Source organism: Phodopus roborovskii, unplaced genomic scaffold (genome assembly GCF_943737965.1).
Source record: "Phodopus roborovskii unplaced genomic scaffold, PHOROB, whole genome shotgun sequence".
Lineage (NCBI taxonomy): Eukaryota > Metazoa > Chordata > Mammalia > Rodentia > Cricetidae > Phodopus > Phodopus roborovskii.
The window spans coordinates 40,662,562-40,806,148 of NW_026126433.1; the positions used below are offsets into that span (position 1 = coordinate 40,662,562).

A 143,587-nucleotide genomic window follows, 5' to 3' on the forward strand; every position below is an offset into this window, starting at 1 on the left:
CATAAGGCAGGAAAACTGTTGAAATCCAAGGCAAGCCTACAGTTCAGTTTGGAAAATGGCTCAAAGCAGACTGCGGTTTTGATGGATGAAAATAAACTAAAATATTATCAGCGGGAGGGAACTAGATCCAGGGTAAGGCCACTGTGTACTGATTCTTTTGCAACTTATTTCAAGTCTCAGATAATTTGAAAATAACAAGTTTCTGAAAAGTATGGGGCAACTAAATGGACACTCCCCAGTTTTTCCCTGCCGTCCTACTCAGGTTATTAGAGAGCAGAGCTCAAAACTGCTCAAGATCAAGGCTTTATTAGCTACCCAGGTTCCGTCCTTCTTAACTCAGGATTCCAAATAATTCACCAAGTGCCAATGACATCCATGTGTTTCTAGAATATGAAACTTCAGTTCAAAAGGATTTCTCAGAGAAGACCAGAATCTGCATCTTGTCAAAACATGGCTTACCCCACACAGCACCCAAGGACATGGGCTTCAAAACAAAGAAAAGAGGACTATAATGGGGAATGCCAGGCCCATGAATTCAACTTAGGATCAAAGTTGTAATAACCAATGTATTGTAGTTCTCTTCATTTTGTACTTTGGAAAAAAACAGACACTCAGCTGTCTTCTAGTATATGTCCTCAGAACATCTTCCCCCATTCCCTTCATTCTTACACTCCCCTCTTCCTCTTCTTTCCTTAAAACACATGGCCTAGTCTCACATCCTGATCTTCTTTCGGGATGCCTGGGTGATACTAAACCAACATGTTTCCAATATGACACACCCCTCTGTTTCAAAATCAGACAAGATTTAGTCTTGTCTAACTTACATCTATTGTTTCCATGTGTGCTGGGGCCATTCTTTGTCCAGCAATGATGAGCATTATTGAAAGTGGATTCAGTAACTGTCATAAGCTCCCCAACTCCTAAATCTTCATCCCCAACAGCACATGGAACACCAAGTCCAGTGCACAGACAGCTATGGCTTGTCAGCAGCACTAGATACCATCTAGAACAAACCGCCCCCTATACTCACTTCCCCTGAGATAAAAAGGGCATTCCCTGGTGGCTACATGTTTCTTTGCCCATGAAGACCATCCCCTTCCTTAACTCTGCAAAAGTCCCTTCCATTTCCTATAGTACACCTGACTTCATTTTAATAAACACAGTCTCTTTCACCCAGCATTTCTTCTTTTACTCACTCTCCATTCTTTTCAAGTCACTTTTTCTAACCTCCCTCAAATCTCCTTTCAAGAGTTTATTCTCACATATCAGAGTTGATTTCATGGCCTCCGGCCATCCCTGTTGCTACCTTGCCTAACATGCCTCCTAACTTGCTTGTGTCTTCCCATGATCTCTCCTTGCCTCTTTCTATGGTTCCTTCTTTAGCATTTCTCTTCATCCATTCAGTCACACACCCACACACATTTGTGTAACAACTTTTAAAACCACTACTTGCACACTTGCACTCAGCCTTCTTTTGTTATACAGTCTTGAACACTCTTGGGTGTTTTCTCCGCAGCTTTAACAATTCATGCTCCCTTCAAAGCACTCCTTTCCACTCCAGATCATATGTATGACTTAGTGACATATTTGTCTGGCCAATAGGACAAGATTTGAACATAGAGATACTGAGGCTATTGATCAATAGCCTAGCATGTGTGAATTTTGGGTTTGACCCCCAGCACTAAAACATAAATTGACCTATCAATGCATTTTGAGATAAGATAGTCTAAATGACATCTTGACATAAATGGTTCACATATATGATGATCATAGATAACTTGGGAAAATAACAGTAACCCTCAGTTTCTAATTGGCTTCTGCTTTCATTGTCAAAGCCTATCTTCATTCCTCTAATTTATGTCTGAGCTACCTGTTAAGTCTATACCATACCTGGTAAGCCCTTACCATCCATCATGTTGGGTCACTCAGGTTGGTACAACTCAACTCTACAAGTGTAAATAGAAACTAAAACTGTGTCTATAATACAAAGGTCTCAGTGCCAGAAGGTGGAGCCTTCTTCATGCAAAAATGAAATAAGGAAAGAGAGATAGAGAGAAAGGGAGGAAGGAAAGAAGATAAGAAAGGGAGGGAGGGAGGGAGAGAGGGAGGAAGGAAGGAAAAATGTGCCTGTACATGATGTACATATTTGATAGTCATTTGCAACAGATTAGTTCCATAAGCAGAGTCAGAGGAATTTCATTTTAAACATGATTTTAAAATGGCAGGTAAAAGAACAGAGTGAATTGGGGGCAAAATCCTAAAGAGTACATAGTCAAGAGTGTGAAAGAAACGTGTCTTTTGATAGAACTATCAAAAGAGACAATGTGTGGAAATACCTGGTCTCTCTAGAGCATATGCCATGCAGCTGTCAGTGTCACTAACATTTGTCTCTCGGGATCTCTTTTTCTGAGCAAGATAGTAATTGAACCTATCACCAATCACAAATCTAGTTCTCCAGTAAGCACAAAACACAGCAGAACTCCAAGAGCTTTCCATCTCCAGGCCCTCTAATTCCATTTACAAGTTAGACAGCTAAGGAAACAAATTCAGAGAGACAGTGAGGCTTGGGAAGATGGCATACCTGGCTTGAGGCAGAAAGAGGGTCAGAGTTCTCAACCCAATGCTTGCCTACCTCTCCAATGACCCAAAGTTAGTCTTGGGAAAGACTAAAGCTAATACAAGACAAACTGAATAGTGTCTGCAGATACGACTTAGAGCTACACCTATGCTGTGTCCTGGAACCATACTAAAGGCTGCACCAAGAGACAATCAGGTTTCTGAGATACCATAGAGCAAGCTGACTGGATAGACAACAGAACTACACCACTACTATTTTACCTCAGCACGGGAAGCTTATTCGATAATATTTTCTTGGTTTTCCTCAACAGGACTTGAGGTTTCTGTATTTTAGTTTTTCCATGAATCTGAGGGTCTTTAGAATCTGAAAACTTAGGATCTGCTCTCAAGCAGCTCCTGATGGACTATGTATCAATTTCCATGAATCCTGAAACTAGAACCTCCTGCTTTGCTGCTGACCTCCATCCTATGGCAAAAGCACACACACTAACACTGAACAGTTATTCTTTTATTACCCCATACAGAGAATACATATCCAGTGGTCAAGAAGCTTTTTCTTGCATAGTTCTTCAGCTAATATCTGCACATTTCAGAGATGAGAGACTCCCCATCTCTGGGGAAGCCCATTCACACCTGTGTGTTCTGATTCACTCCATTATTTTCCCAAAGAGTGGAAATCAGTCTTCCTTTTCCTTTCTTTTGGTGGTCTAGGCCCCCTTCAGGGGACACTGAGAATGGTCTACTGAATGTTGTACATTGCACTGGATATTTATGCCTGAGAAGTTCCAATCCTAACCTATAGGTCTCACAGAGGCATCACATATTGAAAGACATAGAACTGGGCAAGATGAGCCAGAGGAGCAGCCACTAAAATATCAACTGGAATTTTACTAATTGAAAAGTCAAGATGTCACTAAAACACCCAAGTGAAAATAGGTAAGCAAGATAAGACCCTCACAAGTAAACACAAATACTACATCTGTTATTCACCCTCCTTGGACCTCCTTTCCTATGATCCTGACTACAGAGAATCCTGTGCAATCATCCTCTTCTATATAGACCTACTAGCCTTCAGACCTTACTACAGACACTTTTTCCTGCCCATATGCCCTGTTTCATAAGTATGCCCTGATCTCTGACCATGAATGAAGAAAATGTTCATTCAAAGAACAAGGTAGAGCTTTTAAACTTTTAAGTGCATGTCACTCACTTTGACAGGAGAGAGGAGTGGGGTGGGGGATGTCTGAGAGTGAAAGTGGGACATCTCCAGAAGACAAATCAGAAAACCATCCATTAGTTGTGGAATGCCAAATACTTCATAGCTACCAAGTATTTTCCTTAAACACAATCTCATGCTTCCCAAGACATTCGTATTCTTCAAGTTTTCTTCCTAAAGATATTTTACAGAAAGTGACATGGAAAAATATTGTAGGATCTGCACACTTAAAAGCATAACCTTTATAAATTATCTGAGCTTCTAGCCTTTATTACCTAACACTTTGGTATATCAAGTAATATTTATTTTACTAAATTTTTTCTGCTCTATTTTTGTCTTTTTTTTTTTTTTTGGTTATTTCATGTAAAAAAAAAGTATATATGAGTCAGTGGTAGGGAGTAGGAAAGTGTAGTGGAGGAGGCAAGAGACAGTAAGAGGCCACGTGAACACTTCTCTGTCTCTCAGGTCCATTAAATGTCCAGATGGAGTGGCTTAGATGTGGGCGAGCAGTAGGTCTTGTGGAGAGGACCTGGCCAACATAACATTGGCAGGCACTGATGGCATCACTCATCCCCTTGCTGAAGAAGCAGAAGGTGTATCTCTTGGAATGATGGTCGGTGCTTGGTCTCTCTTCTCCAGCAGCTGAGCATCAGCTTATACACAGAGTCGGGGCAAATAGCTGGTTGAGGGAGATAAGTCTTGGGGAATAAAAAAAAGAAGAAAAATATATATTAAGAGGAAGGAGAATTGTGAACTGTATCATAGCTTGATTTATGCCCTCACCACCCTATTGAATTTAGCAACTGGGATGGGCACTCTATCTGTTCTTCCCATTTGTGGAGCTCTAGCTCATCAGCCACTTTCTAGCTCCCTCGAGCAGTATTTCACGGTGAACCATTCTGTGGGCCCTATCTTCATGCCGAAGATGAAACCAGTGCCAAGAGTACTCAGATCCTCAATTCATGAGCATGTGTTTTGGTTGAGCCAATACGGCAGATGTAAAGTACATTTGCAACTTCAGTGCCATAAAGTATTTGAAGTCTTATTGCAATTGTGATTGGAATAAAATTTCAGCCAGATGCAGAAATTGGGGTGTAGGTCACCTCCTTGTAATGCCCACTGTTGTTCTCAGTTTTATAGTTTTAATAGCCTGCTATACTGATTACTGAATATTTCATAATACTCCATATAACATATATAATTTGTTACCTCTTATAACACCAAAATAAAAATTAAAATTAATTAATTTTTAGTTACTTAGTTCTATTTACACTGTGGGAATTCAAGAAAGAATGTTATCTGGAATTTCTCCACATCTTGTGAGTATAAAATGAAAGCAAAATTACCAAATACATTTTAGTGGTTGAAATTCTGCTACAGATGTCTAAGCATTTTAAACTGAAGATAAATTGCTTGAAATTTGCATAAATGATGAACCCAAAGTATGAAATTTCTTCTAGAATTTACATTATCCAAACTGTCATTTCTCTTCCTTGTATCTCCTGTGTCCAATGGGTTTGTTGAACTACTGGAAAATGAATTCCACACATTGTGTAATTCAGTGACCACAGAAGCCCTGTAGCTGATAAAGACAGTATTATCCAAATATGCTCATGTCAAACTCTAAAACACAAATACTGAAATTTCAGTTATAAATATAATAGCAACTAAATTTTACCAAACTTAATGAATTGTGTCTAATCTGTTATTTACATTTGATATGCCAAATTTAGTAAATTATCAACGTTTCTGGTTGTAACTGAGAAGTACCTCAGTATATGATGGTAATATTTGGCTTTGGTATGGATTCAGTCAAATATCTGGCTTTAGTGCTTGACCATTGGTAGATGGCCAAGATGTATATTTGGTACACTCTTGGTTTGTCATGTAGGTAGAAATAGTGAACCTTCTTACACTAACTTTCCAAAACTAAATGAGAAAAGTAAATTTCTGAAGATTATTAGAAATGAGAATTTCCATTACTAACAGATAGTTTAAGGAGATGTGTTCTTGTGAAATTGAATAACAGAACCGAAATAACACTTGACTATTTAGAGATTATTTTTAATATCACAAACACTAATGTAAAATGAACAGTGCACTAGAAAGGACTTAAAGACCTTCCTCTTGTGGCATACATGCTGATCAAATGTTGCCTTTGTATAAAAACTGACTCTTGAGGATTTCTGTTGATAAATAATAATTTGAAGAAAATAAGAGGCTTATAATAACTCTACCTTTGCCTATAAGTCTAGGATTCACTCAAATTAAGACCATTATTTTGTTGAGTAGGATCCATTTTCTAATTGAACACACAAACCTTAATGGCCATGTGGCCTCTAAACAGTGGTTTGAATACATTAATCTACAAAGAGAACATTTTTTTTCTTGGTCCATTGTATATTTCATAATGACAAGGTCAAATTTTTGCTTTATCACAATAAGAGAGCAGTTATCTCCTGTGCTGGCTAGTTTTATGTCAACTTGACACACGCTAAAGTCATCTGAGAACCTCAGTTAAGAAGCATGAGAAAACCTCAATTAAGGAAAGGTTTCCATAAGGTCTGACTATAGGCAAGCCAGTAGGCCATTTTTTAAGTTAGTGATTGATCTGGAAGGGCCAAGCCTATTGTGGGTGAGGCCATTCCTGGGCAGGAGGCCCTGGACTCCATAAGAAAGCAGCCTGAGCAAGCCATGAGGAGCAAACCAGTAAGTGGCATTCCTCCATGGCCTCTGAGTCAACTACTGCTCCAAGGTATCTGTCCTGCTTGAGTTCCTGTCCCAGTTTCCTTCAGTGATGGACTACAATGTGGAAGTGTAAGCCACATAAACCCTTTCCTCTCCAACTTGCTTTTGGTCATGGTGTCTCATCACTACAATAGAAACCCTAACTAGGACACCTCCTAACTAGGATAGGTGATTTAGAATACATGCTACCACACCATGTAAAGTATATTGAAATAAAAATTAAATTGCAGGCCCATGCTCATTATCAGCATGTCATTCTGTTGTCGTTTGCTTTTAAGTCTAGTTAAGCCAGAAAGGACCCACTTTTATCTCCTGCAAAACCTGTCTCCAGCTATTATAATCTTCCTGTTGGCGATGCTATGACATAAGGTATGCTATACACATGCCCCGATAACTGACTCTGGGTTTTTATTATTAAGATCAATTAGAATTCACACTACTGGTGGCACTGTTTGGGAAGCTTTAGGACTGCAATGCTCTAGTCATTAGCAAACTTTAAGTCCCAGGTTTCATAGGAGTGTTAAAAACTTGGCCAACCAAAGAAAGCTTGATATCTTAGGGAATCGGGACTCCTTGTTAGCTTGAGGACTCAGTAGTCCATAAGTCCCAAGAGGCTACATAAGTAGGTCCAGAGGTACTGCCCCAGAGAAGGACAAGGGTACACCAGTCCTTTTGTGGATGTCCATGGGCAGATGGCCCAAATCAACACCATATCTTATTCTAAGTTTTTTTTTAATTGGACACCTTTAATTCTCTTCACTCCTTTTTTACCACCCAACACACTTGCCAAATAATCTAGACCCAGAAATAGATTGAGCATAATAAACAGAATTCTGTTTGCATCCCTAAGCTGGGGCCTTCCTACTAAGTTGAGACCTTCCTTTCTCGCTAGAGAGCACCCAAGTCCACAACCCCAAAAGTTCATACCTGTCTCCCTTGGTCTCGGAAGAACTCTCCAGTATTCTCAATAACCTGCTCATCTGAGAGCTGGGAATAGGGCTGCTCCTGGCAAAAGGTGAAAGTCTCCCACAGAGTCACCCCGAAGGCCCACACATCACTTGCTGTGGTGAATTTTCCCTATTGAAGGAAAAGAAGAGAAAATCAGAGCAAGCCAGGCACCAAAAAAGAGCATGTTATGTGCTCATCATCTGGAATCAATCTTCCCCTACCAAAAGCAAGGAATGTGGCAACTGGCAATACTGCATGGAGGATCTGGAAAAGCAATGAGATCCTATTGGAAATAGTGCATTCTCCCATCCATAGGACCTGGACTTAGTTCTGCTTCTCTTGGAGATGATATCCAAGAACTGAAAGGATGCAAAGTATGAGTGACTGGACTCTATGAGTGTTAGAACTGATGTCTGTAGGCTAATGACCCTCTGAACACTAGAAGGACCACCTATATGATAGGAGAACTACCCTTTGGAGAACTACCCAGGGAAAGCCTAAATTAGCAGGAGAAGTTAATGGTTTTGATGGTAGGAATAAAAAAGTTTCAAGTGCCTGGAGTTAGGCCTGGTGGATCCAGGACTCTCACTTCCCTATTCCATATTTGTGTCTAACTAACAGCAAACCTCCTGCTTCCGCATCCCGAGTATTAGGACAACAGACAGATGTGAGTATTTATTCTTCTTCCAGAGGACCTGAGGTCAGTTCCCAGTACCTACTCCTTGTAACTGCCTGTAACTATAGCTCCAAGAAATATGACTCCCTCTTCTGGCCTCTGCAACCACCTATCATTTACATGCACACTCCTACCCCAGGCACACACACATACACACATACACACATACACTTGTATAATTAAAAATAAAAAAAGTTTAAGCCGGGAAGTAAGGGCATATGCCTTTAATCCCAGCAGTGAGAAGCAAGCAGATCTCTGAGTCTGAAGGCAGTCTAATCTACAAAGTGAGTTCTAGGATAACACAGAAGAACCCTGTATAGAAAACCAAAAATGAATAAATAGATAAAAATTTTAAAATATATACACATAGAAATACATGCACAACAAAATGTCTCAAAGGCAGTATTCCAAAGCATTAACCATACTTATCTTGATAAGGAAGTTGTGTATACTTTTCCATTTCCAAATTAATTTATAAATCTTATATGAATATCAGCTTCAAATAAGCAGATGAAGTAGAGATGAACAAAATCAAGCTAGGTTCAGGTTTTCCTCTGAGTGATATGAAAGACAGTCCAGCATTGTAGGAAGTGAAAGTTTGTAGTTTACTCATTCTGCAAATGAGTAGCTATAAAATCAGCACTGAAGTGGCTTAGATGTACATGGCAAGCAAAATTAGACTCCAGGAGAGGCATCTGAAGTCATTCATCCTTGGTGCAGAACACCAAAAATTAGGTAAAAATCATAAAATGAAATATAATGGAATAAACAAGTAAATGGTAAAAAAAAAAAAAAAAACAAAAAAACAAAAAAAAATACTTTCAATGGATAAAGAATTTATTTATTTATTGGTTTTGCTTTTTGTTTGTTTGTTTTTAGACTGAGTTTCTTTGTGTATCCCTGGCTGTCCTGGAACTCACTCTGTAGAACTGGCTGTCCTCAAACTCACAGAGATCTGCCTGCCTCTGCCTCCCAAGAGCTGGGACTAAAGGTATGCACCACCACCTTTCTATCTTTCTATCTATCCAGATAGATAAGGATTTTAATTCCTTGAATTAAGACTATTCAATAGGTGGGAGGGTAGGAGGGGGAAAGGATACTAAATTCATTAAACTCCTGTAACAAGGCATTACTTTTTTTTTGTCAGTAATTGGCAAGTCGTGGGTAACAACAATAATAACAATAATAATAGTGCCAGAGATGATCCTCTCAAATCTGTGATAATCTGTGATAATATTAAGATCTGTGGTGCTTGCTTGCCTCCTGCTGCCTCTGGTTTGTTCCAGTCTCCCACCTGAGCAGCGGATCAGCTGCTGGGGCCCATCTCAAGGTGTAGACACTTACCAGCAAGATGCTTTCCCATGACATCCAGCGGATAGGAAGCACTGCCCGGCCCTGGATCCGGTAGTAGTCACCACTGTACAGGTTCCTGCTCATTCCAAAGTCTGCTATCTTGATGGTGTAGTTCTTGCCCACTAAGCAATTTCGCGTGGCCAGATCTCGGTGGACAAAGTTAAGGGATGAGAGATACTTCATACCAGAGGCGATCTGGGTAGCCATAAACTTCAGGCTGGCATAACTAGGGGCACGCATAAGAAAGAGAAGGCAGCTGGGGGTCATATTCTAATCAACAAATTAGAGTCAAACCATCTGTAATGGTGTTTTGTTTCTAATCTAACAAATAAAGCTTGACTGAAGATCAGAGTGCAAAGCTAAGTCACTAGTTAACCACACATCTAGTTAAGAGCTAAGCCACTAGGCAGTGGTGGCCATACCTTTAATCCCAGCACTCGGAAGACAGGCAGATGGATCTCTGTAAGTTCAAGGACACCCTGGGCTACATGAGAGTTAAATCAGTCTAAAAGAGAAACAGAGCTCACACCTTTGATCCCAGCACTTGGGATGACACGCCTTTAATCCCAGCACTAGAGGAATATAAGGCAGGAGCTCAGTGCAGTCTAAGGTTTTTTGGTTGAGAGCATTGCAGTCTGCAGTCACACTGAGGACAGGATCACCCCTCTTTGGTCTTAGCCGTGCTAGCAGTAAGAACTCTCTAGTGCCTTGCCTGCTCTGCTTCCCTGATCTTCAGCTTGAACCCTGATATCTGTCTCTGGGTTTTTATTATTCATGCTACAACCATCTCTATCCTGCCCCATTCTTAAAGAATCTGTTTGCTTTTCCCAAAAAAGGATAGCTGCCCCCATCATTCACTGCATGCTAATTGACTTCCCACACTACCCCCAGGACAACTGGAACCTTATGCTTCACCACTCCCCATTTTCAGGCCCTGGAATTACTCTTATGACCACAGAGAAAAGACTAAAGATGTGACTTGTGTACCTGACCGTGGCATTGCTTGAAGAAGAACTCAGAGGTTCGTGGCGGGAAAGAAACTGATTGAGATCTCCATTTTCCATATATTCTGTGATCATGCAGAGTGGGTCATCAGTGATACACACAGCTAAGAGACGGATGATGTTTGGGTCCTTGAGCCGAGACATGATCTTTATCTCCTTAAGAAAATCATTCCTTTGGAGGATGCGATTGTAAATAAAGTCAGAAGTTGTCAGAGTCAGAACTGAGCAAGGAAGGGTGCACAGCTGTATCCGCTCCCACCCATCACACTGTGCCTTGCTCCCCTTTGGAAGATCCTTAACATGACAGACAAACGGGCACCCAGAACTATCACATTCAACTTCTCCTTGAACACAATGGACCTTTATTTAATCAGCAATAATGTTTCCAAGGACAAGATATATGGGTCACTTTTATACCCCTCACATGTGGCAAAATGCCCTCTACATAGAAAGTTGTTGATGTTACTGACTCAAATATGTCTTGCTTAAAATTACCTTGCTCTTCATTAAAACCCAACTCAAGGGTTTTAAAAAGCTACTGAATCACACTATTAATGAAGTTTTACAAGGTGGATAACCACCCTCTTATCTGATGATTTCTCTTTTTCTCCTGCTGGCTTTCCCTAATCCCATCTGCACCAGCAGTCAGACACAGCATGCATTGATTTGGTGGCCTGTTCAAACAGAGTTGTCCAAAAGCTGTGATGGTAAACTAAAATCATATCAAAAGTACTCATTTGGCCCAAACTTGTAACTGTTTGAGTTCACAATGACAGCCATATTTGAGTTGTAAATTGTCAAAATGGAGCCAATAGCCCACATTCCCAAAACTCCAGAAGCAAATCAGTTAGAAGTCTCTGGTGAGTTTTATAGGAATTCTGCACTGAAAGTCAGGCTCTGCCCATATAAATTCTTGGAACCCATGCAGTCCTGATTCAGCATCTCCTCTCTTATTTTCCTGTGAATTCCAGATCATGGGTTTTGACAACTCTTGAGGACCCAGAGTTTAGGGCATCTATCACTATCAAACAAGAAAGAATGCAAGTGGAACCAGCAACTTTCAACAACCCAGAAATACATTGTCCTATTTCATACAATGCCTTTTCCTGCTTGCCACTTTCTCCCACCATGGGCAAAGATTAATATGAGGAATATCCCACCTCTCTGTGGGTCCCAGGGAGTGTTGCTTTTCATTACCACATCTCTGTGGGCCCCAGGGGGGTGTTGCTTTTCATTCATGTTAATATTCATAAGTCAAAGCTCTTGGTTAAAATGTGAAAACCCACACAGTTCTAATTCCTCGCCTTTCTCTCATCTTCCATTCATATCTTGTCCATTGTAATTTAATGAAACCTATCATTGTTTTTGGAGTTTACAATAACTCGGGGAATAGGAATAATAAACTTCCTCTTGGGATGAATAGCAGTGAGACAACTCAAGAAAACACACGGGAAGATTCATGTGGTATCCAGATGTTCAGGTTTCTCTGGGACACAATTAGTTTTCTATCAGCAGCCTCTCTGGGTGAGGATTAACTCACCATTACTGTAACAGAAAGGCTGTCAGGGGACAATGCAGTGTGATGGAAACCACAATTTATGTCACAAAGGATCCAAGAGACTATTAGTGAGTTAGGAATCCTGTTAAAGGACTGTGTATCCTTTTGCTCTGAGGTCCATGGGTGAGCTTCCAAGTAGAAGTAACTTCTCATTGTGAGGGGCTGCTGAACATAGAAGAAAAGGAGTATACAAGAGAGAACACAGAATGAGAATGTAAACAGAGGTAGGAAAAAAAACAACACAAAGATGTAGGCAGAAAGATGTCTGTCATTGTGAAAAGTCAGCTAGAAGAGAGAGTGGCATTCAAGAATGTGTCTGTGTCTCATAAGTGAGGCACACATTTGGGCTGTTGTTGCAGTGGGTTAAGGGATTTAAGAAGGAAATATATAGTGAATGGAATATAATAATATACACATTTTGAGTTTGAAAGAGATAGAGAAAAAGATGGGCACTTCCAAACACATTGGAAGCATGAAGCGTTAAGAGCAGGCTTGTAGGGACAGCTCTCAGGCTTTCCCATCTCAGAAGAAGAAAGAAAAATAAAAGCTCAGGAATTCCCAGGAATGTTCCTAATCTTCACCATGAAACGAGTAAAGGAAAATTCAAAATTCAGACCACAGACCTGGCATTCTTGTTGGCATCTGCTCGGAGCATCTTCACAGCCACCAGGACAGGCTGGTTGGCACTGACATCTAGGGCAAAATCTTTGTCTTTGAATTTTTCCATACCTTCCACTTCACAGAGATGAACCTAGAGAAAAGTCATCTAGACTCAGGATCATCATTTCTCCTGAAGATGTCTCAGTACTCTTGCTGGAACTGTCCTGAAGATAACAACTCTTACAACTCAGGCAAAATAACCAGAGACCAATAAGAGGCTGTGGGTGACATATCTTTGATTAAAGTAATTGAAAAAATTAATAAGCAATTTAAAGTACCCAGATAATATGGTATGTTGATAAAGTACCCAGATAATGTGGTATGTTGATGCCTTGTAAGAGAAATATACATCGAATGAACTATTAATAAAGGATGGAATAGATCTATGACATAGTATTTTATCACAGCATAACTCCTCTAGAAAATATCATTCGGCATAACTGTTGAACTTTGAAGAAAGTTAATCCCTTGGCCATAAAAAACAAAACCCTCAGGGTGAAAAGACTGTTGTAAATTATGCCTATGTATTAGTAATAATATAGTGGACATTGGATTTCAACTCAGGAGACAGAATGAGTTCATATGACACCACAGACAGATGTCATGCGTCCTTCTGCCTTCTCTAACACCAAACCTACCCAAAGGGATAATATTTGATCCATATAGAAAGTCAACAACATACTCATTTGAAAACAAGTATTACATTTGGGGCTAGAACACAGGGTTAAAGGAACTCTATTACAGCCAAAAACATTGCTCTGAATTCCCTGAAGGTTCCTATGACTTATACAAGAGTGAAAAGTTTAATATCACATGCATCATTCTGAGGGCAACTCAGAAGAGGGGCCCTCCTTGTCTTTGTAGTGACTCATTCCCTAGTGGATAATTCTGGAATTAAAGGCAGGGTGAGGTTGGTTTTTTTATTTGTTTGATTTTTACCATTTAGACATATAACCCTCATGAAAAGGAAAAAGATGATAGCAAGCATCAGGGTGTTCCTAGATAATCCATAAGAGATGATGATACCATGAGCACCACCCTTGGTAACCTACTGTAAATGGTCTTTGAAAACAATAGGTATTGTTCAGGATACCTGAACTCTGGTGACTTATTTCCCTAAGATTTTCTGTATAGAAATCAGACGTCCCAGGAAATCCATAGCTCTTACACAAAGATGAGATTGGCCATTAACTATCCATCCCGACAGCAATGCAGACAAACAAGCAGAGGAGACCTTCTGCTGGTAATTTACTTCTAGATAGTCTCACTTCATACGGATCATTTTTTCCACCTTCTTCCTTCATGTCATAAAGGACTGCGTGTCTCCTTCCAAAGATGAACTCACCTCCCCAAACTGGCCTTCTCCAAGCTTCTCTTTGAAAGTCAACAGTTTCCTGGGGAACTCTTCCACAGCCACATCTTTTCCCGAGAGCAGGTCCATGGTGACAGCAGGCACTGAGTAGGTGTTGCCACCTGTCACTCCCTGGAGATTCACTATGTCAGCTTCTGCATAGTGGGGCACACCCTCAGGTCCATTGGGTTGGGCTGGCTTCACAACACTACTGCAGCCTGGGAAGAGATGGCCACTGAGTCTGGTTCCCAAGGGCAGCTAAGGAGATGTCTTTAAGGAGGGTTATCTGAGGGGCTAGCAAGTTTCCGGCCCCATGGCAGCCTAACCCACTTCGCACCTACTTATTTGGGGTCAGTTGTGTTTCCTTCAGACACCTGTCTTTTGGACTTCAGAATTTAGGCCACCATTTTGTTTCTCGCTCTCCTCACAAGCTACCAGCATGAACAAGTTCCCTGACTAACCCTGTGGAATTGTTTGGCTAAGCCTTAGGAAGGCTTATGCAGTATGGAGAAAGCAGTCGTGGAAACTGAAGGTTTAACAGCAAGTTTCCTTAATTTCAAAATGCTGACATTAGTTTAACAGCACACTTTAGGGAAGAAAACAACCATAGATTACATTTATATGATCCTGTTTAAGATGTACCACAAATTTTAGATAGTTAAAATATGATTGATTGGGAAATATTTTGGCCCCCAGGAAACAGGTTAGTTATTTCTGTTCTGTTAAGGAAGTAAACTCATATATAGTCTTTACTCTTGCCAGTTCTAGAAAATTGGAAGGATTCAGTGTGTTCTTTCTATGACTGTTTTTTTTAAACCCCACCAGTGATAAAATAGATGTTAATTTCCTTTCTTCTTTGGGCAAGTTTATTCCTTGATGAGCCTCTGTTCTTCTATTTAGTCCTATCAGCTGGCTCAGGCCTTCCTCTCCTGCACATAAGTCCTCCGCTACCAATCTGCTCACCTCTTGGCTGATGACCTTGGAAAGCTGAGGATGCCAGAGATGATCTAGCATCCCTCCTTATGTCACTCTCTAGCACATTTTAAAGTAACTGGTATTATATACCTTATTCAATACTTTTATTGAGAAAGGATAAAAAGATATTTACTACCAAAATAAAAGTTTATGCTGGTGTAATGAATATTTACCAAAGAGAAGTCAACAAAAATGAAATGATTCGATTATTCAGAGAGCTACCCACAGCTAGAGAATGCCTTTAACTACATTTATCTTGTTTCCTCCAGTATAATTTCCAGTCCAGAATTTTGTCTGAGTGAAGTCTGGTGTCAAATGAGAACACCAGCTGGGTCTTCTCTCCCATTACAAACAAAACAAGAGGGTTACCAGGCAAGACTGCTCAGCTCCTTCTAGGAAGACCTTAGTGATACTTTGCCATTTTTTGTGGGTCCCTCTGAACATCTTATGTCAAATATAAAAGGAAGGGTTTCAGAACAGGCTAGAAGCAGAAGCAACCAAATATCTAGAGAAGGACAATAGATTTTGCCAGAGGCCAGCATAGACTTAATGGATTTGGTTAACATGCAGCAAGAGTGTTATTCCTACATCATGTGCATCAAAGTTTCTTCTTCCATCTCCTGCTGATGATTTCATACTTACCTGACTCCTCCTCCCCTGAAGCAAATTCTGGGAGTTTTCGGATCAGTCTAGATGGTTCCTGGTAGTCAGGGCGAAGGGGAAAGATTCGATCATAAGTAGAGTTGGACTCCTGTTCACTTGGTGACGAGGAGCGGTTATTATTGAACATGCTGGACTCGCTGGGCAGGGAAAGGCTAACTGTCATTTCATCATCCAGCATCCTCCGTGAAGCCTGAAAGTCATGGATAGAAAGGATTGAATTATTGTCATCTCTCTCTCTCTCTCTCTCTCTCTCTCTCTCTCTCTCTCTCTCTCTCTCTCTCTCTCTCATCCAGCCTTCCCTTTCGGTCTATACCTTCAAACCCCCAGGAAAACTGCAGCTGACAAGGAGGTAGTCTGGTTCCATAAAGTACTATGTTACAGAAACTTAGCAAAGTCCATTATGTCCTCAAGGCAGAGTTTAGCCTTCTAATTCTTGTGTTGACAATATTCATCAAATGTACTAGCATCATTTATACAACTCCATAACATCTGATCAGTAGCCGAATACTTCCTCTGATTTTTAGAGGTATGTGTGAGAGAGGGATGTTTAAGCTTCATTGTCAACTTGATGGACTTTAAGTCACCATGGAAACCTAATTATGCATATGTAAACAGGTGTTTGGAGAAAGGGCCAGCTGAGCAGGGAAGACCAAACATGAATGTCAGCAGCAGTATCCTATGGTCTGGAATCCCAGACTAAAGCGGAGACAGCAAGCTAAGCACCATCACTCACCTCTCTCTCTCTCTCTCTCTCTCTCTCTCTCTCTCTCTCTCTCTCTCTCTCTCTCTCTCTCTTTCTCTCTCTCTGTTTCCTGACTGTGGATACAATGTAACTGGTTGCTTCCTTCAAGCAACCATTCTTTCCCTGCCATGATAGACTTTCCTGCTCTTAGACCATGTTATAAAAAATAAGGCAATCTTTAAGTTCCTTCTTGCCATCTGTTCTGTCACAGCATCAGGAAAAGTAGGCATTAAGACACCAAAAATCAAAAAGACAAGCACACAAAGTCAGAAAGTTTAGCAGGACTGAGGGTGACCCCCAACTATGGCTGTCTGTCAAAATCATTGCCAAACTGAAAATACACTCATGGGTGTCTGAACTCGACCTCAAACACAGCAAACCAGATCCTTCACGGGAAATGCCCAAGTTGAGACTTAATGCATTAGGGAGGGTTTCCTGAGATTCTAAGACCTTCTATCTGAAAATGAGAAAATAGACTTAACTCATTATTTTCTGACTCACTTCAACAGCCTTCTCCATTCCTTTGCTTCTTGGTAGCCTCAGGCAGCTCACTAGCCTCTTTTTTTTTTTTTTTTTTTTTTTTTTTTTTTAAATCTGGCACTTTTGGTGTCGTGGCAGTGTGGGAAATGCAGGCACAGCTCACTATCCATAATGCACATCCTTACCTTTTCTAGCATCTTCTGCCAGAACTGCCTCCACAGGATGATGACTATGATAGCCAGCAGGATGAAGATGATGGCAACCAAGCAGCCAATCAGGATCCGAGTGTTGCTATCATCAACTTTAAGCATAGGATCTGTGACCAAGGAGAGAAGGCAGAGAAAAGAATTGTCTCACAGGGCAAGTAAAAAGCAGCTGTACTGGAGCAGTGCATGGAGATAGACCATGTTCCTTTGGGAGAGTTCCAGAAGGTGTCATCTGCACCTCTCTGCCTTAGCTGATCTGGCTTATTACTTTGCCTTTATTTTCTACAGTGCTCCTCCATTACCACCACCCTCCTTCTCTCCCTGTCTCATAATGAAGAGTTTTTCTATGCATCCCTACATTGTTTCCTGTATATTGCTATGGTATGTATGTATAAGCTCATAACACTCATGACAAATTATAAGGAATGGGTTCCACTTCATTCTTTGAGATGGGTCAAGGGAGCTGAGATATCTCGCAAGAGATATCCAATACACATTTCCAGGTTGCTGGCTATTATAGCCAGTGACTTTCTCAAGCAAAGGATGGATGTACCTTTGCATACTCACATCCCAAGAGATGGAAAAGCATTTTGTTTCATGGGCCACTGATGCCCTGAAATCCCTACTGTATGAGTCTTATATAGGAATGTCCCCTTACATGTTTCTTCTCTAAGCTTCTTAAATTTCATGGAGCAGTTGGAACATTCTAGATTCCATCCCTCTCAGCTGTAGAAACCCATGAATGATCAAAAATGAGAGTAACTCTGGATTCTTCACTTTGGGGGTGACTGTTCTTCCTTTAGCATGTTAATCTTCATCCAGAGTCACATGGATCAAGCTGCTCACACACACAGTGAGGTCTTTGTAATCACTACCCTACTTTATCTTCCAGTAGGTGCTTTCAACTTAATATTTTACAATTAATAATAATAATAATAATACGTACCATAGGTTGTGGGTGCCATAGGAGAGGTGGGCAAGGCTCCAGAGTTGTTATACATTGCAGCATCTGTAATAGAACAAGAGTGAATCAGACCTTGGAGCCGACAGCCAAGCAGGCAATAGCTGAGTAGCCTGAGACCTAGCACATTGCAAAACCAATATAGTGGGTTACCAATAGCATTTTTAAAAATGAAGATACCCTGGGTTATTATGCATATATTAGCTCTTCACATATATATATATGTACATATATATATATATATATTATGTCAATTGGACACAAAATAAAAATGAAACCATAAAGTATAACTATCTGTACAAGTAAAGGCAACTTTTCTGATGCAAAATAAATAAATAAATAAAATTGTGACATAAAGCAATGGACAACCAGCCTACAGGCCAGAACCCCAGAGAACCTAGGCAACAAAGAAGACCCTAAGAGAGACATTCATGGATCCACCAAGGAAGGGGAAAAAGACAAGATCTCCTGGGTAAATTGGGAGCATGGGGGGGTAGGGGAGTGGGAAAAAATGTATAGCTCAATAAAAAAACAAAACAGATTGTTTCAAATAAAGTTAACATATGGTGTTCAGAGGGCTAAGGTCATAGATCATCATAGAGGAGGACCTATATTCAACAATATGTTGAGAGAATTAGGTGGCTAAATGGGCAAGGAATAGACCTAGTACAAAGATACTCCTTTCTTCAAATCATTTAAATTATTTTCTAAAGGGATTTTCACTGTGATTCATTGCCCTAACTGTAAACTTAAGGTTTACGCATCTCTAGAGATAGAAAACTGGCTTTGAAGTTCCCTTTACTGTGATGCTGTAGCCTTCAAAGGCAGGCCTCAAAGTGTGTTTTCCATACTCATGTTGGCAACTAATTTTTACCTCTGACTTGTCAAGAATTAAAATTTGAGTTTCTCTTCTACAAGGTATTCCTTCAACAAATCCTTTTTTTTTTCTTACCATTTTTAAACCAATAAAGAGCTTCTGGTGTCAGGTCCTTAAGTTAGGTCCTCAAGTATCTAACACAAGCCATAGGATTTGGAGCTCAAGAGATTCCCAGGAATCAAAAGCATAATCCAAGCTTTGCTTGAACAAAATAGCACAAATGCACCAATTACTGTGCCCAAGGATTGGCTGTGTGTTTACCCAGATTATTCCTAAGAACAATGACTATCTATCTGCCTCCCCCATGGTTATTATTATAAGCACCACTTCTTTTGAGCATATAAATTTATACTATGAATAAATTATATGAAATAATTAGTCTGTTTGCTTTCAAATCACATCATTGGCACAAACAAAATGTAGGCACCAAACCTATTTTCTAAATATATGCACATCCTCTTTTCCTATTAGTATAGCCTAATAAGTAAACCATCTTGAACATTTCTTCTTTAGAAAAAAAATCAAGCCAGAAAGGATATCACCTTCTAAAGCATGGCTAAGTTACTGTCTCCTTCTCTAGCATATTATTCTATTCCTTTGCTTTTCTTCTAGGCTGATGTAACTCACACCTTTGGCACTATTGATGACAAGTTCATGGCTTTGTGCCTATCTCTTTCTGATTGCTTATGCTTGGTTTTGGAATATTTCTAAAGAGCCATTGTATAGATTTCTGTCTTCCAAGCTAAAATGGAATGGCATGGACAAGTTTATAAATTTCTTTGAATTTTTCAAAGTTTAGTACAGCACAGGGTTTCTGTGAACTCTACTTTTGATCAAGAATGATATAGTCAGTTAGAATTTACTGGTAAATGTTATGAGTTGTTATAATGACATTACATTCAAAAAGGTATTTTCTTAGATTCATTCCAAAATGCTAGTAATAAACTAAAATATGCTTCAGATTTGCTTTCAAATACTACAGCAAAAAGGAATAAATAAAGGTGGCAAAAGATTTGTACTAAAGATGAATGGCCGAAGGAAGTCCATTGTTCTCTTTACTTTTGACACAATGGTTAGAGATTTTCCTTTGAATATTTTGATAGTGTTTAAATTAATAGTCTTATTTTGTAATTAGTAATTTGTAATAGTATTAATTTGTAGCTTTTGAACCATTTTATTATCGTTTTATAATCTTCTGCCATAAATCTCTTCTAGACAAATGTGTAGAAAGAGTCAATAAAGTTTGTACTCTCCCACTCCCATTCTTTGTAATTACATAAATTAAAATTAAAAACACAAAGGATTTTCTTTTTCCAAAAACCTGTGAGCCACCTGGTAACCCCACTCCTTCAGAGCCCCTCTCACCTCCTGCATCAATCCACTCACTTCCTTGTGGGGACCAAGGCTTCCTACCTGATTGGAAAGTGATCTCGCTGAACATCATCCATGTGTCGGCAAAATGGTACTGGCATTTGATGGCACTAGCCATTCGGTGGTGGAGCGGCACCGTGACAAACCTAGCACTGGGGTTTACATCATCCAGGACGAGGGGAAAGGAGACTGCAGTAGGTTCCCACTCACTGGCCTCAGAGCGGAAGTAGCATTGGACCTCCTTAAAAATCTTCACGCCTTTAGCAAACATGTTGTTGCAGTGGACCTGGCAGAGAAAGGGGCATGTAAGAAACAGGCTATCCCTGCTAGGTTGCATAAGCAAACATCCCACATAGCCCAGGAAACCCCTAGACCTGCCTATTTCTCTGACTGCTATCCATTATTCAGTCTTCTGGAGAGTGGCAATGATACCCAGGTCATTTATTATAAAACCTAGGATGCTGCCTCCATTTCGTTTGCAACTGCATGCTCTGTCAACCCAGCCTCATGGTGCTGCAGTATCCTCAGTGTTAAGGGAGGGCTACATCAGCATCATCCCTGGTCTTCACTACAAAGAAATTCTCTTGGTTCTACAATCTTTTCAATCACACTTGCTATCTGCCCACATTTGAGCTCTTCTGATCTGAGATGGTGAGCCAACCTGATACTCTACTTCCTCCCAGATAACTTCCAAAGCCAGACCATCCCTTTTCATGAAGGCTATGGTGAAAAACTTGAAAGAAAACCATATATAAACAAATGCAATTTCATCTTTCTTAATGGAAATCTTAGAATGCATGAAGTGGCATTTTCAGCCAGAGACATGTACTTAAGAATTGAGTTTAAGTGAAACAATTCAGAGAGGAACGATCTTTCTCAGTGATAATTTCTGAACTGAGACAAAAATTAGTTAGAAGGAAACTGGCTGGCATCCACTCTCCTCACCCATGACCCTCTCAGTGGGATGTTTGTTTGCCTGTGAAGTCATCAAGAGCAAAAATTCCACAACACTCCTTCAACAACAACAACAACAACACACACACACACACACACACACACACACACACACACACAGTAATGTGTACATTTGCAACTGACTTGCGCTCCTTACAGAAACTCAGTTCCATCTCCTCTGACTCAGTCTTGCAAGGGAAACAGGTCTTTGCTGGCCATTGTCCCTCAATAGCTTCATGGGTTGGAAAGGCATGGCTGCCATTCATGGACTGTATTTCCTGTTTCTGTTTTAATGTCTGTTTAGGTCCTGACTTATACTGTTTAAGTTTTTTAATTCCTTCTAGATAGTCAGTGCAGGACCACCAGGCTGGGTTCACTTTTAGAGGAAGAAGGAAATGATGGAAGGAACATAATGACAAATGACTGGACCAGAGATATTCTAAGGGTAGACCATGAAAGCTACTAAAGGGTGTAAAACCTTCTAGCCAAAATATGTGTGCTGACAAGATATGCATACTCACGTGTTATTCTGTCCTGGATATAGAACCCTAGACATCTATTCCAATGCCCTTTTGTACATCATACCATATAGGAATGTAGCCGTCACCTTAACTTTTCCATTTGAATTTTTCTTCACAGGTTTTATTGATGAACACATGTGTTAATATCTTCCTTGAGTGAGATAACCATTATAGTTTATTAACCCCCCCCCCAAGTCAATGGAGTGAGGCTAAGGGCAAAAAAATAAATCAAAGAAATACCTTCTCCAGCTTCAATAGGTTTTTCATATGTTCTGAAATCTGCAAAGTGTTGGGTAAATACCCTGCAGGGAAGGTAATAATCTTTCCTACAGATGTCTCAAGAATTCTTCTGGAATGCAAATAAATAGCATATTATTTCATTCCATGTGGGCTTACATATTTATTTATTAAAACAATATACTTTGAATGCATGAATAAGCTTTAATGGTATATTTTATCCATTCTTCAAAGCAAGAAATAAAGAATAATTTGCCTCAGAAAGAAACCTGATCTATAGAAGATATTAATGCCCTGGAAGTCATTTTTTTACCTTTACCCAGAAAAATTAAAACATGTGGAGGAACTTTTTGCCTAAGAAGACTGCCCAGAAGCTACTCCTAAGAAATTTATGGATTCTTCATTTTAGCTCTGGAATCATTTTGATCTGTGATAAAGTAGCTGAAAAGAATCCTGGAGACTCAGGGAGATCAAAGTTTCCTGATGAAATATAACTTCATGGATAATTTACAATTCATTTAATTATCCATTGAACTACAAATCCTCCCTGGGGTATAAATAAAGTTGTGAGTTTATACAAATCTTCACAGGTACATTAAAGACAAATACAAAAAAAAATTCTCTTACAGCATATTTTTGTTGCTATGCATATTCCCTTCTTTTGCCCCTCCCTACTTCCCATCTACAAAAATCTCTGGAGAATAATGTGTTACACATAATTGAACACACTTAGGTTTTACAATTGCCAAAGATCCTACAACAACGAGCCAACAGAGTGGGTATATGTTGTTCCTTCTATTCTCATCTTAAAAATTTATTCATTTAATGAATAACTGTTAATCCAGTTAAAAGATATCTATTGACATCTGGGAGTAATGTAGAAGAGATATATTTTTAAAACAGTTTATGTAAGGAACAACACATTTGTATTAGGAGGAATATTTAATGATGACTGATTGTACATATTTCCTTCTTCTGGATCCTACATGATCCTCCATATATTCTTCTGCAAATTAATATTGCCTTTCTAACTGACCCTTGGGGCCAATGTGTCCCAAGACAGGGAATATTCTTCACTCAGAATCCAGTATGCTATGCTCCAAATATAGCGGTAAAACCAATATCAAGTTCAGATAAATAAATTTTAATTATATAATATAATTAAAGTATTTTCCATTTAACTCAAGAACAAGACACAGACTGAAGACTGAGTACTGAGTAAGGTTACCAAGTTTGCTGATTATTAATACTATGCACATGAGTATAAAAGATCAGATAAGTAAGTATTCCTGTGGTAGGCCAAATTGATTTTTCCACCCTTTCCTGGGGCTTTTAGTGAGTTTCCTTTTTCACTTTCATAGATGATTAAGAGTTATGCACAGTCTCATCTTACACTGAACACAAGGGCTTTCCTGTATGTCCCTGGGTCCAATTTTTCCCTAGCCTTAGAATTTGGATTTAATCCAATCTGGTTGCTTTTTGCATGAACTTTTGCTTTTTTCCATGCCCTTCTCTCTGAAAGGGAATGGGGTGGACTGAAGGAAAAGGAGGAAAATTATTTAAACTACAAACCAGGAAACACTTTATGTTACAACAAAGGCATTATCAATGGCAGCATGGAGATTTGGCTCCCTGGTGGGGTCTCACTTTAGAGAAATGAAAGCTAGGCCTTATGTTTCCTTCTGCAGATCTCTTCATGTATTCACATCTGCTATGGCCCATTACATGGTCTCTATGGCAGCCTTTGCTAAGCCTTTGGCTTTCATCCAACCACCGAACAATAGTCACCAATTTCTACTTAACTGTTCCATAATCATGCACTGATGAAATAACTGTTATGCCTAATTGGATAGCAATGTTTGGCTCTGGTGTTAGGAAGGGAGGAAGGGGGAGAGGGAGGGAGTAAATCAATAATAATGGCTCTAATCTAACCCATCACAGAATTAACAAACAAAGAAGCAACCATAAAAATAAGGTGACTCAGCCACTCAGTCTAGGCAGGTAAAAGACACCCACAGGCCAGATAGGTGACTTTATGATGGGTAAATATATGGCAGAGAAATAGAAAGAAAAGCAGAATGGTTCATATTCTGTGGAAAGGGCCAGAACTGAAGAGATGAAGATGGTGAGCAGCAGGCTGATGTGGCTGGCCTCCTTGCCACCTAGGGCCAGGCTTAGGCTGCTGCCAAAGGCCATGTCTGGGCCTGTGGTCCTACCACAGCTGGGGTCCATGTTGACACACATGACCCATGTTGCCTCCAAAGACCACAAGTATGCTTTAGGTTTGGCTACCATCTGTGGCCATGTTGGTATCTTAGGATACCATGTAGGTATCCTGACATGCTGCGGCCAGGGCCATGCCATTCTGAGTCGCCTGCACTGTCACCTGGGGCCATCGTAGTATTGGGTCCCAGGCTGTTGCCAATGGCCATGCCTGAGTCCATGGCCCTACAGCACCCAGGGTCTAAGTTGATTTCCATGGCTTTTGTTACCACTGAGAGCTGTGCAGATGCCCAACCTCTGGTCAGCCACCTGAGATCATGTTGGTGTCTGAGGGCCAAGCTGCCACTGGGGCCATACAGATCTAGATTGTCTGCACTGCCACAGGGGCCATGGTGACATTCAGGCCCAAGCTACTGCCAACGGCCATGTCTGGGTCTATGGTCCTGCTATGACCGGGGTCTGTGTTGATGTCCACAGCATGTTACCAGAGGGGGACATGTGTGTTGAAATCCAAGGGCAATGCTGAGCTGGCCCTGCCCTTCACTGACCCTGAGATATCTGGCTCTGCACGTTACTGTACACTAGCAGGAAAGCTGGCCCCAGCCTTCATGGGAAAAACATACATACACACACACACACACACACTCAGAACAGATGGTCGGTCCCACTCCTCACCAAGGGCATGGGAAAGCTGGCTCCACCCCTCACCTGATGGGGGCTGTCCCAGTGGTTCAGGCTGACCAGCTCAGATACCACCCAGGCCCACACTTTGGGCCTTAGGTTGGCCCACCCTGACATTTACCCTACTGTGACCTGCTGGAGCATATGAAGGGACTAGTCCTGTGGAACATTAGCTGCAGGGTCTCCGTGACTCGGGGCAACAACAGGATGTTCAAAAAGAGTTTCAATAAGAGTCAAGTGATGACAGTGTGCCAGAGAGCTAGAGGCCTTGAACCAGACCAATGGCTCATTGCAATGAACGCTTGCGGGTGGGGATGTTGGACAGAAGGGTATACTGTGTGACACACCATAGCTTCCAACGCCTCTGGGACAGGCAAAGAGGTGTTGGAGAGGCAGAAAGGGTGGAGGGATAAGGTGGGGTTTTGTTTATTGCATTTTGTTTTTAATTATTGGGGGGAGTTCTCTTGGGGGAGTCCTGCAGATATGAGGGGCAGACATGGAGGGACTAGGAGGTAAGCGGGATTGGGGTATATGCTGTGAAATTCCCAAAGAATCAATAAAGAATTATTTTTTTAAAAGAAAAATAATGTGACCCAGAATTCATATATACTTGTACTAGTGGAATATATTTTAAAATCTAGTTCTGTTGACATCGGATCAACACTCATCAAACATCCCCTGCCTCCCCTTGCCCCACACACCCACTATAATTTTGGATTTGTTTAAGAAAATCTATCACACCTAACTCCACTGACCTTCATAGTAGTAAAATTCCTGATTCGGTCAAATTCAAACATGATCTCGATGTAGCCATTGGTAGCACTCTCATTCCGCCAACCCACATAGTCATAGCCAGGCCACACGTGGTATTCATGGGTCTGGGTAAAATCATCCAGGCCAGATACTCCATCAGTCAACTGGCCTAGCCCTTCAGTCATGCTGCTCAGGCCAAGGGGGGAGGAGAGAAGAGAGGAGCCTGGAGTTAGTCACAAATCCACAAAGCTTTTCACCTCACTGCTTCCCACTGGACTTTGCAGGAGATGTTGATCTTAGAGATGGGGGTATCTAGAGAAAGCAATCAAATGCATTTTATACTCGAAACTTCTTTTTCTGAATCATGTAGTCCATGAAGGGCTGGTAATGCTTCAGACAAACATTAGTCACTGATGGGGCAAGTGCTATTTGTTGTGGTCTTTGTGCTATTCATTAACTCTCTCAATAATGAATTAATCTAAATGCCTTTGGTAATAGTGACTCATTATATCTAGACACCATATTCGGCTGATAAATACAGACAAGGTTTTTCATATAAACTAATAAGATAGCTCTTAAAAGTTTCTTATGGCATTTGTTTATGTGAAATCTGACTCCATTGATTCAGGGGAATAGATCATGGATGGTATTAATTTGGTTGGATGCCTATAACCCCAAAATGACTATTTCTCCCTTATTGTTGTTCCCAGAATTATCATTATTCATTTTACCTGGGATTTTAAAATATACCTCATAATACTGATGGGTTGACTGATTCATTGATTATCGACCATAATTTTTTTGTCATGGCCATTTTCCCCATTCTGGTGATTATTTAAATCTCCTAGACTTTACCTGTACCCAACAGCTCCATCATAAACAGAATCATTCAGATAAATGATGGAGCCTCCAGGGAGTACAAACTGCTGCCCGGCTGGAGCATTGTAAGACACCAAGCCATCTGCCAAAGCAAACACAGTGGTCAGTGTCTCTGATAGGGAGATGTGCCCGCTGCTTGACCAATTGCCCCAAGAAGCTACTTGAGCTTCCAGGGCTGGACAATCTCGTGCATCATGTCCACTGGGGCTCAATTTGGGCTCATAGTTGGGCACTGTTGGAAGCACATATCAATGGCAGTCACCTGAGTAACTCAGGCACAGGGCACTAAACCATGGGTGGATAAGTGTGGCTTATTTTTCTCTTTTAACCAAAGGAGAATCATTTCATTCCAAGGGTGAATGGCTTCATCCCTTTCTGAGCTGATGGCCGGTTTTCAATTCCCAGGCCTTGGAAGTTTCCATATGGTGGAATAAGATCTCTGTGGTATAGACGTACCTAGCCAGACACAACCATAAAGTTCAACCCTCATGCACACATTCATGGAGTGATCAGTGACTGGGATAAGGCGGACAAATCTGGCTACAATGGGTGGCTCCAAGTCCTTCAGGAAGACATCATAAGGGTTACTGTTCCCATCTAGCACCTAGGATAGAGAAGAGAAAAAGCAGAGATAGTACAAAACCATGCTCACCTCTCTTCATTCATCATGCATTTGATAGAGCCTTCACTTTTCATTCATGAGCAGAATACATGCCCTCAACTCTCCCAGTAAACCTAATAGTTCCTCTGTGCCATCTCCTGCACCTTGGGTCACATTTACAATGGCATGTCAAGTTTGAACATTCACATAACTGAGTATAGTCCATTTGAATGGTTCTATTATAAGTCAACATATGGTCCTAGGTTCCCCCATGGACATTTTCTTCTTACCTGCTTCCCATGCCGGTTACGCCAGGAGATCCAACGAGTGCCATCTCGACTGTAGTTGATCTTATACATGGGTGCATATTCAATGCCATGACCCCCAGCATGACGTCCCTGGGTCCCCACAAGAGTGATAAAGTGTAGGGTGCGTAAGTCAATCTGCAGAAATTCTTTCAGGTCATCGGGTCGCACTGGAATCTCAGGGCACCAGGCTCCATCTCCTTCTTCAGAGTCCAGCCTTGAGAAGGAAGGGAAGGACAAAGAGAGAACGACTGTGAAACAAGAGCCACCCACCAGCTCATAGGAAGCAGCTGCCCTGTCCCCGAGGAGAGAGTGGAAAGCAGCAGTCTGGTCCAGATGGACTTTGTGGACCTCCCGATGTGTCTGTCCTCACCACCCCCATTTGTGGTCAGTTTCCTGTCTCCAAAGCACCACACAGGCCAGAGAACATCACCACAAGGGAGCTGGGGCTTCCAAAGCACATGTAACCTTTAGGTTTTTTTTTTTTTTTTAAAGAGAACTCTAGGGAAATGAAACTCCTCCCCGGTTCCCTTATGGAATTCTTTCACCATCCCCCTTCCATTTCTAGCCTCAACCTCACAAAGCTAGTGGTTTGGGTATCAAGTTATGGGAGAAAGGAGGGAGGAATGGTAGGGTCTCCAGTGTGGGCTCTGCAATGCAGTGGAATGCTAGCCAGCAGGATGGGCATGGCCACCCAGCAAAAGCCATGGGAACTGTGCTGAGGGTAGAAAGCATGCAAGGGGTGTGGCCAATACCTGTTTTCATTTATTACCCCCAGGCTGGGCTGCGCTGCACAGCACACAAAGTCACTACAAGGCTTATTTGGGATCCTCTTTGTGTTTTCCCCTCTTCCTTGGCTTGCCCCCTTTCTTCACAGATGGTGCCCACTCTTTTCCTGCTCCTCTCTAACTCCAGCAGCCATCACTCTAGTCTCTCAAACACTAAGATAATATGATGAGAAAGGCCTACCAGGGTTGCCTTCCTTATGGGTGATTCCTTTTTAACAAAATCGATACTAAATTTACACCCAAATAATTAGATTCTAGCAGGAAGAATTGGCATTGGTCAGCAGAATAGTTTCTGAGCTGGGAGTGTGTTCATTTAGGGAACCTTGGGAATTACATACACCACATAGAATTTGCTCTGTTTATAGACGAAGATGGCCCTTCTGTGTGAGGTTTCCTTGTGGGAGGAAAGAACTTACTGGAAACCTCAGCATCTGGCTGAGACATTCCAGGTACCTCTTGAGAAGCAGGCGCCACTCGCTGCCAGGGTCCTACACAATCTACACCTTCCATACCTTCAGCCTTTGTCCTACAGCAGTCCACAGTGAGGTCAGGCAAAGCAAATTCACTGCCTATCAATGACCCCATTCACAGTGGGTGGTGTGGCTCTGCGGCCTCTGTGGTTGGGAAGAGGTTTTCAGGCCAGCAGCTACAGCCAAGGCCTGGCCTCCCTCTGAAACATCCCAAACAGTACAAGCCCCTCACATCTCTCTCACCAACATCATCCCCCATCCCCCAATATCTAGAGTCATGCTATGTGTCTACTTCCCCAGCATCCAAGCCCTCCTGATGTAGCCATCCTCACCTCCCATATCTGGCAGCCGTGGATTCTGACCACTGACTTGAAGCTGTGATGTCCTCATCTGGAATGTGGCCTCCTGACATGCCCAGAGGATAGCGACATATAGCTGGATGAAGGAAACAAAGAGTAAACAGAGAGTGTGCTTTCATTTTTATGCCAGAGCCCCCAGGAAGGTTGAAACTAGTAACAGCACAGGAAATAGAAGAATTCTTCCTACATCTCCCTACCACCCCAGTTCAGCCACTCTATACTGCAGAATTTCTTTCTAACCCTAAGTCCAAATATCTCTTAGACCTCCAAGATTTAAGCAATAGCCAAACTTACATTTTAGCTCAGACTCTGGCAAGTACCATAACATGATTTAATATGCAAATTTCTTACTATATTGAGTAATAACCCCAGTAGCCCATCTTTAGTTCCTTATTAGCAGATTTCCATATTGAATTGATTTCCTACAAGTAGTATCATCCTTGTAGCCCTCAGATACCCCTAAGAGCTACAACACTCTGGTTTCTAGAGAACTGACTGTATGAAATTATGAAATAAACCAAGCTGGGTGGTGGTGGTTCATGCCTTTAATCCCAGCACTCGGGAAGCAGGGGCAGGCAAATCTCCGTGAGTCAAGGCCAGCCTGGTCTACAGAGTGAGTTCCAGGACAGCCAGAACTGTTAGACAGAGAAACCTTGGCTTGAAAAAGAAAAAGAAAGAAGAAAAGAAATAATCCAAACCACCCTGTGTTACCACTATTGAGCATGCCATTATTAGCATGGCTAAAAACAAGAGTTTCAAGGGGTGGGCTCCACTTTCAACAAAGAGAGAATAAAATAGAACAGAGGAAATTCCTTGTGGGAAATAAGCCAGCTTTCAAACAATAAACATCAGACAAAAGGACCCCCATTTCTGAAAGATGGGAAATGGGGTTGGGGGAGGTGCAGAACATGAGTTCGCTACTGCCCTGACAGTATCCAGTTACAGCAGAGGAGTGAGAGCATGGGCAGGGTGGTGAGAACTGCCCGAGTTACAAAGACAAGGCAAGTGAAATTAGAATACTTTGAAGTCACTGTGTTGCGTGCAATAAAAAGTGAGTAGGCATATAAAGCAGGGAAAAGGAGTCAATATGAGGAGGAAAGAGAAAAAAGAAAAATGGGTTTTCAACAGAATTTTCTTTCCCAGAAATATTTTTTTTTTGAATCATAAGATTCACATGAAGCCACAAAAACTAGAGCCTTTTTACAAAAGTAGAAGTCTAGATTTCAAAACATATCACAACTAAATAGTTAAAACAGTCCAGGGCTTTAGTGTGTGTGTGTGTGTGTGTGTGTGTGTGTGTGTGTGTGTGTGTGTGTGTGTGTGTGTAGACCAAGGAGACAGAATGGGGAGCCCCAGAAATAATCTCACATATATAAGTCAACTAGTTTTCAACATAGGTACAAAACACACACACACACACACACACACACACACACACACACACACACGGAGTAGGGGAAGAATAGTCTTGTCAACTAATGTGCTGGAAAATTTGGACATCCATATGTCCATAAATGAAGCTGGACCCTTGTATATACATAAAACACACACACAGAGTTTGTTAGACTGGCTTACAGGATGAGAGACAGAGTGGTTTCTCTGGCCATCTGCAGGCAGCAGAGAAAAGGGCTAGGGGCTGCTCAGTCTAAGTCACAGAACATTAAAGCCTTGGAAGAAGAGGCCAATGATGCAGCTCTCATCTGAGGCTGAAGGTCTGGAAGCCCCTTGTGTGCAAAGCCTGAATAGCCTAAATCCACTCTCAACAACAAACAACAGAAAGGACAACCGCCCAAGAAAAGTCAAACTGAGCAAGAGCTGGTTCCATCTTTGCTTTTTCCATTTCATTTGGCCCTCAGCCTGTTGCATGGTGTTGCCTACATTTGAAGATCTTGGATCTTAGCTCTAGTGAATCTGAAGCTAAATCTGAGAACTGCATGTTAATAAAGACCCAGAGGTACTGTGCTGTGGGTTTGGGCTCTAAGCTCTGCTCCCAGATCCCATCCATCCTGGAGAAAGAACAATGCTCCGGGCCCATGCTGGCAGCCACAGAATAGATCATCCCCAGTCAGCAGACTTTTAGTCCCATCCATCACACATCTCCAGATGCTGGGCTGTACACATCATGAGAACCTTTGCAAGCTATGAAGGACATATGAGGTAAGCCAGACATTGAGGAAGAAGAGCCAACAAGGTGAGTCATGAAATTATCATAAATAATGTCTCACTAAGGGGCCTTCTGGTCCTTGGGATGATAACCAAGACATTTTAAACTGCTGTTGCCTCTACAACACATCTCGGTAGGACTGTATTTCCTGGGAATCCTTTTTATATCATATCTTAATCGACTCCATGCAGGAATTTTTCCCTATGGAACAGATGAAGAAAATAAAGAAAAAGAGAGCTGAAGTATGTCTGACAGGTAGGAGAGAGAGAGAGAGAGAGAGAGAGAGAGAGAGAGAGAGAGAGAGAGAGTGTTTATGTGTAAGACAAAGTCATGGGGATTCAGCCAAGGGAAACCTTGATTCATAATGTCCATGCTGACAACAAGTAGAAAAAAAAAGGCTTACTTACTTTACAGCAATTTATCTATTCATGTACTGTGTTAATAAATGTGCTCATTAACCAGTGTTCTCTTATTTATATATCTAGTCAGTAGTGAATAAGACACAGAAAATGATTTCTCTCATAGACCTCCATTCTGGTCCAGGGGACAAAGGTAAGACAATAGTTTCCAGAAATCAGATTGATACAAGTTGCTTGCCTACTTGATAGTTAGTATTACTGCTTCACAGAGTCTGACAAAGTTATCAAAATATGGTATCAGGGGAAAGTAACAGATTCTTTTAGGAAATAACTTTCATCATGGATTTTCTATGACACTTGTACCTCAATCTCCTTGTTAAGACTGCAAGCAATTTTGAGCATAGTAATCATGTTGGTTTCCTGGCCCCTTTCAAAACTGTCAACACGCAGCACTGATTAGATGTTCAGCACACATTGAACAGACAGGTGAGTATGAATAGGCCAAGAGACAGAAGAATGAAGACAATAAACTGCACGTTAGATCTTGGAGTACAGTAGAGGATTGATTTATAGCTCAGAACCTCCCAGTAAGTCACCATCTATGGGACTCAACAAGTTTTTTGTGAAGCAGTAACTTACCCAGCTGCCTTTCAGCAGGCAGAGTCAAAGTTCACCAGAGGGGGGAATTATGGTAGGAGAGAAAGAAAAGCCACAGCACAGGTCTTAGTCAGTGCTACTGCATAACCAGTTACCAAGATCCATTGAGGAAGATTTTCTGGAGTTTGGTTTGATGATGCTCCAGTGGCTACAGACCTGAGAGATAGCAGGAATCTTGTTCTATGCCATGATGTGAACCCTCAGATCAATGCCAGAGTAAGTGCTGGGCCCCAAGTGTCACAGTAGATTCCCATTTATTAGGATATTTTCCAGTAGATGACCAAAAAAAAAAAAAAAATCGAAAGTACCAAGCCCTATACATAGTGGGTATGTATGTATGTATACCTATAATAAAGCTTAATTTAGAAATTAAGCATACTAAGATATAAACAATAACTAATGATAAAATACAGCAATCATGATATTCCATAGTAAAAGTTATGTGAATGATGCTCTCCCACACCTTTTAAAAAAACTGTTTTCTTTGTTTATGTATACATGTATGCACACATGTGTATGCAGGTACATGTACTTGTATACACTAAGGTCTTAAAGGGGTGTTTAATGCCTCTGAGATAGAATTATAGACAGCTGTGGAAAGCAGTGCTTGCTATATGGGTGCTGGGATCTGAACTCAGATCTTTAGCTGCACAGCAGGGTCTCTTAACAGCTGAACCATCTCCTCATCCTCTCTCCCATCTTACTGGATTGCACTCGCTCTTCCCAAGATGACCCAGGGCTTATGTATAAGGAGATGGAGTGAGGGGAATGAGTGGCATCGGGAATGAGGGAGGAACAGAGCCAGTATTTCATCATGTGAGTCCCAATCACTGCATTTGAAACCTGTGAATTAGTTCAGACTTTGTCCATCTAATATTTTCATACTATGATCGACTACAGACAACTGAAACCAAAGAAATCAAAACAACTGATAAGGAGTTCAGCCATCCCCAGACAATGGGAGATATGCTAGGGATCTAGAAATCAGAGCCAAAGAACATAAGGCTGAAAACAGGGAATTCAGAGACAAAAGCTTGTAAAGTAGCAATATAACATGTAAGCAGGGTTTCTCAGTGACTCAGTGTTACCAGGGGCCACACAGGAAGGGCAGAGGGAAAGGACAAGCTGATCTTGGATGGCCTTTCTCATCCCACTGGGTCTTTGAAACCAGAAGCAGTCTTGGCCCGGGGAACCCAACGTGGCATTTCTCCGCAGCCCCGGTGTGGTTTTCCTATTGAACGTGCCTATTTTCGGTAACTCGTGGAAGGGATCCCAGCTAGTAAGGAAGAGTCAGACTGTAGCATTGGCTGCAGTCCTAGATGTCAGACTCTTTACTTTCTCGAAAGCCCCTTTCCCCAGATTCTACTCGCCTGTTCACTCCACATCTTGAGATGTAAAGAAACATTGTAAAGAGGGCAGCCTGTCACGGGAAGCAGGAGTCACAGCAGCAAAGACTTTGCTTGCTGAGTTGTCTTAGTGGTTTCCGGGTGCTTTCGCTACCCACCAATCTCCCGACAGAGACGCCAATGGACACTTCCAGCTTCCCAGAGTGGAAAACTACCAGCATCAGCCGAGGTAGGCCCAGCTGAAAAATCTGTCCATCCAAGCTCCTGTAAGGGTTGGCAGGCGGGCTGAGGAGAAGAAGCTGCCACCAGGCCCCAGCTTCCCAAGAATTAGTTTTCATACTCTCCTGCCAAAGCTGTAAGCCTGAAAGCATTGCTTGTTCAAAGATGTTTACCACCCCACAGCCAGCTCCGGTCCGCCGGCTCACCGTCAATGAGTATCCTATATGCGGCTTCCAGGAAACACAGGGCCCACCCAAGCCCTGAACACACAGGTATGACCCCCGGCTCTCTCCAGGCGCGCGTCATTGACAGAGAGAGATTATCTGAATCTGTAGTTTAAAGAAATGTCAATAATGGAACAACTTTAGAGCCAGGAAGAAATCTTAACTTACTGTGAACCCCATAACTCTATGTGTGGTGTCAGAACCTGTGAGTTTCAGAAAGATGAACAGTGATGCATGAACTCACAAAGGTATAAAATAGAGGTGCAATTAAAAGCACAAACTCACAGATGCAGGGTAATGCTGCTGCCATCGCTGATCTTGTGCCAGCTCTCAGCCTCCTTGGGTGTCTGACCATGACAACCGAGGCAGAACAGGAGACAGTCCACTTTCTCAGGCTTACCAGTCCCTCACATAGCACTCCAGGCCATGCCCTAAGGCCAGTACCCCAAAGCTATTGGTGGAATGAATTCCCACAACACTTCCGCCCGTTTGTCTAAATAAGAGGGTTCTAAACCTAATACAAAACTGTATACAATAAGAACAAATGTCAAGAAAGAAAAATAACATACACAAAAATAGAACTATAACCAACAAGAACATCAAGCAAGAAACACACTCTAAATGTCCAGGCTATTGGCAAATAACAGCGATTATTCCAACAGCCTTCTGAACTGGGGAACTCTGTATCTAATATCAGAACCTGTGAGTTCCAGACAGGTGAACAGAGTTGACAGAAACTCACAGATGACCAGTGCAATGGTGACCGAAGCCCAGTGTTCTCAGCTCAGGCCCTCCTCGGACTCCCTCTATCTACTTCTTCCAGTTCTAAAAAGGACAAGCCCAGTCAAAAATGTCTGCTGGACCTGCTTCCTACAGACCTCACATAGCTTATTCACCCTGAGACTCTGTCAGGGTCCCAGCGACGCTGCTAGGGTTGCCTTCTTCAGGGGCTATTCTTTTGACACATGGGTCCCTTTCTCAAAGATCACTTTTCTCCCAGGTGACACCCCCTTCGGAACAGCCTTTGTGATTGCTCTGAGAAGTCAAAACCGTTTCCAGAAACAAGTGTTAACGACTTCAGAAAGAAAATCTGAATGTATGGGCTTCAGGGTACAGAGGTACAAATTGGATGACATGCCCTTCCTGGTTACATACATGGGCCAGTGGACAGGAAAGAGTGCTTTTTGTCCCAACAAGGAGGCAAACTCAGATCAGAAGATATAACAGGGTAGAAACAACATGGAGGTTGGAAGTTTATAGGAAACAGCTTGTGGCTCGGCATATAGTAATTCTACGTTTCATTTAGCAGAACTCACAGAATCCCAAAGAAGAGGTGGAGGAAAGACTGTAGGAGCCAGAGGGGTTGAGGACACAACTAGAACATGGCCCACAAAATCAACAAAGCAGGGCTCATAGGGACTCACACAGACTGAAGTGACAATCACGGACCCTTTATGGGTCTGAGCTAGGTCCTCTGCATATATGTTATGGTTGTGTAGCTTGGTGTTCTTCTGGGACTCCTAACAGTGGGAATTGGGGGACTGTCTCTGATTCTTTTGCCTGCTTTTGGAACCATTTTCCTCCTACTGGGTTGCCTCATCCAGCCTTGATATGAGGGTTTGTGCCTAGTTTTATTGTAACTTTTTATGATGTATTCGGTTGATATCTATGGAAGGCCTGTTCTTTTCTGAAGGGAAATGGAGAAGGAGCGGATCTGGGGAAGAGGGGATGTGGTGGGAGAAAACTGGGAAGAGTGGGGGGAGGGGAGACTGTGGTTGGGATGGAATGTATGAGAATTTTTTTTTTTTTTAAATCTGTTTCAGCCTTAATTCTGTCCTTCTAGTATGGGCATTGCAAGACTGGTTACCATGCCCCAGTCCCTTTGGGAGCTTCAGCTTCCTTATCCTTCATTATGATTTGAATGTGTCCCCCACAGGCTCATACCTTTGAACACTTGTTCCCAAGCTGGTGGCACTGTTTTGGTAAGTTGTAGAACTTTTGGGACTGTGGCCTAGATATCAGAAGCTGGCTGTTAGGCTATAAAGGTAGCATCAACTTCTAGTTCCAGCCAGAAATTTTTGCTCCTTGATTCCACAAGATACAAGGAGCATCTTCCATAGTCTGCCACCACCATGAACTCTGCCATGCCTCCCCAGTGGGATGGACTATACTTTCAACACCATGAGCCAAAATAAATTCTTTCCCTTTCAAGTTGCTTCTATCAGATATCAGTGGGAGCAACATAAAAAAAAATTCTGAACAGTCCTTAATAATCCTTATGCTTAATAATAAGCATGGTTGTTACAGAAATTTTATATAAAATACAAATAACAGCAATTCTATGGGATGTAATAATGGTCAATAAATGATATACAGGAGGAAAAAGAAAGAGGATTATGCGTTTTAAATACCACATGCATTTTTTCTTAAGCAATGTGGGAATTTTGTGACCCTTTAAACTTGTATTCTCTGCTTAATCATAATAATGGTACTTGATTATGGGAATGCATAAGAAACCAGCCAATTAGCATCCTTCCAAACTTGGAGCAATGATGTGTAGTAGTATTTATGTATTCTTGATTTTCTGATTATTTGTATTATGATTCTTTTTTAATAAAAGATTTCAGTTGGCCTCCAGAGTTTCACAGGATAAAAATAAATAAGAAAATAAATAAGAGGCAGAGAAAGAGGATAAGAATAAAAATAAGGTAAAGTTAGTATCCAAAGATACTTTTATTTTTTTGTATGTTAGGTATCAGGGCCAGACCTTGTAATCATGCAAGGAAAACACTCTAACACTGAGTGAAGCCTCAGCCACACTATGTTTTATAATCTTCACTGGTGGGAACATTTTTCACTTTGATTCTGAGATGCTTAGAAGTCAACCCAAAAGAGTGATACAGCCTAGTGAGATGACTCATGGGTAAAAGTATTTGCTGTGCAAGCTTGGTGACCTGAGTTCGATCCCCAGAACCCACCTGAAAGTGAATGAAGAAAATCACCTTCACAAAGTTCTCTGACCTCTATATGTGTGCCATGGTCCCCATCACATATACACACAAACACACATTGATGCTGCTGCTACTGCTGGTGATGATGATAACAAAATAGCAATAATATGTAATACATCTTAAGTGAAACACCATTTAAGAGGAATTATACTGACAACAGGGGGATTCCTGTCTCCAGGTGGACTACCGTAGCTTGTGATAATCAATGTTTCCCCTAAGAGTACCTGGAAAAGTCGGATAAAGTTCATAAAAGTTATACTCAAAAGTGCCTGATTGATGAGGCAGGGAGAGTAGAGCAACTAAGACCACAGAGAAGGGAGCAGTCTCAGAGAGGAGAAAGACTCCTTTTCAGCCTCCAGCAGACTGGGCCAGGAACAAGATGCTCATGTTTGCCATAGCATCCACAGAGGGTTACTAGAAGAAGAAAAAAAAAAAAAGCAGTGCTGATGAGAATCTGGAGTGAACTGTGCACAGAGCACTTTCACGCCACCTTCTGCCTTGTGTTGGACCTAGTAGAGCAGGAATGTGCAGGCCAAGGCCAAAGCGTTCAAGACTTGCCAGTGAGAGAACTCACAGGGACTCCGGAGACACTCTCAATGACCAAGAATTCAGCATACTAACTATGCAGAGAGAAGATGCGTTGCTCTGCCAAATACAGGCAGGTTGAATTGCTCCACCAATGGCCAATCTGGACTTGAGTTCACAGCCTCGTACAGAAGCCAAAGATCTAACAGCATGCTCCAAGAGCTAGCCAGCCCAGCTTCAAGAAGATGCAGGCCATGCCAGTTCTACCTACTACTACTAGGCTTTCAGTAGCTACCCATACTGAATAATGTGCAGACATGTCCCCAAATTGTGTAAATCTTTTATTCTTGGCATGCCAAAGGAAGAATTCTTTTGGGTACTATAACCTGCTCTTAATGTCTAATGGGTGTCTAATGAAGGGGGCTTTCAGGGCACAAGCATTACTAACTACAGAAAAGCTGCTTTCTCAGGACAGAAATTGGACATTTGTTTTATTTAATCAAGAAACATATCAGAGCCAGGCATGATGGTGCACACTTGTAATCCCAGCATATGGTGGAAGTAGGAGAAGGAAGAGCCAATCTTAGCTACACTGAAAGTTCAAACCCAACCCAGGCTATGTAAAACCCTATATCACAACAAAATCAAAAAGAAAGGAAGACAGGAGGGAGTAAAGGGGCAGAGGGAGTAAAAGACATACAGATAGACAGGCTTTCACCTGCAGTCTTAGCACTTGGGAGGCTAAGACTGGATGGCTTTTTATTCGAGGCCAGCCTGGATTACAAATTCCAAGGTATCCCTGGCTGTATAGTTTGACCTGTCTCAAAACAAACAAACAAAAAAGCCAGGAAGACATAGGGAAGAAATATACCAGTAGCTAAAGACAGAACACTGCCATCATTAACTTAGTGTGTGTGTGTGGGGGGGGGTATCTATCACTATTAAGAAAGTTCCTAGTATGAGAATCTATTTCCATTCTTAAATGTTGTTCAAACCTACAAAAAGAGAACCCATAGAAAGCAAACAAACAAACAAAAACAACATAGCTTTTCTAAATTACATTTGTCCCATCTCCACAGATAGAGCTAATGCCACAGCAGGGATATGTTAATAATGACACAGAGGGAGGACTTAGCAGCCTTGTATCTTTACTGCGGTTGTGACACTTGAAAGAGGGAGTCTGAACTCACCATTACCAATGCTGAGAGTTAGAGTTGTACATCAAATGCAACCACAGCCTCCTTTACTTATAACCCTCCAAATTCTCGTCCTGTAGACCATAGGAAGTGGAACTGGAGGGGTACCCCCTACGCCTAGAGATATGGGGGAGGGCCTAGGCCTTACCCCTAGTGATCCCACAGACTTTAATGATCCCTCATGGAAGGCCTCACCCTCCCTGGGGAGTGGATGGAGGGATGGGATGAGGGGGGTCTGTGAGTGGATGGGAGGGAGAGGGAACTAGGATCAATATGTAAAATAATAATAATAATAATAAATTAAAGTTAAAAAAAAAGAATAAGCAGAACCCTCTTGTGCCTGTAGAGTCAAGTTGGCTTTACCTCTGCAAGTGGGAAGGGTAAGCCCCCATTCAGACCTGAGGGAGACTGGGCATTGCTACAGCTGAGGGACCTCAGTTCACCCTCCCCTGTCTGATTAGCATCCCACTGTTAAAGGAATCACATTTTCATGGCCTCCACCTCAGCTTCCCCAACATCTTTTGGAAATCAAGATTCACATGACAGAATTTACATTTTCTTCCTGTAGTAAAACACAGAGAAGCCTCAGAGTCCCTTGACTCTTCCCTCCCTTTCCTCATTACTCAAGTATTTACTGATTGCCTTCATAAGCCAAGCACAGCGACAGGCACCCCTCATGGTCATGAGTGCGTGGGAGATCATCACTACAGAAAAACAGATAAAGGCCAAAGCCAGAAACATCTTCCAATCGGAAGAAAAAGTTGCATACCATTTAACAATTTATCACCACCCACAGAAGCCCATAAAAACACACACAAACAAACCTCAAAGATTTAACTACTGTAACTTTTGTTTTACTTTAACCATGTTATGTGTCCAAACCACCAAAAACTCTGAATGGCTTGTTTGGCTACAGCCATGCTCTTCAGAGACTTGCTAAAGGCAAGAGCTAAGTCAACAATCACCCTATCCCAGACAAATATACTGCATATGCTCTGGCCCTTTTGGGTCAGGATGACCACAGCCCAAGGGCTGGCAGAAGCCTCATTCCCCACTAACAACTCAAGTCTTTCTTGAAGACTACAGGAAAAGTAACGGTCATTTGTAACTCCTTTTTCTACCCTGTTATCTACTAGGTACAAACTTGGTGTGTTTGGTGTTTGGATTTTTTTCAGTTCCCTTCTCTTCCCAAAGTCACAAATGGCAATTCAGTATTTGCATGTGACTTTCCAACACCCTTTCATCTTCATTTAATTAACTATTATCTCCCATGTCTCCCTTTTATAAGGGGGGTACCCTTGTGAAATGCAGATAGTAAAAATACATTCCCCTACCTTATACATGAGCAAACCTGGTGTTGTTTGGGTTTTGTTTGCTCCCCAGAGGTCCATGTAAAGTGAAGGGAACTAGGTGCCCAGTGTGGGAATCTGGAAGCAAATGGAACCTTTAAGAAGTGAGGATCCCCAGCTGTCAGTCTGGGGTCCATGAGCTCCCCTTGTTCAGGTCAGCTGTTTCTGTGGTTTTTCTGTGGGGCCTCTGGTAGTGGATCAGTATTTATCTCTAGTATATGAATGGAAGTTGAGAGCCCATTCCACATAGAGGGATACTCTCTCAGCCTAGACACATGGGAGATGGCCTGGGCCCTGCTCCAAATGATATGACGGACTTTGATAATCCCCCTATGAAAGGCCTCACCTTCCCTGGGGAGCAGAAGGGGGATGAGGTGGGGGATTAGTGGAGGACTTGGGAGAATGGGAGGAAGAGGGAACTGGGATTGATATGTAAAATAAGATTGTTTCTAATTTAAACTTTTTAAAAAGAGGTGAGGATTCTAAGATGTGCTTAGGTTTGAAGGCCCCACCCTCAGAGGGCAATGTAATTCTCCCAGGACCCCATTGTAGGTTGCTATCAAAGCCCGAAACTGGTTCCACACAGCTATCTTCTTGCACACACTCCTTCTGTCCTCTGTCATTATCACCTGCCATGCTTTTGAACCACCCAAACTATGAGCAAGCAAACATGTTTTCTTCATAACGTTATCCTGTCCTGGGTATTTCATTATACCAACAAATAGCTGGCAACTGTTATCACCAGCTGAGGTACAAAGATTTTCCTTAGTGTTTAAGATCATAACATTGAACAACGACAGATTAAGAAGTAGAATCTTGACCCGTGATCTCCATGGTCACCGTCTTTTCACCACTCTGTCACTGCACACTGCTGACCACAAACAGTTGCCACACTATCCAAAGCAAGAACAATCTGGAAAAAGAAGGCTTGAGGAAGGTTCTTACTGATCTAAACTTTGCAATGTCCTGGTCTCAGAGGCATTGAAATATAATAGCACAAGAAACCTGTCTCCTGGAAGGGGGTGCAACATGGACCTTAGTCCTGGATGAAGATGAGAGCTGTGGTCATGAAATATTTGGCATACACCAATGATTTCAAACATATGTGTCACCTGCTTGTTGTGCTACCCTGGCACACCTTTGTCCTTGTGACTTCTCATTGACAATCATTCCTCTCTTCCTACTTTGTTTTCCTTGTGTGCCCCATGCCTTTTTTTTATACTCACATTCATTGCCTTCCTCTTGTCACCTGGCCTGGCAAATTTCTTTAGCTTTAGCTCAAGAAATGCTTTAACATTTCAACCAGCAAGACATTGGCTATTTTACTTCCTTGGGCAACATGCAAACATGGTTATAAATATACAAATAAGTTAGCTGGGCTTGGGGGTATGTACATATAACCCAAGTTGAGGTAGGTAGATTCCCTAGATTCCAAAGTTCAAAGCTAACCTGAGCTATGTAGTGAGCTCGGAGCCAGGCAAGCAATTTAATAAGGCTCTTCATCAAAAAATTAATTAAAGTAAAAAAAGACTGAAGATTTAAGTTAGTGGTTGAGCATTTGCTAGCATGCACAAGGCTTTAAATCTAATCTCAAGGTCACCCACACAAACACACACACCCCTATTATATATCTTAATGATACCAGTTTCAAGGAGGTTTGTCAGATTTAGAAAAGGCACTGATAAGCAAGAACGTTGTAAAGTAGTCATGATACTTGACCCTAGACACTTCAATGCTAGGCCTCTACTCTAACCAGAGACACTGACACCTTGTGTGTTCCTGCCAAGATTGAGGGTCATCCTGCAGTCTCTTGGTCTCTCGACACAGGAGTCCTCAGCAAACCTGAGTTCACAGGTAGTGGCAAAACCCAGAGGCTCAAGAAAGGAAATATGTGTGGTACTCTGATTGCAATCACAAGGTGATGATCCCAGCTCTGAAGCTTAGCCTATATCTTCAAGAGCTCTGATTCCACTAACAATAGTAAGAAAAGTTCTATCATTTCTTGCTTTCCAACAACTGTCTGCCTTTTGAAAACTTGAGACCTGAGACACAAGACCATATAATAATAAAATACAATCAAAACTTCAGAGTATAGATAAAAATCCACCAGATATTTTGGATAGAAAGCTGTGTTTTCACAACAAATGCACTTGGAGCTCCTTAATCCTAAGGTGTAAGACCCAAGAACTACAAAATAAAAGTATATTCTGCACAGTTTCAAATATAGAAGACAGTGTAAAATAATAAAATTATCAATGAAGTCTGTGATCATCATCCTATAGTAAGTAGAATTAAGGGAAAGAAGGCTTAGCATCTCTTAAGCTCATCTCATATGCAAGGTGTTATGGCAGGTCCCTTATGTGCATTGTCTTGTTCTTCATAATAGCTCTTAAGTAGTGACCAATGATGGATGGGAAGACTGAGGATGCTCAAACAAAAGTTGAAAACCTGACAAGCTCACTCATACAGTCAGGTCACAGCCTAGATCAGTGGTCCTCAACCTTCCTAATGCTGCAGCCCTTTACACAGTTCTTCATGTTATAGTGACCCTCAACCATAAAATTACTTTTGTTCTGACTTCATGACTTTAATTTTTCTACTGTTATGAACTATACTGATGTGCAGATAGATGGGTTTTAGGCGACCCCTGTGAAAGGGTCATTTGACTCCCAAAGGGGTCACAAGCAATGGGTTGAGAATTGCTGGCCTAGATTCAAAGTGAGATGTAGCAATTCACTTTCTAAGGTCTCCCATCATTTTGTTTCTGTGAACCTGTGTACCAATTAATTTTAAATGTCAGTTTGCCATAATCTGGACTCACCTAGGAAGACAGCCTCATTGAGGAATTGCCTAGAAAAAGTTTGGCCTTCAGGCATGTCTTCAGGAGATTGTCTAATTTGTTAATTGACCCAGCCCAATGTGGGTGGCACCATTCCCTAGGCAGTGGGTTCTGAACTGTATAATAATGAAGGAAGCTAGCTGAGCAAAAGCAAGCAGCAAGCTGCATTTATTTCTCTCTTGACTAAGGGTGTTATGGGACTAGCTGCTTGAGTTCCTGCTTGTATTTTCCTGCAGTGCTGGACTATAACCTACAACTATAAACCAAACTTCCTTTCCTGTATTCCTTTTGTGCAGGGCATTTTATCACAGCCACAGAAATGGCACAGCCAACAACTCTGTTTCCTCATTTGCAAAAGACTAGATTAAACCAATCTTCCTTGAGCTTTCTGAGAACTGTTCACAGAGTCCTTTAAATATCCAGTAATAGAGAACTTTTTATTTTACCAAATGTACTTTTGCCTCCACAAATCGAGCTTGACATGCAATTTCAGTGGCTTTTCAGGCCCTAGAATCCATACACACACAGCTGGTCCTCTACATTGACATTCCATGGTATCCCTGTCGCAGGAAGCAGTATGGCTTGGAGGTCAAGGTCTATCATCTTGCTAGCTCATCCAGGCTACTCTGCTTAGTCTATAACCTTCAGTTTTCACCTAACATCTGTGGGCCTCCATCCTTCCTCTGTAAAACTGGAGTAATAATACAGAGTACTCACCCTGAAGATTACATTGTTAACACCACTTCATATGGTACCAGGAGTGCACAGTCTTTGACTATCAGTTGGTGCTTTTGTTGAGCTATGTAGTTTACAGTCTCATTTTTCCAACTTGGTGTAATCAAGACAGCTCAAGGGGCAGTTGAGTTTCTGTTGTCCCCAGAGGAAGATTCTTTTACTGGAAGGAAGGATACAAGAGGCCACCCAGGACTAACTAGACTTGACAAACAAACATACAAGAAAGAAAGAGCCCATCTAGCATTGCTCATTTGAGAGAAATTCATCCAGGGACATCTCCTTCTTGCTTTTTATATCTCTCCCTCCCAGGGCTCTATTCCAATCATCAGGGAAAGGGGTGAGAAAAAAGAGAGAGGAGAGAGAGAGACCACTAGCTAAACTCTCAGCATTTCTCTGGAGACATGAATAGTGGGAACACAGGGAAATGAAAATATTTTTTCATTTTGGAAATATATGGAAGAGACAACACGCATCAGCTTTGATTGAAGGGAAGGAACTTGGTACTGAAGGGGCCCAGAGTATCCCCAGTGCTTCAGTTTCTTTGCCAGGGTGAACTGGCCCTGAAGGGTTTCTACCTCAGAACCTTCTCACTTAGCATAATGAAGAGGCTAACGTTCCAGGTCTGAGTTCTGTGTCCTCATTTTAGTCTTATGCTAGTCTTTGGCTTCAAGTTGAGCCTAAACTTAATTAACTTATAGTTATAAGCTAATTAATTATAAAGCTAAGTAATCTTCTAAATGAACTACAAATCATTCATCAGAATTTTCCAATCCCACCCTAGTTGACTTGCTGACTTGTAAAAATGATTTTTGTGAAATCGTTAGTATAGTTGTTTATTGGGTGTGGATTGCCATTAGCTAACTTGTGAATTATGATCCTGCTGTAAGACGCTGCCCTCCGTCCTTCCAGTACTTCCCCCATCATATTGGCAATTGCTAGGGTCGAGTTCCTGGTGCACTCTTGGAACTGAACAGTTATGAGCACACCACCCACACTTCAGGGCTGGAACATACCTCATCTTGGCATTTCTTGTGGTGACTTCCAGAGCCCTACTCTGCAGCCCCTCTGACCACTTTGAACATTGCTATCTCTGGAAACGTCAGTGACATCACCCAACTTACTAAAGCTCAGATGCATTAGAGCCCAGTGCCTTAAACTGTGGGTCACAGTCTCACATTGGGTAAGGGGGTGGGCGTAGCTGAGCATGGGAATTATGGGAATTGTAAAAGTATTGGCAACATTAGAAGGTTTTTGAAAGTGCAATGACAAAGAGCAATTTAAAGTCAAATGCATAAGAGCTGCGTGTTTCTGGCAGGGCTCACCCTTGTTGCACCATGCATCATCACCGGAACCTTGCTCCTCAGCCCACAACACGTGCACTGAGCACTGAGCAAGCTATCAGGACTCCAGTGTCAATGAACTCTGCTCAAAGCCACAGGGATCAGCTTCCAGACTATCATATATTATGGGCTGCAGTGCCAAGTTTTCTGGTCTTAGAGAAACATAATGATTTAATTATGGAGGGTAGCCTTAACATTTTCCCATTGCTCCTCCATGTGTATCAAATTAGTATATCTCTAGCTAGCATTACGTTAGAATGTTTGACTTTTTAAATTATTTGAGTTGCGGAGTTCAGTTTCATTTTTTTCTAAATAATCATTAAATGAATTTTTGGCTTGTGAATATTAGGACAGGGTTTCTGATACCTTCTGACATGGCCTTAAACCTATTTCTGTCAATAGGTGGTTATATAATATTTGCTTAAAGCAAAGGTCTCTCTGCTATTCTGCTATACAATGTGGCTAACATGTGTGGAAAATCTAAGGCCCAGAACTTATCACTGAGCACCTCCACTTACTATCAGTAAAGTTGTCCCAGTCTTAGGGAAATGACAGTAAAGGCCCCTGAAGAGTCACCTCTAAGTCAGTGAGTATTAATCATGCATTAATCATACATCTACTCTGTATTAAGCAGTGGCTAAACCATGCAACTTCATGAGTCCCAAGTTCCTCAATGACCACTTAACACTGAGGAAAAATGGAAATTTCTTATCTGCTTTTACATCTTCACCTCCAGATTAACTCAGTAAAATGGGAGGGTTAGTCCTTCTGTATGTACCATGTCCCTAGGAAAACCTCTCCAAATTAAGACATCTGTTTCTTTGTGCTGGTGGAAAGAGCCAACAGAAATACCTAACAACACAACAGGGGCTGAAATGGCCTTAAGGCAACCTGTTTTCTACTCAAGGACTACAGCTTGTTTTCCAACACTAGAAGCTGGCTTTCATGGTTTAATTGCTTAAACACTCCCCAGGTACACCAGCCTCCATGATGACACCCAGCACCTAAACTTTGTGTGCACTCTTGGCCTCTTCTTTGGAGCTCAAAGCAGAAAGACCATTGTAGGAAAAGCCAAACTTTACAGAGTAAGAGGGATACAAAGCACAAAAATAAAAAGGTGTCCAAGTTGGAAAAAAAAGCATTGAATTCGCTCAACCAACAATGCTTTGACTTTTTAAAAAGGAGTTTTGACCATGTTTCCTATTAAGGGTATAAGGAATAGTCCATGAACGAGGAATTGGTATGGGGAGGTACTCTCTCAAATGTACCATTATGTTAGTAAAAAGGCAAAATGAATTTACTCTTGAGAATGTACTTATAACTAGCTGAAAAATTGAACTCTACATACTATTGTGGGAGGCTAAATGGGTAAAAAGTACTCTGGAAAAGTCTATAGCATTATGAAGAACATTAAATAACATGTTACAAGTGATCCAGGAATTCCACTTATGGATATAAGTCCAGAAAATTTAGTATATATCCTTACTACAAACTATGGAAGACTTTTTCACAACAGACCCACACTTTAAACTATCCAAGTTCCCATCCATCCAAATCACTGAACTATTGAAGATTGTTAAGCAACATTATTGTGTAACAGACAAATGACACAATTATATACTTTAACCTAAAGTATGTAAATGTAAATGAAGTATGCAAATAAAGTAATATTATACAACAGCTAAGATGGGCTGACAACAACTTCAGGTAGCCATGCAGTGAATGCCATACAGGAAATGTCCAGTTAAAGAAGCTAGACACAGTATCCTAATGTATCATATTCCTCTATTTATATAAAGTACAAATAGGCAAAAACAAGTCTTTCTAGCTAGAAGCAACAATGGATGTTCCTGGGGTAGGGTAGAAGAAAGAACTCCATTATGCCTCTGTTTCTTACATATAGAAGTGTAGTTCACTTTCCAATCTTTTGATATTGCCACACAGTGTTATCTACAAAGTTCACATTCAAGAGCAGCATAATCAAAAAGACCACATTTTTAAAAATCTCATGTTTTATATAAGTGTGTACTTTTGTGTTAGCCCACATTTGTAACTACTCTCTGCTTCAGATTAGAAATGTCTGAATGGATATGTTGGGCTTGTAAAAAAAAAAAACTGAACATATAAGATGTGTATACTTTGTTTGTATTTGTCAAGGAATAAAAAATATGGCTTGAGAATCTTTACCTTTTTCTTTTCCATGTACATTTTTTGTTCTTATGGACTCTGAGCACAGCTATATGAGTTGTTTTGATTAATGACCTCACCCCACCACCACAGTGATGGGAGTTGAAAAAGGAACTTAGTGGACAAGCACCACAACGCTACAACTCTCAGCCCTGCCAATATAGTCTTAACAAACATAATTTGAGTAGTGGATTGAAAGATTGTTTGCACATTCCTGCTTCCACTCATGCTCTTGTGCAATTTCCATGAAAACATAACCAGGCTAGTCTTCTAGAGGAATCCACATGGAACAACAGCCAAACTGCCCTTCATCGGGGCCAAGGTAATCCTAGATGAGCCAATAGCCAGCTGATTGCCAGACAGGTACATGCACAAAGACAGGTCAAAGTACAGTCCAACCAAGCACAACAGAAATCATCAAACTGTAAACTTGTGAGCAAAATAAGCACTCATTGTAAATCACTGAGCTATTGAAAAATGTTAAACAGCATTGTTGTGTAATAGACAAATGACACAATAGTATACTTTAGGTCTATAAGAGCCACCACTTGGGATCTTGGGAACCTGGCATCCCATACAGTAAGTGTTCCAAAAGTATAACAGGACCATTTCGTAAAGCCCAGGCCTAGTATGCAAGGATAAACCAACCAAAAGAAACTCTCTGCCACATCTAAAATTTCCCTCGCATTTTCCCCCAAAATGGCAGATAGCCATTCCTTCTCCCATTAAAATTAACAGCATTTAAACTACTCTTATCTACATAAAAACTTCTTGTATAATACCCAACACATTCTATATGGACAGGGAAAGGATAAGACTTTCTGTTTCTGACTTGGCCACATTACAAGATGCAGGTGAAGACAACAGACACTGAGGGTTCCCTTGACAGAACTCTTTCTAAAGTAACCACTGACAAGCATGTGCAGGCACCTGGTTTTCAGCATCCACCAGAGTAGTGGCTCTGTTACCTGGATTAACCTGAGCTTTTGCAGAACCCAGGATGGGCAAGAGCAGGAGCAGCACCATGGGCATTCTGGGAATCGGGATCATTTCAGAAGATGGAGTTGGATCCAGAGTCTGCAGCCCAACAATAATACAAGGAAACAGAAAGAGAAGGAAAAAAATAAGTAATATAGATTTTACCAACACACATGAGCATGATCTTCACAGATAATTTGGGATTCTTGCAATGTGTATTTCCATATTTAAAACTTCAATATACCCAGGGAACATCTAATGTAAGAATTTTCCAATTCTATTAGATTATACACTCACTCCTGGAATTAAAATCAGCAAAACTATACACCAGTAGCAACATATTACTGAGGCAAATACCAAATGGCAACAACAAAGTAAAATTTATATTTATGATGTCATCTAATGTTTTCATATTATCAACACTAGTTCCAACATTTTTAAAAAATCAGTAATTTTAACCTGTTTTTAAAGCTCTATAAGTCCAACAGTTTTCTTGATCCATTAGCTTCGAAGTGATATGAAGAACTTTCTGGTTTACTTTTTTAAAGTTCCCTCCAAGTGGTCATGTGACAGTGCATTAGATATAGACATATCACAATATATATCAAGGTTTAATTTGATAGAATCATAGGTAGTTATGTGTGAAAATTTGTATAGATATTTCTATGTATACAAGTGAATATAATGCATATCTTTTGACCCCCCCTCACTTCACCAGCTAAAAGGGCCTAAAGGAAAAGCATCCTGGCCGTGACCCTGCATTGACAATGCAAACCAAAATGTCCAGATCTTAGTTTCTAATCCCATCTCCCAGTAAAAGGAATCAGAGTTCCTTAGAAAAAAAAATGATTGACTATAGGACTGGGTCAGGAAATCCATATGGTAAGCCTGGGGTGTGGGGTATATGTTGTATGCATACATACAAACACACACACACACACACACACACACACACACACACACACACATGCATGATGGGGTATAGCAAAGGTATATAGGAGTCAGCTGCAAGATCTCCCAGAAACCAACACTGGAACAATTTGAGCATCAAAATAAATAGAGAAGTATTAGATTATAACTCAGAGTATAAAATAAATATCCAGTCCGTGCTGATGTAAATAAATGACTGAATAAACAAATGGGGGAGAACAACCCATTTCCCATGAAAAAAGAATTCTAAATAATTTATGTAGCTAATCTGCTTTTAAGGAAGTGGAGCCTCACCACATCCCACTTCCAACTTCTTCCACACAAGTTGCACATAGTAACTTGCTTCCAGAGGATGCAGCATAAGCCTGGGGAGGGGCAGGAGAGAATCTCTTCAGTGGGGAAATCTGACAAGCTGCTTAGTGTCAGCATAACATCAGCATGGAAAAGTCATTGTGACCGTGTGTGTCTTTGACAGGATGTAATGGGAAGGCACTTGAGGCCAGCAGTCCCAACCCACAAACCATGGCCTTTGTCTGTTCCTGAGGAAAACAACAGAGAAATACTAAGTGGGAGTCTTTCTTCAAGATTCCCAACTGATCCTCGGTGCTGTCAGTCATCCAACACAAGAAAGCCTGAGAAACTGTCACCACTAACGGGAGAGAAGGCAATAGGAGACTAATGAAACTAATGAGTGGCACTGTATGCATCCTGGACTTGAAAGGGACATGGGAAAACAGAAGAAGTCAGAGTAAGTTAGGGACTATAGCAATGCACCAACGTTGGTTTGTGCATTTGATGAACAGACAGTAGTAATGTAAGATATTGATTCATGTCATGCACATGGGGATTCTGTCTTCACAATGATTCCATAGATATAAAACTGTTCTGTCATTCAGATAACACTGATAAATGGCAAGGAGAGAGTGGGGAAGACTCAGGGAGACATCAGTCTGATTAGGTTCCTGAAAGATAGGCAAGGTTTGAATGGGCAGTAAGTGAAATGAAATAAGGAAGGGATGACACAAACAGAAACTTTCTGTGATGATTTCTGAACAGTAATATGTGGATATGCTTGAAAAACATTTTATTTACTTTTATTTGGTGTGTGTGTATGTGCGTGCATGCATGCGTGCATGCGTGCGTGTGTGTGTGTGTGTGTGTGTGTGTGTGTGTGTGTGTGTGCATTCTCACGTGTATGCATTATAAGAGGACAGCCTGTAGAAGTTAGTTCCCTCCTTCTAGCACATGTGTTCTCGGATTTGAACTCAAGTCATCACACTTGGCAGCAAGTGCCTTTACCCCCTGAGCCATCTCATCAGCCCCTAAAGCCATCTTTTTTAAAATGCCTACATTTGCTTACTAGTTAATTATGTGTGCATGTTCATATGAGTGCATATGGCAATGTGAGGGCAACTTGTGGGAGTCCATTGCATGTGAGTTCCAAGGATCAAACTCAGATCATCCGGTTTGGTGGCCATCTCCTAAACCCACTAAGCCATCTCAGCAAACTCCCCCTCCCAAAGAAAAATTAAGTAAGGTAATCAGATGGTTTTTTTTAAATAAAATAGAGTTGCCAAGCAATGGTGGCATGTGTCTTTAGTTCCAACATTTTGGAGGCACAGGCAGGCAGATTTCTGTGAGTTCAAGGCCCAAATATTCAGTGATTATATCTGGCTAATCAACTTTTTTTTTTTTTTTGCCCTAAAAGGAAGTTTCTTTAAGAATGCCTATGAGCAGACAAAACCCTCTGAATGAATTGTCTCAAGGATCCAGTATTTAGACATGTGACATGTGCGTGTAACATATGCATGTGACAGGTGCATGGAACGCAAAACATATGTGGAAATGTTAGCATTGGGAGAGTCCTTCTCTATGAGCTTTTGTGAATAACAGCATGAAATTCTTAGATAAACAATTTATTCAGGTCTGAATCAAATAAAATTCAAAATGCAAATGTCCATGGAGTATTGCCTTTCACTCATTTGCTCATCAATTGTTTTGTAAATGTCGCCTCACATGGGATACATGCATCTTAAATGTCAGAGAAGGGTTGGGGAGATGGTTCAGACAGTAATGTACTCTACAGAAGCCTGAGGACCTGTGTTTGACCTCCCAGAATCCAAGTCACTAAAAGACACTGGCACAGCTGTAAATTCCAGCACTGGGGAGGCAAAGACAAGAGGATCCACAAATCCCTAAGCTCTGGACTCAGATAAAAATAAACAAGCCAGACACGATCACCATCATCATAGAACTTATGATATGCAAATAAATAATGCAAGCATGAAAAGATATACGGGTGGCAACTGGCAGGCCAAATGCTTTAAATCATTTCTTCCTCTTTCAATCTTGTAATAAACAGGACGCTCTGGGGTGTGAAGGTTTACTGCAGCTGTGGTGAGCTGTTCCAGGAAGGTGTGCAGTAAACTCCTCTAAGCATGCAAGTGACTCAGAGGCAGACAAACAGAGCAGAGAAGAGGCCGGGCAGCCAGCAGCCATGCACGAATAAATAAGCATTTGACAAATATGCATCTGAGGAAAGGGGCATAGGAAAATCAGTGAAGTGTCCAATGAGTCAACACTCTTTTCAAAAACAAAAGCCAAGACATATCCACACCTCACACAAAAATAAAGAGTCCACAATAAGAGACAGAACAATATTCCCAACACTTGGGAGGCAGAGGCAGATGGCTGTCTATGAGCTTGAGGCCAGCCTGGTCTAGAGAGTGAGTTCCAGGACAGCCAGGGCTAAACAGAGAAACCAAATAAACAAACAAAAAAAGGATCTCAAGAAAGTACATAAATTTGCCATAAACTGAAGGAAGAAAAAACTTGCATGAAAAAGCATGGAAAGCAAAATCCATAGAAGAAAAAATAAGTAAATAAAAATCCAAAACATCCTAGGAATTAAAAAAAAAAAGAATACTATAAACTTAACAGATAAGCAGTGAACAAAGGTAAATATTTGAAACTTGAAACAAAACAACTTCTGTTGTAAAAAGCCACTAGAAATATGGACCAAGTAAATAAAAAAAAATATTTAACAAAGGGAACAGCATACTGCCTCAGAAACTATTTGAGCTCAAAGTCAGAAAACCAAACATCAAAGACACAGCTGAATCAGTCTCACAAACTTGTCAAGGGTGGTGATGTGAGATTTGACAATGATGTGGTGAAATGTGTGCTCCACACTGAGCCATTGCTCAGGGTTAGAAGATAACCTAGCTAAATTGTTACTTGGCCTAGAGAAAGAGTTGTATGTTAAATACAATGTATGTGTGCACGCAAGTGCTTGCTGTATGTCTTCAAAGTAACAAGGCCTTGGGAAAATGTCTATCAACAGAGGGATGCTATAAACTATACTGTTCCTAACTATAAAATACTCTAGGATGGTGAAAAAGAATGAATTCCAGAGGCTGCTGACTCAGCACTTATTGCTCTTAGCGAGGACTCAGGTTTAACACCCACATAGCAACTCACAACCCTCTGTAGCTCCAGTCCCAGGGGGATCCAGTGCCCTCTTCTGGCTTCTGTGGGCACCACAGATATGGGGAACATATACATACATGCAGCCAAACCACGCATGCATATAAAAGAAAGAAACCTTTAAAATAAAAAGAATGAGTTACAGCTATATGTGATCACATGTCTTACCATTCATAGCTTGTTTTTAGGTGGACAGGAAGGCTGCAATGTCCCTATGAAAAAATGCTATATATTTTTATGGACACACACATTTAGATATTCAGAAAAAATCTGAAAGGTAAATCACCATACTGAAAACACTGATTCCCTCAGAGCTGGAGATGGGAGATGGAGTGCAGATTTCATCAAGAGGACTTGTGAATGACTGCCATATGGAAACTGACTTATTCATAATAATTCTATTGTTTCATGTCTATGTGTATGAATATATATATGTATATATATATTTGCATGTATAAGAAAATGCATGTGTGTGAATATCTGTGAGTAGAGAACAGAGTTTGACATCAACTGTCTTTCTAAATCATCCTTCACTTTATTTGCTGATGCAGCTAGTCTCTCTCACTGAGCAGGAGTTCACTGATGCAGCTAGTCTGACTAGGCCAGTTTGTCCTAGGAATTTCCTGTATGTGCAGAGATTTCAGGCAGGCTGCCATACCAACCTGGCTTTTATGTGGGCTCTGGAGAGCCAAACTTCAATCCTAGCACTTCTATGACAAACCCGTTATCTTCTGAGTCATCTTCCCAGCCCGCCATTTGATTTTTAAAAAAAGAATGTGTTCTTGGTTAATGTTACTTATAACAGCTTTTCTAACAAAAATATGGAAAGATTATTCCTGGCATCAAGCTATCAGAATATCAAAATTCTTTCCAGACAATCCCGTATGTTCCAGAATGGGAAGTGTTGGGGCAGCATGGCCTGTACCTCCAAGAGTTACTTGGCCTAATCAGAGACAGTATTGATCTGTATGCCTGGCACATGGGAGCAGAAAAAAGTGGTTGAGGACTACCTTGTATCCTTGTGGTTTAGAATGTTGAGTCCCTTCTAATCACAGTCCTCAAAATCAGGTGGAGGGGAATTCTACAAATCTGGGAGCACAGTTGCTTCACCTATGGCCTGGATAGCCTCACTTGGTCTGGCTGCTGTTTCCCAGCCACCACTCTGAGTATAGTTCAAATCTTTACCCATCTTTATTGTCTACCAAGTAAGACAATGAGTCATCTAAGACCTGGTATCCTGTTTTCCCTATTTCAAAATGAAGTTGATTTTCTACTGCCCTGGGCCATTAAGTTAGGAAAGACAGTTAACATTGATTGCACACCTATCTCCTATCTTTCACAACTGTGTTAATAAGTCAGAGCACCTGCCTGGGAACAACCTTCACAGTAGAGATCAGGTAGGAGAGAGAGCAAAGAACCTTAAGAGACAGTGCTGAAGTTTTTAATTAAGTTTCTGGGTTGAACAGAAAGTTAATATAACCATGTCATCTTATTCATATGCTCCATGATATCAGAGCAAGGCTGGGCTACCTGTGCTGGTGGAAACCACACCCTTTGGCAGTCCAAACCACAAGCCCAACTGCAAAGTCTGTTCTTCACTATAAAACTAAATACATGTGACAGACAATAAATTAAATGGGTGGATGAATGAATAGATGATAGTAAACATATGCTAGATGATGATGAAGATAGATAGACACATACATAGATAAATAGATGTTTGATATATGATAAGTGTTGATTACACTTAGATGTGGATACACAGAAATGTAGATACATAGAAAAATAATAGGTAGATAATTAATAATAAGTGGATGCGTAAATAAAGAAATATATGATAGATAGATTGATAGATGATAGATAATGATGGTGAATGTTGACTGAAAGATGATAGTAAATGATGGATGAATAAAGAAATAAATTGATAGATGGTTGGTAGATCATAAATGAAAGATAGATGAAAAATGAGATAAGTGGATGACAAAAGATAGATAACAAATTAAGATAGATGACATGTAGAAGGCAAGTAGGGAGGTAAATAGACAGATTTAGAGGAGAGATATGTACATAAAAATATAAGCAGGAATCCCTTTATAAGCATAACTGTAATAAGTAACTTTTTTAAATCACCCCTTATTTCCATATATCATAATATGAAAAATAGGCAGGTCAGGCAACCCTTGGGGTCTTTTGTCATAACTAAATGGGAAGTTTCAATAGCTCTGCTCAGGCTTCATTTTCCAGAAGTTCTGCCAGAGTTCATTTTCCAGCAACCCCATGGGTGCTCACAACCATCTATAGTGAGATCTGATGCTCTCTTCTGGCATAAAGTTGTACACACAGAGCACTCATAAGAAGAAAGAAAGGAAGGAAGGAAGGAAGGATGGAAGGAAGGAAGGAAGGAAATGCATTTAAATATCCCTGCTCTTCCCAAGACCCTCAAGAGAGCAAAATGCACAGATGGTAGAGTTCTTTTTGTCTTCATGTGAACATTAGCAAAACCCACCTTTTTCTCTGAAGCAGAACTAGAGATATATCCATCCCACCCTAAGAAATGTCTGAGCTTACATAATATGTAAATCATTAAATTCGCATCCCCATTACAGAATAGTTCTTTCAAGAGAAATTTCTCACATAGTTTTGAATAACAGATCCTACATAGCACATTTAAAATAACATTTCATAGTTTTAAAGTATTCCATCTACTCATCAAAGTTGTAAATCATTGAGAGAGTAGCCAACACTGCTAGAGGACTCATGACTAGGCATCATTAAACAGCCAATCCATTCAGTGCATTCAAAATATAATTAAACATGCTAAAATCCAATTTATAACCAATTTTTCAGGTATGTGGTTTATGTTCTAAACAGAGCAAGCATGCCCAGCTAGCAGGTGGCCCTTCTTTGCAGACTATCCATTGTCCCAGACCCAATAGCTAGGGACAACCTGGGATGATGCTGGCTTTGGTGAAGAATCAGTGTTCATAGATTTCCTTCACACTCCTTGATGAAGCCTGTGTCAGGGACTACAGAGAGTGCTACCCTCCTAGGAAATCAGCTCTGCCCACACATCCCTGGAAAATCCAAGGTATGGATGGAAATGAGATAAGAGAACTTCAGTCAAACTGGCATGGGCATGTATGCACAGATATAATTGTATGAAACCTATGTGTACACGTGTGGAAGATTAGGCTTTGGTGAGGAGAAATTTCACACTCACATATTTAACTCAGAGGACATTGGAGAGCATTCAAGACTTGTTTTTCCTCTCTGCTGAGTAACTTTCATTTCCAATTTAACAAATATGAAGAGTCATCTTTAGAGTATTTCATATTCAGCAGACAAATATGCAGAAATGACTTTGGTTTGGGTAAGAGGTCCCCAGACACATACACACAAACAACAAAACTTGCCAAACATTTTCATGTTTATCTTAATTCCTGAGGATGTGTCAAAGTCTTTCTTACTCCCAACTTCCCCCTGGGTCTTTATCTTCCCCATATGATGCCCACAATCCTGAGCCAAAATCGCAGAATGGCCCAACACATGCCTAATGACTGGAGATATGACTCAGGTGACCTGGGGTGACCCTCACTGTTTCATGGAAAAGTGAGTGCTACTTCTGCCTTTTTCAGAGCAGTTTGTTTCCCTGTACCTCTATATTCGCATCTGTAAAATGGAGACAACTAGAATTTGTAAAGTTTTTGAAGGAAAGAGTGATCCAGATAGCTTTCATTACCTCATTATCCATCTAGGAACAGGAGATGGTAAAGGGCAAATTCACTGTTGCAGAAGACGCCCTCTTCCTGGGTAGAGGGTGGTCACCCATCATAGACCCTGTGTAACATCATCCGCCTGGTTTCATTTGTGTATTACACTCCACTGGGATGTTAAGCCTAAATGTTGTCATAAAATTTCCAGGAGGAAGAGGTAGATAGCATAAAAACAAAACAAAGGATCTAGAGATCTTTCCAAACACAAAACAGTGGTCAGCACTACACACAATGCAATATCCTTTGGTTTGCCAAGACCTTAGATGTAACCTTGTTACACTCCAACAGGCCCTGAATCTTACACTCACACACACACACACACACACACACACACACACACACACACACACACCTCACTTCCAAACATGATCCAACATATGAATCTCCTTCCTACCCAGCCTCCCTCATTTTCTTTCCCCCATCCCACCCCATCTCAGCCTCTCCTTAGCCCTCTGAAGCATGAGCTCATGAGCAGAGGGATATCTCTCCAAAGCTCAGGGCACAAGGGGGTCAGCATAAAGGACGGTGGCATGAGGGTTTAGAAGGTGCCATAGGAACTTGCTAGTCCTCAAAACAGCAGAACCAAAGTGGTGAACGCTTGAAGGGACCTGAGACCTTGTCTTTCCCAATGCTCTCCAGATACGGGACCTTTCTCTAGGGTACCAGAGTCTGGATTAAACATCTAGTTATCTAGTCCAACAGTCATTTCCTTTACTCTGCTCCTCCTGGCTCAGCTATTTGGTCTTCCTTCCTAAAGTTCAGGGCCACACACAATTTCTTCAGGTTCTGTTTGTTTACTTTAAAACATGAATAGTTACTAGAAAAATCTCTGTGGTGGTTTTAAAGTGTCTCCCACCGGCCATGTTTACATTCTCATTGAGTGTTCAAGCCTAATTGTCCTTCCATTGAATATAAGCTTAACCCAGTCACATCTAGAAAAATGAATGGGTAGACTTGTGACACTTGTGAAACTACATCCTAAAGGCTACCCAGTGGGGCTGCTACCCTGGAAGCCCAGCCACCATGCTGTGACAAAGCTGGGACCACACAAAGATGTCACATGTTGGTATTCTTGCCAAGGTCCCAGGGGACAACAGTATCCACTCTCACACTTAGGAAGGATGAACCCCTATAGGCAAGCCCCACCAGGGAAACTTTATTGCAACTCTCATACTTGGGAAGGAGGAACCAAGCCCCACCAGGGAAACTTTATTGCAACTTGCTCAGGTAGGCCCTGAACAAGAGCAGCTTAGCTGAGCCCAGTAACCTAAGCAGTGAAGTGTGAAGTGATTATTGTTGCCTTGTCTCCCTAAGCTTTGAGGTGACACAGTATCAAGCAAAGAATGACTATAACAAGTCACTCCAGTAAAGCTCACTTGCCACAAAGTGAAGAGTCCATTTCTTAATATTGCTTAGATTTTAACTCATCAGCCATTTGCTCATGTTTTTGGAACTTAGAATGAGGATTTAGGTCACGGGATAAAGGAGTCTAGTGGGAAAGAGTGACAAGCAAGGACTTGAGTGTGGTAACAAACTGCCTTTCTCTTGAGGTCTCGGTGATGAGTCCTGAAGCAGCATCAGATCTAGTTTTCATTACTTTATTTGACCTCTGGGTGGCATGCTCAATACTCCCCTTCCCTCTCCAGTCTGCTCCTTCTCCATCACTTTGTGTGAAATCAAATCTCCAGGCTTCTGTAATATGTTACCTCTACAACTCACAACCTAGAGGAGCTGGGCTCATCTGGACCTCAGCCCCTTTGTCTTCATCTGTGAAAAAGATGGTAATAGTGGCACTTGTCCCTCAGTTATGTTGTAAGGACAATGCATAAGAAGGGCTTTAGAAAGCCAGGCAGTGGTGGCACACACCTTTAATCCCAGCACTCAGGAAGCAGAGGCAGGCAGATTTCTGGTCTACAGAGTGAGTTCCAAGACAACCAAAGTCACACAGGGAAAACCTGTCTTCAAAACAAAGCTAAAGGAACAGAGTGCATGAATGTAAATAATTATTTGAATCTCTCTCTCTTTGTGATGTGTGTATGTGAGTGTGCATGTGTATGCACACACATGTATATGCATACATGTATGGGTGCACATGTTCATATGTGTGGAGGACAGAAGTCAACATCAGGTGCCTCAAACACTGTCCTAGTATTTTGAGGCATAGAGACCCTGAATGGGAAGCTTGCTGAATTCAGCTAGACTGGCTATAAGCACCAGACACTGCCTCCCCAGTGATGGAGTCACAGACATGTATTAGGCACTGTTCTATTGCTAAAGAGACACCATGACCAAGGCAAGTCTTAAAGCACTTAATTAGGGTCTTTCTTACAGTTTCAGAGGTTTTGTCCTTTATCATCATGTCGGGGAGCATGTATGGCACTGGAGTAGTAGCTGAGAGCTACATCCTGATCTGCAGGCCAAGAGAGCAAGACCAGGCTTTTAAAACCTCAAAGCCCACCCCCAGTGACACACTTCCTCCAATAAGGCCACACCTCCTAATCCTAATCTTTTCAAACTGCTCCACTCCCCAGTGATGAAACATTCAAATACATGAGCCTATGAGGGCCATTCCTATCCAGACCACTACAAGGCATATGTCTTTTTCTTTTTAAACATTGGTACTGGGGGGGGGGGTCAAACTCGAGTTTTACTAAAGGAAGGTATGACACCGCGGTCTTCTTTAGATTCCCAGAGCAGAACACCAAATGTGATGATAATCAGTGAACGCATCAGGCAGATGATAGGATGGTGTGGGGTTTCCTGATAACCTGGAATGTCTACTTTCCTGTTACCCTCGATGCCAAGAATGGAGAAGACAGGAAACACATGCATCTTCTACTGGGCATTTCCCTCCTTGTAGCGATCACTTATCTCCTCCCTTGCTGGATCCAGTGACTCAGCAGATAACCTCATAGTAAACTCTATCCCACCACTTCCCAGTTGTATTTATGTATGACTGTGAGTCTTGTGAGTCCTCAACAAAACTTTAAGTGTCTCAAGGGCATGGACATCTTGTTCTTCTAATTTTTTTAACATAGTGATAAACATGGAGCACTTATTATATACCAAGTCATGTGCTAGGTTTTGTATACACTTTTCTCGTTCAGTTCAGAACCCCTGAAGGATTCTGGGCCAGTGAGGACAGAAATAAAAGCTACTGGCAAACATACCTGCGGGCCTGAGTTCTACCCCCAGCTCTACCACAAATGCCCCTAGCATCTGGGCAGGGGCCCAGTTCCCTTAAAGGGCTCAGCTCCCTCTTCATTGAAGGAATTGGAATAAATGAAAATGGAGGGATTCCAAGCTGCCTCTCAGCCCAATGCTCTAAATTTTTAGGTAAAATTTTAACTTATTTTCAACATTTTATGCATGCATACCACATATCTTTATTATATTCACCCCAGCTCCACACTCCCACTCCTTCTGTCCTCTCATGTCCCCCTTCTATCCTAACATCCCCTTCTTTTTTTTATAGCCATTGATTCAAATTAGTGCTGCCTGCATGCATGTGGTTGTATGGTCATCCACTGGAGTATGTGCTACCTATCAGTGTCTATGTCCCCAAAGAAAACAGACACCCCTCCTCCACCTATCAACTGCATCCTAGTAGGGGTGGAGCTCCAGTAGTCCCTTTTTCCATCCATCCTGGGATGCTGACTGGCTTGACCTAGTGCAAGTTTTGCGCAGGTGACCACAGCTGCCATGAGTACCTGAGTGTAATAGCCATGTCACACAGCATTTCACAGCACTTCCCTCCAGCCCCTAGCTCTTACATTCTCTCTGCCCCTTCTCTGATGTTCCCTGAGCCTAGGTCAAGGAGGGTCTAGTTACAACTTCCCGCTTATGGATGGACACACTACAGCCACTTGTTCTCATCTCTTGAACTAGTTATGAGTATCTGTATTACCCACTGTCAATTGCAAAAAAAAAAAAAACTTTTATCTGTCAAGGCTGTTGATGCTCTACATGCTCTCAGTCATGGCTCCCAACACTGTATAGGGCCCACCATAGCTTAGCAGAGCCCACCCCAGCTCAGGAGGGATGTGGTGCCTATCCAGCCCAGGTGCATGCCATCTACCAGTAATAAGAGCTTTGGTTGCTCTACACATCCCAAAGCACAAGGACAGCCTGATTTCATCGGACTTCCTCATCCAATCCACAGAGGAAATCTCTTCCAGACCCAGGCCGGAGTGGAGATGGTGAGAGACACCCACACAGTCCCTTTCAGAAACCCATCGGCTCCTGTCTGGAATGAAAATCACCAATGGTAAAGGCTGCTAAGAGTCAGTCTACTGGACCGACTACAAGGTCACTCTGGGACAGAGAGGAAACCCTGGCTGGAGTCAGATTTGAGATCTGAACTCATCAGGGAGGAGCTGATGCCAAGCCTGAGGCTGCGGGAACCATGGCCTCTCACCTCTGGGAGAGACAGCAAAAGTGCAGCCAAAGATCTCTACAGAAACAAGGCTAACTAATGGCTTCCTCTGGGTCCTGGAGGCATCTTCAAAGCAGAGGAGGCAAGCCTGTAGAATTTGAGACTTGCTCTCCGAGCTATGCCTTGGACATGTCTTCCTTCAGGGGGCACAGACCTAGAAGCAGAAGCTAAAGCTATGCCATTTGATTCACCACAGAGGGCATCTAGTATTCTCTTCCTGTTAACTGGTCCACGGCTGTTCAGAGGTCTCATTGACAGTGCTGGGGTGAGTCTGAATGTCACGGTGAAATCCTAGCCACCTTGTAATGGTGTTGGAGCTTGTGATAAGTTACCCCATCATGACAGAGATCTTTTGGCACCTTCATAAAAGCACTCTTGTATTCCTCTTTCAAAAGACTCTAAAGCTGGGGACTCACACCCATAAGCCCAGCATTTGGAAGGCTAAGACAGCATGGCTGCTGTGACGTGGGTGCTAACCTGGACCTTATCTGAAAAACTTAAAGAAAATGAAAACAAGACTCTGTAGATCTCCCCTCACCTGCTCCACCATGGTAGCACAGTGAAAAGGTACCATGTGTAAAAATGTCGTTTAACTGTCCTAAAATAATGAGACCTCTGACCTGTGACTCTTGGTTCCTCCCCTGTGTTGTTCATCCGCAAATACATGGATAAATTGCCTCTGTCTTTCAGGTCATTTTCCCTGTGTCTTATCTCTCTGAATCCTAAATAATTCATCAGGGTGCAGAATGCCATTGGAACACAAGTACACACTGCTCAGTATGTCTCTGGTTTCCTTTCGCTGCCCCACACTGAGTCATCAGCTGCAGAAGAGAACACATTAGTTTAATTGCACTGCATGAAGTTTCCCTCTCTGTCCTTAACACTAGCTACAGGCAATTTGAAGGCATAAGCTGTGTATGTCCTATTCTTCCCAGTATCCTAGAAGTGCTCAGATGACATGCCTCAGTTTCTTCTTGATACAATCCCTTCTTATGCCTTGCCATGGCCCCAAATTCCTATAGTACAGGTCTCAAGTTCAATTTCTTCTAGAATCTTTGTTGGAATGTGCACTTTAACATGTTTGGTAAGAGAATTAACACACACTTATGCTTCTGGCCAAGTACTTGTTGTGTAGAAGTTCACCTGCATGATATGAGTGCTTAGCTGAGTCTCGTGATTAAAACTCTGAAAGCCCAACGCTACAGTCCCAGCCTTGGCCCCTCCTGAGAAGAAAACTCCTCCAGGTGTGGATCTTCAGATAAAGTGCATGATGTTTTTGACCCAACTCCCTGTAAGGTCATGTGGTGTGTGGAAAAGGGCTAGATCAGAGGCCTGGAGTTCACAGAGGCCTGAGCCAGGGTAGAAGATGCAGGCATGAGAAGAATAGCAAAACATTTTGTTACAGGTAAAAACCAGGATATAATGCAAAATGTCAAGGGAGAGGTGGGTTGAGCCTAAAAGAAAAGGCTAAAGATCACATGGTTAGAATCTTACAAGATTGGCAGAGGGCCACCCACTCAGGACGTAGCATCCCATCTACCTGGACAGCTTGTGAGACCCCAATCCCTTGGCCCTTCTTCTTGAACACCTAACCCACCCCACCAACTCTGCCACTCAATCCTTCTGCCTTCTGACTACCTTCTCTTCTCAGTTTTCTCCTTAGCTAACACCAGCATCCTGCTTCGGAGGCAACGTGTCCTGAGAAGAACAAGTCTCAGTCAGATAAACAAATGGACACATTACAAACATCAGTGACTAACAAACCAGCAAGCCCTCCTTTCAGTATCAAAGAGGATGTCTTTAAGTGGTAGTTGTTGTCACTATTATCAATGAGGACAGATTCTCAGGGTTAGAATGTACAAGCCCAGCCCATCTGATCCTACAACCCTATCACATATCTCAGCTCAATGGTTGAACAAGCTTCGACATCTTCTATTTCAGCTCTGGCCTTGCTGTCTGTGTGATTGTAAGCAAGCTGGTGAATGCTCAGGCCCAAGTTTTCTCATCTAGAAGCAGATTGCTAACAGCAGTACTGTCTGGTAGGACCTGCTTCAGGACTAAATGAGTTCATCTTTAAAACAGTGCCTGGCACCAAATCTTGCCTACTATTATTACAAGTGGAGCTGTTTAAATGACTGGAACCAATCTCATTTCACAGCAAATGCATTCTGATTCCCCCTCATACATGGTGGAGGCTCATGCATATTAAACAATCCTGACATTGCAACACACCTTGGCAGCAGAAACAAACATACCAAAAGCAAACAAAAACCCTGTCCTCTTCTGCTTTAATAAGAAGCAGTCCATGTTCACATTCAGGGCTGTCAGATCAACTCTCTTACTCAGACTTATTTTCCCAAGTGGATCTAGTCCTACATTCACTAGGAACATGGGATACTTCAGTGGTTAGCAGATGGCCTTGGGTGACTCTAGAGTTTCATTTTGCCTGTTGAGGGGTTCTCAGGACCTGAATTTTATGACTTCTCTGGGAGATGGGTTTAGCCCAACATTTGGGCTGTTCTCTAAACTGCTGGGGGCAGGCCTCGGCTCTTTTCCAGATGGTCTGGAATTCCATCCCTTCTGAGAAACACATACTCTAGCTGGTATTCCTCACCCATAAAAATCTCTGAATGCCAGCAAATTAATGGAGAAAGAGTTGTCACAAATGTTTCTTTCTTCTTTGTTGAGCTCCCTTATAAGATCTTGATAAGATTTTGAATGAGAATTGAAGACCTGCGGAGAAGATGGAGAGGCCCAAGGAGAGGGATCTGGCAGAGCAAAGCAGTGGAGGTACTTGGCTACAGCAGAGCAGAGATGTGGGCTCAGTAATTGGGAAGTGGATCTACAGTCACAAAGGGAAGACTAGCATAGCCCACCTAGGGGCAGGGTGAGGAGAGGGCCTTTTCATCAGAGAGGAGACAGAGGTGGCCCAGTAGGGAGCAGGGACAGGGAAGGAGGCTTGGAAGTCCTTAGCTCCTTGGTTTTCCACAGAAAGAGCTGGTAGAAAGCAGAGGTGAGTGTGGAGAAGAGTGGGTGGAGCCTCCCTTAAGAAGGCTTCCTCCTGCCACCCCCTCCACCCCCTCACCCTCGCACCCCTAACCTCCACTCCCCCTCAGCCCCGATCAGGAGAATCTTTGGATTTCAGTTGGTAAGTTGCATATCTGGCCATCACCTCTACCAAATATGCATCCAATCAGTGTCGTTTTTCAAACCCTCCCCGGATTCGGCTGAGGAGGCAGCAATGAAAGTCAGAGTTTCAGCCTAAAGCAGGCCTGATCCCAGAGCTCTGTGGCAGGCTCAGCTCATGAAATGAGACACCCAAAAAGAGAAGCTGAAGGGAAAGTCACAGCCAAGCAAACACGCCCTCAGCCTTGAGCTCTAAGCCCAGAGGCCTGAGCGGGTGGAGAGACTGCAGCGAAGGGCGGCCAGATGTTCCTCATCTGTTCCTCTACGGCATCATCGTCCCCCCAGAGTGTAATACTGCCCCCACCCACATTTCCAAAAGCTTCAAAAGCGAACGTCTGCTAAGTGAAGCCTATGTTAGCCTTGCCTGCTGAAAAGATGCTGTTTCTGTGTCCCCTGTGGGGTCAGTCGCGCTGCTGGACCCATGGAATTCACCTTGTCTTTCTCTCCTGCCCTTTAAACAGCACTGGCAGGCAATGAATTCACGATATAATAGTAGGCTACTGCAATAACCGGAAGGAAGCTGCACACAGCTCCAGACTGAGTTAGCTCAGATGTTTCCAATATGAGAGATGTAGAACCTGGTGACAAGGACCCTGGCAACACTGGGCTTTTTAGAATAGTGCTACCACTGACCTGCTGTGAGACCCAGGACAAATCACAGCCTCTCTCGCCCTTAATTATGATCTGCAAAAAGGGATGATGACGTGGATCCCAAATGACAATTGTTAGAATTAAAATAATACCATGTACTTCAAGCATTTGACATCTGGAGAGTAGCAGTTGCTCAGTAAACAGTGGCTACGAGTATCTGATGTGTTCATCTTTACAGCTCTCTAATTAAACCTGTTGACAAGACCTTCAGAGGCTCCACAATATCGTGATTAAGTCCCTGATACTCAGCTTTCTTCCATCTTCCTACTTCACGGTGATTGACAGCTTCATTTCTCACTCAATACAAAGACCTTCTCTCTCCTGCTCTCTTGCCTCTGCCATTCTCTTGAATGTGAAAGGCATCCATTTCTATATAAAGGGACAGTGACAAATTAGAAGGAACTTTGCTTGCCAAAAACTTGACAAAACTAATAAAATTTCAGAATGTCTTTCTAAAAATTAAGTCTCGGTCCTAGAAACAAGTCACAGAATGATAGTGTACTGGAGGCAGTGAGAAAGACACCCGGGTCTCCAGGTCTGAATTATTTTTCACAGATACTAAGTTCCGTAAACTGAAAGTTTACATGTGACTCGGTGAGGGGAGGCATGATTTATGAACTTGAAATTTTAGGGAACATACAACTACCAGGGATAAAAGAAAAACATAAAAATGGTCTGGCTTTTATAAATTAACAAGTGCTGTTTGAACCATAAAATATTCCCATCCACTATTGATGAAGAGATTTTCAGGCTCTTACAAATCATAAAGATCCAGGTCCATATGCACTCACTTAACAGTTAGTAGGCAATTTCTCAGGGCCAGTAACTGGGCTAAGTACCCAGGATGCAAACTAAAACAATTACTGCTGTCCATTCCATTAGAGCACTGTGGGGGTTCAAAAAATAAAAGCCAATTACAGAATGACATAGGAGGTAAAGATGGGGAAATGCTGAGAGCCATTGAACATCTGACCAGGTTCAGAAGGGTGAGATAGCTTCCCAAATGAAAACAACAAGACATTCTTTGCTCTACCCCAAAAGAAGAAGCCAGCAAACTGACTTCTGGACCCTTGTGGATTTTTTTTTAATTTTACATACAAAAATTTTTACTTGTATTCTTTTGTCTGATCCCTCTGGCTCAAAATTATATCTATAAGATATATTCATATTATTATACATAGAATGACACTTCATGCTGTTTCACATCAGATGGCATTCCCCCTTGTGAATAGTCCATAACTTAATCTCAACTATAGATCAACAAATGGCTGTTTCCAATTTGGAGTCATTATTAATGATGTTGTGTGAATGAACATTCTACTATAAACCTTTAGGTAACTCATGTTTGATATTTGTAGTTATATATCTAAGGAAGCAATTAGTATGTACACATACAGTTTTAATAAGTACTACCAAAAGGTTTGTGGGAGGATTGTACCAATGTTCACTCTTATTGACAGTGATCATTATTTTTCCACTACTCTACTGAACTCCAGCCCTTATTGTACAGAAGTACATCAATGTATCCCCAATTATGCTGTTTGCCTTGCCCATTTTAAGAGTAACTTGATGAACCTAAATTCTTGTGGCATGTCACTCTCTCATGTCACTTTCATGATTCATGGCAGTGTTGTTGTCTGTGGGTTGGAATTGTGTATGTAGGAAGGCTGAATGAGATGGGGACGGCGGGGGGCGGGGAAGCACCTTCTGAATGAGGAACCTTCAAGAACAAGGGAAGGATTTGTCCTCAGGACCCAAAACAGCATCCTGCATTGACTAGAGCAGAAGAGTCGTATCAGAAAGTGTAAGAACAAACCTAGGTAGGTGGGTTGCAGCCTGTCTGCCAGGAACCTTAAAGGCAGTCCAAAGTCTTTCCTCTTGGCTTGAAGGCAGAGAAGCTGTTGAACGGTCACTGTCTCCAACTCCCTAGAAGTCTTTCTTACCATCACAGCTGCCTTTGTCTGAGCCACCTGAATGTGCTCACCACATAGCTGAGTCACTGTCCCTGGGAGAACCAATGGGTTCATCTATCTCTGAAAGCAGACATTAACAGAAGGTTCAGGACCAGCTTTTACAGATCTAAGAGACGGTTCTCACAGATTCAAAAATCTGGCAGCCATCTGACATCATGATAGTAGTCCAAACCAAGCAATTACACAGTAGATTTATCAAAAGCTACACATCGGTGCTGACTACCTTTTCCATGGTGCCCATTCTTGAACATTTGCCAGCACTTCCCCAGATATTGATCCTACCCATCTCTTGGTGCCTGTCACAGAACATAGTGCCTATGATAGTATTTGTTAAGAAAATTGTGTTTTTTACAAACCATAGCACTGTTTTTGAAAGTCCATGTAGGGGCTAGAGAGCTTGCTCAGCAGTTAAAGACCATGGGCTGCTTTTCCAGAGGACATAAGTCTAGTTCCTAACATCTATCTTGGGCATTCACAAACAACTCACCTGCAACTTCAGCTCCAGGGGATCTAATGCCTTCTCTAAACTCCACAAGCACGTTCCCTCGCGCGCGCGCACACACACACACACACACACACACACACACACACACACACACACACGCACACACACACAATTAAAAACAATAAAAATAAATATTTTTAAAACAGCTAAAAGTCAAAGTAAATAAATTCTCCTAATCACAAAGCCTCTGTTTCCCCTCCTGCAATATAACTGGCATTCCCTGCTCATGTATTATACATAGTGATTGGTCCCTGAACTGAATCTTTATAGATGAAGCCATGAAGACTTTCAAGAACATCACTGAGTTATGCACAACTAAGTGAAAAGCAGTGTGAGACAGAAGCCACTCCTTCCAGTGTCCAGACCTCCAGAAATATTTATAAGCTATCTTCTGTCCCTAAGAGGTCCATGAAGCAGCCTTTCCCATGAAAATCTAGAGTAAAAACAGCCAGGCCTTTCCTAGAGCCAAAAGCACATCTAACTCACCAAGCCCTGAGCAAGGAGCCTGTAAGCCTGCTGTGTCAAATTCCTGGGCATATCCCTTGATGTTCCCTCCCCAGACAGGATGGGGAAATGTCAGATGGTTCCAAAGCACATGATTCATATCACCAATGTCTCATGGGGGGGTTAGGGGGGATGAGGCTTTCAGTAAAAGAAATGAGCAAAGCTTTATTTGCCGCACAATTTCCAAAGCCAGAACTGGGTGAGAGAATGAATATAAATTAAACAGACACAACCCCAGCATCTCAAAGTAGTTAATGCCATAACTGTAGATCCCTTTGTCTTAGAGGGAGAATACCACTCAATACTTCTTAACCAAAAGAATGCAAGCTGTGACAGGGAGCAGAGGAGGAAAATCTTCTAAGGGAAGAGAAATGAGGGCCTGTGTGATTCAAACAAAGATTACTCAACATTATAATTGTTTTCATTTATTTTTAGACACCATAAGCCACTCACTTGGAAATTAAAAAAAATTAAGGCAGTCATAAACTATGTTTATAAACAAGACAGGCACGGGGTTCTGAAAGCATAAGAACTACTCATCTATTTTGATGCTCATCTGTTACAGAAGAAGGAACTAAAAATCCAGCTGTGAGATCTGGAAGAACACAGACTGAATGTCTGTGAATCAGTAGCTTTTTGCCAGCACTAACAATCTCCAGCACACAGTAGGTCTGCTAGAAGGAGCTGTTGAGTAAATGAATGAAGAGGCCTGAGTCAACCTCAGGAAGAGTTACCCTTGTGTGCCCTAACTCAAGCATGAGGATCCTCCCACTGGAGAGAAGAATGGGTAATTAGGAAGATGGGGTCTGGAGCCAGACTGCCTGGGCTCCACAGAAACAGTGCTCCGCTTGCCAGCTGTGTGGCTGTAAGTTGCTTTCATAACATCCTTGAACTTCAGTTTCTTCTTCCTTAAGATGGGGGCCATAATAGCCTGGCTCCTTGGCAGCAGTCACAACATATAACAAGATGGGACTACATCCTGTGTCCTGTGTCCTTGCTAAACCCTTTGAGAAACTAACCTGAGAACAAACCTTGGGTCATTATTTATAGACAGTACTGTATTTTTTTTTCTAGTAGCCTATCAACTTCATATAAAACCAAAGTCTAACAAAAACTTAAATAACCTTAAAAGAATAGCAAGACACTCTTTAGAAAAGGGTATTATCTGCACCATAAAACCTCTGCTGCTTGCCAAGGACCAGGTGGGCCAGCTTGACAGTCAAGACATGGAGTCTAAGCCTTCACTCCCTCTACTTAAGTCCTAACTCTTTTCTGTGATTCCCATCTGACCCAATACAAGTGACTTCCCCTCTGTACTTGTATTGCTTTAGTTGTAAATCAGACTTGTGATTTGCAGCTACACCATAGGGTCATGACAAGGACTAAAATCTGTCAATTAGCCATCACCAGGCATGATAGACAGCCATGCAAGGTCATATGAGTTTCCATAAATCCAACAGCATGATAGAGAGTGATGTCTTGGGATTGGTCATCCTCCTGAACCATATCACAACTGGAGCCATAGCCACAGTCCCAATCCACATGCAGCACTGATCTGGAGCAAAAGAGATGCACAAATAACCAACAAAGCCAACACGGGTTACTGGAATAAAGTCCTGTGACAATCAGCTTGAATTATTGAAGTTGGGCCACACATCAAAAGGGGAGGCTATTATCTGGAGAACAGTTGAGAGGACTCTAGGGGCCTGGATCTTTGAAATCAGTGGAAACAGCTTACAACATTGCAACCCATTGGCATAAAACGATGTCATCAAAAGTCAGCCAAACTAAGATGGGCAAACAGGTATCAAGAGACCCACTGGGAGCAGATCGTTCTCATGTTACCCCTCCATCCTTGGTACTTTCCTGGCTCTCCTCCAGCCTGAGTTCTGGCATAAGCACATCCCAGTTCAGCCCAGGACAGCTTTGGGACTCGTGTCTACTGACGCACCCTGTGCCCCTCCTCTGTGAGTCATAGCAGTCTTCCTTACAGGCAGATTGAAAACCCACATGTATTTTTTTTAAATAGAGATAGTGTGTAAATGTTCTCCAGCTAACAGAACCTAAAATCAATAAACTTGGAGATTTTATGGAGCCAGTGTTGCTTGTGGTTAAGAGCTTGGAGGTTGCAGCTGCTTTCCAATCTCGCCTGATCCCCTTGCTTTCTTTGAGGCAGATATTTAGCCTAATTGTGTCTCTGTTGCCATATCAATAAAATATAACAATTGTTTGCCACACATGGTGCACACAATATTAAATAAGCTAACATGTGCAAGCACTTATGAGGTAGCCAGAAAGCAGGCTAGCTGTGATTGGCATGCCACTTACATTGGGTGGGAAAGTTATCTACATAAATGGAGAGAAAAGAAGTGGTATACTGGATACAACAAAAAGTTGTAGCCATTTGTGTATGCTGATCTTTCCACTGTAAACATATGTAGTCTCATTTGCTTCATCTTAATGAAATCTTTTATTAATATTTCAAATTTTCCTATAGTGTATTTTGATCATATTTACACATTTTTATCCCCACCATCTCACCCAAATCCAACTCTCATGTGCCTATTCCTCCCAACTTCCTGTCCTTCCTGTCCTCTTTTGTTTCTTTAACAACCCACCAAGTCCAATGTATGCTACTCACTTATACCTGAGTGTGGTGTCATTCACTAGCACAGGGGTCAACCTACCAGGGGTCACACCCTTAAAGGAAACTGGCTCTTTCTCTCTCTCTCTCTCTCTCCCTCTCTCTCTCTCTCTCTCTCTCTCTCTCTCTCTCTCTCTCTCTTGCCATCAATTGTCAATAGCTTCTCAGCTAAGGATGGGAGATTGTGAGTCGCTATGCTAGAATGTTGACTGGCTTGATCTTATGTGGGTCTCATGCAAGTAAACAGTGCTACTGTGAGTTCATGAGTACAGTGGTCCCATTATGTCCAGAAGACCCTGTTTCACCTCTGTCCTCCTCAGCCTCTCACTCTTACAATCATCCTATTCCCTCTTTGGAGATGGTCTCTGGGCATGGGGGATATAGATGTCTCATTTGTGGCTGAGTGTTCTACTGACACTTATTTTCCATGTTAGTTAGGTAACATGACACTTAGTTTCCATGTTAATCACTGTCCATTGGACAAAGAAACTTCTCTGTTGAGGTCTTAATATATGGTCAAGTACTGCTGTAAGGAGTAAGGTTTTCTGCCCACTGCTGGTCTTGTCCCGCTGCCACGCCAGCCCCAATTAACACACCAAGACTCTGTATTAGATATAATGCTGTTGGCCAGGTACTAGTTTCTTATCTGCTAGCTCTGTCTTAATTATTAACCCATTTTTATGTATTTCTATGTGGTCTTACCAGGGAGAGGCAGCTGGCAGTTCTGCTTTCTCCAGACTCTCCATCTTGACTCCTCCTTACTACTTCCTTGAATCCTCCTTGTCTCCTAGTCCCTCCTATCTTCCTTTCCTATTGGCCAACAGTGCTTTATTCATTAACCAGTATGAGAAATATATTTACAGAATGGCATCTCCCATCATCTCTTTTCTGTCTAAATAAAAAGAAGCGTTTTAACCTTAGCATAGCAAAATATATGACACAACAGTTATCAAGTAAGACTGACAAACTGCCAATACAAGAAGACAGTTTAAACTTTCCTGCTTTGCTGAAAAGTCTGCCAGACACACTATGGCCTATGGGCTGAAGATGGAAGATTACAGAACTTTGGGTGACTGACTAGGCAGTTGGTTGTCTCTGTCATTTCTAGAGTTTATATACTATCCTTCTGTGGTCTTTGAAGGAGTTGGAGACAGATAGTTATGGTTATAGTTTTCCTTAGTATTAAAGATAAGTTACATATAGGACTTCAGACTCACAATGACAGGATAGATGATGGAATATTTTCTTAAATCTTGCTAAATGTTAATGAACTAAATATTTTAACTGTGATTCTTATTTGATAACTGTTGTGTGATATATTTTGCTTTGTTAAGGTTAAAACCCTTTTTTTTTATTTAGACAGAAAAGAGGAGATGATGGGAGATATCATTCTGTAAATATGTTTCTCATACTGGTTAATGAATAAAGCACTGTTGGCCAATAGGAAAGGAATATAGGAGGGACTAGGAGACAAGGAGGATTCAAGGAAGTAGTAAGGAGGAGTCAAGATGGAGAGTCTGGAGAAAGCAGAACTGCCAGCCGCCTCTCCCTGGTAAGACCACGTGGAAATACATAAAAATGGGTTAATAATTAAGACAGAGCTAGCAGATAAGAAACCTGGCCAACAGCATTATATCTAATACAGAGTCTTGGTGTGTTAATTGGGGCACAGCAGCGGGACAAGACCAGCGGCGGGAGGAAAAACCTTCCTTACTCCTTACATACTGCCTTTACTAAAAGCCACCAAGAGCCTGTCCCCAGGCAAAGGCTCTGTGGACTGTCCCTATGCCTTCACATTCATAATGCTGGAGCCAGTCACTGAGTCAGTCTTCGTCTAGGTTTCCAAAACAAACACCTTTGGACTGACTTGGCCTGGAAACTTGGTAAACTGTATCATAGTCCCACAAGGCTGTGAATGAAAATACCAGATGGTTAGCTAAAGCTGATAACACTAACCAAGAAAAGGGCATCCACAAGAAGGATGCACCCTGTTAGCCCATTAATACTTAGAGTGCTGCCCTGAGCCCTCCATATTCATTGTGACATCCAGTTCTAAGGCCCTGCTGATGTCAAGTCTCGGAATACAACCCCACCCTCACTCCCATGGTAGATTAGTCACATTCCACTGGTTCTGGTCTTCATCCATTTCCTCCATCTCCACAAGAGACCTCAGTCATAACAGAGTACAGGTCACAGTAGTTCACATCTGTTACACCAGCACTGGGAGGGGATACAAGTATGTGGGGTAGAAGGGCTCACTGGCCAGCCTGCAGGTTCAGTGAGACAGTCTGTCTCAAAACACAAAATAAGTTGGGAGGAAATGAAGGAAGATACCTAACATCAACTTCCAGTATCTTTTGCATATGTGCAAACGATATGGGCATGTGAACCTGCCCAAATACAGCTACACATGCATGCATGCATCTCACACATGCTAAAATGATGATGATGATGTTGATGATGATGAACAACTAAAACCTTAAAGCACCCTCAGCACATCAACACATCCCTAATCTACCACATTCACTTCTGAAATTAACAACTTTTCAACATTTTATGGGAGGGAATGAATCTCAAGAGCAGCACAGAGCTCCCAAAGGCCTGGAGAGACAACCCAAAGCAATGGGGCAATCACTGCTATGGTGGCCACAACTGTTGCTCAAGATGAGGCCACTGGGCGCAAACAGGAGAGCAAAGCTTTGCCAGTGTTCCTGGTTCAGATAATACCTTATCTCCCTTCCCCCTGCCACACCCAGAACAGCATTCAAGGAAATCAGAAAGCTGTATGTCTGTCCCCATGGAGATACATAGAGACCACTTTGCCAAATATGAGAAGATAATGGCAGGCAGAGGAAAAAAGCAACCCAAAGCCTGACAACCTTGTTGTCTTCTTCTGGCTCTATACCTACTACTTCCGGACCAGGAAGGAACTCTCTTCTGTCCCTAAAAGAGACCTCTGCTTAGTGTGGAACATATTAGCAAAACAAAATTAAACTTCCTGCAGGCACCGTCACTAAACTTCCAACAACCCAGAAAGCTAAAATCAGATTAGCTGAATATGTGTCTATGATCATTCAGGATGATAGTGTCAACTGAGGACCTAGGAGGAGCTGCAGAAACAATCATAGGATTTTGGAGGACATATAGCAGTTAGGACCCAGCCCTTTAGTTTGCTTATTCTTTCCTTAGAACCATTTGAATCTGAATAGAATTTCTAGTACACCAAATCCCATCTCTGCTATTTAATTGTTATGGAACCTTAGGCAACTGAGCTCTCTGCTTCAGTTTCCTTGTTCATAAGTGAAGTTAATGATATGCCTTCATTACAGTTTGCTACAAGAGTTAATTGATGTAGAGGGCTTAAAAAGGGGGAGGGGGGATTCCTGCAGAGTATGTGTACAATGGATGCTGTATTGTTAGAGTCCACAGTGTTCCTGTCAGTAAAACTGCTTCTTCACCTCAGAAGTATACTGTCTCTTAGGAAACAGACACAATGGCCCTCAGTGGGTACCCATTCAACTTCCTCAATATATAGATGAGAATGGGGTTCAGAGATACCAATTCATTTATCTGTAACTGTATACCTTGTTGATAGGAGCCCTGAGATTAGACCCAAGACCTGAACTGTCCATGAATTTAATGGGTTATAAATTATTCTGCTACTCCTCCTCGAAACATACTTGTATTTCAGTGACTAAAAGAAGTGGATAAATATTATCATAAGAGCACCATGATACGATATATAGAGATAGTATTTTAAGGCAAAAGCCTCCCATCATCTCACTCCATCCACACATTATACAAATAGAATAAATGTATCCATATATTCCCTGTTTCATATATAAAAGCTGAGTATAGATGGCTTCTGATTGCAGCAATCCTATGAGATAGACACTATAGTTAGCATAATGATATTGAAGAGAAAACCAAAGCATAAAAGAGTTAAATGACAAATCAAGGAGCACTGTTAATAAAGGGTGAAATTATGATTTAAACTCCAGAGAAAATTCACACTTCTTAACCACTCTGCTATACTACTTCATGAGCATGACCTAGTTCAGATTTAGATATTGCTGTAGCTATAGGCTTCAACTTTCCTTGATTTTAACCATAAATCTTTATTATAGCAGTCACAGAAGACAGTACTGGTGCTGGGGGAGCTACTGGCCGTGTGTGTGTGTGTGTGTGTGTGTGTGTGTGTGTGTGTGTGTGTGTGTGTGTGTTCCATGTTCCTTTGTGGTTTTGAAGATCTTAAGGACCCACAAACTACGAATTTACATGTACTCATCCTAGGGTGATTGGCTAGCTGTTTTGGATCACTTCAAGATCTTCCTGCCCACACAAGCAGAAGTGTTCTACTGGGAACAAGCATCATCTTTGAAGCTCCTTTCAATTGCTATAAAATCTCTTGTTTCTAGATATTCTCAGAAGTTACCTAATCAAGCCATGAGCTCCAGGTCTTCAGGAGATCTCAAGGCAGCTCTCTGAAACTCTTCAAGCTAGCCAATGGAAGAATGGTCACTATTAGGAAGAAAGAAGTGAAAGAAAACTACCCCCAAAGTTCTTGGTATTTGACTGAAGATTTACACAGCCCAATTTTCATGGAGTTCACTCAACATATTAATTATTTTTGAGTGCCGAATTCCTTACTCTTAAAACAGCAAGGAAGAGTCTAGGCTTCTTCCATGGACAGAAGAGAAGCTGCACCGGATGAGGTCAAGCGATCACACAGAGAATTTAAAAGTGGGGAAATTACCTGATCAGAGACACATAGTAAATGAATGGTAGCCCTAGAACCTGCACTTGGGCTTCCCAGTCTATTTTTTTTAACGAGGCTGCACCAAATCATATTGTGTGAGATGATTTCTGAATTGTATAATGTGCTCCTTCCAGCCTTGTGTCTCACTTTTGACAGAAGAGTCTTAATTACTGACTATGTTATGAGTCCAGATATGCTGACTTGTTCCCCACTCATCTTTCTTTTCTAGATTGTTTATAGCCTTATCCTTTGCATCTAAGTTTTAGGGAAACACAGCCACACACACAATCACTAAGATTTTGTCAGGAATCATGTTAGATTTGTAATTGATTTAGAGGGAACTAGCAACCTTACTGTGCTGTGGTTTCGCTGTGTTCCATGTTTCCATGAACATAGTACTTCTCTCCAACTATTCAGACTTTAATTTTTTTCTCTTATAAGATTTTACAACGTCCAGCCTATGAAGCCTAGTTATATTTTGGTATATTACATTTAATTATTTCTGAGTGATTACAAACACTATTGTAATTTTAACTTTGAAGCTTGTGTGTCTGCTACTGGTGTATGGACATGCAATTGATTTTTGGACTGTGAGCTTTCTGAATACATTTATTAGCTCAAGGGACAGGGTACTTGATAGATTTGGGTGTGGGTATGTAGGCAATTATGGCATCTTTAAAAATAGTTTTTTCCCCTTCTTTTCAATCTTTACTCTTTTTCATAATGCCTAGAACTTTTTTGTATGATGTTGAAAAGAACAACATAGGCAGGCATATTGGTCTATACTCATCTTAGGGAGAAAGTACTTCATCACTATACAAAGCTGAGCAGCAGACTTCTTTTTATAAGCTCTTTGTCAGATCAAGCCATTCTACTCTATTCCTGACTTACTGAGAAGTTTTTCTTCATAAACAGCTGTTGAATTTTGACAAATTATTTTGTGTATCATTTAATATGGCCATATACTTTTTATATTTAGCCAATTTTATATACTTGGAACAAATTCTATGCTCATTTTTTATATATTGGTCACACTCAATTTGCTAATTTTGTTGATGATTTCTAACAGTGATTAATACAGCTACTCTGGTTTTCTTTTAATTAATATTTACATGATATAACATTTTAACTTTGGTCCAATACACTGGTATCTTTGTAGTTCAGAGTTTTCTCACATACAACATCTAGTGGGATCACATTTTTAAAGCATTCTACCAGCCTTTGCTATTCTTTAGGTTAAAAACAGGTGCCAGCAAATTTCACGTCTTTCAGCCATACACATTAGTTCATTTAATCCTTCAAACAATATTATCAAAATACAGTCACTTCCTAAGAGAAATTGAGACTCAGAGTAATAGAAGCATTTTCAAAGCTAACATCCTGGAAGCAGCAGACTCTTGGCCTTGACAAGTTCCACGATTCTTGCTTGCATCTAGTTACTTGGCAGCCCAGGACAGCCAGCAAGCAGGATTGAGTTTGGCGCATGCTACACATAGTCTAGGAGGTCCACCTGCTTAGTGAAGGTCCATTCTCCAAGCCTGACTATGCCTGCAGCCATGGATTTCAGGATGACTACCTGCTATTACTGCTAGGTTGAGCAACAGTGTTATTGGTGCCCTTCTCCCTGTCCCAGAGGGCCTGGACATCTGGGCCTAAAAGTCACCAACAGGCCAAGTGATTGAGGTAAAGTCTCTGGCCAATTAAAAAAAGGAGGGGCCAGAATTCATCCTGGGCAAACACAGCAGCATTGTCCGGCTCAAGGGAGGCCCACCAAGATAAACACTGGCCCCTTGCCTTGCAGCCTCACTGTGAATTTCTCCAGGAAAGAGGAGGGAGGGGCCCACACAGGAATCAGGGCAAGGCCTTGGGGCTGATCCAAAGCAGACACACAGAGCCAACCAGGCACCTCATGAGGGTATAGCACTAAGCTATCCTGGATTTGGCAGGCACTGCATGAATGTCTCAAGGGAACCCAAAATTAACCTTCCTCCCTGGAAATAACGCAGCTTAAAAAATGACTTAGAGCAGTGGAGTGGAGTCTGCAGGCAACTCATTTCTCTCCTTAGCTAAAGCATGCCTGTGCTGCCCACGCACACCCCGCTGCAGACCGAATGTTTATCTCTCCCCAACCTCATACTCTGAAAGCACATCTGCTATTGAAGATATTGGAGCTACAGCCTTTGGGAGTTGATTAGGGCACAAGGTCAAAGCCCTTGTAAATAAGATTAAAACAGGAAACCAAAAGGCTTACTCCTCCTTTCAACAGTGAAACAACAGAGCAAGAAAGCAGGATCTCACTAGATATCAAGCCCCCTGGCACTTGGATCTAGGACGCTTGCCACTGGAGAAATGTGTTTCTGTTGTTGATTGGCTCCAAGTCCATGTCATGCCTCATGACAACCCAAACAGATGAAAATGCTATCCTGCCATTCCATCTTCATATACAGTCTTTGCATAGGCCTAACCAACCAAACTCATGAAAGAGAGAAGGTCAAAATGGTCTGCTATGGTCACAGAGGAAAGGCAGGACCTGGGAGCACATGTGAGGAAAATTAGCAAGAGTCTGCTGGCTGTATAGAAACCTATCAACCACATCACAGGTGACATTTATAAGACAGCCCTGACCCTTGTGAACCTCTTGCTGAGCACAGTGAGTGCATATTAAACAATTAAACAATTTCGGCTACATAGCCGTTAGCTATCAGGTCCAGGAAAGTTAAGACACTTTAAGGTCATCCAGCAAAAGAGCAAGCCAAGCCCAGATGTAAGTTCTGGCATTAATCTGGAGCTCTTGACCCCAGATAGTGTTCTGTTCTCAACTCTATCTTCCTGTCTCGATGATAGAAACAGATGCAGGCACCTGGGAAGGACATGGGATTTCTCTCTGCCAAGGGAAGCCTGAGTAACTTCCGGGAAGTTAATCAACAAGTTCCTGAGTGAACTTGGGTTTTCTTAGAAACATCTTGCCTTCATAATCTCAATTCTGTAAGTATGGTGCATTTATAGAAGATGACTAGAATACATCAGATGTCAGGGCTTCAAGGGAAGCCTTCCCCTACCACAAAAAAAGAAAAAAAGGCCTTCTCTAGGTTTTGATTTCTATTGTTTGTTTGTTTGTTCACATTTTTGTAAAGATGTTTGTTGTTCTATGTGACAGTCCATGCACATATGTCTAAGGCCATTGAAACTGGACGAAGCTGTCAACAATGAGCTGGTGTATCCCTCTGACATCTCTCATCCCTATAAGAACCAGCCTGACCAAAAACATGGCAGTGTTCCTGTCTTTAAACCCTACTCATGTAGGTTTCTAAGACTATGCGTGTTTCCCCTCTGTCCCTCAAGATGTCCTGGCTCCACACCCAGCCTGGAGAGTAAGGCACAGTCTTCCCACCTTGCTAGTCACTGAGCATGAGCTACACTATGATATGAAAAGTTTACCCAGAACTGCCTCCTATGTAAGATGTCTTTAAGGGGAAGTCTAGTAGAGGATTGGTTCATCCATCCTCCAAACCTGTGGTTTTGTGTGAAGAAAGGTACTCCAGGTAACCGACAACAGACTGTTTTTGAATTCTTCAGTGACTTACTCTGGGACCCTGGGACTATGTTTCTTCATCTAGGAAAAGAGGAGTTAATGAAATTATATCTAGGTTCCTCCCCGCTCTAAGTTCTGCACTGCTCACTTTCTAGCGATAAACGGAGGATGTACTAGCAGGATGCTGGCACATGAGAGAGGAGACCCGGCAGCAGGGCAGTGCTAACAGCAGCTCACTTACCATGTTTACTGTGTGATGAGCACAGCTCTTAGCATTCTACATGAACTGCCTCCACAGCAGCCCTGTCATGGGGTCTTAGGATCTCTGACTTACACATAAATAAACTAGACATACATTGCCTTATCTGACCTGAATCACAAGACTGTCAGCAAGTTGGGCTCCAGAGCTGCGACATATGGAAAGACCTGTCCACGTGGCTGTGTCTGTTCCTAAAGTGACATTTACTGATTTAAGGTTTCACTAAATTTACTCTCCTAACCCTAACCAAAAAGGAGCTGGTCCCACAGAAATGGAGCTAACCCTAACTCTAACCCAATTTTTTATGGCTCTATGTTCCTCTTTGTACAAGTTTTTAAGTCTTTGTGAAGCACTTGTCTTGGATACTTTTCTAGTGCTGTGATAAAAGACCATAACCAAGGCAATTTCTAAAAGAAAGCCTTTCATTTGGGAGGTTACAGTCCAGGAGGATGGAGCAAATGAACAGCTGGGAGCTGGGAGCTCACATCTTGGTCCACAAGTAGGAAGCAGAGGTGGGGAGCACACTGGAAAATGTAGTCTTTTTAAACTTCAAAGCCTACCCCTCAGTGGCATACCTCCTCCAATAAGGCCACACTGCTAAATAAGTCCACGAACTGGGGACAAATTATTCAAATATATGAGCACAGAGGGGCAATTCCTATCCAAATCATCACAAGCACCAATATATTAAGTATAATATATATATATATATATATATATATATATATATATATATAAATTGGAAGGTTGGAGAGATGGCTCTGTGGTTAAGAGCACTGACTGCCCTTCCAGAGGACCCACATGACAGCTCATAACTATCTGTAACTCCAGGATCCAATACTTTCACACGGACATGAATGCAGGCAAAACATCAACAAAATAAAATTAACACACACACACACACACACACACACACATATATATATATATATATATATATATATATATTTCAAATATATAATGAAAGCTAAAGGGTAAGGGAGTAAGATTCATATTGAGCCTAAGAAGGTATCTTGATAAGCAAGATAGTTGCTAGAGAACTAGAATTCGTACACCAACATTTTCTTAATTCTTTGACAATTTCATACAGGTATACAATGCATTCATGTTACTAACTCACCCTTAGCCTCTCTTATTTCCCACCCATCCCCACCTCCTCCCTACTTGTCCCTTTGCCAGATTCATGACTTTTGTCTTTGTTTTATGACCCATTTACTTTAATCATCTATGCCTTCTTTGGGTTGGGATTATCCACTGGAGCCTGGTAATGTCACAAGTTGAAGGAATGACTTCTCTTTTCCTGAAATCTATTGGTATGAAACAGTTCCTTGGTGACAGGTAGGACTTCCTGCCCCCACCATTATCCATGCCCAGGTGGTTATGGAACCATTCTTGTGCACACCCCACATAGTCACCTGCAATTGATTAGTTTGTGATTACAGTGGCTGTGTATTGCCTGGAAGCTGGTATTGCATGGCCCTTCGCCATAGCTTCTAATTCTTATATTCTTTCCACCTACCCCCTCTTCTGCAATATTCCCTGAGCCTTGAAAGAGTTAATATAAATGTCTTGCTTATGGCTGAACTCTTATCATCACTTATTTGCAGCAGCTTATACAGCCACAAGTCTCTGCACTCAATCACACTTGACAGGTGAGAGGGCTCAGAGTGACAAGCCCCATACCCTTGTTGCTGCTGGTTACTAGGGTTGAAGGCTCCTTGGGAGGCACTATTCAGTTAGAGGATGTTAAATAAAAGACCATGTGGATGAATCATCCAACTTGGAGAGTGGTGACAAGTCAGACGGGGAGAAATACTGCACAGAGGATGGACAGGGTCCTCTATGCTTCCTCTTTCTTCTGGGTTGCCCATGAACATGAGAATCCCAGTGGGAAAAGATACAAAGAGCCTGGAATGATCAACTGAGATTTATTCATGAGATTTATCTCAGCCATGGCCAGTCAGTTAAAATCCTTCAACAAATAAAGTATTCATTGAATGTCAGCTTTGTGCAAGGGAATCTGGAGATGGAGGGTCCGTTCTCTATTGTTTGAATCTGCCATAGTAACTAACACAGAGTAGAAAGAAACAACATTTAGACATATTTGAAGTTTTATACCCTGTAACAGCCACATTTGTATGTAGCTTCCCCTGCCATGGAAAGCATCCTGAATGGACTATTGGGGAACAAAAGAAAAAGGCAATAGTTTGAGGGAAGGGGTTCTCTATCTCAACCCACTATGGATTTGAATCTCAACTTTAATATTATCATTTCTCATATGCCCCTGGTCCAGCTGACATTATCCAGTGTTGGATCAAACCCAAACTAGCCATGACTCTGGGATAATGCTTTTTGGTTTGTACTCTGGGATTGACTGAAAATTCTTGAGCACAGAAGAAGCAGCTCCTTTGTAACCAGATGGTGCCCTTTGATTTCCAAGGAGAAAGTTATTGACTTTTCCACTTAAGCAGGAAATGGGAAGCTAAGAATGATGCATCATGGGAAATGGAAGCCTGTGAACATAAATGGTAGCAGAACAGACTGACATTCAGCCTTAGTGGTGTGACTTGAAAGTGGCTTAACTTTAGTGAGCCTGCCTTCTCTCATCTATAGGGCAGGTGACAATATTTCTCTCCTAGCATTTCCTAAAAGCATTCTCTATGGTGTGTATAGCACAGCACCCAGCACACAATAGGCTGGTAGTAAGTAGTAACTGCTGTCTGCCATTGTTTCCAAAAGGTATGGGAGGTAATAATGAGACTTACGTTTTAGCTTAGTGAGCTGTAAATGTCCAAAATAAACTAAATGTTTTTTTAGTTTATTCAACATACATTAGCTAAGAAAATATTAATAACCTGAATAAATTAGACTCTGGGGACAAGCCCATGGATAGCATACTTTTCTCACCTTTCCTGGAAAGAGGGGAGCATCATATAAAGTAATAGCAATAGAGTATCATGGAGGAAAGTGCTATGTGAGCCTAAAGGTTGGTGTGCTTTACAGCTTAGCATTAGTCAGCACGGAAGGGCTCTGCCAGGTTCTGCCTGTGACTTGGTGCATGTGATCAAGAGTTAAGCCTAAATAGTATTTTATGAAATGTTAGGCAGAACAGTTAAGTATTAGATAATTCTTAGATGCTCATTTATGACTCATTCAGGCACACACACACCACACACAATTCAATTATGCTGATTCTCACATTGCACCCAATCCTTACATTGGGATTTCACCTCTGCTTTGGCCTTTCTACCCTTTTCAGGCCATGTACTTCTCCTGTATATGATTCTTATCTCCCTGAATACCTCAGCTCCTGTTTCTATCTATGCTACTAGCTTTAGTACCATTCCCATCAGCCCATCCTCTGTCTTGTAAACAAAGCCATTGATTCTAAATACCAAACTGACCAAGACTTTCTCCTAGGTAAAGGACACTTGACTGTCAACCTGTCACCCAGGCCAAAAAAAAAAAAAAAAAAAAAAAAACCTACTGTTGTGGAATATCAGTTTAACTACATAAAGATGTGTCACATTTGTTTGTGTTGTATTTGTTTAGTTATGTAAAGATGTGTTGCTGTTTCACTTTGCCTGCTTAAGGCATCTGATAATCAAATAAAAAGCTGGACTGCCAGCCAATAGCTAAGCAGTAGAGAGATAAGTGAGACTGGTAAGCATAGAGAATAAGTAGTAGGAGAGATCTAACTGAGAGAGGAAGAAGGAGGAGAGAATGGGGGAGAAAGAGGGATATACCTGAGGCCAGAAGCCAGCCAGCCTGCCAGCCAGCCATGGAGTCAGCAGGAAAGTAAGACAAGAAAGGAATAAAGGAAGGAAGGAAAGGAGGGAGGGAGGGAAGGAGGGAGGGAGGGAAGGAGGGAGGGAGGGAAGAAGAGAGGAAGAGAGGAAGAAAGAAAGAAAGAAAGAAAGGAAGGAAGGAAGGAAGGAAGGAAGGAAGGAAGGAAGAGCTGGGCATTGGTGGTGCATGCCTTTAATCCCAGCACTCAGGAGGCAGAGGCAGGCAGATCTCTGTGAGTTCAAGGACAGCCTGGTCTACAGAGTGAGTTTCAGGACAGCTTCCAAAACCATAAAGAAACCCTATCTCGAAACAAACAAAAAAACAAACAAATAAAATAAGGAAGGAAGGAATGAAGGTAAAAAGCCCTGGGGCAAAACATGGATGAAGAGAAACAGATTACAATAAGAGCTAAGATAATGTCAAGCATTCATAACTAATAAGAAGTCTCCATGTCATGATTTGGAAGCTGGTTGGTGGCCCAAAACAAAAGAAAGTCTGGTACACACTGCAAACAAAAAGAACATGGGGTACCCATGTCTTCCAAAATTTCAGTCTTCTTCCAACCATTTATATGTTTGTTGAATGAATATCGGCTAAGTGCCTAGTGTGCAAGCCTTTGGGCCTGGCTCATGCTTGCCAAAGCAAATGGAAACAACCCAAGTGTCCATGGATGAGTCAACAGACCAGGAAGATGTGGCTCCTTAAAGTCACAGGCCATCTACAGGCTGCAGGGTTTTGCTCACTCTGACTGGTAAGCTTACCAGGGATACGACTCAGTCAAAACACTTCCCTCACAAGACCGAGGACTTGAGTTTGGATCCCCAAACCCATGTAAAAAGTTAAGCATGGTGGCAGTTATGTAACCCCAGAAACAGCAAGAAGGGAGGTGGAGACAAGCAGATCCCTGAAAGCTTTGGGGGGGGGTGGGCAGTTATCCTAGATTACATATTGAAATGCCATGACAATGACAGACCAAAATAGAAGTAACCTGAGAACTGACACCTGAGATTGTCCGATGACTTTCATCCATGCCTGCTGACATACATGTCCCCATACCCCCAAGTTAAATATGTATACACACCATTTTTATTTGCATATGACCACAGTTGCCCTAACTATTCTTTCCTTTCCCATGACTCATCAAGCTTTGATGGCTCCTGAGAGCTGCTCCCTGGAAAGCTTTTTCCATGCACAAGTTTTTATGGTGCATTAATTTTCCTTGTAAGGAAAGCTATGGGAAAGAATTTAGAAGTACATTTGAGCTGATTGTAGCGTCTTTGAAATTAATGTCTTTATACCTAATTACATAACTAAACTGGACTATTAGAGCCCATAATTAAAGAATGTACGTAACAATGAAATTATAGTAGGCAATGATTTGAGTAAAATCCTAATTATACTCCGTGAACTTGAAGTCCCTGGCACAGCCTCACATTGCTATTTTCATTGCAGAAACCACTCCAGTGAGCTCATCTCCAAGGTTTACATGTCTCTGAGTGTGCTCATCTCATGGGACAAAGAGGTCCTGAGATTAGGCCCACTGTGAACTTTCACATAAACCAGGTGTCCCAGGACACCTTTATAAGAACAAGCCATACACTGGTAGAGGGGGTCTTGGGCTGGGGAGATGGCTTAGTGGGTAAAGTATTGAGTGAGCATGAGTTAGGACCAGTGTTTGAATCCTCCAGAAGAAAAGCCAGCAACACAGCACACACCCTTTATCCTTGTGTTTCATCCTTTTATCCATCTTACTGCAAGTTAGAAGGTAAAGAGGAGACTCCCTACAGCTTTCAGGGCAGCTAGTCCTGCATATGCTGTGGGAAACAATGAAAGAAACCTTGTCTCAATAAAACAGAAAGCACAGGCTGACGCCAGAGGTTGTCCCCTGACCCTCACTAGTGTGTCATAGCATGTGTGTTGTGTGTTCACACCCACACACAAATACACCAAGTAAAAAATAAAAACTAAAAACCATCCACATCTCATTATGATGACAGAATGAATAGGGATTTGACCAAGTATTTTATTTAGAAACATCATCCAAACACTGAGTTGATTAATAAACTAAAGAGTATCCAAATTCATATACATATATTTGTTTAGTATATAAATGGTAATTGTACATGGTGTGTGTGTGTGTGTGTGTGTGTGTGTGTGTGTGTGTGTGTGTGTGTGTAGGGGAATGTGAAGAAAGAAAATGTTATGGCTTAGATATGGTATGATGAAATGCACCACCCCCACCACAACCCCACTATCCCCAGGCTTGCCTGTTTGAACACTTGGTCACCAACTGGTGTCACTGTTTGGGGAGGGCTTAGAACCTCTGAGAGGAGGTGTTAGCTGGAGAAACTGGTTCTCTGAGAGAGATTTAGCCTTAATCTGCCTCTGCTTCCTGCCCTAGTTCTGCTACCAGCTCTACTGGGATAAAAATCAAGCAGCTGCCACCGCAGAGCCACCTACCAACATGCCTTCTTTACCATGATGAGCTGGATTCCCTCTACTCCAGAATCAAAACAAACCTTGCCTCCATTAATGTGCTTCCAGACAGGTATTTGGTCATCAGAAGCAGCAAGGTAACTGATAGGATAAAGATGATGTGTGGCACACAGCTTATATGGCTCCAGCCACTGGTTTGTGAGCAGTGCTACAAACAACAATTCAGAAATAGAGTGAATAGTGAGTCATAAATGCCAAAGGCAAGTATTAAGAGTATCCTAGCTAGTTGTTTGTTTGTTTTGTTTTGTTTTGTTTTGTTTTGTTTTTTGTCAACTTGTCAAAAGTTAGAATCATCTGGAAAGAGGAACCTCAGTTGAAAAAAGTGCCTCCATCAGACTGTCTGCAGGTAAATCTGCAGGGTATTTTCTTGATTAATGATTGATGTGGGAGGACATAGCCATTTCTGGTGCCATCTCTGGCCCAGTAGTTCTGAATGGTTTAAGAAAGCAGGCTGAACAAGCCCGTGAGCAGCATCCCTCCATGGCCTTCTTCAGTTCTTGCCCTGACAGCCTTTGATGATGGACAGTAATGTGAAAGTACAAAATGAAATGAGCCCCTTTTCCCCTGAGTTTCTTTTGGTCATGCTGTTTTCTCACAGCAATAGAAACCCTAAGACAAAGGGAGACTGTGGAGGAAAGAGGAGCTGAGGACCTGCCCTCATGGAGTGTTGTGATGTCAGACACTTTTAACTGTATGCGTGTTGACTCATCTCATCCCACCATAGCTCTGTGAGAGGAACACAATTCATTCACAGACAGAATGACCACAGCCCACGCTGATAAAGAATATGCCCAGGTGAACCAGGAGTTAGATGGCTTGGCTAGATTTAGAACCAGTGTCTACACACAGAGCTCGGCAGCAATCTCCTGGAAGGTTAGCAATGGTGGAGACAAGCTCTCAAGACAGAGTGTGAGCTCTGGAGGCTCCAGGGAAAAGCCCTCTGGACTGCAGAGGCAGGAAACAGGCAAGCAGAGAGCACATCCCTGCAGCTGCATGCCAAGTGTCCAAGACAGTCACAACATTGAAGGTGAGCAATGAATTCAGGGAGACAGAAGTGGCAGAGCGCAGGTAGGATGAGGGATGTGATTGTATAAATTGGATGGCAGAAATGGGAAGCTGAACACCACAAAGATTGTGACTGGGATGACAAGAAGGCTGATAAAACTGTCAGAGGCAGAAAAACAAGGAAGCATATAATGGAGAGTGAGTTCTTCACAGAGGCCGTATCTTTGACACACCTAAGAGCTTCCACAAAGAGATGTCCAACAAGCAGCTTCAGATCCCAAGGCAAACACCTGAAAGGACTATCAGGCCAGAGAGGGTGGTCAGTGAGAGAGAGGCCTATGAAAAGAAGGGCCTGGAATCTAGGGCAGCCTGAGAAGAGCAAGGAAGGGGACATAAAGGAAGAAAAGAATGTTGTTGCTTAAAAGATACTGACTCCAGTGTAGGACAGGTATTGGCTATTAGTCACCGCTTGCAGAGGCTCTGGACATCCCCCTCCCAGGCCATTCCCTGTGGTAGAATATTAAGATGTGTGTCTTTTTTTATGCTGCATTTACTTAACTCTGTGAAGTTGTGTTACTTTGCCTGTCTAAAACACCTGGTAGTCCTAATAAAGCAAGGCAAGAGCAAGGATAGGAGGGGCTGGCAAGCAGAGAGGATAAATAGAAGGAGAAAAGAGGAAGAGAGGAGAACAAGAAGAGGATGATGTGAGCGGCAGCCACCCAGTCACCCTGCTACCCTGTCACCCAGCCAGTCATGGAGTAAGAGTGAAAGTAAGATTTACAAAAGAGGAAGGTAAAAGCCCAGAGGCAAAAGATGGGATAAGTTAAGAAAAGCTGGCAAGAAACAAGCCAAGCTAAGGAGGGGCATCTATAAGTAATAACAAGCCACCATGTGTGATTTATTTGGGAGTTGGGTGGTGAGTCCCTCAAAAAGCCAAAAGTAAAGAATAAAAAACCAACACAGCAATTCCCCACTTCCTCTATTACAGGTTCACACTTGGCAGATGGTAATGATTTGATCAGTTCATTTGAATTGCTCGATAGTTAAGTTATAAAAATGTAAGATTTACATGTGTCTAATTCACAACTGAATTCTAATAGCTCTGTTCTGACCTGCCACTAAATAAATATATCCTGCTTGGGGCATAAATAAGGACAGAAGTGGAAAAACGGGGCTAATGGGAAAGTGGGAACTAGAGGTTATTCCTGGCCCTATTCTATTTCTCCATACCCACTGCCTTCCTCTACCCACCCCTCAGCCAAGGCAGCTTTCAGAGCTCAAGAAGATACCCCCACATGATGTGTATATGGTGTGTGTGTGTGTGTGTGTGTGTGTGTGTGTGTGTGTGTGTGTTGACAGGATACAGAGAAGCCAAGCCACAGCCACTCTTCCCTAAGAGTCCACACTTCTCATTTACTGTGAACCTCCTGGCACACAAATCAAAGATTCAATCCAGCAATTCAACCACCATACCAAGCATAAGATGTTTACTAGCGCCAGAGGAAAAAGCAACATCACACCCTCTGGTTCCACAGAACTTGTACCAGAGTCAAATCCCTGAAATTGGCATTCTGATTCCTCTAACATAACCACTTCCTTCTGGCACATCGGGGAGAAGCCACTTACCCTTCCTAATCATGTGAGCCCACATCAGCAGATAACAGAAGCAACCAGAAGCTTGCTCTTGTCTAAAGCAACTGAAGTCAGAGGCATTAGCACAGCTCAATTCTGCCAATATCTTTGAAGTCTTCAGATTTCTGTTAGCCAAGTTGTTGGTGGTTGTGATAGCTATTCTTGGTTGTCAACTTGACTACCAACTTAACTATCTAGGATTAACTAAACTTCAACAATGGAGAGCACACCAGTGGGGATATTTACTTATTTATTTGTTTGTTTATCTTAATTTGTAGTAGGAACATCTACTTCTAATCTGGAAGGTAGGAAGACACCATTAATCAGGCCACACCTTCTGCTGGAAGCCTGTGAGGACATGGAAGAAGGACGCTTTTGCTTTTTGCCACCTTGCTCTCACCTTGCTAGCAAGTCCATTCCTTCACTGGCATTAGAACCTACTTCAGCATTCCAGCATCTACTGGAGACCAGCTAAGACATCCAGCCTTGTGGTCTAAGCAACTTCAGAATCCTTAAACTTTCCATACATAGCCAGTCAATGTTGGATTAGTTGGACCACAGCCTGTAAGTCATTCTAAGATAGATAGATAGATAGATAGATAGATAGATAGATAGATAGATAGATAGATAGATGAAACCAAAGGGCAAAGAGTTCCTTCATCAATAAGCATCATTATTTGCTGACGTGACTCCCTAACTAGAATGTTGTGGCCCATTACTTGGTTGATATAGAGTTGCTGTGAAGGGACTTTGTCAATGCAGTTGAAATATGTCTTGAACATTTGCAAAGGTAATGTAAATGTATCTTATCTGATCTATCACAAAGCCATAACTTTAAAGCACATCTGATACTCCTCTCTGAGGATAGCCTGTATATAGCAATCTCAACGCAGGCCAAGAATTCCAACCTTCCTTCCTGAAAGTTTGCCTGTGCACATGGACTTATCCATCACCCATCATAATCACCTGAACCAATAACTGGATATTTTGATACATGCATGCATCGGGTTATGATCAAATAAGCATATTTACCATCTTAAATTTCTATCATCTCCATGGAGTTACATGCTCAACCTTTGCTTTGAGCTCTTAAAATGCATGTTCATTATATTGCCAGTACTATGCATGAGAATAGCATGTCTTATTTCTCCAACCTAATATTGTAATTCTTGACCTACCTTTTTCCTCTCCCACTATCATATCCAATAATGCATTGACCAAAAGTAAAATTAGAAACATAAAACAATAATAATTATTGAGAGATTACTAGGACCCAGGTACTGTTCTAGATAGCAGAGATGTGAATGGGAGCCATGATCTGTGTCTGAGAGTAGTGAGACCCAGAATGCCCACCTTACCTCAGAGGCCTCCCACAAAGCCTGAAACCTATCATTGGGAACACAAGGCTGTCATTAGGAGCAGTACTTACCACAAGGTTTCTTAGATGTATTTGTAATACCTGAATCACCCTTTCTCAGCTGTCTTAGTGATAATGCCAATGATGACAAGGAAATAAGATATATAACACAAGTAAAATCTTTCCAATTTTTTCCAAGATAGGAGAAAAAGGGGAGGAGGGAGGGGAGAAGGGGAGGAAGGGAATGGAGAGGAGGGAAAGAGAGAGCATGCACTGTGAAACAGCTACCTTCTACGGAAGGAAATGAAGAGTGGGTGGCAGAGAGTGGTCCTTGAGAAGGACTTCCAGGGAAGTAGGCTGGGAACCATGGAAGGATACAGAAGGACACAAAGGGGCCTGCCTCTTTCTTCTCTGTGAGCATACCACTAAGTCTATCTCAGATCATTTCAAACTCTGACTCCAGCCATGCAGAAATACATAAGTTCTTTCCATTTGTCTGCACATATGGGGGGGATATACATCAAAGAGAATACTTTCAGTTCACAGGAAGACTATATTCTACAGGTTACAACCATGAGGGAGCCATGGCTTGGATGTGAAAGTCCCCTACAAGTCTGAACACTTGGTCCCCAGATGTGGTAGAAAGTTATGGAACTTTTCAGAGGTGGAGTCTGGCTAGAGGGAGTGAGTCACTTCCAGGGACTTTGATAACCTGGTTCCATTTTGTGTCTACTCCCTGCTGACATGATGGACTCTGTCCCCTCAAACTGTAAACTGAAATGAACCCTCCCTTAAGGGGTTTCTTGTGAAGCATTTAGTTACAGCAATAAGAAAATAAACAAAGAGGATACCAACTGAAATTGGAAAACTGGAAAACCCAACATATACTGTTGCCACTTAATCCAAAGCCTAGAACATTTTAGTTCCCTAAATATTTTTCTAAATTACATATTATTTGATTCTGTTTATTTTGAATTTATAGTAAGGAAAATACTGAATTAAACTAGATTGAATTCAATTTTACCTTTCCACAATAAACATTTTGACAAATCAAGTCATTTATGTAAATGAAGCTACAGGAAGAGCTTGAACCATTTTAAGAAAGCAAACTATTTCTAGGAGATTTAATCAGCTTCCCAGATGCAATGGCCACGAGTGGTGAACTAAGACAGGGTCCCAGATTTGCCAAAGGACACCCCCGCCCCCGAATTGGTGAATTTTCATGAAAAAAAAAAACTGAAACTTATTACATTTGGTATTAATAGAAATAATTTAGTAAATTGCTTGGTATGAGAAGAACAAACTTTTAACAAAACAAATACTAATTTAGTATAAACGTTTCCTGATCTTTGTCAGCTGAGTACTTGAAATCAGTCCTTCATGTAATATTCTGTGACTTTTCGTGTCCATTATCCAGAGTATAATGTAAGCACCCAATGGACATACCCTGCATTTCCTTAGGGATTTAAACTAGGAAAGATCTATTCCCATGACCCATTGCCACAAAGCTTGTTTCTACATGCCATGAAAGCCCCTTATCTAATAGTGAAATGGTGAAGGATGCCCTGCACCTCAAGAAAGATCTCTTCAAGTCCTGATTCTGCCTGCAAAAAGGACCTTATTTGGAAATGGGGTCTTCGCAGACATTCTGAAGTTTCACCTTCTGAAGCAAGTACAATCCAATAGATCTTTATGAAAGAAACCAGGCCAACACAGGGAGGAGCCAGGGTTACCACACAGGCAAGACTGGATGGGTGCAGGAGCCCTGAGAAGCCTGAGGGAGAGGGCAGGCAATCTCCCTGAACCCTCCAGAGCAACCTTGGCTCTTGGTTTTGCACTTTATCTAGAACTATGAGGCTGTAAGTTGATGTTTTCTTAAACATTCAGCTTCTGATAAGTTGTTATAGCATCACTAGATAGCTAATACAAACAATACAATCCACCATTCTTTGTAATTTTTTTTTCCTTCAGAAATATCTTCTGTCATAAGTTGCAAGCTAAGGTTTGATGGGGGATGTCATTCTGTATATGTTTCTCATAATGGTTAATAAATAAAGCACTGTTGGCCAATAGGAAAGGAAGATAGGAGGGACTAGGAGACAAGGAGGAAAGAGGAAGTAGGAAGGGGAGTCAAGATGGAGAGTCTGGAGAGAGCTGGACGCCAGCTGCCTCCCTGGTAAGAGAAGGCCATGTGAAAATACATAGATCAGCACAAATGGGTTAATACTTAAGACAGAGCTAGCCGATAAGAAACTAGTAACTGGCCAACAGTATAATATCAAATACAGAGTCTCTATGCGTTATTTGGGGCTGGCGTGGTGGCAGGACAACACAAGACCAGGCGGCAGGCGGAAAAGCCATACTCGTTACAAAGGTTTTGTAGTCTGACATTCATGAGCTTAACTTGGGGTTTTTAAAGTCCAAGACTAAGCTTGGATCTCCCTACTACTGACCCTTCATTTCCTGTGGCTTGTCTGTAAAACTTTACTTACAAACAGGCTTTTAGCCACAGATTATTAATTGCTAATTGATTTACTAAATATTGAATTAAGATAGTGTTTATCTTGACTTCTGAATTTTTACTTTTGACATTTTTAAGTCTGTACCCAAGGCACATGACTCACTCACTGTCTCGACCATAGCCCCATCCCTGTTTCCCTAAGAGTTTCCTGCTGTACCTATTAGTCCTCATTTTGTCCACACTGAATGGTTCTCCCTTTGTCCAACTTCCCTCCCATGCTCTTGACATATGAGTTATAGTTCTTGGTCTCCAGCAAGTGACAACTGACTGCACCTGTGAACTTTAACAACAAAGCTGATATATCTGGTAGAGAATTGAGGAAAGCATCAATTAAAGCTGACCCTAACCAGATGCCCATGAGCCTCCCTAGACACTTCCCCTTGAGGGTGGCAGTAGTGCCATTGTTGGTATGGGCATCCTTTGACAGTTTCCTGCTGCACCTGTACAACCTAAGCCATGCTCACCCTTTCGCTATCATATTGGAGAACTGCAAAAGAGATGGTCACTAGATAAAGGACAAGCCATTGCACACTGGTCCCTTTCTCACTACTGCTCCAGTTCAAATCTGGGGTCTGTGTGTGTCTTGAGCAGGCCATTCCAACACACACACACACACACACACACACACACACACATACACACACACAGCTTTTTCTCTATTTTCTCCATCTGTAAATGGAGTAACAATCTCTGCCCTTCTTTCTCACAGTATTTATGAGTCAAGAGACTACTAAGTGCTCAAATACCTAGTTAATAAAGTGAGCTGTACCCCAAAGCTAGGAAATGCATTTGTGTAAGGGGGAATCACAGAACAATGTTTGTAACCACAAAAGACTCCTGGGGCTCAACAGGTGGTAGATTATGGCACACTCAAACAGTAAATAATTTTCTTTGCATTCAAACAATAATTAACTTGGAGAGGAAACAGAGGCAGAGATGTTTCTATTTTTAAAATAGCATATGTCCACAAATATATGTAATTTCAGGGATAGACTAGGAACTCTGAGGTTAAGGGAAGTAGCCACCTCCGCAGCATTAGAAGAGACAGCTAGGGAGGGGAACGGTACTTCACACTATATACTTTTTAACCGATAGGCTAAGATTAGTGTAACAATGATTTGGGATATTTTTAAATACCCCCCCCCCACAAAAAGCTACTGAAGTGCCAGCTATCTAACTGCAATCGTGTGTCAGATAATACATCATCCTCCTAAGGCAAGAATGTTTTAACAGCATTGAGGATTAACCCAGATGCCACGCAAACCCCACAAATACTCTACCATCCAAGCTATATCCCTGGTCTTCCTTTTACTTTTTATCATGAGAAAGGATTTCACTAGTTGTTATAATTTAAAAAGTGGTACTAGAGGGAACGATGCCATGTGATAGAACTTACATGTAAGGGTCATTTTTTGTTTTGTTTTGTTTAATTAGGGGCAAGGGAATGGGAAAAGTGAGGAGGAGAGAGAGGAGACTGACCTCGGGGCAGGAGCAGCAGAAGAGAAAAGGAGCAGGGGGGGGGGGGGTTGGGAGGCAGAGAGACAGGCCGCAAAGCAAAGAGAGGAAGAAAGAGAGAAAGATGGAAGGTAGGTGGGGTCCTTTAAAAGGGAACATAGTGAATGTTCATAGGAAATGCTGTTAGTGGCTGCAGCTGAGGGTGTATTCTGTCAGATGAGGGCAGGCTAGTACAGATGCCTGAATACTAACACTAACCTGTCTAGGTTGGTCTTGAACTCATTCTGTAGCCCACTTGGGCCTTAAATTTGTGGTCCTCTTCCTTGGCCTCTAGAATAGGAATCTGGACTTCCAGGTATGTACCACCAGAAGGGAAGCATTCTTATCCACTAAGTCTCTTCCTCCTCTACACACACACACACACACACACACACACACACACACACACACACTTTTAAACATCTGGAAGAACTAACCTGAAGTGGTTAAGGATTTATACTAGCAACTCAGAGAAATGACCCGTCACCCACTCCACTCTGGTGCTGAACCCTTTCTGTCATCCACACTACTCTGTTGCCATCAAAGTCAGTCGTCATTTATCTGCTGCTCATTCATCCATCTTACAAATACTTAAGGAATGGCCACCATATGTTTTGCATCATACTTGGTTCCTGAAAGACTAACAAAAAAAAAGATTACTATACTTAAGCAATCTGAAGTCTTCTGCAACACTAATAAGAGGAAAGATTTAGACATGTTGCCTCTCTGTCCTAAAGACCATTTAATTAGGTCTTCCCATCACAAGGTGTTGAATTCTTATTCAAATTATGTTGTCTGTTGTATTCTTGGCATGTGCTACAGTTTTAATTAAAAAACAACAACAAAAAAAAAACAGTGTATGTGAGTGACCAAAATTTCATACATGACCACTGTTAATTATAACCACTGGGAACAGATCAAGAAGGAAATGGAACATGACTCAGGATGTGTGAGATTTTAAAGGTACAAGGGGAAGGTCACTTCAGGCACAGCTATAGCCTGTGAGGAGGCATGGTTGGGAAAGGTGCATAGGTGGAGACAAGACTCACAAAGTTCTAGAACTGTTGGGAATCTTGGTGAGTATCTCAGACTCCCTATTCCATAGGTACACTGTGTTTGATCCGAGAAGAAACAGACCTACCGGGACCACACAGCTGAGCCAACCTGGTCATGCTGAAAATAGTACTGGACCACTAAAGACATACCCTGGCATGTGCTGTCCCCAAGAACAAATGCAAGTTCCAATATGGAAAGATGGGCATGGTCAAAAGAGCTTTGGAGAAAATGCATGGAGAGAAGTGAAGGGGTTGACATCAGAAAGATCAGCTGGGATTCAATTCTGAAAGTCTGGACATCAATCTGAGGAGCGTAAACCTTGTTTTCCATGTAAGTCACAGAGCACTCCATAGGTTTGACCAGAGCCCGACTGGAAACCTGCTGTGGTTGTGTTACTATTGATGATGTTGTTGCTGTTGTTTAGCTAGGAGTGGACTGATTTGTGGAAAGAATTCAGCTTTGAGCAAGGAAGATCTTTCGGAAGCTTTAACAAAGAAAAAGATCTCAGAATACAAACAAGGAAGAAAGGGTCCTAGGATTTTGTATATTCTCTCTAGAGAGAAAAAGAACACTTTCATCAGAACTCCTAGCTTCAAGAGGTATACAAGGTTATGTATTCCTTTTACTTCCTTTTCCCATATAAAAGTAACTTGTGCACATTTATGACAGTTTAATTATATAAAGAAACAAGGATACATCCCAAATCTTCATCATTAACTATAGTGGCTAATCTTGATAACCAACTTGACACACCTGGGAAGAAGGAACCTCAGTTAAGAAATGGCCTCCATCACATTGACCTATGGGCATGTCTGAGGAGCATTTTCTTGATTGCTAATTGATGCTGGGGAGCCCAGCACATTTTGAGCAGTGGGCCTCCAGAGCAGGTAGGCCTATGAGGTCTAAAAAACGGTAGCTGAACATGAGCCTGGAAACAAAGCCATGTTCCTCCCTGGCTTCTGTTTCAATGCCTTGAGCTCCTGCCCTGGATTCTTCCCTCAGTGATAGACTCTAACCAAATTGCCTTTGGTCATGGTGTTTTATTACAACAATAGGAAAGCAAAGTAGAATGCTTGGAGACATATATGCATTGATTTTGTAGTTTTTATATAACTTTGTAGTTTCTATTTTTATGTCATATAAAACTACAAAAAACTTCTTGTATTATCTCACACTCCAAGAGACTATCAGTGAAAGGTTTGTTTCTTTCTGTCTGTCTCTGTCTCTCTGACTCTCTGTCTCTCTCTCTCTCTCTCTCTCTCTCACACACACACACACACACACAAAACTGTAACCTCAAGTTGACAATTTATGTTATTTTTATACACACAATATCATCCTTTTTTTATACACACCAAATGTTATAATAAATGTCTATGTATAAAGCTTGCTCCTTTTAGAGTGTTTCCTTAGTGCTTTCATAAATCTAAACTTCTTTAACCAAACAGTATGGACACTTTTTAAAGTTGTTCATACATCTTGTCTGGTTAATTTCTACTTTTTATGATTTAACACATTAAAATACACAAATTCTATGATTGGAAAGAATTAGAGGTTTAGTGAATGAAAGTAGCTTCTCCTATTTTAGTAGTCTTTTATTTAATTAACAAGTATTCCCGATGTAAAGAAAAGAAAATCCTCATAAGTTCATAGTTGGGGAGGGGTGATTGCACTAGCTTTATCTCTCACTACTTAGCTATTCTTTGCATCCTTCTGTCTTCCCATACTCTTTCTGTTCTCAGAGGCCATCCCACCTCTAGGATTTATGGAGGGGAATTCCACTGCAAACTTCCTAGCACTGGGCCTAAGAGTTCATCCTGAGGCTTCTGTATCCTTGCCCTTGGATTTGAATAGTAAAATTTTGCAACAAAAAAGATTAATGGTGCTTTCCTGATCCTCATGGCCTGTGCATTTCCACATTATCTTCCCTTGGGTGCAACCACTGTCTCTTGTTCTGTAGCCACAGGAGGCTGGCCTTTGCCCATCCCAGAGCTAATACATCTGTAGTCACCATCCCCCAGTGTAGTCAAAGCCTCTTTCTCTCTCTTCTGCTTGGCACTGTTTGTCTGCAAGTCCCCTTACTTTCTCACTGGACACCATCCTAGCTGCTGTCCCTTCTGGTCTTTCTTACACATTACCGTGAAATCTAATCTTCCTACAGCAAAATTTACAACACGTCACAAATGTCAGTCAAGCAACTATTCCAATTCTTTGTCATCTATGTGGAAACAAAGATTTTGCAGTGGTTTTAAAAAACAAAACTCATGTGATTTTAAATGAGTAAGCCACAACATAAAAAGCTCTGGGATCTATATAGGGTGAGGTCTGGTAGACATAAGGGCTGTTAAATTCCTTAAGAAATTCCCTGAGGGCTCCCTGGAAGAGGTCAGGTAGTTTTCATCCATCCCTACACTCTCTCAGAATTGTCAAGACATGAGTCAGACTCTAGACCTGAGGATAAAAGAGGCTCTCAGCTAACATCTAATCTACCTTCTCAAAACCTTGTTTGGGTGGTAAGCTATGCAGACAGATGAAAAAGGAACTTAAAGTCCAAGGGCTACAGCAGATTGCTACAGATACCACACTGAACCTCCTGGGCTCCAGGTAAATCTGCCTTTGCCTACCTCCTTTGAAGTTTTGTTCTACAAGAAAAGCCAGGCTAGAACACTCAAGACTTGTAGATCAGAGCACAGTATCCACAGCCTCAAGTGACTCTGTGGAGTCCTCTGTTGTGTGATGTTTTACTCTTTGGGCCTTTGGCAGGGAGGGTTCTAGACAGGATTTCTCTGAATAGCCTTGGCTGTCCTAGAACTCACTCTGTAGACCAGGCTGTCCTCAAACTCACAGAGATCTGTCTGCCTCTACCTCCCAAGTGCTAGGATTACAGGCATGTGCCACCACCACCTGGTCCTCTTTTGGATTTTTGAGGGGTCTGCCACCAGCTCCCAAGTCTTATTATTATTTATGAATGACCAGCCTTAGCTTGGCTTGTTTCTTGCCAGCTTTTCTTAACTGAAATTATCCTGTCTAGCTTTGGCCTTGTGGCCTGTATACCTTTCCTTTCCTTCTTACTCCATTTCTGGCTGCATAGTTAGGAGACTGGGTAACTGTCCCCTGAAGTCCTCCTCTTTTCTCTCAGGCCCAGAACTCTCCTTTTCCCAGCTGTCTCCTCACATTTATCCTATCAACCTGCCAGCCCTGCCTATTCCTCTCTCCTGACTCACTATCAGCCATTCAGCTCTTTATTAGACCATCTGGTGTTTTAGGCAGGCACAGTAACACAGTTTACAGAGTTAAACAAATGCAACATAAACAAAAGTACACATACCTTAAAATAATATTCCTCAACAGCCCTCCCTCCTCCCACAACCTATGGACTCTGCCATGTTTGTGGAGCAGACGCCAGGTTCAAATTGCTCTGCTACTCCTTGACCTAAACCCTGTCTTCTGTCATTGTGTACAGTTTCATACAAGTAGCATATACAAGAAGCTAGCCTAAGAACTGTGGGGGGGCATCATCTCACAATTCAAAAAAAAAATCCTAAAGAAGACACAGGTGGTGGGATTTTCCTGGGAAATTAAAAGAAGGAAACCTCTGAATCTGGCTGCCCAGAGGCTAGACCAGAAGTGGGTTGAGACTAATACTGCATTTCCAATGGAAAACACAGGTGAACCAACACCTACAGGACTGTTTTTTTTTTTTTTTTTTCCTTTTTATTAGTGTGTGGCAAGGTGGTGGGTGTGGGTGTGTATGTGTGATACACATGCCTCCCAACATACATGGAAATCAAAGGGCAACTTCTGGGAGTCAGTTCTCTCCTTTCTCTGAGGTTCTGAGAATCAAACTGAGGCCATCAAACATGTGTGGCAAATGCTTTTACACACTGAACCCAAGCATACTTCTCACAGTTTCTTCTTGGCTCATCCCACCATCTATCCAAAAGAAGGAACCAGAAGACCTGTGCCCACGGAAGCAGGCACTTAGATTAGCTTCAGGCTTTGGGAGCCATTCAGTGACCACTGCCAGCATGAAACGCTTAACATTATTCCCCACAGCCCACAACTGAGGCTGAAATATTCAAGATGATATGCAAAAGTGTAAGACGTTGAGAGCTGAAACCATGAAAACAAGATGTGTTGCTAGCAGTCCACATTCTGCTCAGAGAGCAATACAGTTTATGGCTGATTCTTAAATAAAGATCAAATCAAGGCTAACGGATTGAAATCTTAGTATGCTATGTGTATGTAGTGTCAGGCCCCTAGTATTGCCTCTGAAAGTTTGTTTTTATGACATCTCAAACTTCATGCAGAACTACCTGCACTCAAGAAGATGAACATCAGGAATAAACATCTCCAGAAATAAAGTCACCTCTTACCCCTACCCCTGCCCCCCCCCACACACACATGCAGAGCAAGGGCAGTACAAGTGCTGAGTCCCCAAGATGGCATCCAGATGTCCTATCCCAGCCAGCAGTCAGGGCCCTGCTCCCTCTGGAAGCTGTTCTCCTTTGCAGCCGTACCCACCACTCCTCCGCCCACCCTCTGCTCCAAGTAGACTGCTATTTCCTCTCTCTTCTCCACCTCACGTGCCCAGCCAGGTCTCTCTGGGTCCTTGTGGCCTGTCAGCTCCAACAATAACAACTGACCATACTCTCCCTTCTACATGTTAAATTCCTTCCTAGCTCCAAGGTTTGGCTCAAGCTCCATGCCTTTCGAGTGCAGAGAATTTCTCCTGTAATCCTGTAGAAAGAAGTGCCACTGTTGCCTTCTTTTCATCGCCTCCATTCTCTCCTCCCTCCCTCCCTTCCTTTCTCCCACCTTCCCTTTCTTCTCCCTCCCTGCCTACCTGCCTCCCTCCCCCTCTCTCTCCCTCCCCTTCCTTCTCTCTCTCTCTCTCTCTCTCTCTCTCTCTCTCTCTCTCTCTCTCTCCTTTCTGCGCACGAATAGCATAGCTGGGATTGTCTCTTATTTACATATAGTTCAATGTCTTTCCCTTTTAACCACTTTCTCAATTCCTACAACATCACAGACCCTTAGTAAACGTTACTTCCATTTTACTAAGTAAAAATATCATCCCAAAGTTCTTGACTCTCAGCAACAGTGGAGCGTATTGACCTCCAGCTCCAGCCCCAGCCCTCCCAGTTCTTTGCTTATGTTGCTGACACCCATCTTGAGCTGATGCTTTTCCCAGCATTGCTGGAGCTCTGTGTAGCCAGAAATGTCTAAGTCAACCTGGGAGTCTTTTGCCTCCACTTCCCTCTGACAGATTTGCTTTCTTCCGTTTCTGGTGATTCCCTCCACTGTCTGGTGGCACATTTATGATAGCTGTGGATCCTCTAATTAGTTACTTCTCCCAATCCCACCTTTTCTAAAACAATCCTGACACAGATCTTCACCCACATAATCACAGTATTTCATTTATCTCAGCCACAATGTACTCAGCAGCCAGCAGATGGCTCTCATATTTGTTTCTATTGAACCTTCAGCCATTGCCACTTCCAACACCCCAGGTGTTGTTGTCTTCATGCCCTAGAACACATGTCCTCCAGGATATGTGGGACCATCAGAGATTAATGAATCGGAAACAGACCATACCTAGGTCTCTGTGATGGGAAAGAACTTCTATGTCATGAAGGAAAAATCAAGCTGCAGTTGAAAATTCAAGGAGAAATTCTTGTTGGCAGAGTTCTCAACTAGAGATGTTGCAACTGTTTTAGTCTGCTTAGGACTTTACAAGGATCAGTTCATTTCCTGTTTCCTGTTTGATGACCAAATAGTTGGCATCCATACTGAAACGTGCAGGAAAAAGAGTTGTCAATGGGTCATCCAAAGCTCAAGGATTTTTGACAGTGGGTTCTGACACAGAAAGTTAACTTTTGCCATGGGTGGTTAAACTCTGCTGGTTTCCATGGTTAAAGTATAGGTTTCACAGCACAGAGCTTGGTCCCTGGTGGGCATTAGAGCTCCCAGGGAGACACTGTCAATTGCTACAGAACCTGAGTGTTTGAGATGCATGTATAATGTAGGTATAATTGGAACTTGTCTCTCTCGCTCCTCTCTCTTCCTCTCCCCATGTCTTCCATCTTCTACTCTGTCCTTTCTTCTGATTCTAAATTTCCCATTGTCTCTCTCCACTATCTGCCCCACTCAATAGCTCTCCTGTTGTTTCTGGCAGCTCAGAAGTATTTGGATTGGTAACCAAAAGGGCTTGGATCTGAAGGAACCAATGTACTTCAGATAACTCCCAGGTGCAGCACTGTGAAAGTGATGGGGAGGGGCGACAATAGACCAAGCCTCCTGTCACAGGGCTATACTTAGCACATGATTTCCATATTGAAATAATGGCTTCTAGAAATAGTTATTTCAGATGGGTGGTGGAGGAAGAGAGACCACAATGATAGCCTCTGAAAGGTAGAGGAGAATGATTCATAGATAAATAATGCTTGCTTGAAAAATCTAATGGAACGGAGAAAACCTGCAATAACTCCTGATTAGTGGCTAGGCATAGCTATGAATTATTCATTCTGAAACATTCACTGTGAAGGCTCTCTGGCTAAGAGTTTGTCAAAGGAAGAAAGAAACGAAAGGAGAGTAAGATGGAGACTGATAAGGCAATCTGGGGAAAGAATTCAATAAACCATGACTTATCACGGCAAGGAGAATAAGGCATACTGAGGCGCTCCCTTGATCAGAAACAGAAAATTGTACACAGTCAAGAATCCCTGCAACAGAAGAAATCTCCTGAGAGGAAAATAACACTGAATTTTTCCCGTACCCAGGAATCATTTGCCTCACAGCCCCACATGATATTCTCAGCCATTCACATACTCAACAATGATCTTGAAACTATGGTATACAGGCAAGTTTAAGGCAAGTTGAGGATCTCCACTGAACAGCCTCCATGTGCCAGGTGAAGATACAGGCAACAAACAGATGGTTCGTTGTAGGTCAGTGAACTCCAGGATGTGAAGGTCTCAGAATCAGGACTGTCAAGGCAGTGAGTCTTCACTGCGCAGTCTCTGTGGGCCAGCCCCTGTGCAGAGTCCTACAGATACAGCTGCAGGCAGGAAAGGGACATGATTCTGGTACCACTGAACTCTGTGGTAGAATGGTCTCAGAACCATGAAGCTGACATAGTGCTAGGTTCGTTGGTGAGCTCTGACCTTCCCAAAGGGTGAGGTGAGAGGACTCACAGAGGCTACACATTACCTCTGCCAGACCTCCTTGGCATATAAGGAAACTCCTGGTAAAATCTCTACAGTGTAGCATGCTTCTCTTTTTCCTCAAGTCCTGGCTCAATGTAGGAATCTTCCCTGTCTCTGGGGTAGGTGTTACAGTTATCTATTCCTCTAGAACTATACTACATATTTCTGCTCTAGATGCCCAGTTTTGGCAGATCTAAGTATTGTTTTCCTGTAAGTCATTTCAAATTGCTGTTGAAAGCAACTTAGAAAAGATGATGAGATTGTAGTATTATAAAACACACCCAGGAATCTAACATTCCCATGAGTACTGGGATGGGCAAGTCCAGCATTAACCAAGATAGATTCGTTTCAACGCGAGCCACACCCCTTTGGCCAATACTTTCAATATCATGTGACAATACAGCTACAGTGACTGACTACTTACGTCAATTGGTGCAGAACATCCTCTGTAGGACAGAACCCTCCAAAACAGAAGGCCCCTGCTCCTCTTCAATTACTCCAGCTTCTTTAAAAGAACTCAAGCAACAAGCCTCAGAACTTTCTAGAACATCGAATGTCAGGCCACTTGTAGATGTCCCTTAAAAGAAAGGGGGTAAGGAAAAGCAATATTTTATTACAAAGTTTTAATTTGTTCACATTTTGTCCCTTCTTAGCATCCCCATCCATAGTACACAACAAAGCTTTCAAGCATCCAAGGCTTCCTGATGGAAAGACACCTCAAAGGAGTTTCATTTCTATCTCCTGATACTGACTAATTTATAAATTAAAACAGCATTTTAAATTTATTACATATTCCTTGATGACAATCCTGTTAACATAAATACTAATTTCTGTGAGAAAATAAATTTTTCCCAGAAAATTTTGTGGGAACGGCATCATTTTACATGTTTTCAGATCCCAAACATCTGGCTTCACCAAAAACAGCTGTATTATCATATCTGCCTTTGGATTCAATCTGTTGCAGTGTCACGTGTCAGTTGGCCTCTGGAAAGCTCCTCCATGTACTCACGGGAGAATGAAAAGGAGAAAACAAAAGATGCTTGGCGCTGTTGTGAAAATAACCGTCACGTGGATCAGCCAATGGGCCTCGAGGACTGGAAGGAATCCCATATGGCAGTCCATGTGATAAAAATAAATAAATAAATACCTCAGACTATTATCCCCTGCCTTAGATGCAACTGGTTATCTGTTCTGAATATTTGTCTAGGGATGCTCTACTTACATGTAGATGTCATATATATACATATACATATATGTATATATATGTATTTATGTGTATATATATATATATACATATATATATATATGTGCTTGCTATGCATGTATAGATTTAAGCTTATAAGCTTGAGTGGCAGCAAACTTCATTTCACTTGGTTCCTCTGTTTGCAAGTTGGGGGCAAGTTCTAATCAGCCTCCTTTGTAGTTTCCTCTCTTGTGTCTCTCTCTCTCACACACACACACACACACACTCTTACACATGCACATGTCTGTGTATATATATACATATATATATATACATGTGTATATATATACACATACATACATACATACATATATATGTATATATATATGAACCCTATGTAATGTCTATGGTTTGGGTAGGTTACAGAATGACTATGTAAGCATGTTTCCTGATAGACACAGAGTGAATACACCAAGTAAGAACAGGTATCATGCAGCTAAAGACAGTTTTCCTCCATCTTCTGGTTTCCTAACAAAGCACATAGTTGGAATCTTCCAACTCTGAGAAACAGCTAACTTTGCCTTAGATCTCTGTCATTCCACAGCAGGACTTTTTACTAGGGAAGCATGTTTCAGGATCAGGGACCAAGTGAACAGGGCTGTTTACTAACAGCAGCCTCTCTTGAGACCTCCTCTCCCACCAGCATCACCGCGACATGAGGAGAAAGCAAGGTCCTACATCTGAAAGCTCTTCCTCTGCAGTACTGACATGGCAAATGGGTATCCTCTTGGCTCACAACTCCCCTGGTACAGAAGCTAAGGAAGACTCCTACAGTCAACTGGGTGCACATTGAATCCCTTAGATGTTAAACTCTGCCCACATTGTCAGTGGCAGATATGGAGATACAGTACCATTCTGGGGAGGAAAGGGTTTATTGGCCTATACTTCCAGATCATCACTGGAGGAAGTCAGAACAGGAACTCAAGCAGGGCTGGAACCTGGAGGCAAGAGCTGATTTAAAGATCATGGAAGGTGCTTTCTTACAGAACCCATGACCACCAGCCCAGGGATGGCACCAGCCAACAACAGCTGGGCCTTCCCTATTGATCACTAACTGGCAAAATGCCTTACAACTGCATCTCATGGAGGCATTTCCTCATCTGAGGCTCCCTCCTCGATGAGAACTCTAGCTTGTGTCAAGTTGACACACAAACCAGGCAGGACAGACTCCACAAAGTAGTCCTGTGACCTCTACACATGCCAACAAGGCATAGTATGGGAGCACACACACACACACACACACACACACACACACACACACACACACACCAATAACAATAATAACAACAAATAATTGAAAAACCATCACAACACTAGCAACAGGGGTGGGGGAGGGAAGAAGTCTGAGAACCCTGAGCTCCTTGTCTTGTGCATCATCAGAAACACACCCCCCCACACACTGGGAAAACCAAAGGAAGGCTTTGTTTATAAAGAAAGACTGAACATAAAGACTTTGGATTCCTATGGAGAGAAAAAGATACATATTGCCTGTAGAGAGGCAGAAAAGTGGGCCTGGCATTCAGGTGAGTGTGGTGCTGTCCACCCTGGATTAACCAACCACCTAAGGCTGGCACAGACACTGATGTGGGTGAGAAGACTAAGGAGGAAACTGAAGACAGTCTTGGGGTCCACTTGTCCTAGGTAAGCAGGGGGAGAGTACCTGTGTGCTCCCTGACACAACCACCTTCCTTATTTTTGCAAATGAACCCCAAACCCAGAAGGCTAATTGATCCAACATCTCAGAATATCTGAGAGCATGAGTAACTGGGAATCAGAATTGTCTTAGCATCTAGGATATTGTGAGAGAAGCCTGAGAACAGCCTCGGACTCCCTTTGTCTCTGCAGTAAGTGCCAGCAGCATTGGGCCTGATGGTGTAATCAGCTCTGGAGCTCAAAGCACTTCTTAGTCACCACCATGTATCATTGTCCCCACTACCTCCCCTTTATGTCCATGCTACCAGTTATTAAAGAGCAGAAGAATCGCAGATCACTTCTCTCCTCTGCCCATACACATCATCTCAGATTTCTGGACTTGAAGAGACCTTAATAATTCATCTAATATTAAAGAAAAAACCTACAGAAACTGAGATTGGGAGGTTGATAGGAACCCAGTGACTTGCCCCAGACTGTCAGTTAGTAGATTCCAGACCCAAATCCCAGGCCGTGGTTTCTTCCCTTTACACTACAAACTCCTAGTATAAGCAGTTGTCTTAGGGTTTCTATTACTCTGAAGAGACACCATGAGCACAGAAACTTTTAACTTTTTTTAAATTTGGGTGGCTCACGGTTGTAGAGGCTTAGTCCATTATCATCATGGCGAGGCACAGTGGCTAGAGACAGAGCTGGGAGTCCTACATCTTGACTTACAGGCAACAGGAAATGGTCTGTCTCACTGGGTGCAGCTTGACCAAAGGAGACCTCTAAGCCTGCCTCCACAGTGACACATGTCTCCCTACAATACAAAGCCACACCTACTCCAACAAAGCCACTCCTCCTAATAGTGCTGCTCCTTTTGGGGGGCCATTTTCTTTCAAACCACTACAGACCCTTATATGGTAGACATACTCTCCAGTGCCTCATTTCTCCAAACATATGATGTGCATTGCATTCCTTTTCCCTTGAGGTGTTCCTTCCCAAAAGAGCTTGAGGTTCATTAACCTTGTGAACTGCTACAATCCACTGTCTCTGCAATGGTAACCCTCTGTGAGGGAGGGGTACAGGTACACCATAAGAGCTTCTTGGTGTGTGGATGTCCATGTGCACGTAGGTGCACGGAGAGGTTAGAGGACAGGGTCAGTTGTCTTCCTTAATCATTTCCCACCGTATTTTTGAGATCAGAGTCATTGATTCTGGAAGTCACTGATTTGGCTAGACTGGCTGACCAGTAAGCTCCAAGGAATCTGTCTCTGCCTCCCCAGTGCAGAGACTATAGGTATCGGCCACCATGCCTGCATTTTTATGTGGGCTTTGGGGATCCAAACTCAGGCCTTCATGCTTGCACATCTCCCCAGTCCCAAGGCAACACTTCTGTTACCATATGAAAAGAAAGAAACCTATCTAATTCTCTATGGTAGTTTCCAAATTCACGTGGCCACAGAACCCTCACCTTTACCACACCGCACCCTTATCTACTAACGTGGCTCAAGTTCCCAAAGGTTGTGCCTTGTAAAACATAATCTAAGTCTCATTCACAAGAACTCCTTTCTTTTTACACCCAAAGCAAAACATTCCCATGGAGTGGTCTTCTTGGTGGGGACCGAGGAGGGAAGCCAGGAGACACAAAGGAAGTAAAGAGAAACAATAGTTGTCATCTGTTTCAGAGCCATGTGCACTGCCAGCAGCAAAGGCTGAGATGGCCACACACACTGTCATCTGGAACTCTGGTCCTAAGCTAAAGACACTCAACTCCAACCACAGGTTCTCATATACTCAACATCAGCTAACGTGAGTTTCCTTCTACTTCTGTTCTCTGTTAGTAAAGACACTGCCGTGCCAGGTCCTTCCACATGGGCTGGAGCCTCTCACCGCCCTGATGTAAAACCTCTGGGCTTACAGTCATGCCTGGACCTCTGAAAGATGCTTTCTAATGAAAGTCCCCACCTGACTCTGTCTCCCTTTCAGTCCCCCTTACAAGATGTCATCCTGTTAACCTTTCTAAGACAGAATCACATTTGCTTTCGGAGAAATAAAATGTTAAAACTCTACAACAACCCAGATCCCTTGCTGATGTCCTAAGTCATAACTGTGCAACACAACACAATCCATGCTCCCCCAGCAAGTCCCCACCACCCCGGGCTCATCTTCCCTCATCACCCATGCAGTGTGACTGCTGAGTTTGCAATCAATATGTTAAGACATGGGGATAGATTTTAAACACACAAACAACAATCACCATTCCTTGTACTTGAGTCATCTGTGGTCAAATGAAGTTGTACTCACAGTGTGTGCCCGGCTAACAACAGATCCACCTGAGGGAAGCTACTATAACAAATACAGGTCCCCTGGACACTGTGTGGAAATTTCTTATCCATTACCTGGAACAAAGCCTGAGACACAGGATTTTTAAAAAGCATAATAGGTAATTCTGAAGCATAATGAAGTTTGAAAAAAGACTGGCCCAGTTTTTTTTTTTTTTTTTTTTTGGTTCTTATTTGTTTGATTTGGTTTTGGTTTTTTGTTTATTTGTTTTGTTTTTTAAGCATAGGTTAATCCTAAAGCAGTTGTGCTTGGGAATGGGTAGATGAATTGTCCAAAACCCTGTTTGCCACACAAGCAGGACCTGAGATCAATATCCAGGATCCACATGACAGGTCAGGTCCACTGGTGTGCACTTGCAATCCCAGTGCTGGGGTGAAGATCGGTGCAGTCAGGGGGCTCACTGGCCAGCCCACCTAATCTGCTGGGTAAGCTCCAGGCCAGAGAGAGACACTATCTCCAAAACCAAGGTTAAAAAAATATTAAGCCAGGCAGTGGCGGCACACTCCTTTAATCCCAACATTCAGGAGGCAGATGCAGGTAGATCTCTGTGAGTTTGAGGCCAGCCTAGTCCACAAAGCAAGTTCTAGGATAGTTAGAGCTGTTACACAGGGACACCCTGCCTAAAAACAAAACAAAACAAAGCAATTTAAAGGTAGCTGGCTCTTGAAGAAGGATACCTAATGTTACCCTCTGCCATCCACATGCAAGCACACATGAATAGGCATAGTCATTATGCTCACTTGCAATAAAAGCCTCACAATGGCAGGGCAGTGGTGGCACACACCTTTAATCCCAGCACTCAGGAGGCAAAGTCAGGAAGATTTCTGTGAGTTTGAGACCAGCCTGATCTACAGGCAGCCAGAACTACTTCACAGAGAAACACAGTCTCAAAAGAAAAAAAAAAAAAAAAGACCCAATGCATAATGGAGACATACAGAGAATGAGCCACTGGTAAAACTTGATAAAGGTACAGGTTCAAATTCAAGACCAGTCACTTTCATGCCATGAGCCTGGCATTTTCTTAGGATCCTGTGTCCCAGAGCAAAACAGGAAAAGTCCATACCTCACCATGCTGTAAGGTTTCAGTAGACTCTCTGAGAAATGATAAGCTTAACATCAGAGCACAATAGCACTCATCACTTACTAATTATTAGTAAAATTGAAAGCAGATTTTTAAAAAAAAAGGCATTCTGAAGAGAACCATGCCTGTCCCAGGTTGCTGTGATAAAGCATCGGCCAAAACAACTTGGTGAAGAAAAGCTTTGCTAGCTTATAGTCCATCTCTGAGGCACCAAACTCAAGGCATGAACACAGAGGCAGGAACTGATGCTGAGGCCATGGAGGAGTGCTTACTAACTTGTTCTCTATCCATGGCTTGTTCATCCTGCTTTCTTACACAGCACAGGACCACCCGCCCTGCAGTGGCACCACCCACAGTGTGCTGGGCCCGCCCACATCAATAATTAATCAAGAAGATGATGCACCAATGCTCTTATAAGACACTCTATATTAATAATAAACTAGTGGTTGGAGGCTAGGGCTTCTTATTGGCTAGCTCTGTCTTAATTACTAGCCCATTTCTATTAATCCAAGTATTTCCACATGGTCTTATCTCACTGGACTTCTAACTCCTTTGGTGGCTCACATGGTGACTCTTCTGGCAGATCCTCTCTGCCTATCTCTCCCAGAATTGTCCTTGTCTCCTAGCCCTGCCTATCTTCCTGTCTCATTGGCTGAAGAGTATTTTATTCATTAACCAATAAGAGAAACATATATACAGAAGAACATCCCCCATCAGTAACTGACTTGTGTCAGGTTGGTAAAGACTAGCTACCACAGAGCCCAACTGTGGTTTTATTATCATGTGTTTTTGCCAGTGCAGTCTTGAAGTCCACAAGACTACTAGAATCTTTAAAATTAATGTTGTGTCTTCAGTTCTCTAATCAGACATTTAGTACAAGAGGTAGCTAAGTGCCGTCACGCATTTAGTCTTGTGCCTACTTTTCATTTGTGTTTATAAAATTGTACAAACACCAAACAAAAGCCAGGTCAAAACAAGAACCAATCTGAAAATAGAAGAGTCGGTGGGAGAATTGAGTCATTGTTTGGCATGAGGCAGTTTAATCTACTCAGCCACAGCAGCCCTGCTGCAAGCAGATGCATTATTTGGACTCTGACATCTTACATCCCAGCAAGTACTGATGTAGAAGCAGAGAGCTGAGGCAAGAACACACAGAGCAGAGTGATTTCATGCCTTGTTCTATTAGCAATTGGGTTAAATGCCCATTTACTAGTAGTTTCAATATCACCACAATACTTTATCCTAATTGTTAACTTGTCTGGATTTGGAATCTCCTAAGAGTCACACCACTCAGAGAATTTCCAGGAAGGGTTAACTGAGGAGGAAAATCTCGCCCTGAACATGGGCATCACCATCCCATAGACTGTGACCCCAGACTGAATAAAGAGAGTAAAAAATGGCAGAGTACCAGCGTTCATTTCTCTGTTTCCTGACTGTGCACTCAGTGTAACCAGCTTCCTCATATCCATGCCCCCACAGTTAGAGCCACACTCCCCACCATGCACCATGCCTACTCTGCCCCTTGCCATGATGCACAGTATCCACAAAAGGTGAGCCAAACTGGCACTTACTTCTTTAAGATGCTTTTCTTGGGTCTTTGGTCACAGAAATGAGACCAGTAATTAATACAGCAATTTAATAAATGGTCAAATGATACCCTTTAAAACTCAAAGTTAATCATTAACTACTACTGCATTTTGGTTGAGATCCAAGTTATCTGAATTTATAAACCCTTGAGGCTAAGACAATTTGTTCAGTGTGCCTATACACCAGCAAGCCTTCTCTGCCTAAGCATTAATATCTTTAAATGATAAGCCTGAGTTACAAGGAAAAGGACACACTGTTAAACTCCATCTACTAATGAATTCAAATAGAACCACATCATTTCTCCCATTACAACAATGCTCCTAGCTGAAACTACCAGTTGTTTTGATTTCACTAATAAATTTAGTTTAGCTTTATGGTTACCTTTGAGCTTATAAGCATAAGAATTGTCTATAGTAGCTAGTTTCATATTTACACATTTCAAAAATATTTTGAAATTTTTATTGTATCTGTATGAGTGCTTCCCTACGTGTGTGTGTGTGTGTGTGTGTGTGTGTGTGTGTGTGTGTGTGTATACTGTGTGAGTCTCTGGTGCCCACAGAGCCCAGAATAGAGTGTTGGAAGCCCTGGAACTGGGGATACATATAGTTGTGGGCTGTCATATGTGTGCTAGTAACTGAATTAGTGTCCCCAGAGCCATTTGTCCAGCCCTAGATTTATACATCCATTAATAGCTTATTAACAATATCACCTGAGAAGCTGAATTTTTTTCTTATAAAATAGTATGCTGTATTTGTGTAATAATGGCAAGTTGGACAGTCCTGAAGAAATGTTTCCTGAGAATTGAGTCTACCCCTCTGTCACCAGTGAAAAAGCTGCATCCTCCTTCCTTTAAGTTTTATATTCAGGAAGACACCAGTATCTTTCTTCAATTTTTACAATTTGTAAGAAACAGCACACTCAATGTCAGGTCCATTTCCACATGATCTGACTCCAGGTTACCCTCATCTGGCAACAGAACCAGTTAACAGAAATGGAGTTCTTTTATGTGCTCAAAAACAGCATGTGAGTGATTCAATGCTCCCCTCTAAGAATTTTCCTAACAACAATCAGAGCCGTCATAAGCATATAAAAATTCCTTAGTCTATTTTAAGAAGCCAATAAAAACTCACTTATGGGCTATACTAGGAAGAAATTTATTGAGAACACCTAAGATATGTATGGTCCTTGTTCCACTGAATGATTCTGATCTCTTCCCCGCCAAAAATCCTTGGAATTCTAAGAAATGAGATGGAAGCCACATGGACAAACTGAAACTGGAGCTTGACTATTAAGAAGAGAGTTATTTAGCTTAAGTACAGGGAGAAAGGACACTATTCAGAGAGTATAGGGCTGGCGTGACCACGAGAGTGTAGCGCATGACTGGAGGCTTTACTATAAAGTGGCTCTGGGTGTAGGTGCTGGTTCCAGACAGTGATTAGCAGGACCAAACTGTAAGTTGTAGAAATTTTATAATGCTCTTTATAGATATGGACATTTATGTTTTTACATTTTTCTATTGTGTATACATGTGTGTCTATGTATGTGCACATATGTGGACCATAGCTCATATGTGGTAGTCAGAAGCAACTTGCAAGAGTTCTTTCCTCTCGTTATGGAGGGTTCAAAGGGAGCCAAACTCTAGTGGTCTGGCTTGGTGACAAGTGCCTTTACCTGCTGAGCTGTCTCACCAGTTCATATAAGAACTTTTTTTTTAGCACAAAGAAGTGAAAAATGATTGCATAAGGTCTCACTGTTGTAAGTTTGCAAAGTTAACAACAGAAGTGTACCCTACTAACCCTTGGCCTAGTGCACTTTCAACCATAAGATGATTTTAAGTGAGATTGTCTGTTTTGTAGCTGGAATAACTTAAATGGTTGCTGTTTAAGTAATAGTTGTCATGTGAAAAGATTTAATTTATCAAATATCCCCTGGAGTGCTCAACTGCCTGTCATGAGCCTTTATCAATAATCTTAAAGTTTCTGTTTCAGATAGCTTTAATTAGAAAAAGTTTCTAATACAACCAGAACAATGGTGCTACCTACCAGAAACACATAATCATTTTGAAACAAAAGCAACCCATGGCTATTATTAAAACTCTTTCCTTCAGATAAGAAAGAGGTAAACAGGACAGAATCGTGGTGCTAGGACTTAAAGACTTGGGGGAGACATTTATCCTTTATTGCGTGTTTTTTAGAACAGTTCTGGGTTAATGTTGTTCCCCGCCACTGTATGAGCACTATAGTCAACAAACCTACAGGGGCACCCCATTGATGCCCAATGTCATAGTTGGCCCTAGAGTTCACTTGTGGTACTGACAAATGGATAATGACATGCATCTGTGTATCACACAGAATGGTTTCAACACCCCAAAATCCTACCTATTCATCCCTCCCTCCCTAGTTCCTGGTAAAATCAAGTACTTTTTCTGTCTTTATGGTTTGTCTCCTCCGGAATATCATGCAGTCAGAATCATACAGACTGTATCCTGTGAAGACTGACTTCTTCCACTTAGTCATATGCATTTGAGTTTCCCCCCATGTTTTCTCATGGCTTTGTAGCATATTTATTGCTTAATATTGTTGGATAGAATTTAATTTATTAATAATCAATTATTAATGAATGATACATATTCATATTCAGCCAGTGACTGTGCACATATGTGTGCTTGTATGTGAAGGCTAGGGGTCAAGCTTGAGTAGTATTCTTTGGATGTCCTGTCTTGGTTTTTGAGACAGGGTCATACCTAGGAATCATCAATTCAGCTAGGCTAGCTGGCCAGTTAACCTCAGGGATTATCCCATCTCTAGCTTTTCAGTGCTGGGATTACAAGCATATACCACCACTCCTGGATTTTATAAATTATTTCAATAGTAAAGTATTTGTTAAATGGTTATTAAAACCATAATTAACTTAGTGCTACTGTCTTTAGCACTAGGCAGTGCTCTATGGTCCAGATGTTAATTCTTTTTCTACTGGAAGACATCTTGGTTACTTGAAGATTCGAACAATCATGAATAAAGCTGATATGAAAATTCACATGCAGACTTTGTGTGGCTACAACCTTCCAATTCATGCAAGCAAATACTAGAGTATGCACATGCTACAGCCTATAGGGAAAGTACATTTAGCTTTACAAGAGACTGCATGTGTGCATAGCATTAACCTAATTTGAAGTTCCTCAGTAGTCTGTGCAGTTGAACATCTTCTCACACACTCACCTGCCTTCTGTCTTGCTTGAAGTGTACTTCAAATAGTTCATTATTTTAACCAGCTGTCTGTTTTCTTTATCATTGAGTTCTTTGTGTTTCTTAGATAATGTCTTTTGCAAATATTTGCCCCTATTTTGTGGCTGGTATCCTCATTTATCTTGACATTGTCTTCAGCAGGAAGGAAGCTATTGATTTTAGTGATGTCTAGTTTACCAACCATCTCCTTCATGTAGTTTCAGCTATATCGTTGGGTCTGTGGTGCATTTTGTATTAACTTTCATGATTGTCTAGACTCACTGTGTCCACTAAAAGAAAAGACTTCATCTTTGCTCTTTTGCTCTTACTCCTTTGTCCTCTTTCAATGTGTTCATGAGGCTCCATTTAGGGCTCTCCATTCCGTTCCATGTGACCATTTATTTGTCTGTTTGTTTTGAGTGCTGCCATGCCTGGATGACAGAAGCTTTCTAGAGAATCCCAGAGTCAAGTGTTGCCAGCCTTCCAACTGTTTTCCTCCATCAATATTGAGTTAGCCATTCTGGCTATTTTGAGCCTCCATATAAAGTTTTTATTTTTTTAATTAGACAGGGCATCACCATATAGCTCAAATTGACCTTAATAGAATCCTCTTGTCTCAACCTCCCTAGTGCCAGGATACAGGTTTATATACTTTACCGTCTGTTTATCAGTGTCCACAAAATAACTTGATAAGGCTTGGGTTGGGGTTGAATTTTTTTAACTTGGAAAGGCAATTTGTTTCTGTACAAAAAGGTACATTATGACCCAACCACGGATAGCAAGCAGCAATCTGGATGGTTTTTTTTTTTTTAATTTCCTTTTATGTCATTTTTACTTCATTGTCACCATCTTAATTTTAAAGCTACATAATCCACATATTCTAAAATTAGAAAAGCATCCAAGCCAGGTGTGGTGATCCACATTTGGGAAGTCTGTCACTAGGGAAGATGAGGCAGAAATGTGTCCCTGAGTTCAAGTTCAGCCTGAGCTACACAGTTAAGTTCCAGGACAGCCTGGGCTACAAAGTGAAAGTCTGACTCAACAATAAGCAAACAAAGAGAGCTGCACCTAGTCACCTGGTAGTATTTAACACTTTTTTGGAGAACATAACTTCCACCCTCTCTTCTTTAGACTGCTTAGTTCCCCTGTTAGAGCCTTGTAGTGTTGACCTCTAAGTTTTACAAGCCTCTGTGAAGATACAGGATGGCAAGGCATTTAGGTGCAGCTCCCATGAGGACTGCCATGGTGTGAGTTTCTTTTATAAACCCAAATATTAATTCATTTTACTCCCAGAGAGCAAGTGGCATGTATTAGTGTGATGGTGCTTCAGGTATTCCAAAATCACTCTCTCTCTCTCTCTTTCCCTCTTCTTCTCCCTCCCTGTCTCTCTCTGTGTCTCTGTGTCTGTCTCTGTCTGTCTCTCTCTCTCCTCTGCCTTGGCATGAGGTGTTGGAGGTTGCTTTCAACCTTTGATTAGATGAGGAATGATAACCATGATTGTGATGAGAATGGAAACAGTAGCAACACAGACAATGGTTATGATAAGGAACACGGTCCCAGTCGAGGAGATGGGCCTGTTGGTAGGGGTTTGCTTGCCTATGCTGGTGCCATCTCCTCTACCCCAGATTAGGAACTGATTTGTGATGCTTTTGAGATTTTCCTCTGTTGCTGCTGTGTGTGCCTGTGTCTCCTATGTCCTAAAGACAAAGACTATGTTTGACTTCTAGATCCTTCATTTTCACCCGTTGATGTATTCATCAGGTATTAAGGGATGTCTATAATGTCTCAGTCCTAGCACTGTTGGGCGTGTACCAAGTTTACAGCAGCTGCATAAATAAATGATACTTTAAACTATGGACATGTAATATTATACATCGTTTGAAAAGAAGAAATGTAATATTTCTTTTATGCCTCCATAATAACTGAGAACTTGAAATGTTTAATAAGTACATACTGAATAGTTGATAAAAAGAAAAAATACCAATACCAAATGCTGACAGCAGAGCAACTGTGTGAAAGGTGGAGGGGCGTGAGAACTCAGCACCGTGTTTTCAGTTATCTGTAGGGATAAAGTTGCTATAAAATACAAAGCCAATTAATTTTCAAAAGGAAATTGTGAAAAATAAAACAAAAAATGTTCAGTCTTTTTTTTTTTAAGACACCTGGCTCTATCACTTGCAGGAACAATTTCTGAATTACTATGGCTGAATTATTTAATCATATTTCAGCAAATTTTAAAGCACAAAATCCTATTACCTAATCCTGAATCTCAGTTTTCCAAATTAAGTTTAGTCCAAATGCATAGTACCTATAGTAATAACTATCTAAGGACATGAAGGTGAAGGCAGCGATTATGGTGGCATTGTAAAAAGGTTGCTGCACAAGCGGAAGGTCCTAGGTTGGATGTCCCAGAATCTGTGTTTTAAAAAAGAGCCTGTCATGGTGGCACATGCTTGCAACTCTCAGTACTGGGGAGTTAGAGACTAGCATATCTCTAGGGTTCACTAGCTAGCCACCATAGCCTACTAGAAGAGAGAGATTTACATACACATGAATACAGACATGCACAAACAGAAAGAAATGAAAGATCACAAGTAATTATCATCACTGAAACTTAGAAGGTAGACACCAAATAAACATTTGCTTGGGAATTACTAAATCAATAGACAAAAACAAAATTATGGTAGATGCTGCCAGAATGCTATACAATTCACTATAGGTAGAAATATACTTTTTATATGCCAATTAAAATTTTAATGAAAATAAACTTGTGGGTTTAAAAAATAATGCCATTTGAGGAGAAAGGATTGATGAGAAACCTCTATCTCTTAGATAGGAGAATTCAGACATTACCTCTGTTTCATATTTTATGAGTTCTTAATATGCTAAATTTAAAAAGGAAAATTAAAAAGCACTAGATTACTCTAGTCCATCTCCCATCTCAATTTATTCTGGCTTCCTATGCCATTAAGACCCTAAGCACAGAGATTGCAGAGATTATTCAGTGGTTAAGAACACTTGCTGCTCTTGCAGAGGACCTGAGTTCTGTTTCTAGCACATACATCAGGCAGCTCACAACCACCTGAGACTTCAGCTCCGGAGGATGCAATGCACTCTTCTGACCTCAGTGTTCACATAGAGACATATGTACTCACACACACACACACACACACACACACACACACACACACACTAGGGTTGGTTTCTTTTTGGGGGGGGAGTCACCTCTACAAAAAATCCTAAACACAATCTTTAGCAAACATGACTGAACAAATTCCTATGAAAGATAACAAAAAGCATCCCTACCTACCATCTTTGTATGAACAATACTTTCCAGTTTCCAAATAATTACCTTATCTGAAACCCCCTCATGAGCAAGACAAATGAGATCGTAGCTCTATGAAGATAAGAGTCCTCAAGTAATACATGTGAAAAATAATAGTGCTGGGATCAAAACCTCCTAATACAACACTAGCCTGGCAAATTCTTCCCATCACATCCCTCCCCCATCTCTCACACTGCAGAGCAGCATTAACCTCTGAGCGAGTTCAAAGGGCTCCTCCAAGATTTAAGGTGGGCATAAAACATAGCAACAAGAATCTACTGTCAACAATGCTTAGTCTTTAGAAAAGTCATGGAAGTTCAGTATTGTAGCATCAATCTAAACTCAATTTTACAACATCTGTACTTGTACATTCATCTTCCAGGTCAGAGCAATACTGACAAAGATGACCTTCCCCTGTGTTTACATGCCAAAGTGAAAGTCCAGCTAAGCAAGTACACAATTTGTCAAATGAAGGATTCTGAATCACTTGAGAAACTACAGAAACTTGGAAATACTCAATGGTTCCATACAAAAATTAAGAACTGATACCAAAATTTACAATGGACATCAAAATAAGAGAATCCTTTATAAACAAATTATATGCAAATACAGTGAATAAAAAGAACAGCTTAAAGTCCCTCAGTTTCACCATCAGGTCATTGGAATTCCAGTAATATCAACGGACAGTTATCTAGACATCTTTGTTAAGCTGTGTTATTTTGGAAAAATATCTAACAGAATTGAATTGAAATTCTTTGGACTCCTGTCAATACAAATGCTTACCTCTGGTTCAAGTTCGAATGACCTGAATAATACCTCAAAATACCAATTCCCATTTGTGTATTTTTATTTAATTGTGGTCCCAAATTACAGCTGAACAAGTCTAGCAGAACATTATCTTACAAGTTGTAAGGACATACACTGAGGTTTTGAACCCAGTCAATGAGTTCAGAGCAACGCTGGGATGCCTGGGAATATTGGACACATCCTTGTCAGCAGAGACTCAACCAATTCATACACTGCACAGCTTTCAGCAGGCCAAACACATAAAGAATCTAGTGTGCTTATATTGCAGACAAGTCCACATTCATGTGAGCTAGCATACACTACTAACATGTTGTGACTGTCCACATTTAGTCAGGGCTTGCTAAATTCCCTCTAGGAGATACAGACCCAAATGGCTTCCATTTCCAGAAGTGACTGTATGAGAATGGAAGAAAGTGATATGGAAAGGCTAGGGATGAGAGAGAATGGGGAGACTTGTCTAGATGATGTCTCTGCTTTGCTCTTGGACAAGAAAAGTGTTGATTCTAAGATTCTGGAAAGACATTCTCAAGATCTCTTACTTTTGAGGTTTAAGAAAGCAACTGGAACTTAAGCAGAAACAGAGCTGGGGGTTCTACATGCTAGCCTTCCCCTCCCCCTTCAGAAACACTGTCACCTTTATGACTACAAGCACAGTACCAGAACAGGCAATGTGAAATAGAAGATGGCAGGAGATGCACCTGCTAGTGAGATGTTCCTGCGCCCAGACCCATCCTTAGCTAGCTCTGAAGCTCCTCCTAATTAAACCTTTCTCAGAGAGGCTCAAAGTAACCTACTGGCCTTCATTCCACTCCACTTTGGATGAGGAACCATGAACAAACCAGACCACAAAGGATATTTTTAGAGAGGAAATCTGGACTATTACTCCATGAGGCAGAATTGTTTCCATTAAAAGACAGGCATGAAGGGCTGGGGAGATAGCTTGGTAGGTAAAGTATTTACCACACAAGCATGAGAACCTGAGTTCAGTCACCTGAAATTGATGTAAAAATGCCAGCTAAAGGCACATACTTATAATACAATGCAGTGGCTGAGACAGGTTTCCTGGAACCCATGGGCCGGCCAGCCTACCCTACTCAGTGATCACTGAACCAGTAAAAGATCCCACCTCAAAAAACAAATGGAATGACACCTAAGGCTGACCTCTGATGTCCACATACATGTGCATACAATATATGCACACATGTGCATGTGTTCTCTCTCTCCCCCCTCTCACACACACATTCAAAGATGGGAATGAAGAAATAGCTCCCCCAATTCAGAACTTCATGCACAGTCCCATCCAAATGCCCTCGAACAAGTCTGCACAAACTGCCAGACTCAGCTTGACAAAAGCTGCTCCCCAACACATCCACTAATATTTTGTACAGTTGTAAGAGCTGATAAATGAAGCCCTCCATAGCCCTTAGAGTGATTTCAGGTGCATGTCTCTTATAACAGAGGAACTCAAGGATGCTCTTATTTCCATGCAGAGAACACAGAGGCTGCAGTGCAGACGGCAGTCAAAGTAAAGCCAGAACCTAACCTGACTCTACCAACTCAAAAAGTCAGGGACTGTCTGCACAACAAAGCTAAAAAGACATCCAGTACTTAGAGATCAACTGCATCTGACACCCTGTGTTTCTCTAAGGTCAGGTTCCAAACTATTCCCTTAGCCTAACATGAGCACCTCCTGATCACCCAGTGAAACGTGGAAATTTGACTCCAGAAGTAAGCAAGTCCACTGGTCTGTGTGTGTGTGTGTGTGTGTGTGTGTGTGTGTGTGTGTGTGTGTGTGTGTGTGTGTGTGTCTGTGTGTGTGGGGGGGGGCTGTAATGGGAGAATTGCCCAGCACTGATTTGGAACACAGGATCAAGAGCCGGATGCTAACAACTTTTAAGTGCTTTAGTTGGGTTTCCTTGAACAATTCATTTCACTTCCCCGTGTCTTAAAATCCTTTTCCATAAGACAGGAATCATGCCTTTCAGATTCGTGATGACTCGGTCAAATAACAGGTAAATCTGAGTGGAGGATGGTCAGAACAAGGACGCAAATGTTATATCTTTTGTTTCATTTTACACACACACACGCACACGCACACACATACCAAGGGCCACTAGCTGATAACCACTGCTACCATCTTCTCTATTGTTTCTTCCAAATCTTAAAAAATAATGCTGAGGGAGAGGTAGGGAGTACAACCGGCACTCTTGCCATCAACTGAGTGAGTTTTTCCACGCCACTTCTAATGTCCTGTGAAACCGGGAACGAGTCAGTTCTGTGCTATGGTTTTTGAAATGTGTTCAATGAGAGCATCAGAAGAGATGGCGATTGCAAAGACCCTTCTCCAGACACTCCAATCGCCACAAGGAAGGATGTGGAAATTCTGCTGAGTGGTTAAAATGGTGCTAAAGCCGCCACTGGCTTGAGCACTCCCAACTCTTCTCAAATGGCTGGTCTGAGTATGTCTGCCACTCGGAGAGAACTCTCTCCCTTAGATGGGCCTCTTGACCCCCATCCAGGACTCTGGGTCCCAACTGGAAACAGCCACAAGTCCTCTGATAACAAAAGGAAAAGCACCTAGCACTGGGGAGGATGAGAGTCAAGTCACCCATCGCTTACCCTCTGGGCAGCTCGCATTCCCGCCCAGCCACCCAAGCCCAAAGGTGAAGCCACCGCTCATCCAAAGCCCTCACCCACAGTTGCCCTTCCCACAATTAAATCCCAAAAGGTGCTAGGTCGTGTTCTTACCAAAACTCGGGCCCTTCAAACTCCACCACTCAACGCCTGGAAACAGCTCGTGGCCCTCCTCTCTCCGGCAGCCCAACTCTGCGATCGGCCTGTCTTGCCTGCCAACATTTCCAACTCTGCTAAAGCTGTTTATTGTACCTTGCAGCTGCTATGGAGTCATGTACTTCGCTTCAGCCTTCTTTGGTTATTGGCGCCCATTCTAACCTCCCCGACACAAATCCAGACCCCAAAACATTGAGATCTGCCTTGGTCCTGAGTCTGTAGAGCCCAGCTACCGACCTTCCTCCTCCCTAATTCAAACTGTCCGCTGCCGCTTTTAAAACTTTTCCTGACACACCAAGAGAAGTACACTCAGAGCTTTCGTTTTTGAACAAGAAAATGAAGAGACAAAAAGAAAAAAAAGAAAAAAGAAAAAGCCACATCACTTACTTCCATCCAGAGACGCCCAGTTTTGAAAAGGAGAAAACCGTTATAATCCAGCGTGTTCCCCAAACCCCAAAAGAAGAGTTTGTTGTAAACCACTTCTTCCACTTTGCCGGGGAAGGAGCCCCGTGGTAGGCATACATCCACAGGCTGATGCAAGATGCCTTTGAGAGAAACCTCACATTCTGAGGATTCCTGGGCCTGCGCCAAGGATCCCAGCATCCAATATATTACACATTTGCTTTCAATTAGGAAGGGGGTTGGGGAGGGAAGAAGGCAAGTCACCAATCAGAGCTGTTTTCTGTTTAGAGACCATTTCTTTTGACCCAAGGGACCACGAGCAAAGCTATAATTTACAGCAAAACCCATTCATAGAAGAAAAAAAATGTATAACCATAGGACAGACTTAAAGACACATCTCCCTTCAGCCAGCCGTCTCCCCACCCTCCCTTCCCTTCCCCTTCCCCTCCATCTAAGACTTGGTCCCCATCATGGGATGCTCCCACACACACCTCATTTGTCTTACTTGAGCTGAAGCTATAAGAACAACTTCAGGTTTGGAGTCTCTTCCAATTCACACTTCCTGGACCGTTGAGTCACACGCATGGAGCCCATCTTTCGTGTTTTGGCCATGAGAGCTCAGAGCTGAGTCCTTTTGGAAGAAAAGGCTCGATTTAATCCCCCCTCCCTGCCTCTTCCACCCCCCAAAAAAAAAGAAGAAGAAAGAACCAGGATTTCCTCCTTTTTTAAAAAAAAATCAATCCTCAATTGGCTGCTGCTGAGATTCCCGCTGTTAAATGAAAACACAAAGATTTATAAACCTTCTAAATATATATGTTTTTTTCTCTTCTCACCCCCCCCCACACCTCCTTTCTGTGGTCAGAGTGAAAGAGACATCATGGGAAAGTAATATGTAGGTGACAGAGGAGGGACCCTTGCTGGACTTTCCAAATGCTAACTAATAGTCTTGTCCATCCTCCCAGGTTCTGCCATTAACTCTTCAGAGCCTGGATCACTCTTGACAAAGCATAAGACCCCGGGGGTCCTGATTTGCTGTGTGTATCGTGACCACTGGGCAAACAGAGCCATGGAGGGAGGCAGATGGCCATAGGTAAGCTCAGGAGACTTAGCCTCCCTGGGGGAACTAGCCTCTTTACAGTGATACTTCTTCCTGCGGGTTTCTGGGAGATTGCCAGCTCTTCCCTCCCCTTATTAGACTAGACAATGGGAGGGGTGGAGCTCCTCAGAAAAGGGTATGGTGTACCTCGGTAAGTAGGGGGCTTGGCTGGTGACACACAGAAAGCCTCAGTAGAGTTGTATGAAATTAAAATTCATACTGTCAATAGTGAGTCACTCAAGGGCCGTAAACCCAGCGCGGGGGCCCAAGAGTCAGAAGGCAGCTGTGAGAGCCATGTCCCACAGTGGGAGAGGACACAGAGAACGAGCAGGCTGTGCCAAGGCCAACCGCCCAGACAACGGCAGACAGAAAACACAACTGGGGAGAAGAAGGCTAGAATTAAGGTTATTTTACAAAGATAAGGGCAGAATAAAGATGAATGTCACAAGAGGGCCCTTCAGACAATGTAGTGCATATGAATGACATCAGGTGTGAGGATGACTGAGGCAAAGATAGCTCAGTTGGATAAACACATAAAAAAAACAAAAACCTGCTGGTCAGACACTTCAGTGGGCGCTTGCCAGAGACATCCATGGACATCTGGCTGAAGACACACACTTAAAATCTGCCTCCCCGTGTCTATGAACCATGTTTGCTGAGATCACAAGTTAAAACTGAGAAGCAGTGGGGTAGCTGGGTTTCTCTGTGTAGCCCTGGCCGTCCTGAAACTCACTCTGTAGACCAGATTGGCCTCGAACTCACTGAGATCTGTCTGCCTAAGTGCTGGGATTAAAGGTGTGTGCCACCCTCCACCCCCCACCCCCGACAAAAGACAGGTATCTATGGATGTGTGTCCTCAGACATTAACATCTACATGAAGCCACTCCACAGGGCAGACTGTTACTTATGTGTGTATATAATTGTTATTTTTTAACATTTTTATTTATTTTATATAACCAAGTCCATTTAAATTAAAACAAACATTTATGGACAATATTTGGGAATTTGGGCGTTGTTCTTTCCAAACTACTTCCTGCTGGTAAGGGGCACTGTCACCGGGGATTTGAAGAAGATTCAGAAATCCTGGCTGTAGTCTGTCAGGCTACTTTGTCCAGCTGTTTTGAATGTAGGATCACCTGGTACTCTGTGTCAGGTGGTCTGGTATATAATTATTCTTAAGCCAGCATTGCTGACTTCAAAACCCGAATCCCTGCTTGTGGATGGCTGAACAGCCCCATCAGGAGTTATTTGTGTACAGACCAAGGAGACTGCACTAGGGGAAAGTGAAGAGAACAGAGAGAGCCAAGAGGCTTTGAAAGGTGAAAGTCCAGGAACTGGAGAAATGGGCCAGTAAACAGAGTGCTTGCCACACAAGGGTGAAGACCGAGTTTACATCCCCACATTCACATTTAAAAACAACAACAAAACCCTGAACCTGCCTATAATCATTGCAGCTTGCAGTGAGGCTGGTGGACGATGGATCCCTGGGACTTTGTGGCAAGCCAGTCTAGCCAAATCAGCAAATCATCTTTACTCCCCCCCCCCCATATCCCAGGGGTAAAAAAAGTGAAGAGTTACTGAGAAAGAAACTAGACAGCAACCTCTGGCCTCCATACCCACTAGCCTACACACACACACACACACACACACACACACACACACACACACACAGAGGCAGGCATTCACACACACCCATGCACAAATGTGAACACACACACAATGAGGAAATACAAGTCCAGCTAAGTTTTGCCAAAGGTAAGAAGAAAAAATGCTGCATTTGTTATTCAAACCATTACATCACCCCAAATTCCCTGTTGTTTAGGTTAATTTGAGCCACATCTCAGGTCTAATTGTGAACTCTAAGAAACACATACTACCAAAACAAGAACAACATCAACAAAAAAAAAGCTAAAAGCAATATTTCACTAAAATACTTAAGTGCCATTTTTAGCGTTAGGAAGAATTATTCTTGAGACTTTTTTAAATGAGTGTTTTGTCTGCGTGTATGCCTGTGAACCACATGTGTGCCTGGGACCCTGGGGTATCAGAAGATTATGCTTGATCCTGTGGAACTGTGAACTACCATTATGGGTGCTGGGAATTAATTAAACCTGAGTCCTTTTCAAGAACAAGTACTCTAAACCATCGGACCAGCTCTCCAGTCCAAGAATCATAACCTGAGCCTCAGTTTCCCAAGAGGTCTCTGGTGGAGCCCAGAGGCCTGGGCCTCTTTTTCATTTGGAGAGTCGTTGCTAGACTTCGGAGAAAGGAGGTAGCAAATGTCACTTAAAAGCTGAGAGCACCAACACATGAAATACAAAAGAAAAATTCCTGAGGACTTTAAAACTGTTTGGACAGTTTTGAGTAAGACTGGAATTCCTAGTGCTTCAGGAACAGATGTGGAGAAGCACTGTTTTATTAGTCTTCTGTGTGAAGATTTTACCCCCTGGTTTGTTTGGCTTGGGAAGCATGAGTCATAGCAATCAGAGTTATTTATATTCCATAGAAGGTAATACATCTTAGTTAGGACTACTTTTTTTTACACTGAAAATGAATTAACTGAGAAGCAATACACAATTCCATTAGTGGGGTCATACTAAAAATAGAATCTCCCTACGTGGGATGGTGAGGATGCAATGGTCCAGGTGGGGGTATAACTCAGTTTAGGACACTTGCCTAAATATGTGCAAGATCCTGGGTTCAAACCCCCCCCCACACACACACACACACGACCAAAAGAGCAGTGCCAATTAAGGAAACATGTAAATGATAAATGACTTTTCAAGAACTTGTCATCTTTGTACCCGAGATAACAAGTGAACACAAGTACCAAGACAGAAATCACTATCCTATCTCACCTGGAAATATGTAGGAACTGGATGTCCGTGTGCTGCACGGAAGTAAAGAATGGAAGTAAAAGAAATTTAACGTATCCTTAAAAGGATATGTGGATTTTCAAAGAAATTGTCTGCCAATGATCTAGTCCATGATTTCTCGCTGCCTTCTTGTTTCCCTTCTACTTTCCATGTGCATTCATTTCTGCACCTCCCCCACCATGCAGCAAACCAGGTTTGTGTGTGTGTGTGTGTGTGTGTGTTTCTTTTCATATATATATATATCTAAAGGTGGTAACACTAAAATAGTACCTTAGTTCTTAAATTTATACCTCTTCACTTCAAGTAAACATGATGACTAGAGTATTTGAAGCTCAATTCCAGAACCTAGGTGTGCAGAATTTGGTTTAGTCAGGAATGGTTCATGTGTTCATCTTCTACATTTGAAGAGCTGTCAGAGGTGACACATGATGTCCTAGGTCCTATGGCTACAAGGGTCCACATTCACAAGTAAGTCAATTATCAGAAAATACTAGGCAGAGTAAGAAGACCACCAAATTGTTTCTATACCAGTAATTACTAAAGACTGGCAAAGTCCATACTTAAAAATGTTATACCTCCCAACCGTGAAAACAGAACTTGGTATAGAGTAGAGTTGGGTGAGAGGGACCAAAGAAAATATTGCTTTTCTTAAAGGGCAGGATCTTTAAATACCTAAAACACCTGCATAAACTGTTTTTGGTTTCCTCCTGGAAGTTGGCTTATGATTATCAAATCTACACAGGCTTACAAATTATCTATAAACCTGTGGGCACCAAAGCATGGATAGCGTCTTTCTATATTAAAATCTTTCCAAGATTACTCTAGCTCCTAGATTGTCCCCTTTCTAGCCCAAGTTTTCACCCTTCATGCTAATAGACAATCTTCTTCATGGAAAATGACTGAAATTCAAACACCTGGAGCGCAGAATCACCTCGAGCAAATCCTTAACTGGTCATAAAATGAAGAGCAATATGAGCAGACATACTGTGAGGACCTGGTGAGATAATTAATTGAGTATTATATAATATACATAATGTATAATACATAAAATAAAATGTACTAAGTGTCCACAATGTGCCAGGCACCCTTGTAAGAACCTTAGATCTATCACTTCACTTGATGTACACAAGGATTTTGTTGGGAGGGTACCCTGACATCCCCTGCACCCACAGAAGGAATTGATGCACAGAGATACCAACTTGCCCAAGTCTATTGTGGAGCTTCAGAATGCATGTGTGCACACACATGCTTCACTAACAATAAAGTGTGTTTATGTGGTAAATGAAAAAGACTGAAGAACCCTTGGGAAATCATTTTTAGCTCTTCAGAGATTGAAGTCATGTTATCCATATGGGAATTCATTTCCTTTCCTATTCTTCTCCACTCCTGAAACCCATCATTGACTGTCTCTTTCCCAAAGCACTTCTCCCAGAGAATTAAATGAGAATTAAGAGAGAATTTCAAATGGAACTGACTGCTGACTGTTCTGTAGAGTTGAGGTCAATGGTGAAAATAAGACTCCTTTTGCTTTTGTTTTGAACAATGCCACATCTAGTATGTCACAGCTTAAAGAGTGTCATTGCAGACATGACTTCATCTGATCCTCTGACAGCCCTAGTATGTACTGAATGCAAATATTAATATCCTGTGTTACACATAAGGAAAGGGGGGGCCTGGGAAGGAGTGGCTCCCTTGGAGGTTTGGGCTGGCCCACAGCAATAGCATCTGAGTTTTGTCCAGTTCTTATGATGCTGAGTATTCCCTCTGCCCAGCAAACCTTTCCAGAGCCTCTAGACCAGATAGGTACCTGATTCTGGTGGACACACCAGCAGTTTTCTCTGCCTTCTGATCTTTCTTTCTTCTCCTAGTAGACCTCCTGAAAAGAAGCATGAAGAAGCAAGCCCAGGAAACTTGGAACCAAACTTGACTTTGTGTTCCTGAAGAAAACAGCGTCTACAACAAAGTGTTGAGACAGCTTGCTTCCCAGCATATTGTAGAGAATATGACCCTCCTCCCTCTATGAGGCTGGAGCACTGCAATATCCTTAGATAGGAAAGCAGCCTATTTTAAAATGTGTCTTGGGAACATCTCTCAACAGCTCGGTTGTTCATCAACACTCATGCTCTACTCTATGCACATCTTGATTCTTTCCCTACCTTATTCTGCAATCAAAAAACAATTACCTCCCAGCACCTCATACATTCATCTGTCCTAGCAAAACAGAGTTTGAGGAGCAGCAGCAGCATCCCTGCTCTGTCAGTTTAGAGCAATCATTGTATACACAACTATAACCCTCTTTGTGAAGTGTGAACAACATTAGCCGTCTCCCTTCCAGGTTAGGTTTTTTCCAATATGTGGGGGATGAACAGCAGTCTCCACGGGTCTACTTGGGATCCAAGTTTTTACAATCAAATTGTTCACCCCCCCCCCTTTTTTTTTAGACTTGCACGACTCTGTTCATCTATGTTCAAGGGGCACTGGGACATGCAGGGGTAATATCTGTGACTGTCACTTGGGTAGGGAGCTTCTAAATAAGCATTGAAAGTCATGTTGTCCTGTACAGCATCTCAGTTTAGAGACTACACCATGTAACTCTTTGTGTGTCACTCCATTCCATTGCCCCGAGTTATACTATAAACACCACCTCCTTGCTTTTTATATACAATGTACTTCACATCAGAAAAGAATTTATAGCATCAATGTTAATTTTCTGTGTACCAGACCCGTGTGTTCAGCAGCACTCAAATTCCCTTTCAGTTTCTGGTTCTGTACTTTTAGGAAGGCTCAGGTGTTAAACCTACAGCTGGAATCTGCATTGCCCAAGGCCTTTCATGTCCAAGACAGCGTTGTTGTACAGAATGCTTCCTTTTGAACAACTGAAGAGATTTGCTGCTGATGAACTATGAAAAAACAGCAAAGCATCTTGAACCTGTGAGGAATTATGGGAATGGCTTGAGGTGTATGATCTTGAGGCTAATCTTGGTTGTCAACTTGACTACATCTGGAATCAACTAAAACAGGAACAGCTGGGCATCCCTGTGCAGGATTTTTCCTGATAGTATTATTTGAGGTCAGAAGACCTACCCTAAATCTGGGCCACACCTTCTGGGGGCAAGCCACATAAGGACAGGGAACAAGGAAGCATTTTGCTTTTTGCCTGCTTGCCCTCATTTTCACTCCACCTATTCTGCTGTTGAGGCTTTTCCTTCATTGTTGTTAGAACACACTTCCTCAGGGTTCCAACACTGACTAGAGACCAACTGAGACATCTAGCCTCGTGGACTGAACAACTAATGGATTCTTAGCCTTTCCATGGAGAGACAGCCATTGTTGGACTAGCTGGACCACAGTTGGTAAGCCATTCTAACTAATCCTCTTTTAATACACATTAATGAAGAATGGAGTCAGGACAAAGTCATCCCACAGGGTCTCAGCAGCACTGGAGAGCTCTGACACATGAGTCAGTAGGCAGCCCTCGTCTCTTCAATGGGATGAAGACTAGAGGTAGAGTTAAACTTTCATGAGAAATCTGGGATATACTTGAGAGATCTAATAGAGATGAGTGGTAGTGTATGTCCTGAATCTTCAACCCCATACTCACTGAATCTGGGGCCCCTTGATCCTTAACTGGAAACCGGGTTCTCCCTCCTACATCTTTTTAGAATCAATCTGATCAAACTGATCTTGACTCAAACGCCAAGTTTCATCATTATTACTAAGACCAAGCCTGACAGACAGACACCTGAAGGCCCTCGTGGTCCACAGTGACCTTTCACTCATACTGGGTGGACTCCCTAGATTTGTGCTTGCATTCGGTAACCTCTGCTTCCATGGCCATAACTGAAGGGATTGTGAATAGAAATCTAAACTAAGCTGTTCTTTGGTTCCTGATTTATAAATTTAAAACGGAGCAGAGAAAATCCTACCCACAACTCATTTTGAAAGAGGCAATATCAAACCCTAAAGCCATAAGTAGAAATATTCTCTGAGTTTCCAGTGAGATCCCACTACCCTGCAAAACCTTCTCAAGTTCCAGCCCAGCCCTCGTCCTCTTCTGCCGGCTATTGGCCAGAGGTGAGTCTGGGCCCAATCGGGGCTGCCTGTCCCCTTCAACCTCTTTTCCCCCTCCCCCGCCTGAACTCCCTGGATTGGCCCCCTGATCCTGCTGCTCCTGTCTCCAGTCCCCTTTGAGAGCACCCTTGGAGCTCTGATACACCCCCACCCATCCCAACCTCCAGCCTACCCCCCCTACCCTGTGCCCTACCCCACCTACGGTCCTGCCGCTCTGGTTGAGCACTGGGACAGAGGGTGGAGCCAACAGTCCATCCTACTTCGGAGACCTCTCGGAGCAACTCCGAACAAAGGAGACCTGACTATCCACGTGGGACCACCTGTAATTTCCACCGGCTTGGTCCCTGACCCCGCCTCCAGTCCTCTGCTGGAGTCTCAGGCCCCTCCCAGAGATCCACCTATCTCTGCGGGTCCACTTGGAGTTCCTGCAGGCAAGATCCTTGACCCACAAATCCGGGCCCCTGCCAAAGAACGAGGTCTCAGCTGGAGAGCGCCAGTTTCCAGTGAGATCCCACTACCCTGCAAAACCTTCTCAAGTTCCAGTCCAGCCCTCGTCCTCTTCTGCCGGCTATTGGCCAGAGAGAAGCCTCCTAGAGAGCTTGGACCACACAGAGATACAGACATTGAATCTTTGATCCACATAAGCCCATCTGGGAAGGACCATAGAGAGAGGGAAGAGACACCACCAACACCTACAGGAAGAAACTATGGGAAGAAGGCAATACAAGAGAACACCTAACAACAGAAAGACAAACATGACACCACCAGAATCTAGGGAATCTACACCAACTAGAATGGAACACAACAACAAAGCAGAGGAAGCAGAAGGGTACGACTTAAAAATCACCATCATAAAAATGATAGAGGCCCTCAAAGAAGATATGAGAAAATCCCTTAAAGAAATAGAGGAAAAAACAAACAAAAAAGTGGAAGAAATGAACAAATTCCTTAAGGAAAGTACAGAAAGCCAAGAAAAAACAATTAACCAGGTGAAGGAAACGGTTCAAGATTTGAAAACCGAAATTGAGAAAATAAAGGCAACACAAATGGAAGGAAAGCTGGAAATTGAAAAGCTGGGCAAAAAATCAGAAACCACGGACACAAGCATAACCAATAGAATTCAAGAGATGGAAGAGAGAATCTCAGGCGCAGAAGATAAACTAGAAGAAATAGATTCATCGACCAAAGAAAACCATAAATCCAACAAATCCTTAACACACAATATCCAGGAAATGTGGGACACCATGAAAAGGCCAAACCTAAGAATAATAGGCATAGAGGAAGGTGAGGAAGCCCAGCTCAAAGGTGCTGAAAACATATTCAACAAAATCATCGAGGAAAACTTTCCAAATCTGAAGAAGGACATGCCCATGAAAGTACAAGAAGCATACCGAACCCCAAATAGGCTGGACCAAAGAAAAAAGACTCCTCGACATATAATAATCAAAACACCTAGCATACAGAATAAAGAAAAAATATTAAGAGCAGCGAAGGAAAAAGGACAGGTAACATATAAAGGCAGACCTATCAAAATTACACCTGACTTCTCCATGGAAACCCTCAAGGCCAGAAGGTCCTGGATAGATGTTCTAAAAGTATTAAGAGAACACGGATGCCAGCCTAGGCTACTATATCCAGCAAAACTCTCAGTCAATATAGATGGAGAGAACAAGATATTCAATGACAAAACCAGATTTTCCCAATATGTATCTACAAATCCAGCCCTACAGAAAGTATTGGAAGGAAAATTCCAACCCAAGGAAGGTAACTACGCCCACAAAAATGTAGGCAACAGATAATCCAACTACACCAGAAACCTAGGGTGAAGCAGAACAAATATATTCACAATACCACTGCCAACAACAAACCTAAATCAAACAACCATCAACAATCAATGGTCCTTACTCACCCTCAACATTAATGGTCTTAACTCACCTATAAAAAGACACAGATTAACAGAATGGATACGAAGACAGAATCCATCCTTCTGCTGCATACAAGAAACACATCTTAGCTCCAAAGATAGACATTACCTCAGGGTAAAGGGTTGGGAAAAGATTTTCCAATCAAATGGAAATAAGAAGCAAGCAGGCGTAGCTATCCTAATATCTAACAAGCTAGACTTCAAACCAAAACTAGTCAAAAGAGATGAAGACGGTCATTTCATATTCATCTCAGGAGAAATCCATCAACACAAAGTCTCAATTCTGAACATCTATGCCCCTAATACAAAGCCACCCACATTCGTAAAAGAAACACTACTAAAACTCAAAGCTCATATAAAACCTCACACACTTATAGTGGGAGACTTCAATACACCACTCTCAACACTAGACAGGACCACAAATCAGAAACTCAACAAAGAAACAAAAGAATTAACAGAAGTTATGTCTCAACTGGGGCTAACAGACATCTATAGAACATTCCATCCAAAGACAAAAGAATATACCTTCTTCTCTGCTCCACATGGAACCTTCTCTAAAATCGACCACATACTAGGAGACATAACAAACCTCAACAGATACAAGAGAATAGAAATAGTCCCCTGTATCTTATCGGACCACCATGCTTTAAAATTGGAATTCAACAACAATACAAATAGCAGAAAACCTGCAAACTCATGGAAACTTAACAATGTGCAATTGCACCACTCCTGGGTCAAAGAAGAAATAAAGAAAGAAATTAAAGACTTTCTAATATTCAACGAGAATGAGGATACAACATACCCGAACTTATGGGACACCTTGAAAGCAGTGCTACGAGGGAAGTTCATTGCACTAAGTGCCCATATGAAGAAAACAGAGGATAGTCACATAAATGAATTAACAGCGCAACTGAAAACCTTAGAACAGAGAGAAGCAAATTCACCCCGAAGGAGCAGACGCCAGGAAATAATCAACTTGAGGGCTGAAATCAACAAAATAGAAACCAGGAAAACAATACAAAAAATCAATGCAACAAAGAGTTGGTTTTTTGAGAAAATCAACAAGATTGATAAACCTTTATCCAAATTAACGAAAAAGCAGAGACAGAACATGCAAATTAACAAAATCAGAAACGAAATGGGGAACATAACAACAGACACAGAGGAAATCCAGACAATTTTCAGGTCATACTTTCGAAAATCTGTATTCCACAAAAATTGAAAATTCAAAGGAAATGGACAAGTTTCTGGATAACTATCACTTACCAAAATTAAATCAAGAACAGACAAACAACTTAAATAGACCTATAACCCGAAATGAAATAGAAGCAGTCATCGAAAGCCTTCCAACGAAAAAAAGTCCAGGGCCAGATGGATTCAGTGCAGAATTCTACCAGACATTCAAGGAAGAACTAATACCACTACTCCTCAAACTGTTCCACAAGATAGAAACAGAAGGTTTATTGCCAATCTCTTTTTATGAGGCCACAATAACTTTGGTACCCAAACCTCACAAAGACACAACTAAGAAAGAAAACTACAGACCAATATCCCTGATGAACATCGATGCAAAAATACTCAATAAAATAATGGCAAACCGAATTCAAAAATACATCAGAGAAATCATCCACCATGATCAAGTAGGCTTCATACCTGGATTGCAGGGATGGTTTAACATACGAAAATCTATCAACGTGATCCACCATATAAACAAACTGAAAAAGAAAAAACATATGATTATCTCCCTAGATGCAGAAAAAGCCTTCGATAAAATTCAACACCCTTTCATGATAAAGGTATTAGAGAGGTCAGGGATAACAGGAACGTACCTAAACATAATAAGAGCAATATACAGCAAACCAACTGCCAACATCAAACTGAATGGAGAGAAACTTAAGCCAATTCCTCTAAAATCAGGAACAAGACAAGGATGTCCTCTCTCTCCATATCTCTTCAATATCGTACTAGAAGTTCTAGCTAATGCTATAAGACAACAAAAGGAGATCAAGGGCATCCAAATTGGAAAGGAAGAAGTCAAACTGTCTCTATTTGCAGATGATATGATAGTTTACATAAGCGACCCAATAAACTCTACCAGGGAACTCCTACAGCTGATAAACACCTTCAGCAAACTAGCAGGATACAAGATAAACTCAAAAAAATCAGTAGCCCTATTTTTTTCAGACGACAAAGAGGCAGAGAAAGAAATCAGAGAAACATCACCCTTTACAATAGCCACAAGCAACATAAAGTATCTTGGTGTAACGCTTACCAAACAAGTTAAAGATCTATATAATAAGAACTTTGTGACTCTAAAGAAAGAAATTAAAGAAGATACCAGAAAATGGAAAGACCTCCCATGCTCTTGGATAGGTAGGATAAACATAGTAAAAATGGCAATCTTACCAAAAGCAATCTACAGATTCAATGCAATCCCCATTAAAATCCCACCACAATTCTTCACCGACCTTGAAAGGATAATAATCAACTTTATATGGAAAAACAAAAGACCCAGGATAGCCAAAACAACCCTATACAATAAAAGAACATCAGGAGGCATCACCATTCCTGACTTTAAGCTCTACTACAGAGCTATAGTTCTGAAAACAGCCTGGTATTGGCATAAAAATAGACAGGTAGACCAATGGAATCGAATTGAAAATCCTGATATTAATCCACGCACCTATGAACACCTGATTTTCGACAAAACAGCTAAAATTATACAATGGGGCAAAGACAGCATCTTCAACAAATGGTGCTGGCACAATTGGATGAGGGTGTGTAGAAGACTGCAGATAGACCCATGTCTGTCGCCATGCACAAAACTCAAGTCCAAATGGATCAAAGACCTCAACATCAATCCAGCCACATTGAACCTCTTAGAAGAGAAAGTAGGAGGTACCCTTGAACAAATTGGTATAGGAGACCGCTTCTTGAACATAACTCCAGGGGCACAGACACTGAAAGAAACAATTAATAAATGGGACCTCTTCAAACTTAGAAGCTTCTGTAAGGCAAAGGACACAGTTGACAAGACCAAACGGCAGCCCACTGACTGGGAAAAGATTTTCACTAATCCTATATCCGACAAAGGGCTGATCTCCAAAATATACAAAGAACTCAAGAAACTAGTCAACAAAACACCAAATAACCCTATTAAAAAATGGGGTACAGAACTGAAGAAAGAATTCTCAATGGAGGAAATCAAAAAGGCTGAAAGACACTTAAGAAAATGCTCTACATCCTTAGCTATCAGGGAAATGCAAATCAAAACAACTTTGAGATACCATCTTACCCCTGCCAGAATGGCTAAAATTAGAAACACCAGTGATGACTTATGTTGGAGAGGATGTGGAGAAAGTGGAACACTCCTCCACTGCTGGTGGGAGTGCAAACTCATACAGCCACTTTGGAGATCAGTATGGCGGTTCCTCAGGAAAATGGGAATTAGTTTACCACAGGACCCGGCAATCCCCCTCTTAGGCATATACCCAAAGGATTCACATCAATGCAACAAAGACATCTGTTCAACTATGTTCATAGCAGCACTATTTGTAATAGCAAGAACCTGGAAGCAACCTAGATGCCCTTCAATTGAAGAATGGTTAATGAAGATGTGGCACATCTACACAATGGAATACTACTCTGCAGAAAAAAATAATGGTATCTTGAAATTCGCAGGCAAGTGGATGGCACTTGAAGAAACCATCCTGAATGAGGTAACCCAGTCACAAAAAGAGGAACACAGTATGTACTCACTCATATATGGATTTTAGACCTAGATCAAATGATCACCAGCCTATAATTCACATCACCAGAGGAACTAGGATACAAGTTGTATTCTAAGAGATTCATATAAAGTCCCTCACAGAACTGGGAAGGGACAAGTCCCCCAGACCTCAGGTATAGTGGGGGAGGACAGCTAATGGAGAGAGAAGTAGGAGAAAATGAGAGGGAGGAGAGGAAGGCATGTGCGACCAGGAGGATTGAGCCTGCTTAGGAATGGAAAATAGGAAAGAGAGACAGAGACAGAGACAGAGAGAGAGAACATAAAAGAGGGAGCCAATATTGGTTTGAAGATAAAGTTGAACACAAAGAAAGGTCGAGGGAACTACAAGACTGCTCCCAACTAACAATCTCAGCTTCCGTGGAAAGGCTATCATAAATGCCCTTCCCGGAGAGTGAGATCAACAACTAACTTCTCCATGGAGTCCTCAACTAATGCCTGTTGAAAACAGGAGCAAACACCCATACATAAACACTGAGTCAAACTAGAACCCAGAAGCAGATGGAGAGGACAAGACCATGCGGTAGAAGTACATAGAGACAGCTTACCTGAACAAGGAGGAGCTAAGGGCCACTAGACTGATAGCTGGGAAGCCAACAGGGGTCTGACTCGGACCCCCCTGAATATGGGTCTCAGCCAGAAGGTCTGAGCAGTCTAAGAGACCTCAGACAGTGGAGCCAGGATGTATCCCTGGTGCACAAAAGGACTTTGCAAACATATCCCCCATGGAGGGATAACTGCCTTATTCTAGAGATAGGAGAGAAGCCCTAGTCCCTACTTCACAGGACCTGTCAGATCTACATGACCCCAACTGGATGGCATTCCCCTACATATTGTATTGTGGTGGGGGGTTGGGAGGGGAGGGTGTTTAGAGTGCATGGGAGAGGGTAGAGAGGGCAAAAGGGAGGGAAGGAGGGAGGGCTTGGGGGGAGGGAGGGAGGGAGGGAGGGAGAGGGAACTGGGATCGACATGTAAAATAATAATAAAAAAAAAAAAAAAAAACGCTTTGACTCCAAAATTTAAGTTGAAGAACAAGTTACTGGGGAAAAGTATTTCTATTTTTGTTTCCACAGAAAATGAAAAGATGTGGATTCCTTCCAGACTAATGTGGTTTGATCACACCAGACCGCCTGAAACAGAGTACAAGCTGATCCTACATTCCAAACAGCTGGACAAAACAGCCCTACAGACTACAGCTAGGATATCTGAATCTTCTTCGAATCCCCCAAGACAGCGTCCCTTACCAGCAGGAAGTAGTTTGGAAAGAACGACGCCCAAATTCCCAAATATTGTGTATAAATGTTTGTTTTCATTTAATTGGACTTTGTTATATAAAATTAAATAAAAAATACTCTATATGCATAAAAAAAAAGAAATATTCTCTGTATCATATAGATTGTGAAATCAGACAGAGGAAATAAGTCCTCAGGAGGGGGCATGGAGTAACCTGCAGGAAAACTATAGTAATGAGGATCCTGGAAGTTTTCCAGTTCCCAATCCTAAATCCCCCACCCCCACCAGATAGAGCTGCCATCCCAGCCCTAGGATCCGTATAGCACTCTGAGTCCTTATAACATCGATATGTTCCCATTTGCTGCTTAAACTGTGACAAGCAAATTTATGTGATTTGAAATCAGACAACTTCCAAGTCTCTGTACTGGTGTGTTTCCTAACATTCCAATAAGGATAGCAAGAAGACTCATGCCACTGTTCCCAGTAACTCTTCAGCTACCTGTTGACTGGCTACTCCCTTGTCTAGACTCCAGACTACTTCTCTTTTGAGTTCAGTAGCCAGAGCTCTCTCTACTTCTGGATTAGTAAGAATGTAAAAAGAGTTAAGAGTGCTTGTTATTCACTCAAAAGACCCAAGTTCATTCCCAGAACCCATGTTAGGTGGCTCAGAACCATTTATAATTCCTGCTCCAGGGCCTCCAATGCCCTCTTGTGGCCTCCAGTGGATCAGCACACAAATGGTTCAATGATACACACACACACACACACACACACACACACACACAGAGAGAGAGAGAGAGAGAGAGAGAGAGAGAGAGACAGAGAGACAGAGAGAGACAGAGAGAGACAGAGAGAGAGAGAGGTGGGGGGAAGAGAGAATAAAAAGTTAATATTTTAAAAAAAAACTTAGCCAGGAGCCAGAGAGATGGCTCAGTGGCTAAAAGCACTGGCTGCTCTTCCAGAGGACCCAGATTCAATTCCCAGCACCTACATGGCTGCTCACAACCATCTGTAACTCAAGTTTTAGGTTATCTAGTGTCCTCTTGTGACCTCTGTGGCCAACAGGCATGAAGTGCAGACAAAACACTCATACACTTTAAACGAAACAAAAACTTTGTCAGAATCCGAGGGGAGGCCTTACCCTCTCTGAGCAGCAGATAGGAGGTGGGTTCGGGTGGAGGGGGGTCTGGAACTGAATTGCAAAAAATAAATTTAAAAAGAACTTAATCAGGAAAAACAAACACCACCCTGAGTTTTTCAACTCAGTTGAAGTTGGAGAGAGTTATTATAAGGAATTGGTCGCACAGCTGCTGGAAGGCCAACCAGGAGAAATAATGACTTCAGACAGCAGCAACCACCCTAAATCTAGAGAAACAAAAGAGGACAGACTGGACTGAAGAGCTGGAAGGAGGGGACACCATGAAACTAGAGCTTGATACTGGAGGTGGTTCACACATGCTTTCTCCTGGCATCAGGAGTTGACACGTTGAGAGAGGCTGGTTCTGCAAATAGGAAACTGGCTAGAGCTGGAGCAGACTGCCCCAGCAGTGTGAAGTGCCACAACTACAGTGTGATGTGCCACAAGGGTGCACAGTGCCACATCGGGAGCAGTGACCTTAATATCACAGAAGCAGAAATTACTTCTTCCTTTTCTTCCCCCTTCTGGCTCTGCCTCCTGCCTCCTATGGCCACAACCCAAGAGGAGCACGTTAAAGAGGGAACCCCTGAGTCTGGTTTGCAAAATCCCAGCTGTGTCATCAAAGAACAGAACACAGAAGGACACGTTTAAAGCTGAGACAACAGGCAAATTGCCACCACTCCTTTGACCGCTTGGACATACCTTCTCCACCCTTTACAACCTCTTACCAGATTTCCACCCATATGGCCTCCTTCCTTGGAGGCCGTGGCTAGTCAAGCCTTCTGATGACTGTCCCTAATACAATGTTTCAGATACCAGGTCATCTCACAATATATGCATAAGCCATAACCCACCCCAGAGAGTTCCATCTTGCTCCAACTAATCAGATTATATCAAAGGCCAGTTAATATTTCTCAAGTGTTAACTTCCCCAATCCAGAAAGTACTAGCAGATATTTTCTTAAACAATTACAAGACTCAAGTGTCTGACAAAAATTGATCCAAAGACAGAAAAGGAGAATCCTTCCTATAGGTCAAGGGGTAGTAACTCCCCAGGATGCACAGGTCTCCCCTGACAGAGGCACATTTGCTCTGGTCCTTCTGTTTTCTATCAGTCATTGGCAAGTTTCATCTCCCCTCCCCGCCTCCACTCCATGTTGAATATTCAAATAAGCACTTCCTCTACTAGTCTCCCAGCTGCCCTTTCCCTAATTTTTTAATTAGTGAAGTAACTGAGTGTGTTTATGAGGTATGGTGTGATGTTCCAATATATGTATACACTGTGTCATCAAAGAAGAGCATTTGGTATAGCTGCCACCTCAAACGTTTATCATTCCTTTGTGCTGAGAACACTAACGTCCTCTTTTATGGTTATTTTTGAAATATACAGTGTGATATATGAGCTATAACTGGCCTGCCCACTGTACGACCAGAACTTGTTCCTTCTGTCTCACAATGATTTCCTAATTATCAGCAACCTCTTCCCATTGTCCCTCCCCACCTCCTCCAGACATCAGCAAGGACTATTCTTCTACTCTGTACTCTTAATACGGACATTGTTTTGTTTTATTTTATTAGTGCTTTGTGTGTATGCATGATGTGTGTGCATGGGAATGTGCATGTTATGTCTTTGGGGAGTCAGTCCTCTCCTCCAACCTTTACATGGGTTCCAGGAATTGAACTCCAGGTGGTCAGGCTTGTATAATAAGTGCCTGTACCCACTAAGCCATCTTACTGGCCTCACAAGTCTTAAAACTACAGTCAGAGAGAACTAAGCCAGCAATGACATCAAAGCCAGGAGAAGCAAACCACATCTTCAAAGCAAAACAAATGATGATAAGGTCCCAAAGACAAGGACCTGTGTGTGACAGAAACAGAGAAGAGATGAAGGTTGACAACAGCAAGTGAAAGAACAGCAACAGTGTCTACCTCTGGGCACAAGGGATGGCTAAGGATTTTGGAAGACAGAGTGACTTAACCAGGTGCTCTGGTCCTTAAAGAGTATGAGAACTGCAGTGGTGATATATGCCTTTAATCCCAGCACTCAGGAGGCAGAGGAAGGTGGACCACTGAGTTAGAGGTCGGTGTGATCTACACAGTGAGTTCCAGGACAGGCAAGACTACTTACACAAAGAAACCCCATCTTGAAAACTGAGAAAGAAAACGGGACCAAGAAGCTTCTTCACAGAGCTGAGAAATGAGTGTGGAGAGGAAAAGGCAACAGTGAATGAAGACTTATATTTTATTCAATGTTACAGGGAAGGGCAAAGAATAGAAAGCCAGTAGTGTGAATCTCTGGTAAGGAAACACATAAGGCTAACTCTTACGGGCACAGTGGTATGGTGCAGAATTCACCACCATAATTCCTAGTGAGTATGGATTTTAGTACGGCTTCGTGCTGTCAGCTTGATTGTGACTAGGACATTCAGTCTCTTTGTGCCCCATGTCCCTGATATATGCCCTAGATGGTTGCTATGAGAGTTAATTCGGCTCATCAATATTTGGTATCATACTGGTATGATAGATATTGGTATCATCCTGGCCGCTAAATGTTAACTAGCTAATCATTGAAAACAGAGGGCATATGTTATACACGTGTGTGTGCACCTGTACTTAATGCATACTAAATACCTATAGAAATGCATAGAATGAGCATGGTCAGGAAATTCAGAAGGGGTCAAACACTGGGTAACTTAGATTTCTATTGCATAATCTGAAAGATTTCTTCCCTGGGCTACAGAAAAACATAGCATGAAGAGGTTCTGAAGCTCATTGACTCTAACTACTACTTCATCCTCCCTCCCCCACTGTCTCTTCCATACTACAGAAAAGGAAACTGAGGTTTGAACCAACATGATGGCAAATCCCTGTAACCCCAGCACTTGGGAGCCTTGGGCAAGAGGATGGAGTGTTTGATACCAGGCTGGCTACATAGGGAAGCCTTACTTCCAAAAGGGTGGGGGGGGGTGAGGGATAATGGTTTTGGATTGCTGTAGTTAACAACAGTTAACCAAACCTAGGACCTTCTCCATGTCATGTATGTATGCATGTGTGTATGTGTATGTGTGTGTGTGTGTGTGTGTGTGTGTGTGTGTCTGTCTGTCTATCTATCTATCTATCTTGATTTCCAGTCTAGTGTACAGCAGCCATCTTAGAGAAAATTCCATAAATATGACGTGGTCAGTTGGTCTAAATCTAAAGAAACTTACCAAATCTGAAGTAATTTATAAGAGGTAATAAAGAAAAACTCAGGGAGACCTCTGGTGCTAAGGGTACATGGAAACACAGCTACACCACCCAGACGTCTGTCTCTCACCCCAGTTCTTCATCTAGTTTATTCCTGCTCTGGAATCAGCTTAAAAGACCATGCTGCTAGAAGCAACCCACAGAATATTTGATTCTGAAACACAAAATTGTATAATCAAAATGTTCTCCAGAATGTATATTCAAGGATAGTGAAAAAAACTGCACTTCAAAGAAAAAAAAGCAACCACACCCCTGCCCCAGGGTGGGGGGATCTGTGGAATGATAAAAATACAGGCTAAACTTTTAATTTTCCATTTCGGAACATTATCAAATGATATAATTTTGGTGTGTCCTATATTATACTAAATGGTTTCTGTGTCATATGGGAAGCCAGATGAGGTTTCCACACAGCTGGCTGTACTTGCTCTCAGATACACTAAACAAAAATTAGTTACCCAGTAGGTCGGATTGTGTTTCTGAATAAACAGCTTGCTGGTTAAATATAGTACTTGAAAGTGTCCAGATCACTGCTGGTTTGCTATTGTTTGGTTCTTCACAAAGGAGTGATTATTTGGGAGAGAGGGATGGAAGGAATAAAGGAAGCCTGTTTTTTGGAATAATATAAAAGGACTTAATTTGCACTTTTCAAGGGAAAGAAAGAATCAAATGGAAATAAAATTGGTGTTCTGGGTTTGGGGACCTGAACAGACCCAATACTGAGGAAATAAATTTTTATAGGGATGTGTTACTATCATAAAAACTTCAATTTCAAGTTTAACATTTGAAAAAGATTAAGAAGGAAAGTATCTAAAACAGAATTTTTTCTCCCTGCTGATTGAAAATTGAGGTTTTGTTCTGCTTGGCTTGTCGGTTCGGCAGTGTGGCAGACTTCTGCTCCAAAATGGAACGGCTTTCTCCCTGGAGAGTCTGTTGAATGTAATGTAACGAAGAACAGATCACACTAGGAGATTTTTTTGAAAGCAGCAGAAACTGGAGCCTCTAGAATTCATCCTCCATATTCTTACAAGGGTGTAGGGCAGCCCTGGCTCTCGTTTAACCACTCGTTACATCCCTTTTGGGTACACTCTGCAAGCCTCAAACAATCACATTTCTTAGGTAAGCATTGGTTATATGATTTTGGTCTAAACCATGAAATTCGATGCCTGAGTTTACCCACCAAAAAATACAAAAGGCCTGTGTGATTCTGCCTTGTGTATTTCTAAAGGGATCGTCAAGGGAAAGCAATGTTTGTACCCTTGAAATTGTTTAACCAATTAGTAGCTGAATGCATTGCTCTACAAGAACCAGCTCTGCCCCTCCTTAGTCAATTCACTGGATCAGCCACAAGATGTGCTCTGTTGTAGATAGATGCATGCTCGCACACTTTGAAGCATGTCTATAAAGTAACTTTTCTGTGTGCTGTGTTACAGCTAGCATTTCATATAGAAAAAAATGAAAAAGTGAAGACATTAATTTAAACATTTTCAAGTTAGCCAACATCTACGTGCTTGTGCCCCTATCACCCAAGACCACAGTGAAAAGCCAGGGAGTGGGAAGAATCTGTAGCAGGTCAGTAAGTCCTCTAAAAGCCTGCTCCACAAAACAAGAGCACTGCAGAAATCATTAAAATCAACTTTCCAGACACTTGTAATAATTAAAGGGATATTAACAAAAAGCCTTTAAAACTAGTAAACCAGCTGTGTGAGTTCTAACTTACCTCTGCTGCCCAGCTTGGCAGTAGGTTATAAAGCAGATACAGAAGTCCATGCCTATAATCTCAGCTCACAGGAGCATCAGAAAGTCAACATCATCCTTGGCTACATGGCATGTTCAAGGTCAGCCTGGGCTATATAAGACCTTGTATGAGAAAAGAAGTGGGGTCATATTGCTGAAGAGAGAGCTCAGTTGCTATGAAAGAACAAGGATCTGAGTTCAGATCCTCAGCATCTGTATAAAAGTGGAGGAATGGCAACATACACCTATAATCTAGAGGATTCTGACACCTGCTGACCAGCCAGTCTAGACAGCTGACTAGCTCTAGGCTCAATGAGAGACGCTGCCTCAAAACACAAGGTGGAGACCAATCAAAAAAGATACTCAGCATGAACCTCTGGCCTCAACACACAACTGCACATGTACACACACACTCACACACACACACACAAAGTATGCCTGGAAACACACACACACACAAACACAAAGTGTGCCTGGAAATGGTGTATCTTCTCAACTCTGGCTAACAATAAGATACTAGGCAAGCAAGATTTGAAGAGAAAAGGAGTTATACACAAATGGCCAGTGTATCAAAAGTGTACCCACTCACATAGAATCTACCAGCAGAAAGGAAAGAAACATTAGGTTCAAACTATCTAAAGAAATTTCTGCCACTAAGTTAACCTAACAGAAAATTAGTGGCCACACATGCAAAGAATGAAGGCTGCTTAATTAGTAACAATGGGGGAAAGGGAAACATGATTTTTCAGTGACTCTATGTTGCATTATATTAACTGTTCAGTATTTTTAAATGACTACACACAACCAAAAAATAAGTTCATGTAAACGAAAACAGGTACTTGATAAAAATAGTCCCTAAGGAAGCTAATTCCTAGTAAGTCAGACTTCCTAATAAAAGACCTTAAAGCAGTTATCATAAATCTTTTCTAAGAAAAAAGAAAACTCAGTCCAGATAATTAAAGGCAAGTCTGAGAACAGTGTCTTACCAAATAAACCACATAAAGAAGAAGCTATTTTTTTAAAGAATTAAATAAAGCTTTTAGAAATAAAAGGTACTACAAATAACCAAAATTAAAATTTCATAGGCAAGAGAACTTGGTTTACAAAAAGCATGAGGACCTGAATTCAATTCCCAGAGATCATCTGGAGAGAATCAGGGAGTATGTCCAGAGGGCATGACACTGTTACTGAAGAAACTACACAGTTTGGTTACAGGACATGGAGAAATCAAAGCAGAATTGACCAGGAAACTCCCTCCCTGATGGCTAGGTTTCAAAGTACCAAAAGAATCTATGCAGGCAGCTGGGGGAGAAAAGATATCGATGGTCTTCCTCAGCACTAGACCCGGCAGGCTACAACATTCACCTGCTTAGGAAAGATATGTACACTGATGCAACTGTGGCGTAACTGTTACAGAGCAACCAATCACTTTCTGACAGTGAGACCTGCTCTGCAGGAAAGGATTCAGCCCCAGGACTGTAACCTGGTCAAAAACTCATGGCCCTAAGTACGGGGTGTCTACTATTGTTGCTTTGCTAAATGATCATGATACCATATATATATATATGGCCTTCTAAATAATTTGTTTTCTATACTCACAGACCTGGGCTACTCTCAACCTTGGTTAGAGACGATTTTGGATTTTGTCTTAGTTAGGGTTTCTAATGCTGTGACAAAACACCATAACCAAAAAGTGAGTTGGGGAGGAAAGGGTTTATTTGGGTTACACTTCCATATCATAGTTCTTCATCAAAGGACGCCATGACAGGAACACAAACAGAGCAGGAACCTGGAAGCAGGAGCTGATACAGAGGCCATGAAGGGAAGCTGCTTACTGGTGTGTTCCCCTGGCCTGCTCAGCCTGCTTTCTTACAGAATTTAGGGCCACCAACCCAAGGATGGCACCACCCACAATAGGCTAGACCTCCCCCATTGATCACTAATCGAGAGAACGTCTTAATGGAGGCATTTCCTCAGCTGAACCTTCTTCCTTTCTGATGACTCTGTGTCAAAATGACACCCAAAACCAGCCAGCACAGGTTTTGTTGTTCATTTGTTGTAGCTTGCAGCAGTTGACACTGAGATTTCTAACTAGTCAAAATGCTAAGAATAAATGATTGTGTTTGTTTGGCTCTCAATGAAACATCTGGATCATGTCTGCACCCAAGGTTCAGGGAACATTGCTGAAGAAAGGGTGGAGAGAATGTAAAGAGAGGATATGAATGCTTTGAACTGTCATGATGTGACAGATGTACTCATAAACTCACACTAACTGTAGTTATCCACACAAGATCAAAACTGTCAAAACTCCAGCATGGATGGGGTAAAGACAAGGCCCAACCCCTAGCTGAGAAGCTGGTGACCACTGATAGCTGCTGGTGGAGAGAGAGTCATTTTCTTTGTGTTATGGCCGCTGGTAAGTTACTCCAGTAGATGGCCTGAATCTGTGCATTTGGACAGCACTAATTGTCCTCAGTGGAATATTTGGTTTTTTTTTTTTTTTTAATAAAAAGGTCATGAAAAGGCCATAAAGTTGGGAAGGGACCATCTTGAGGGGAAACCCACAAGGGACTGAAGGAAGCAAATAG

General features: G+C 41.9%; 1 protein-coding gene across 1 annotated transcript; it reads right to left on the reverse strand.

The window, feature by feature from the left end:
• Window positions 1-4,164: 4,164 nt before the first annotated feature.
• Window positions 4,165-120,081, reverse strand: Ddr2 (discoidin domain receptor tyrosine kinase 2). Its single transcript, XM_051186210.1, has 18 exons — window positions 119,881-120,081; window positions 101,883-102,035; window positions 48,257-48,365; window positions 29,111-29,213; window positions 27,506-27,737; window positions 27,071-27,218; window positions 26,591-26,696; window positions 25,738-25,921; window positions 20,409-20,652; window positions 18,104-18,166; window positions 17,137-17,267; window positions 15,709-15,919; window positions 14,086-14,309; window positions 12,704-12,831; window positions 10,506-10,694; window positions 9,510-9,744; window positions 7,469-7,618; window positions 4,165-4,491 (listed from the first exon to the last, which is right to left on the reverse strand). Exons 3-18 carry the CDS (start codon window positions 48,336-48,338, stop codon window positions 4,357-4,359), a joined length of 2,565 nt encoding a protein of 854 aa, XP_051042167.1. The 5' UTR covers window positions 48,339-48,365; window positions 101,883-102,035; window positions 119,881-120,081; the 3' UTR covers window positions 4,165-4,356.
• Window positions 120,082-143,587: the final 23,506 nt, after the last annotated feature.

Excerpts from the sequence above, each read along its gene's own strand:
- Ddr2 (XM_051186210.1), bottom strand. The coding sequence starts at position 48,338 with ATGATCCCGATTCCCAGAATGCCCATGGTGCTGCTCCTGCTCTTGCCC. Across the intron at positions 7,619-9,509 it reads CATGGGAAAGCATCTTGCTG|GGAAAATTCACCACAGCAAG; the intron begins GTAAGTGTCTAC and ends TTCCTTCAATAG. Across the intron at positions 4,492-7,468 it reads TCCGAGACCAAGGGAGACAG|ACTTATCTCCCTCAACCAGC; the intron begins GTATGAACTTTT and ends TTATTCCCCAAG.